General features: G+C 41.2%; 7 protein-coding genes, 1 long non-coding RNA gene and 1 pseudogene across 12 annotated transcripts; 4 read left to right on the top strand and 5 right to left on the bottom strand.

The window, feature by feature from the left end:
- Window positions 1-4,293: 4,293 nt before the first annotated feature.
- Window positions 4,294-5,245, top strand: LOC115775734 (transcription initiation factor IIB pseudogene; annotated as a pseudogene).
- A 5,913-nt stretch (window positions 5,246-11,158) lies between these two features.
- LOC115775621 (trichohyalin-like) lies at window positions 11,159-12,564 on the top strand. Its single transcript, XM_030723089.1, has 2 exons — window positions 11,159-11,295; window positions 11,765-12,564. The coding sequence occupies exon 2, from the start codon at window positions 11,770-11,772 to the stop codon at window positions 12,562-12,564; it is 795 nt and encodes a 264-aa protein (XP_030578949.1). The 5' UTR covers window positions 11,159-11,295; window positions 11,765-11,769.
- An 18,171-nt stretch (window positions 12,565-30,735) lies between these two features.
- On the top strand, window positions 30,736-34,962 carry LOC115775620 (uncharacterized). Its single transcript, XM_030723087.1, has 6 exons — window positions 30,736-30,806; window positions 32,177-32,321; window positions 32,400-32,582; window positions 32,672-32,920; window positions 34,097-34,303; window positions 34,855-34,962. The coding sequence occupies exons 1-6, from the start codon at window positions 30,736-30,738 to the stop codon at window positions 34,960-34,962; spliced, it is 963 nt and encodes a 320-aa protein (XP_030578947.1).
- LOC115775619 (katanin p60 ATPase-containing subunit A1-like) lies at window positions 32,825-40,066 on the bottom strand. The gene is made up of 8 exons (XM_030723086.1): window positions 39,818-40,066; window positions 39,437-39,552; window positions 38,931-39,036; window positions 38,699-38,857; window positions 38,239-38,356; window positions 37,864-37,998; window positions 37,242-37,344; window positions 32,825-36,035 (listed from the first exon to the last, which is right to left on the bottom strand). The coding sequence occupies exons 1-8, from the start codon at window positions 40,064-40,066 to the stop codon at window positions 35,837-35,839; spliced, it is 1,185 nt and encodes a 394-aa protein (XP_030578946.1). The 3' UTR covers window positions 32,825-35,836.
- A 484-nt stretch (window positions 40,067-40,550) lies between these two features.
- On the bottom strand, window positions 40,551-43,439 carry LOC115775748 (uncharacterized). The gene is made up of 3 exons (XR_004019380.1): window positions 43,245-43,439; window positions 42,902-43,000; window positions 40,551-41,082 (listed from the first exon to the last, which is right to left on the bottom strand). It is a non-coding gene; the product is annotated as an uncharacterized LOC115775748 (long non-coding RNA).
- A 1,513-nt stretch (window positions 43,440-44,952) lies between these two features.
- Window positions 44,953-49,143, top strand: LOC115775618 (transcription factor 7-like 1). Its single transcript, XM_030723085.1, has 9 exons — window positions 44,953-44,979; window positions 46,133-46,204; window positions 46,436-46,497; window positions 46,597-46,659; window positions 46,883-47,033; window positions 47,143-47,250; window positions 47,372-47,512; window positions 47,845-47,995; window positions 48,746-49,143. Exons 1-8 carry the CDS (start codon window positions 44,953-44,955, stop codon window positions 47,956-47,958), a joined length of 738 nt encoding a protein of 245 aa, XP_030578945.1. The 3' UTR covers window positions 47,959-47,995; window positions 48,746-49,143.
- A 2,814-nt stretch (window positions 49,144-51,957) lies between these two features.
- Window positions 51,958-57,836, bottom strand: LOC115775616 (zinc finger protein OZF-like; the record flags this gene model as incomplete). The annotated part of the gene is made up of 3 exons (XM_030723084.1): window positions 51,958-52,126; window positions 54,613-54,845; window positions 56,868-57,836. Coding segments are annotated over 3 exons (1,371 nt in total), but the record flags the coding sequence as incomplete, so codon positions are not given.
- Window positions 57,837-72,934: 15,098 nt separating this feature from the next.
- Window positions 72,935-80,535, bottom strand: LOC115775772 (uncharacterized). Of its 3 annotated transcripts, XM_030723304.1 has the most exons (16): window positions 80,290-80,535; window positions 78,765-78,909; window positions 78,504-78,686; window positions 78,166-78,414; window positions 76,866-76,997; window positions 76,236-76,399; window positions 75,663-75,774; window positions 75,564-75,588; window positions 75,220-75,400; window positions 75,050-75,139; window positions 74,873-74,959; window positions 74,649-74,708; window positions 74,415-74,453; window positions 74,124-74,311; window positions 73,660-73,821; window positions 72,935-73,524 (listed from the first exon to the last, which is right to left on the bottom strand). In XM_030723304.1, exons 1-9 carry the CDS (start codon window positions 80,403-80,405, stop codon window positions 75,273-75,275), a joined length of 1,254 nt encoding a protein of 417 aa, XP_030579164.1. In that variant the 5' UTR covers window positions 80,406-80,535; the 3' UTR covers window positions 72,935-73,524; window positions 73,660-73,821; window positions 74,124-74,311; window positions 74,415-74,453; window positions 74,649-74,708; window positions 74,873-74,959; window positions 75,050-75,139; window positions 75,220-75,272. The 3 variants fall into 3 exon arrangements, with proteins under 3 accessions (XP_030579164.1, XP_030579166.1, XP_030579167.1); XM_030723306.1 differs by lacking the exons at window positions 72,935-73,524; window positions 73,660-73,821; window positions 74,124-74,311; ... (2 more) ...; window positions 74,873-74,959; window positions 75,050-75,139 and having other exon boundaries at window positions 75,270-75,400; window positions 75,508-75,588; XM_030723307.1 differs by lacking the exons at window positions 72,935-73,524; window positions 73,660-73,821; window positions 74,124-74,311; ... (3 more) ...; window positions 75,050-75,139; window positions 75,220-75,400 and adding an exon at window positions 75,937-76,066 and having other exon boundaries at window positions 75,574-75,588.
- Window positions 80,536-83,849: 3,314 nt separating this feature from the next.
- Window positions 83,850-132,346, bottom strand: lrch4 (leucine-rich repeats and calponin homology (CH) domain containing 4). Of its 3 annotated transcripts, none has more exons than XM_030723250.1 (18): window positions 131,963-132,346; window positions 105,605-105,749; window positions 104,188-104,317; window positions 103,844-103,949; window positions 101,402-101,648; window positions 98,982-99,078; window positions 98,607-98,715; window positions 98,405-98,502; window positions 98,246-98,298; window positions 93,558-93,713; window positions 93,026-93,094; window positions 92,793-92,847; window positions 92,632-92,689; window positions 91,979-92,080; window positions 91,798-91,895; window positions 91,352-91,489; window positions 90,805-90,882; window positions 83,850-84,144 (listed from the first exon to the last, which is right to left on the bottom strand). In XM_030723250.1, the coding sequence occupies exons 1-18, from the start codon at window positions 132,132-132,134 to the stop codon at window positions 84,016-84,018; spliced, it is 2,040 nt and encodes a 679-aa protein (XP_030579110.1). In that variant the 5' UTR covers window positions 132,135-132,346; the 3' UTR covers window positions 83,850-84,015. The 3 variants fall into 3 exon arrangements, with proteins under 3 accessions (XP_030579110.1, XP_030579108.1, XP_030579109.1); XM_030723248.1 differs by lacking the exon at window positions 83,850-84,144 and adding an exon at window positions 86,257-90,488; XM_030723249.1 differs by lacking the exon at window positions 83,850-84,144 and adding an exon at window positions 86,257-90,488 and having other exon boundaries at window positions 91,979-92,077.
- Window positions 132,347-144,179: the final 11,833 nt, after the last annotated feature.

Genomic DNA, 144,179 nt, shown 5'->3' with positions numbered 1-144,179 from the left:
CACTGAGGCACTGGGAGGAGGAAATGAGTTGATGGAGATGGTGGAAGCAGTAAACAGGGGGGAGGAGACGGCTAGGTCATTGGCAGAGAGACTCCATCAATTGTGGTTGTGGCTGCTGTGGTTGCGATTATGGTGACAGATTCTCCTCCTGGCAGTGTGACACCAGCGCCACCTGGCGCAGCAGAGAGCATGTTCTGTGAGTTTGCTGCTGTTTCATCCTGCTGGGTCTCCATGTTTAGCATCCCTGGAGGAACAATGGCCACACTGTTATCAGAGTTGCTTGCCAAGGAGATCTCTACATCTTCTACTTCCTCTTTGTCAGAGCGCACAAACACGGGTCTTTGCCCCTCCGGAGGGCCCAGCCCTGCAGGGTCTGGCTGGTGGTGAGCGTGTGGGGACAGGATCATGTCTCCTGTGGTAGGGCCCTGGCCTGGCAGTCCTTGAACCAGGGAGAGGTGGTTCTCAAAAGAGCCCAGCAGGGTAGGAGGGCCCAGACCGAGAGAGTGACGGGAGGAGAAAGGAGGACCAGGGGCAGGACCTCCAAGCAGGGTTGGCAAAGTTAGTCCAGGGGCAGATCCCTGGGAGGAGGGGAGGACTGTAGTCGTGGAGGTAGGTTTCATGGTGAGGGGTCGTAAGGGAAGGGCGATGGAGGGAGTGCGGGGATGAAGGATCAAGTTACAGATGGTCAGGGCCTCAGCACAGAATGAAGAGACCTGAGAAATGGAACAGAGGGGGTGATCAGCCTGTCGTTAAAAACTAAAACCATTAATGTGAACAAAACAGCTGCCACACCTGCACAGACACACAACTGTGATGGTTTTTTGCCAGGTCTGTTGGGCTACAGTAAGAGATTAGTTTAGCTCAGTCCGACCTGTTGCTGCGTTGAACCTAAAAGTTGGTATGTGCAAATCTGCCGGCTCTAACGCACCCTCACAATGCCCAGGTCTGATAATCACGCACACACAAAGGACATCAACGCTCTGCACAAGTTCAGCTGGCTTATAGAAAGAAAACAGAGGTTTGCAGGTTGTTGTTAAATTGTGAGGACATTAGTGTATGTAATGAAAGTTTTTCATTTATGTATTTTTATAAACAGTTATATATGATCCTTTAGTTATGATTCTGATTTTAAGTAGACTGCTTGGTGAAGTGATGATTCAGCACTGTCTGACAAGCCTGACCCTTGTATCCTACTGCTGCCATATGAAAGCTGAGAGAGACCTCTAGTGGTCATTTTTAAGTATTCCATATAATCCAGTACAGCTAATGGTTGCAGCATAGCGTGTCATTATCGCTGGTTACTCAGAAACTTTGTAATGGCAAAATTGTTTACATTTCCCCAGAAAAACCAAAGCTTCCCATGACATAAATGAATACACAGAGGGAGCAGAATTCAGTCTGTAGTTTTGCCAGGTCTCCTGTGCGGTTCATTATTACAGATTGTTGACTGAACTCCTGAGTAGCTGCAGCCTTTCTAACAGACTTGTGTACATCTAAAAATATTTCATGGTTTGGTTGAACACACAGATCAAGAACATTTATCTCTCCATCCACTCGATACATGTTACTACACTCCTTATGAACTTTTTCCATGTTTTAAATCCTCTGACTCACCTTAACATTCCTGTCAGTGCGGCCATTACTGAAGATTGAGACCGCACAGGTCAAAGGTGGAGGCCAACAGGGTGAGGGGACCAGGACCAGAGCCAGCAACAACCTGCAAATTCATCCAGAGGAAACTCCTTAACTCCAATATTCATTATATTACTACTATATTATCTGCCCCCCCCACCCCCCCCCCCCCCCCCCCCCCACACACACACACACACACGAACCTGAGTAACATCCCATTCTTAATCCAGAGGGTTTAATATGATGATGGCCCACCCTTTGCAGCTATAACAGCTTCAACTCTTCTGGGAAGGCTTTCCACAGGTTTAGGAGTGTTTATGGGAATTTCTGACCATTCTTCCAGAAGCACATTTGTGAGGTCAGACACTGATGTTGGATGAGAAGGCCTGGCTCACAGTCTCCACTCAAGTGCTTGCATGAATGTGTGAACAGGTGAATGAATACGTGTTGTATAAGCACTCAGAGTACTCAGAGTAGCGCTATATAAGAATCAGTCCATTTGTCATGTATGATTACATAAAGCTAAAGTGAATTCTTGCAGCTAAAGAACAGAGGGGCCAGAATGGTGTAAAGGTCCTCGATCCCTCGCCCCTCCAGTCTGCATGTGAGTGTGAGTGCATTTTTCATAATGTGTCTCAAGCATCAGTGCAGAACAGGTAGATCACACCTGTCCCTGCCTATCTGTCAGTGATTAGTTGGAAGCACTTCCAGAAGCTCCTCCAAAGTGGCTCTGCAGAATGTCATTGACAGTGACTGCAAAAGTACAAGTGAGCCATCGCACATTATCATCACTGGCCTTCTGTTTGCATGTTTGCCACACATCCGTTTCAGTTCTGTTTGCAAAGATTGTAGAAATTAGGTTACTGAGGCTGTGGTGTGGTCACAAGTCACACATGTTGCACTGAAAGTGTTTTTTTTGGACCACAACATTATCCCTTTAGGATGCAGCAGGACTCGTTGGAGGACTTCATTTTCCAGGCCTTGCTGTCTGTCAATCAAGAGTTGCAGACTGGCCATCTCGTTTGAATGAGGTCTCCTGTTTTTCCTTTGTGACCATGAAATAGTTTTAAGCACATCTTTCAATGGCGCCTCATCCCTGCAACCTGCCTCTAAGACTTGTTTGTGGATTTTCTCTAAGTACAGACTTCGTGGTAATTTATTTTCAAGTTTTTCAGCTATCAACTGTTAGGTTTTAAACTCACAATACAGTTTTAGTTAGTTATCGTTTTTTCCTTTTAATTGTAGTTTATTTATTTCAGTTAACGACAATGTTTTTTCAATTTAAGTTTTCGTTATTTCCTCCATTTTCGTTCACTATAATAACCCTGTGCGGGACAATTGTTAAAACGGCAATATGCCATACAGGAGAACACAGGGGCCGTACTCCTGGACTGAATGGTTTTCACACTGTGCCTCTTAAATCCAAAGCTGCAGAATGAGTGTACTGACTTTATGCCATTGGCTATAACATTAGTCCATTGCAGACCTCGGAAAAGCCTCCCTTTCTGTGTTTTTTAAGGTCCTGCCAGTCTTTTTGATCAATAAAAAAACCCCAAAAAAACACAGAGCATCTGAAAAAATCCTCTTCACCATTACTGCTGTCAGTTTTTATGGTTGAAGAACTGCTATTCCTGTCCTGTAACACACCATATGTACAATTATTTCAGGATACCATGTTATGAAATTTAATTAAACTTTGAAATTCATTTTTAATCTGTTTGCCTTTTCAAGCGATGATGTAGACTGTGATGGAGAAACTGCAGTGTGTGGGTTTTCTGCTGGAACTGAAAGACCGTCCCATTGCTTACACTGTCCTCCAAAACATCCTTCAAAGATAAGATCCATCATGTTATGAATACAATGAATACACAATACATCATAATGACATAATGTGACAACAAAATAACAGAAAATAGAAAATCCAACCTGTTGGAGGGTATACAGGGAGTCTTCTTTGGAAGGTGTAGACACCTTAAAATCACCATCATCAGCTTCCTCCTGAGTGTTTTACAATTCAAGATTGTAAAAGACCAGAAAAACTATAATATCCATGACAATGGGTGATAGCCATGCCAACTGAAACACACAAAGGACTGAATTTTTTTTTTTTCCATTACATTAAACCATACACACCAAAGAAGAAGAAGGCCCTCAACTTCTGTTTGGATCACCTGAAAACACTCTGGTAGTTAAGGAGTAATTACTTCACTGTCAATCATACACTGGAGCCAAACATTATATATTATATACATTATATATATATATATATATATATATATATATATATATTATATATATATATATATATATATATATATATACGTCGACACGTGGTGCGTTCGAGTTGTGTCGCACTCTGAAGTTTTTTTTATTGTGATGGTGTACAGAACGTCTGTTACCAGTTTTATTGATAGTTTTGAAAACTATGTAAGGCCAACTTCTTCAGGCTTTCCTGTGCTCACTAGGTGGTGCTGCGACTGTCAGTAAATATTATCATATGTATGGGTTCAGGGGCGGACCCTCATCCTACTGAAGACTGAAGACTACTGAAAAGCACAGAGTATAACAGAAATGTTAAACCACTGACTCATCATAATTTATCATCTTTCCCAGGTCATTCTAGAACAGCTGACTGGACTTGGGGGCAGAGTGAGGAATGACATGGCATCTACAAGCTGCAGAGATGCTCCGACCCTTCCCAGAGTTCATTGTCCCTACCACCGTTATGCCTACCTGTTGGAGGACTACGCAGCAGGGGACATGATCTGCACTGAATGCGGCCTTGTTGTAGTTGACCAATGTATCGATGTAGCTGCTGAGTGGAGGACGTTTTCCAATGAGAAAGCCCTCAAAGACCCATCCAGAGTGGGAAACGCCCAGAACCCACTACTCAGTGGAGGAGACTTAACCACCATGATCAGCAAGGGGACAGGAGCTGCCAGCTTTGATGTATTTGGAAAACCAAAGTATCAACTGTCAAACCAAGAGCAGCTCTGTCCAGGCCATGCGCAATGCCTTCGAAGACATCAGCACCATGGCGGATCGCATCCACCTGCCGGGGATCATGGTAAACACAGCACACAACTTATTCAAGCGGGTTTATGAATGGAAGATCCTGAGGGGCCGAGCCAATGCCATCGCGTCAGCCTGTCTCTAAATCTCCTGCAGACAAGAGGGTGTACCGCGAACCTTGAAAGAGATCTGCGCTGTGTCCAAACTCTCAAAGAAAGAAATTGGTAGGTGCATCAAGTTGATCCTGAGGAAACTAGAGATCAGTCTGGACCCCATCGCTGCAGAAGACTTCATGCCCCACTTCTGCTCCAACCTCGGCTTGCCTAAACTGGTGCAAAAAGTGGCCACCTTCATCGCCAGGAAGGCTGAGGAGCTCAACCTTGTGCCTGGCAGGTGCCCCATATCGGTAGCTGCAGCTGCCATCTACATGGCTTCCCAGGCTTCTGCAGGGAAGAAGACTCAGAAAGAAATCGGAGACATGGCCGGTGTTGCAGACTTCACAATCAGAGGGTCTTATCGACTCATCTATCAACGGGCTGCAGAGCTTTTCCCTCCAGACTTCCAATTTAACACACCTGTTCATGAACTGCCCCAGCTGTGAAGAATACTCCTCCTACACAGCACCAATATTTTTCTGCTGTACTTAAATTTTTTTTCCATATGTGTTGGATTTGGAAGATTTCTCTTGTCCTTCCTTGGACTACACCAAAAGGCGCCTGATACTGGAGGACCTCGTGCTTCACCACTAGTTCAGATGAACCACCGCACACACGCAAAAAAATGTTTTTGACAGAAAAAGATTGATGATATTTAATTGGACTATTCTAAATTTCACTCAAATTGCCCAGTAGCAGTGAAAAGTTGAAACTTTTGACTGGTACTTTACATCAATCTTTATTTTCTGTCCTGGAAGTCCTGTAACCCCCCAGCCATCCAGGGAAAGGGGGATCTTTGAATTGCCTTTCCCGAGGTTTCTTCCTATCAGTCAGGGGAGTTTTTCCTCGTCTTCAGAGAGAGCTTGGGCTGGTCAGGAGTTCCATCAAGTTATTCTACTGATTTATTAATTTTATTTGATTATTAATAACCAAATGTTCAATCTGGCTATTAATAATCAAATAACAAATAAACAGTAGAAATCAGAATACTTGTAATAAACTTAAATAAAAAATAAAATTTATTGACTTCATTTGAGACCAACCAACAATCAGAACAATAATATTCACATCAATAACGCATAATTCTTGATGTGATTTGGGGCTAAATAAATAAAATTGAATTGGACAGCAATCAAAAAACAAAGACTAAGAAATTAGATGTATAAGATTTAAAATTCAAACAATAAAGCAACTGGGCAAACAAAAAAAATTTCTTGTCCTGCCTTGTTTTTTTATGTCCTGTGATTAGCGTTGCATTTCCTGTTTGGGTGAAACAGCTGAATTGTCACAGTGTGACTTCGCTAAAACCTCTAAAGTATTGTTTATAAAATGGAATGTGGCAGAAATCTGATGATGGAGACTAGGGACTGCTGACGTTTCACAATCCTGAATGACTCCCTGTACTGTATGTGATTTTCTCCAACTTTCTTTAATCCCAGAGGAAGCAGCAGACAGTTTGAGGGCTTTGGGCTCACAGATGGTGACAGCATGGACAGACTGTGGTCCTTCCCTGAAGAACTGCAGGAGTCACAGAGGAGATGACTCCATCTCACTGTCTGGACCTGCTGACTGATGTTCTTCTGCACTGCAGGTGTAGCACAGCACTTACAGGCTGCGAACATCTGAGTCTTTGAATAACACAGTAACCAAGCAATACCTGTTACTGTTGTCTAATAAGTCTTTAATATTATTACCTGCTGCCCATCTTAGATGAAGTGTTCATATAAACATGGAGGAAAAAGATGGAAGAATCTAAGCTGAACTTCCTGTTTCCTGCTACAGATGCTGACTCAGAGGCCAGCTGGTCTGCAGAGTTAGAAGTGAATCCAGGCAGAGGGCAGTCTGCCTGCAGCTTAGAAGAAAACATCCAGGTAAAGTGATGTGGATCAGTGGATAACCCTGTCAGCACTTTCAAATGAGATCCTGTCAGAGAGAGACAGTCTGAGCCGTTTTAGCCTCACAAGAAGGACAAAAATGAAGATCCAACTTTGACCATAATACAAACTAATCACTGCTGTGTGTCTTCAGACTCCGATGGGCAGGATCTCAGCATCAGACTGTCCAAACAGGCTCCAGCTTCAACAGCAGACTGAGACAGAAACAAGAGAAAACAGCAGCTTCAGTGGGCTCCACAGGTGAGCGTGTTCCTGCACAATCAGCATCTGTTCTCTGCCGCTCTGTGTGCTTTAATAAATGTAGTATTGATAAGTACAGTAACCATAGTAACCTTGCAGCAGTCACTCGAAACAAATTCTACGCAGCCATTACGCCAGTCAGGGTAAGCCAAGAGTCATCGCCCTGTATACAGAGCTAACGTCTCTCAGAAAGAAGCCAGACGAGACAGTGACAGACTATATCATACGCGCTGAAAAAGCAGTAACTGCCCTGAGAAACGCCAAAGAAGTGATAAGTGACGGACTGACAATCGCTATGATTCTGAAGGGCCTCCCGGAGTCGTACAAACCTTTCGCCATTCACACGACACAGAGCAGCGAGGAGTTAACATTTACGGTGTTCAAAAGCAAACTCCAAAGCTATGAAGAAACAGAAAAGTTTGACATTAAACCAAGATCAGACAACGTGATGAAAGTGGACATGACATCGGTGACGTGCTACAGCTGTGGTAACCGCGGCCACATTGCGAGAGACTGCCGGCAGAAGGGAGTACCAAAGTGGTGCAGCCAGCTACCACAGGAGCGCGACACACAGCGATGAGACATGCAGGAGCAAAATCAAGCACAAAGATGATGCAAAGCAAACTGCAGAGAGACGAGAAAACAAAGAGAAACAACAGACATTTGTATTCAAAGTCAGTCAGTGTTTTCTACCAGACAACTTTAAAGAAAATAGAATAATGGTAGACTGTGGAGCCACATCTCACATCATCAGAGAGGAAAACAAGTTTGTGAGATTTGATGATACCTTTGACCCAGATGAACACTACATGGAGCTAGCAGATGGAAGCAGGATGAACAACGTGGCACTAAAGCGAGGAGATGCAGAGGTGCTTTTAAAGGATTCAGAGGGGAGAGACGTCGTGGTCACACTGAGAGGAGCCCTGCTCATCCCAACTTACCCACAGAGTATATTCTCAGTGAAGGCAGCCACGGCTGATGGAGCCACAGTAACTTTCAGAGAGAGACAGAATAAACTCATAACAAAAGATGGGACACACTTCCACATCGGGGAACATGAGAGACTCTACTACCTGAAAACGGCAAACAACTACAAGCAGTACACTGAAGGTCAGGTAAATGACATGTCAGGTGACAAAGTGAATGCAGCCTACGATGTCAAGACATGGCATGGAATATTGGGACACTGCAATGTAGATGATGTACTAAAACTGCCAGATGTGGTTGAGGGCATGAAAATCACAGGTAACTCAATGATAGAGTGTAATGTCTGCACAGAGGGAAAGTTTACCAACAGTAGAAACAAGAAACCAGATGCAAAGGCTAAGATGCCCCTAGAGTTGGTTCACACCAATTTAGCAGGCCCTATTGAGCCTACTGGGTTAGAGGGACATAAATATGCCATCTCATTCACAGATGATTTCTCAGGTGCCGTGTCAGTTTACTTCCTTTAAAATAAAGGTGAGGCAACTTTAGCGACAGAGAAGTTCCTAGCAGACAGCGCACAGCCAAACATCTCTGATAAACGTGAGGTCTGCTGTAGCATGGCTGTAATCAAGTCCATTCCCTCCTGCTAAATTGGACCTTTACTTGTTCTCAGTTGTAATTGTTACAATGACACAGATACAGCAAATATTTGGTTATTGTTTAGATAAGTGTAACCCTGATGTCATAAATAGGCTGCCAAGGACATTCTGGTTTTAGGGATTTAGTGAGGCCCAGTCACACACCTATCAGGTCATAGTGTTTGTGGGATCCATGGTAACTAAATTATATCACTTTAATTTAATTACATTTATTTATATATAAAAAGCATATATAACATGTCCCTGAACACGAGCTCAGTCCCCTTCTTACCAATCATTTCAGCTTTAGGCCACAGGCTGAGAACAATAAACTGACCTGTGACTCAGAGCTGAAATGACTGCAGGAAGACAGCTGAGCTGATGTTCAGTGACACGTGTCACACATGGTGTTTCATAGGTTCACGGGCTGAACAGATGCAATAAATGCCATTAAATATGGGCATATGATTCAGTTACCGGGGTCCCCCACAAACACATCAGACCTGAAAGGTGTGTGAAGCCAGATGACACACATCAATTAATTAAACTGCAGGAATGTCTTAAAGACATTAAGGCCTGGATGACCTCTAACTTCCTGCTTCTAAATTCAGATAAAACTGAAATTCTTGTTCTCGGCCCCACAAATCTTAGAAACATGGTGTCTAACCAGATACTTACTCTGGATGGCATTACTTTGGCCTCCAGTAACACTGTGAGAAATCTTGGAGTCATTTTTGACCAGGATTTGTCCTTCAATGCACATATTAAACAAATATGTAGGACCGCTTTTTTGCATTTGTGCAATATTTCTAAAATTAGAAACATCCTTTCTCAGAGTGATGCTGAAAAGCTCATTCATGCATTTATTACTTCTAGGCTGGACTATTGTAATTCATTATTATCAGGCTGTCCTAAAAGCTCCCTGAAAAGCCTTCAGCTGATCCAAAATGCTGCAGCTAGAGTACTGACAGGGACTAGAAAGAGAGAGCAGATTTCTCCCATATTGGCTTCTCTTCATTGGCTCCCTGTTAAATCTAGAATAGAGTTTAAAATTCTTCTCCTCACATACAAGGTCTTGAATAATCAGGCCCCATCTTATCTCAAAGACCTCATAGTCCCATATCACCCCAACAGAGCACTTCGCTCTCAGACTGCTGGCTTACTTGTGGTTCCTCGGATACTTAAGAGTAGAATGGGAGGCAGAGCCTTCAGCTTTCAGGCGCCTCTTCTGTGGAACCAGCTCCCAGCTTGGATTCAGGAGACAGACACCCTCTCTATTTTTAAGATTAGGCTTAAAACTTTCCTTTATGATCAAGCTTATAGTTAGGGCTGGATCAGGTGACCCTGAACCCTCCCTTAGTTATGCTGCTATAGGCCTAGTCTGCTGGGGGGTTCACATAATGCACTGTTTCTTCTCATTTACCTTAGTTACTTTGTTTATACTCCACTCTGCATTTAATCATTAATTGTTATTAATCTCTGGCTCTCTTCCACAGCATGTCTTTTCTCTCTCCTCAGCCCAACCAGTCTCAGCAGATGACTGCCCCTCCCTGAGCCTGGGTCTGCTGGAGGTTTCTTCCTGTTAAAAGGGAGTTTTTCCTTTCCACTGTCGCCAAGTGCTGCTCATAGGGGGTCGTTTTGACTGTTGGGTTTTCTCTGTATTATTGTAGGGTCTTTACCCACAATACAAAGCGCCTTGAGGCCACTGTTTGTTGTGATTTGGCGCTATATAAATAAAATTGAATTGAATTGAATTGTATGACCGCAACTCATTAAATCACTAAAAGCAGGAAGTGCTTGGCAGCCTGTTCATGTTTTAGTGTTCTCAACAAATCCAACATGTACAGTGATGTGAAAAAGTATTTGCCCCCTTCCTGATTTCTTTTTTTTTAATCATATGTATCACAGTCACATGTTTCATTAGCAAAATAAGCCAAGAGCAAAAACCACTGGTTCCTAACTTTACAACAGGCATTAGTGCTGTGATAACACACATTTATTTAATGAGGTGGCCTGTTTCATATTCAGGTGCTGGTTTTCATCACGTGCTGTGTTTCACTGACTGAGTCCTTCAGACTGACTCGGTCACTGAAGTCGATGGTCATCCATTAAGAGTTTACCTGTCAGTACCTGCAGAAACAGTACCTGCACAAACAGTACCTGCACAAACAGTACCTGCATGGCAGTGTCCATTGGTCAGTAAGAGCTGTTGTTGCTAGGCAACATGAGCATCTGACAATACTGTTCTCTGTAGGCGGGGCTTGTTACAAATTTCAAAACACAATGTTCAGTAGAACTCTGATGTCATCACATCGCTTAGTTTCAGCATTTTTAAACAAGACAGACAACACAACACAGCAGCCAGCAGCCAACACAGCAGCCAGCAGCCAACACAGCAGCCAGCAGCCAACACAGCAGCCAACAGACAATACAGCAGACAACAGACATACAGCGCCAGCAGCCAACAGACAACACAGCAGCCAGCAGCCAACACAGCAGCCAGCAGCCAACAGACACACAGCAGCCAGCAGCCAACACAGCAGCCAGCAGACAACACAGCAGCCACCAGACAACACAGCAGCCAGCAGACAACACAGCAGACAACAGACAACACAGCAGACAACAGACAACACAGCAGGACAACAGACACACAGCAGCCAACAGACAACACAGCAGACAACAGACAACACAGCAGAAAAGACATCTCAGCATCTCAAATAAAACAGGAATTATCACAGTGAAAGCACAACAACAAAATACTGGAAGAACACAGCTTCGACTGTGAACACCTGAAAGGTAGCTTCATTTCCTCTTTTACAAATTTCTTCCTCTGATTAAAACTTTTCTCAGTTGATTTGGCCCAATTCTCACAGCACAAAAGTGATTTTCACCACTCTTAATGCAGTTCTCCAAACAGTTAAAGCATTTTTCATAACTTATACTCACCTGTGCAAAAGGCAACATGGCGTCAACTACTATATAGTCCATAAAGACATGCTACATACATTCAGCAGCCACTTTATTAGGTACACTTGTTGGTTGCTCGACCTCAAAAAAAGCTTGAGGTCATTTGATTGAAACACTAACACAATGCTGGACAGTATTTAGGAAAATGAGAGCTTTAAAGTTGTGAGTGACAAAAGTGTGAGAATTGCTCCAAATCGATTGAGAAGAAACTGTAACAGCACTTTAAAAAAAAAAAGAGATTTTCATGGGAGGCTAATAATTCTGTCCTGATCTGTTGCTTCATTTCTTGGTGGAAAAGCTGCAATGAACAGGCCAAACTCCAGAGCAGGACTGGTGAGCGCCTCGCCCTTCACAACCGTCTCAGAGCTTATCGTGCTGCGCGAAGCCTTTTATTCCCTGCAGGTGGAAAACTACAAGCTCAAAGAAGATGTGCAACGAGTTCAACATCAACTTAAAGAGGAAGAAAAAGGGAAAATGGAGGCAAAGATGGAAGTAGAGAACATAAAGAAGGAACTGAGAGCAGTAAAGAAAGAATTAGAAGAAGAAAGAAAAGGAAAAGAGCATGTGGAGAAGGATGCAGAAGATCTCAAAAAGAAACTACAGGAAGTGGAAGAAGCTCTAGAGGAGGAAGTCAAAGGAAGACTGGAGGCTGAAAATGAAAATGGGAAAATAAAGGAGGACTTGTTAGAATTATTCAAAGCAGTTGAAGAGGAGGAAAGGGAGTTGCAAAAAACAAAACATGACTGTGAAAATGCAAAGAACGAAGAGTTAAGGGTGAAGAACACATTAGAAAAAGAGAGAAGAGAAAGAGAGTGGGCAGAGCACAAAAAAGGACTAGAAGAGGAAGTCAAAGGAAGACTGGAGGCTGAAAATGAAAATGGGAAAATAAAGGATTACTTGTCCGAATTATTCAAAACATTTGAAGAGGAGGAAAGGGAGCAGGCAGAGGACGAAACCACAACTGCGGAGCAGAAACTGCGGGAAGTGCAGCGTGTGCTCCAAGAAGAAATTAAAGAAAAGCTGATGGCCAAAAAAGACTCAGAAGATCTAAAAAGGAATTATGGCCACAAAACAAAAACTAGAGGACGGGAAAAATAGAAGAAGTTTCTATAAATACAAACATGCCCGAGACTGAAATGACAGCAAAAGGACCTGGTGAAAACAGCTCTCAGGACAGCTCCAAACTAGAACACAAAGCAGCCAATAAGAACAGAATTTGGAAAGTTGAAAGCAAAAGAGGGCCAAAAAAAGAAACTGAAAAAGGAAAAGTGAAAGAGGCCCGAGCAGCAGCTGGCCTGAACACAATGAAAGAGCGGAAGAAGCAGAAGAATCCACTAAGACATGAATCCACTTCTCCTTCTCCTCCTTCACCGTCTCCTCATCCCCCCCCCTCGTGCCTTCCCTCCTTCTCCTCATCCCCCCCGCTCTCCTCATCCTTCCCTCTTCCCTCATCCTCCCCCCCTCATCCGTCCCTCTGTCCTCCTAATCCCGCACCCCGCTTCCTCAATCCGTCCCCCTCTGTCTCCTCCCCCCCTCTCCCATCCTTCCCTCTGTCTCCTCACCCCCCCGCATCTTCCCTCTGGCTCCTCTCCTCGCCCCCCGCCTCTCTCCCCCCTCGCTCCCCCCTCATCCTTCCCTCTGTCTCCTCATCCTCCCCCCCCTCTCCTCATCCTTCCCTCTGTCTCCTCACCCCCCCCCTCTCCTCATCCTTCCCTCTGTCTCCTCATCCTCCCCCCCTCTCCTCATCCTTCCCTCTGTCTCCTCCTCCCCCCCCTCATCCTTCCCTCTGTCTCCTCATCCCCCCCCTCCTCATCCTTCCCTCTGTCTCCTCATCCTCCCCCCTCCTCATCCTTCCCTCTGTCTCCTCATCCCCCCCCTCATCCTTCCCTCTGTCTCCTCATCCTCCCCCCCTCTCCTCATCCTTCCCTCTGTCTCCTCACCCCCCCCTCCTCATCCTTCCCTCTGTCTCCTCATCCTCATCCTCCCCCCCTCTCCTTCCCCTGTCTCCTCATCCTCCCCCCCTCTCCTCATCCTTCCCTCTGTCTCCTCACCCCCCCCACATCCTTCCCTCTGTCTCCTCATCCCCCCCTCTCCTCATCCTTCCCTCTGTCTCCTCATCCCCCCCCTCATCCTTCCCTCTGTCTCCTCATCCTCCCCCCCTCTCCTCATCCTTCCCTCTGTCTCCTCATCCTCCCCCCTCTCCTCATCCTTCCTCTGTCTCCTCACCCCCCCTCATCCTTCCTCTGTCTCCTCATCTTCCCTCATCCTCCCCCCTCTCCTCCCACCACGCCTTTCTCTTTAACACCCCTAACCTTCCATTTTTCCTCCCTCCCTTTCCCTCTATCTTTCCCATCTCCTTTTTGACTTGTTTCAAGTTATATTTCCTCCCATTTTTTAGTTATTAAGTTTCCTTTTATAGTGATTGAGTTTCCTAATTTTATTGTTTAAGTTTCCTTTTTTAGTGGTTGAGTTTCCTAAACTTTAGTTGTTAAGTTTCCTTTCTTAGTTGTAAAGTTTCCTTTTTAGTTATTAAGTTTCCTTTTTTAGTGGTTAAGTTTCCTTTCTTAGTTGTTAAGTGTGATTGAACTGTGTTGTGTTTTGATGTCTTCATATAATAAATGAATACAAAGTAAACAAAAGAGGTTTCTGTCAGTATGTACAACAGGACGAGAGGAAGCACTAACTCATGTTTTTGTGTGTATGTCCTCATGGCTCCATTAATGGTGTACAACTCATTTTATTCACAGTTGTGTATCACAGAAGTTACATGTAGAGTGTCCCCACAAAAACTTTTGAAATTGCATTTTTTCACACAAACATCATTTAATTCTTCTGCTTTATTTTCAAACACATTCATCATAAACCACCTCAGATAGTAAAGAGACTCGGGACCGGATCCATCCTGATGTATCACAGACTCTGTAATGGATCTGCAAACTGGGTCCGGATCGGAGTCCATTCGCACAGCGGGATGAATCCAGAATGGACCAGATTTATGGATCAGGATCGCTCCTTGTAGTTTGCTGCACAGCTGGTTATAAGCTAACGTTATGGCAGCTAACGTTAGGCTCGAGTGTCCTAAAAACCCGCTTTCTCTCCGATACAGTTTGATTAAATCATCACTTTGTGTTACACGACAGGTCAGTTGGGAAAACAACAGATTTGTGTTCACTCAAAGTTTTTGTTTTATAAAGAAATCTTTATTTCACATCATTTCATTCAGGAGTAAGAATAAAACTCCTCACTCCACAGAGTAGGTCTGGGGACAATTTCACTGCAGCCAATCAAAGCATACGAGGTGAATAAACCCCTTCAATGATCTTTAACTCTAATTAGCATCACACTAAATCTCCAAAAACAATTCTCCACGGCAAGAGCAGCTAGAGGCTCACAGGTGTGCTGCAGGGAGACAAATTTACACTATTAAAGGTTTTATTAAAGAGACATTTAAAAACAATTGTAAACAGTTTTACTGATACACACTAAAATACCTGGTACCTCGATCTGCCCCTCTATTGACTACCAGCTTCCTCTACTACTGCCTCTACACAGATCTGAAATTAGGTCATCTATAAATACACAATTTCACAAAAACGTCTGTAAGACATAAAACTTGAAACCTTCAAATATTCATGCCCAGGATTATGCCGCTCACATGGAGTGAGGTGTGCACCCGCCTCACGCCACTGGCCTGATCCCACTCGTAAAACTGTTTCTACGTGCAGTTGATTGTATATTTACCCCTGGAAGCACTAATTAAAGGCACAACCCCCCCTTTTTCCTTCAGTACCAACTGCCACGTTCGTATGAGTTTATTCTCCAAGTGTCGCAGGTCAGTGATGATGGATCTTCTTCACCGCTAACAGCAGCAGAAACACCAGGGCTCGCTGACAGAGAGGTCAGGATGTCCTCAGCAGCTCACCTCAGTATCACTGGCACTGCTCAGCAGAGCTTCACTCACTTGTATTGAACTCCTTTTCCAAAGTTTTCCAGCCTCCTCCAGAGTAACATCTGGAAGCTTCTCACCGGCTCACTGACAGCTGAGTTACTGACAGCAGCACTGACTACACACAACATTTAAAGGAGCTTGTTGTAGCCCATCAGTGTGATGTTCACTGAACAATGACTTCATAAAGGAAATGGTCATAAAGTGTGGCAAAAGCTTCACCTTAAGCATTTGAACTTCAGCAACAGTTGAAGACATTCAGACATCAGTTTTAGGCAATTAAGCTCAAAATCATTATTTACATGAACCAAACTAAGGAAACCAGTCAGACTGTCTTAAATTCAAGTTTGGAGTTATGAAACATCCTCATAACTCCAAACACAAAAAGAGTGCAAATGTGCGGGAACCACTGAGAACTGTGTTTGACTCACCGAGTAAGCTTCTGTTTGGATGTTTCTAATTTTGAAAATATTGCGCAAATGCAAAAAAAGCGGTCCTACATATTTGTTTAATATGTGCATTGAAGGACAAAAATGACTCCAAGATTTCTCACAGTGTCACTGGAGGCCAAAGTAATGCCATCCAGATCAATCAATCAATCAGTTTTATTAAGTCTAAAATGACCCCTTTCAGGGTATGAGAGTACAGTTAACAAATGTTTTAACCTTTAACCTCTCTTCTTCCTCTCTCCTCCTCCTTCTTCCATCTTTCTCCATCTCTGAGTGAACTTCTCTCTCTCTTTTCTCTCCCTGGAAACACAGCAGCTGTTCTTTAAGCTAGCAGACACACTGTGTGACAAACTGCACACAAACAGTTTTTGTGTTTGCTGATATTTGAAATTACCTGCAACACGTTACTTGGGTCAATGTCACCAAAAAGTGCGTTTGGGACTTTGTAAATCGCCCCCAAAAAAGTTTCAATTTCCCATCTAATTTCATATCCATTGTATCAAGTTGACTTTTGGCTGTTGTAAATACATTTGGGCCAAAAGTGGCCCAAATGTGTTTTGGCAAAGGTGGGCCATGTGCGTTTTTTCATATGTGGGCCACTTCAGGCTCACATCTATTTTGTGCGGGCCGGAAGAATGCCTACAGTGCCAGATTATTGCCTGAAGTGGGCCACTTCCGTATGCTATCTGGGTACGGTGAGGTAAAATGTATCAGGTCAGATAATGGCACAGAATACATGAGCAGTGCTTTTGAGTCACTGCTAAGGGACAAAGGCATAAGACACGAGACATCATCCCCTTATTCTCCTCACCAAAATGGCACTGCTGAACGGCAATGGAGAACCCTTTTTGAGATGGGAAGGTGTCTATTACTAGAAAAGAGGCTACCAAAAGTACTATGGCCTTATGCTGTTGCAGATGTTACAACGACAGAACTAAAAACACACCATACTTCATGCTAATAGGAAGAAAGCCAGATCTCTCAAAAATGTGGGTGTTTGGATCAGAGTGTTATGCATACAAACATGATCAAAAGAAACTGGACCCCAGATGTGAGAAAGGAATATTTGTAGGGTACAGTAGGAACAGCCCAGCATATCTGGTCTATAATCCACAGACAGAAAAAGTGTCAAAACACAGACTGGTGAGGTTCATTAACAGGAACAGTATTGAACAACAGACACAGACAGATGAGTGTGACCCAGAAATCCAGGGATATAACAGAAGAAACCCCAGTGATAAAAATGGCAGCAGAGTCAGACTGATGCAGGAAACCAATCTCAGTGCGAGAATGATGAAAGTGTGAACACAGGTGTTACAGAACAGCTACAAGATGAGGAAAATATAGAAATTATAGCACTAGATGGACAAAGTACAGATGCAAAAAGTGAACAAAATCAGAATCATCATTACCCACGAAGAGAAAGGAAGCCTCCAAAACACTTGAAGGACTATCTACCAGATTTTGAAAATAGTGATGTAACTCAAACCACTGTAGACTGTTGCTACAAGGCAGTGTGTGGAATCCCCCAAACTGACAGTGAAGCCAAGACGTCACCCGATGCACACAGATGGGAACAGGCCATGAGAGAAGAGATCAGCTCACTTAAAGAAAATGACACTTTTGAACTGAACCTTCTACCAGAAGGTAAAAACACAGTAGGAGGAAAGTGGATGTATGCACTCAAAGAAAACACAGAAAAGGGGCAGATCTTTAAGGCCAGATACGTAGCAAAGGGCTACAGTCAAACAGAAGGTATAGACTATCACGAGACTTTTGCCCCAACAGCAAACATTACATCTGTAAGGGTGCTGATGCAGGTAGCAGTACAAAACAATCTCACCATTCATCAAATGGATGTTAAGACAGCATATCTACATGCTCCAATAGATGAAGAAATTTTCTTGGAGCAACCAGAAGGATTTGAAGAAACGTCAGAAACAGGGGAGAAGTTAGTGTACAAGTTAAAGAAATCCCACCATGGTTTAAAACAGAAACTGGTACAAGCTTCTAAATGATCACCTTGAACAAGACAACTTCGTGCGAAACCTGTCGGAACCACTGTGTGTATCGCAAGATGATATCATTATTGTACTCATTTGGGTGGATGATTTAATCATAGCAGCCAGCAATAATGACCTACTTGACAGTTTTAAGGGAGCCATGAAGACCAAGTTTAACATGAAAGATTTGGGAAAAATATCATGTTTTCTGGGCATAAAATTTGAACAAAAGGAAGAAGAAATCAAAATGAGTCAGAAAGAATACATCTTAAAAATGCTTGAAAGATTTAAGATGTCTGAGTGTAAAGCCAGGTCTACACCATGTGAGCAAAAACTGGATGACCTTAAAAATGAGCAGGAGGACACAGAGGAGGCTGTCAACTCAAAAGAGTACCGTGAGATAATAGGCAGCCTTATTTATGCCATGACTTGCACCAGACCAGATATCAGTTGGATTGTGAGCAGGCTCTCACAGACACTGGCAAACCCAAAAGCAGAAAACTTGGTGGCTGCTAAACATGCACTGAGATATCTGAAAGGGACAAGTGACTATGAACTGAGTTTCAAGAAAAGTGAGGAGGACTTGAACTTAATTGCATTCAGTGATTCTGATTGGGCATCTTCAATGGAAGACAGACGCAGCACTACAGGGTATTGTTTCAGCCTTACTAAACAAGGTCCAGCCATTTCGTGGAAATCAAAGAAACAACCAACAGTGGCTTTGTCAACTTGTGAAGCTGAATACATTGGCTTAGCAAGCACTACTCAGGAAAGCATGTATCTACTGTAACTCAGCTGTTAAATGGTATGGATAAAAGAGGGTACACATGCACAGTGATTTACGGAGACAATCAGGGAGCCATTGCACTGAGTAAGAACCCAGTGAGCAGACAAAGATCTAAACACATTGATGTAAAGTACCACTTCATCCATGAAGTATTCAGCCAGGGAAAAATAGATGTCATTTATTGCCCAACAGGAAACATGGCTGCTGACATACTGACAAAACCTGCAACCAAAGCAAAACTTGTTAAATTCAAAATGTGGTTCTTTGGAAATTAAGTATCTGGGTTACAATGATGAGAACAAGGGGGGGTGTTAAGTTCTGTTCTCAAATTCTTCTGTTAGACACTAATGTTTTATTTTGGTGAGCACTTTTATTTTGATATATCCTGTGTGGCGAATGGAACTTCCTGCAGAAACTATTGTGTTTTTCTTTTACTTTGTTTTTACGACCTTGTTGTGATCATTCATATTTTACGGCAGTGTGAAAATTGTACGCAGAGTGAACAGTTACAACCATGGCTACTGAGCACATTTCCAGAGCTGTGATGAAGTTAAGAATAAAGGAGTCAAGAGACTAAAAAGTGTGTGATCATTTACGACATGGAAGAAGCGGCAGCAAACCCAACAAAAACGAAGATCAAATGAAAATTTCAGGCATGATTTAACACGAGTGGATCATCACTGACAAGTTTTTTCCACGCCTCCATTGTTCTGTGTGGTTTTACTGGTTGTGCAGAGATGTCAGCTGCTATTTTTTCCTTACATCAGCTGTAGTCACCAGAACGATCACTATAGTCACAATCTGGTGGTAATCACACTATTGTGGTTTGGTTTGTGCGATTGTTTGGTGTCTGTCATTAATTCTACTGACGTTATCTGAAAAGGCACAAACATCCCAGAGCATCTTCAATACATCAACAAGACAGTAAGAAAAATTCATCACAATAACTGTCAGAAACAACCTCCTTGTGGATTATCTCAGTTCTGTAAGCAAATCAAAATCCCAAACAGACGTTATTGTTGAATGTCCAGTAACCCTTTAAAGTTGAATAGAGGCAAAAACAACGGAGATACTTGTAGGTACTCCAAGAACTTAGACACAGAAACCAGCCATCACTGTCTCTGAACATCAGAAATATTCACATTGTTGTATTAATTAGTAATTATTTTTGATTCTCAAGCTTCACCATCATCATGAAATCACATTTTTATTACTTAAAACCAATCTAAAAAATCTTGCTCTTTTTCTTACACACACACACACACACACACACTGCACATGAAAGCAGTGGAGGTAGTGGCAACATTAATGTATAAAATACACAACAATGAATTACAGAGTGCTTTTATTTCTTATTTAATCTAAAACACACTCAACTTACTTATAATGAAATGTCATTAATGAAATTCTGCATGTTTTAACTGGTTTGGGAATAGATCGTGACAGTTACACAATCAAAGATGCAGATAATGCACAATACAATACAATGAAAGAACTGAAAAGTAGAGTTACAGTTACACTTAAGTTACACTTAAGGACACAAACTAACTCATTTCAGAGGTTTGATCTGACGAGCTCAAACTGTTAAAGCGTTTTAAAGCTATAAATAAGCGCAGTGATGCTTTCAGTCAAATGCTAATATGTGACTGCTGACATGGTCACTATGGCAGCAGATTAATTTCTCAGCTTATTTCAATCTGCAACAGAATTGCAGAAATAAAAAGTCTCTGGGGTTCCACAAGGGCCAGCTTTTGGTCCACTAGTCATTAACATGTATATGCTGTGGTTGATGTTATCACAAAGAAAAACATCTGACCACTCATATGTGCTGTTCCTCTGATTATGTCAGTTCTGTGAGCAAATCAGAAATCAGTGTCAACATGATTGCTGAATATCCAGAAACATTTTAGAGATGAAGAGAGACAAAAGTGAAACATTTGTAGTTGCATTAACCTAATCACACAAAAATGAATTTAAAATCTCCTAAAAGCTGAAAGATCCCATCAAGAACCTGAGTCATTTCTTCATTTCTAGTTAGTGAGATTACTGCAAAACCCCATTTGCAGAAGAGCTTAAAAACTGCTTGAGATTGTTTAGGAAGCAGCACACACACAGAAATGCATTATTTTATAGAAACAGATGATTCCATTTACATATATATATATTTTATAACAGTTATTGATTTGGCCATATGGTACATCTCTGACTTGCTGCTTATCAGGCATCTCAGCTCATCATGCTGAGATTTCTGATCTTTACCCAAAGTACCCAAAAACATAAATATTTGAACAATAAATGAATAAACAGGACTAAAAACTCAAATGATACCACAAGAACTAAAACTGGAGATTACTGGGACTATAATGACACCAAAACAGGAATCCAGAGCACAAAAACAAGACAAAAACCATCAGACCATGACACACCTGTGTGTACTTTTACTGCAGCATTCACACATATATTTGTCCTGGTTTGTGGCTGATTGCCTTTTAGTTTGTTCTTGTGTTACCTTGAAGGTTGCTTTTCTCTTTTATCCAGTTCTAGTTTGACTTCCTGTCTTTCCTCCTGTTTCCTGATTGTCTTCACCTGTAACCCTTCCAGAACAGAAACATTTCACTAGGGAAGCAAATTTATTCAGCACAGAAAGCTACAGTCTGCTCCAGAAAACTCAAGAAGAAAAAAATATCAGCTCTGAATTTCTCCAAGTATGGAAGTATGTGTGTGTGAATGAACATTTCTAAGACCGTATGTTTGTGTGTTTGTACGGTGGGACATGTACAATTATCTTCTTTCTGTGAAGCTCTTTGTGAATGTGTTTCAAAACTGCAATACAAATAAAGTTATCATTATTAAATTATTATTCTTATTGTATACAGCCTCTGTGAAATCGAGAATCCACGAGAGGATTAGTGAGCGTCGCTCCAAACACTCCAGTCCCCAAAATGAGTTCACTGGGAGAGGCCCCAACTGGAAATAAAGATGTGAAAAAGGAGCTGATGGAGCTCCACAGAGAACATATGAAGGAGAGAAAGAAAATACAGGAGGCAAGGATGGAACTGATGGCAATCTTTAACATACTGAAAGAAGAGGAGAACATATTACAGAATGTAAAGAAGGTGCTGAAAAAGAGAGAAAAGGCGTTGAAGAAGTCAAAAAAGACTGAAGGAACCTGAAAAACCAGCCTATCCCCCCAGGTTCCAGCATGTTCATTTATTAAACAGGAATTGACACAAACAGCGGAATAAGGAGTCCAATTATTAAATTTAATAAAACCATTTCAAACAGCTTACAGATTAATCTGGATCAGACTGCATGCCATGCCCGTGTGAGATGGCATGAAGTGCTGGCACATTCTAATTCAGCTTACAGTTTCATATAGTCACAGCTTATCAGTCTTGGTTACATCATTATTCAAAACAAGAAATGTGCAAGAGAGAAAAAGGATTCCACAGCTGCTTCTCCCTCCAAGGGTTCCTTTATCATGTTTAGTCTCGTTGACCACTCCACTCAGGAGTCGTTGCTTCTGTTATTGATACAGTGGCAACATAGCAGGAACAATCTGACCTAATACATTATGTACTTGTGTATTTTAATCAGTTATGTTATTTTCCAGACCAATTTCTCAGGGAAATAAATGTACATTTAGTAAAGACAAACATACCATGAACCTCATGAAACTTCATAAAAACTCATTTCCAACAATCCCCCTTTTGACCTCAGACATTTCTAAGGTCGACTTCACCAGCCTGACCTGGGTCGGTCAGCCAGGACTGCACTGATGTTAAGAGCCAGCAGAGGATTCTTGTCAAAACTAATCTTATACTACTGTGATTGTGAATTTAGCAAAAAATTAGACAGGATTTAATAATGTCATGGTTATAATGGATGTACCTACTTTCTATACTTTCCTATGGCCTGAAAAACAAAAAGAAAACAAGCATTAGTCTTTCATATGTCAGTGTTGTTCAGTGAAGTGGATTAGCATTTAAATTTAATCAGTCCAAAGTAAATTCTGCATATAAATTGGCCCACATGACAAACAGTAACATGAAACAGTTACTATCTAATAATTTTCCTCAAATTCATTAAAAAATGTGGATTGCATCCCTTCAGGATCAAATCCAGTTCCATGATGAAAATCTTACTGCAAACATAAAGAAATGATCACTGATCAGTGCACAGGTAATAGTTATATATGCAGCACACTGTGCTCATATTCACCAAAGCCATGGATGTTCAAACCACAGTAATCAGCACTCGTCTCTGAGATGCATTCCTGCACCTCTTTAGACATCAGCTGTTCACATGTGGCCGTCATCCTGGTTAGTTTCCTGTTAAAGGCCCATAATGTCTCAGGTATGATCTCAGGTACCTGTGGAAAAAGTCCAGTGAAGAGAAAGTTCCAATTTTTCCTGTCAATTAAACAAAATACCATGAACTGCAGGTCTTGTGGGTCAATAATTGAATTTGCACAAACTAAGACAGGACATCAAAATGCCCATAAATATTCTAAGGATGTATTTATTCAATGGCTTTTATTATAAATCTTTTATTTTGTTTATCAGCCTGAGAAAAATGGGCTTGCAATTTTCATATACCACTAGTTTACTAATTTACTAAATTACTAAGTGGATTCAATCCTTCATTGCAAGCATGTGTGTTTTTTCTTTTCTCTGGGAGTACAAGGTCAGTGTCAGCTGTCTCATTTTTCATCCAATTGTAAAGTTAACTTTTGCATTTTGGTCTCAAAGTCATCAGAAAATTCAAAATGCAAATGAATGTCCTAAATAAAAATTTGACACACCTTCTATGTGAGCTAGAGTGGAACAAAAAGAACACAAGAAAACAAAATAAAACATGGGATGAATCTCAAAATATCTAAAAATAATCATTTTAAAGTTCTCTAGTTTTAAACAGCTCTTGGATAAGTTTGTCTGTACCTGTAAAATTACTGTTCAATTCTGACTCCTTTGGCATGAAAATCTGGGGAAATAAAATATCTTAGAGAGATCGACAATCAAAATCATTTCAAAGTATTCTACTGGACTCAAAATTATATTTATTCTGTAAGGGTCTGTACCCCCCAAAGAAAGTGTAATTATGGCAGGCAAAATATGGCTTCATAAACCTCAAGTTACTAAATTGTAAAGGGAAAAATGCATAACCTTGACCTAAAACAACATCAGCAGTTGTTACTAGTTCAGCAGTGAAATAAAAATGGCTTTAACTTTTTGTTTTTTGGGGTTTTTTGTGTAATTCTATGCTTTTAAATCTAAACCCCTGCAGTGGGATTTTCACCACAAAACAAACTAAAATAAAAACAAAATTAAAAATGTTATGGACAGTCTTTAGTCAAAATGTAGATACTTTTAGGGTCAGAGGTCATACTCACAATACCATTGTTGACCTTACATGCAGCTCACTGCAGGTTTGTCATCTTTTGGTTGTCTAACTGAAATCAGGGCGTGTCCCCCTGAGGCCTCATGGGAATTTATAAGAGAACAACAGTTAGTGTTGGAGGAAGCATTAAACAAATTTTACTCTTGAAACCACAAAGTTCTGGCCCCTGTAGGGGTGACCTTATAATAGTAGTCGAGTCATACTACTGAATATAGCATAACTGTAATTAAAATCTTGAAATCAATTGCTTTCTGCCTGGGAGTTCTTTGACCTTTGACCCTCTAATGTGCTCTGGTTCTTCACTGACCCTGTGACTGAGCGTGCATAAGGCCTAACGCTCCCCACGTCAAAGAGATCTCCTGCTGATGACCCTCTTTCTGGGCTCAGACTTTACACAGAGGTCAAGGGTCAAGAACTCTCAGGTCACCTGTTTGTGAGATGGTTGGCCTCCTCCTACTTGTGGAACCAGGAGCCTTTTTATATGAGTTTATGGAGCTGTCAGTCTGTTCAGGAGATCTTAGGATGAGCTTGAACACCTTGTAGTGCACCAGAGTTTCTTTATTGATAGTTGATCAATCTCCTGTAGCTCCAGTGATGTTCAGGCTTCCTGTTAGAATAAAACTGAGAGACTTTCATTAGTTAAATCTTGAACTTTCTGCTGGTCTGTCTCCCTCCTTTTGAGAGATAAACTCTGTTTGTCTCAATAATTTACCTTAATTTAGCTCATTTATCTAAAGGGCAAACTGATTTTATATTATTAGCTTCTGGGATTTTTTCCTTTAATGCTTGATTCAGTAATAAATTGTTCAGACATTCAAAATTCAAATGTTCTCTGCTTTTCTCTAAATCTTAGCTTTAAACAAATCTACCAAATAATGAAATATAAATGCACAAAAGAATAAATCAGTAACTTATATTTTATGCTGCACAGGCAAATAAATAGGTTTTTTAGTTCTCTATGTTTTGCTTTGTAACAGAGCGGCAGCTCAAAGTTTGGCACTTTGTTTTGGGTCTCAGATTCGGCTGTTTCACAAAGTATTTACATGCACTGTTTTTTTTCTAACCTTTCTTTTTGACCAGCATACCCTTATACAACCATATCATTCCAAATTAAAGACAAGAAAAAACTTACAGGGCTATAACTCTCATCCACACACACGACTTCTGTCTCTCACTTAGATTCACACGCACACATCCTTGAGACAAAACTGCACACACACACACACACACACACACACACACACAGCAATGCTAAACCCTTGGCACCATTCTCTTTCCTACACATACTGACACACACACACACACACACACACACACACACACACACACACACACACACACACACAGCTATGACATTACAAAACAGCTAATATTGACCCATGGAAAATTGTCCTATTCCTCTAAACTTGATTCCTTTTTACACAACAAATGACACCAAACTTTGCAAAGTAATTCACCTCAAAATATTTTGTCCTTATTTCCCATTTCTCTCTGAAACACACATGACAATACAAATACACAACAGTACTCAGTCACACAGACAGACACATGGCGGCCTCCTTACACACACAAAGACACACATTCAAGCACACATTCAATATTCATTATTGCTGTAGATTTTTTCTTTCCCAAGTGACCTAATTTTGGGATTGCTTACTTCAGGTGGGTGAGTCAAAGTTTCTGACCCAAAGCTCAACTTTTACCTGATTAAGATGGAGAGATTTCTCCTTTAAACTTAGCTTTCAGCTTAATATCTGTGTTTGGAGGTTTACACTAGGGCTGCAACGATTCATCGATTAACTCGATTAAATCGATTCTAAAAATTTATCGACACAAATTTACTGTGTCGATGCTTCGTTTAAACTCTGCAGCGCTCAGCTGTCTCGGTGTAAGCGGCGCTCCTCACTAGCATTAGCAGCATTTGTGCTGACGTTTTTTTGTGGGTTTATTGGGGGCTGGCAAACCAACATAGAACTGCATTACCGCCACCTACTGGACTGGAGTGTGAATCACTCACGTATACACAAGCACACATTCTAAAAAGCTCTCCGTCGCTGCGATGGATTTCATTTAACACAGAGTGGATCATCACTAGAGTTGCCACCTGTCTCGTAAAATACAGAACCCCGTATGTTACGGGACTCCGTGGAATACGGCTCCGTAACATGCGGGGTTCCGTACTTTACGGGACGGGTGGCAACTGTCGCTGACATGCATTTCCACGCCTCCACTGCTCTCTGTGTGTCTGTGTGTGTTGTGCTCGCTGAGAATTTCAGCTGCTATTTTTGTCTTTACTTCAGCTGTAGCTACCAGAACTGGTTTGCTAGCGAGCGCGGGCCATTAGCACTAGCGATGGTTCGGTACCGGAAGGCCCGCCCCCCAGGACCGAGGGGCTCCTTCAAAATATTTTTTATACTTTAATCCCTTATTAGTGACTAAATATAGACCTGCAGTAGAAACGTATTTTCGAGAATGCTTGTGAATACAAAGCATTACACCATTACTCACACATGCGCCATGGCTCCCGCAGCCACTAGTTTTTCAAAACACTCATAGCAGGCAGCGGTTTTAACTGCGCAAGCGCAAAGAGGCGAAGCTGTGACGGTGAGCTCAATTAGTGAAAAAGGAAACGTTTTTCCAGCGTCCAAAACAGCAGCTTTTTCTTTTAGTAACAATCATTAAATCTGTGAAACAGCTGGAGGTCCTTCATCAAGCACCTGATCAGCAAGTGTTAAGGTGAAGAAAAGAGAACTTTGTAGCTGCTCCATTCACCGCTGTTTGTTCACAGGCGAAAAACTGCAGTACGGAAGTTAAAATATGCAGATAAACTGTTAATAAAAAAAAGTATTTCTTATCCGATTACTTGATTAATCGCTGGAATAATCGATAGAATACTCGATTATTAAAATAATCGTTTTATGCAGCCCTAGTTTACACTAAAATAATTTTATATCACCGGTTATTTTGAAGCTTCACCCTCTTTTTAATCGGAGCCCCTTTTCTACACCCAGTGTCGTCAGTCATTTTGTCAGTCAGTCCAAACTGCAAGAACAAAAACAATGTTAACAAGGTACCAGTTATATTTTTTCTTTTTTTAGGATTTTTTATTTTTATTACAAAACTCTTTTTTTTCATTTCTCTGTATTCTTTTACTTTTTCTTTATTCTCTTTGTTCTTTATCTCTATCTTTTGAGGCTTTTAAAGGGTTTTAGTTGCTTTTATGGATTTCTGAGATCAAGGTTCGTGAAAAGAACCGCAAAGACCACAAGTGTTTATTCTATCAACTTTTCTACCAGGAGCCGTAGACAGACGCGTCACTGTTACGCCGTTCAACTTTCCAAAGGATATGAGTGAAGACAAATGTTCTGCTTTAGATTTCAGAAAAACCAAAGGCCCTCTAAACCTAAAAACCCCATGAATAGGTATTTTCAGTGGGTTGGCCAGTATCCCACCCGGACTCATCACCTGCTATTCATTTTGCCTATTTTTCTTTACTCTTTTATTCTTTTCAACTCTTTTTTCTCTTAAACTTCTTTCTTTTCGTTCAAACTTTTACACCTGTGTGAAATGGCGCGAATTACACCTTCCTCCTGTCATACCAGCAGTGACCATTATAATTTGATACAATTCAATATGCAGATATTTAGAAAAGGTCTCTGCCAACCTTTAGGTGGACGTCCTGGTCACTGATAGAGTCTGGAAGTCAGTACTTTCACGCGTTACCTCAAAGCGGCGACTATCAGTGGCCAAATTCACTCCTTATTCCCAAGAAACTCAAAAAACTAATAAAAACATCTGAAAATCAAAAACATTCCTGTTCGATCACGTCGGGGGTCACCAGTTGAAGGAATTTAAAATAATAAGAAGAGTGTGTGCTGTTGCTGTTTAAGCCTTTATGTTTCTGCGTGTTCGTTTCTCGAACAGGAATAACATACACAACGGAATAAGTCCAAATATTAAATTTAATAAAGCCATTTTCAAACAGTTTAACAGATTAATCTGGGTCAGAACTGCATACCATACTCGTGTGAGGTGGCATGAAGTAGTGGCACTTTCTAATTCAAGTTACACTTTCATATAGTCACAGCATATCAGTCTTGATTACATCATTTACAAAACAGAATGTGGAAAACAGAGAATTTCAACAACATGGTGACCTCGAAGTCTCCTGTATTTTTAATCAGTTAAGTTATTTTCCAGACAAACTTCTCAGGGAAGTAAATGTATGTAAGATATATATAAGTGGCATATACTATGAATATTCCAACAGTATCCACAGAGGGTTGGGGCAGTCCTCTCCGTAGGGCAGTTCTTGTCCGGGGAGAAAACTCCTACAATTCTCGTCTGATGCTTGTTGCACATCACCTTTTATAGTTTAAATCTAAGACACAACCTAGCTTTTACACATCATCATGACAGGCAACAGTTTCGAGTTCCTCATTTTACCCTGAGCTCAGTGATTTCACAACTTCTTTAATACCTACATGCAGATTATCTCTGTGTTACACACACTCTTATATTTGATTCTAAATCGCTTAATTCATTCTCTAACAATCTTATACATTTGAATTATGATTGTTCATTCAGCACCAAGCTTAGGCTAGCGGGCAATCAAGATCTCAACTCACTTGACAATACTTTGCAATGGAAACCAGAAGGCCTCGAGTGCTAATCAGCCCCCCTGCTCGGGCTACGGGCAACGCAGGCAGTCGTCCAGGGCCCCGTTTTAAAGGGCACGATCCACCGATCGCAACAAGCCCACCCGTGCCTCTCTAGCCCACTCCCACACTCCTCTGTGAGGCCAAATGTGACCCTAAGGTCGTTTGGGAAAGGGGCATAAAGTGGTACATAAGGGGCACCTCCAATACTTTTCAATGGAAACAGAAGGCCTTGAGTACTAATCAGACCCCCAGCTCAGGCTACGGGTGACGCAGCCCCTCGTGTGGGGCTTCGTTTTAAAGGGCATGATCCAGCGATCATAAGGAGCCCCCCCTTATCTCTCTAATTCACTCCTGAAAGGAACTAGTCAAGGGAAGGACCTAGAGACCTGCGCTTTGACAGGCACGTAGCGGCTTGGGAAGAGGTTCACCACTGCGAGTATGGTCCCGATAGGCCCTAGGGTTGCCGAGTTATGCTTAGCCAAATTTTAATTTTTTCGACCTTTTGTTACTTTACTTTTTGGACATTTCGCTTAACCCTCTTAATTGGAGGGGAAGGCGAAATGTCAAAAAAAGGAACTTAAAGGGCTAAATTATATGTTATTTTTGACATCAATTCGCGGACCGGAAGTGGGCGGGGCCGGAAGCGGCCCGCGGACCGCAAGTTTGGAGACCCCTGTCCGGTAAGTTTGTTTTGTTTTATGCCTTCAAAAATCCCACTTATGCACAGGTCTGTAGCTGCTATTGTTTTTAAGCTGTGCGCTTTAGAAGTTTGTCACACAGTGTGTCTGCTGGCTACAAGAACAGCTGCTGTATTTTAAGGGAGAGCAAAGAATGAGCGATAACTTCACTCAGATGGAGAAAGATGTAAGAAAGAGGTAGAAACGTCCTCCAAGGAGCTACTTTTACTTTCTTACTTTGAGTAGATTTCAGAGCCTGTACTTTTTTACTTTTACTTGAGTACAGAAGTTGAACCAGTACTTCAACTTTTACCAGAGTAGTTTTTAACACAAGTACTTGTACTTCTACTTAAGTACAGAATGTCAGTACTTTGGCCACCACTGCAAACTTGTGACCTCTCTCTCCCTCACAAAGTGTAGGAGCCTAAATGCAGTTCTGTGATATTTAGTTTAAAAGGCCAGTTTAAGTTCACAGTAGCATAAGTTAATTGATTTAGAAGGGATTAAGAGGCTTATTTACAGGTATGTTGGATTATTTGTCTGTTATTGTAATAAGTTGATTTCTTAAAGGGCATTTGATTTGTTTAAGAGGGATAAAATTGTAATTTCTGTGGTATTTCTAATGTATGGGAGCATGTAAGAGGTGATGGGGTTTTTGGTGCTGTAACTTTAATTGAGGCCCATAAAGTCGGTTTCATCAGACTGTCGGGTGCAGTGAGGGGAGCCACACGGGTTTTTGACCTCTCTCACTCTCTGGTTTTACGCCTTGGATTGATGGAAGATTAACAAACACTTTTGCGAATGTTCTGTACCACCATTTTTGTGTTTTAGTTTAAGTAAACGTTTTTAAATGTTTACAAGTGGTCCTGTGGATTTCTTTTTGCACGAATATGGAAAACAACGGGGGAGTTATTGAGAGCGTCAGGACGAGCTCCACGGTGTGGAAACCTACACAAAGTGCAAAGTGTAGGCCATGTCTGCATCTGAAGACCAAGTCTCGTGTGTGGTCTGTCACACAGTTGTCGGCAACCTGGGCAAACATTTGAAAAACACCCATAAAATCAAAAACCGTGAGGAGCGTAAAATTTTGATCAATTTGTGCAAAGGGCGGATAAATGTGAGGTGTTGCCCTTGCTCCATTCCCACGTGCAATTATGTACCCGGGAAACATTTGGACCGGCACATCGACCGCTACCACACAGAGCTCTCTGCAGAAGCCAAGAATCACTTTTTAAAGCATGCAAAGATGTTACAAGCAATGAAGCTCTTGTCAGAGCTTCGCCAAACCAATCCTCAGCCTCCCATGGTCACAACTTTGGACCTGGAAGAGACCAAAGTTCCTGAACATGACACAACAACCCCAGCAGGAGCCTGGGCCCGTCTGTGGGACGGAATCTTGTGTTGAACTTTTTAACAGGTAACATTTTGTGTCACCGTTGTGCATTCTGCTCTTACTTTGAATGTGTGTTTTTGCTTGACTTCTGTGTTTCCTGGGTGGTTTCTGTTTTCAGGGTTTCCGTGGGGTGGTAAAAGGTAACAAACAGAATTTGACTTGGTAGTAAATTCATCACCCCTTCAATATATTTCGACTTTTCCATTGATGCAGACTTTTTGTTTTAAGTTCGTTTAACAATAAATTCTATATAAAAATATAACGTTTATTGATTCGATTGGTTCCGCTGTCTGATCTGCTGTGCGCATGCGCAGTGTTGCAACCACGTAATGCAGGGGTAGGGAACTCCAGGCCTCGAGAGCCGGTGTCCTGCAGGTTTTAGATGTGTCCCTGATCCAGCACACCTGAATCACATATAGAAGTCATTAGCAGGACTCTGGAGAACTTGACTGCAAACTGAGGAGGTAATTCAATCATTTGAGTCAGGTGTGCTGGATCAGGGACACATCTAAAACCTGCAGGACACCGGCTCTCGAGGCCTGGAGTTCCCTACCCCTGGCCTAATGTGTCGAGACTACAGCGAGTCATTTTGCGCCTCGTCATGGGAAAATGTAAGTTTTCACAGCTTTGGCTCGATGACCCGGCATTCAAAGACTGGCTTAAGCCGGTCATGTGAAATGATCAAAAGGTGTTTTGTAAAGTGTGCAGAAAAAATATAAATTTGACCCAGAACGGTGTGACGGCGATCAAATCACACCGAGCATCCACCGTTCACCGGCAGCGGATTCGCGTGGGGAGCAGATCCCTATTTTGGTTTTTGGTGCTACACAAAGCACTGCGACTGCAACCTCAAGGTCAGCTATGAGCATCGCCGTCACACCTCAGCAGCAAACCAGTATTCCAATATTCTGTTGGAAAATATTCTATTGGAAAATAAATTATCGGCTTGTGAAACTTAAATTTCATTGCATTTTGTTTTAATTCTTTCAAAAACAAATTGCCTGAGTCTTCTTGAAATGCGTTTAGAACATTAATGTGTATGAGGTCTCAGTCAAGACAAAGTCAAAGTTGCACCTTCAGGTAAGTGGGATAAAGTTTTGTCTTTGGTGAGAGATGGGTCATCATCTTACATGGCTTAGTGCTGTGAATCCACCGCTACCCCAAAAAAGGCTGCTGCTCGATTTCGTGCTGGTAGTAAAAATATTGTAGAGGTAGTAAAAATAGGTAGTAAAAGGTAGTAAATTGAACTCCAGGATTCCTGTATAAACCCTGTGTTTTATTTTGATATCACAGCTTGGAAATACGGCTCACTTCTTGGACTGAATAGAAATGTGACTTCAAAGTATTGTTATAAGAATCGTTTTATTCTGTCTTCATTTCGTTCTCCGACAAAGCAAAGAGCTGCGGGCCGTGAAAACAGAAAATAAGCGTCTGCTTGAGAGGATCGCCGACCTACAGCGGAGCTTAGGTGTGTGCAAGAGGGTGGCGGCGGGGCTGCACAAGGAACCCTCTGTGTTGGCTCAGCCAGTTCTTCATCCGGTAAGTCTACTGTATGATTTGCGTGTTTCCTGGTTGCTGTGCTTGTGGCTTTCTTGAATTAACCCTATTCTGTGACAGGTGCGAAGGCGGGTGGCGGAGGCTGACTCCAGAAAAACAACCACCCGCTACCTCTTGTATGGGTACCTGGCCGCGTACTGGGCCTGTATGAGCGGCCACAGGCCCAGCGTCTTCACTAATATGAAGGAGGACGAGGTTGTCGCCTCGGAGAAAAAACTGACAGACCAGGGAGTCCTCATTAGGGTAAGTTCACTGCCACTCACAGAGGCTGCCCTGTGGCCGCAGACAGCAGTGAAATAGACACCATTTCCCTTGCTTCTCCATTGCAACAGGTGGCTGACCACAAGACCACCGTCAGGTTCGGGGAGGCGAACCTGGCTGTGACTCGTGCTGAATTTGACTGGATCAGGCGTCTTCTGGCTATAAAGCGTACCATGAGGTCCAGAAATCGCTCCGTCCTGTTCACTCTGGGCAAGCATCCTTTCAAAAACGTGAACAGGTACCTCCAGATGGCGTGGGACGAAATGGGCCTAAAGGGGGAAATTAACTTCACCCTCATCAGGACGGCCCTGGCAGATGGAGTGAGTGCATCATCTTATCTTCTTCGCACAGGATATTCATACATTACACTTTAAAACAATCCTAACTCATTTGCCCCTTTCAGGCCAAGGCCAAATTTTATAAGATGATTAAAAATAATCAAAAGGGTGGAAATGTAATGGAAAATTTGTTTTTGAACTCAAATAACCTCTGTGTACTTCTTTGGTATGTAATTGTAATTTCATAGGAATGGGTGTTATTCTGTGCTTCGGTCAATGCTGGTGCAAAGGCTGTTCATGCTGTATTGATCCCTTTGCAAAGGTTATATTCTTACTTTCAATAAATCATCAGAAAATCAGTTTGGTTTCAGAGCTCATCAATTGTTGGAAAAACAATCTGACATTTCCTGAGGTAATGTTAAACAATTTCAACCTGATATTTGAGCAATAATTCTGTTTCTGCTATATCAGAGATTGTTATAAATTGCTGTTTCTGTAACAAAAATGAGATTTTCCTTCCTTCATTCAAGAGCAGGTAATGTCAGCAGTTCATCAAGCAAATGAGGACAAAAGATTGTGATTCCAAAGTAGAACATAATTCTGATCATACAGCTTAACAAGAATCACAACATTTCTGTGTATTTAAATATGTTTCAGACTGAAGAGTCCTAGTTTTCTGCACAATTCACAGTCATGCTCTCATATTAACTGGAGTGGATTTATGGTCATCATTCTCGGAGGCGTTCTCAAATGATTTCCATAATGTAATACTAATTAATCATGCATATTGTTACTGCCTGTTTCACTATAGTTGTTTGTGTTTATATAACAAAACAGAAAATTTCTGCTATAATAATATTGCAGTTTTCAACATAAGTTTACAGTTAATTGTGGATTTAAAATTTGATTGGTTACTCAAAAATATTCAAATATAGAGACTAGTTTGGCACACAGAACAAAAGTGTAAAGCATTGCCTTTACTTTATTTCCTTGGTGGTGTTGCTTATATTAACAGTTATGGCAGCTGCTCAATGTCATAGTTGCATATTGATCATATTAACCAAACCATTAAAGCATTATTATCTTGGTAAGACAGTTGACGATTTTTTAAATGGTCTTTAATATTCTGCTGCCCACTTGCTTGGGTTTCGCTTGTAAATGTAGCTTTTTATCTGAGAAATGAAACATTTTCAAGCACTTTTACTGTTTCTACTGTAGGTTAACATGCTGTACAGGGACCTGGAGGGAGAGTCAATTTCCCAGTTTGGTCACTACCTCTCCAGACGCAGAAGCTTAACTGGTCGTTGTAGCCTATTTGATGATGGGGCAGTATGCCCAGCATGTCCAAAGGTTGGAACTGTTTATAGAAATTCATATCATAATTTGAAAAGTATTCATATAAAGGGTGGGGGTGGCTGTAGCTCAGTAGGTAGAGCAGGTCACCTACTGATCGGAAGGTCAGCGGCTCGATTCCTGGCTACTCCAGGCTACATGCCAATTTGTGTTTTAGTTTAAGTAAACGTTTTTAAATGTTTACAAGTGGTCCTGTGGATTTCTTTTTGCACGAATATGGAAAACAACGGGGGAGTTATTGAGAGCGTCAGGACGAGCTCCACGGTGTGGAAACCTACACAAAGTGCAAAGTGTAGGCCATGTCTGCATCTGAAGACCAAGTCTCGTGTGTGGTCTGTCACACAGTTGTCGGCAACCTGGGCAAACATTTGAAAAACACCCATAAAATCAAAAACCGTGAGGAGCGTAAAATTTTGATCAATTTGTGCAAAGGGCGGATAAATGTGAGGTGTTGCCCTTGCTCCATTCCCACGTGCAATTATGTACCCGGGAAACATTTGGACCGGCACATCGACCGCTACCACACAGAGCTCTCTGCAGAAGCCAAGAATCACTTTTTAAAGCATGCAAAGATGTTACAAGCAATGAAGCTCTTGTCAGAGCTTCGCCAAACCAATCCTCAGCCTCCCATGGTCACAACTTTGGACCTGGAAGAGACCAAAGTTCCTGAACATGACACAACAACCCCAGCAGGAGCCTGGGCCCGTCTGTGGGACGGAATCTTGTGTTGAACTTTTTAACAGGTAACATTTTGTGTCACCGTTGTGCATTCTGCTCTTACTTTGAATGTGTGTTTTTGCTTGACTTCTGTGTTTCCTGGGTGGTTTCTGTTTTCAGGGTTTCCGTGGGGTGGTAAAAGGTAGTAAAAGGTAACAAACAGAATTTGACTTGGTAGTAAATTCATCACCCCTTCTATATATTTCGACTTTTCCATTGATGCAGACTTTTTGTTTTAAGTTCGTTTAACTATAAAAATAATAACAAACTAATAATATCAATGAGAGCAGCAAAACATAGCTGATAACTCTGTAACTAAACACATAAATGCCGAAATGAGAACTCCCATGATCCTTTGCACATTCATCTGAACAACAACAAAAATCACAGTGTCAGCTGATCACACGACCTACGACCCATGTTTTAACATTGAAAAAAAAACATTGTACCACTCCACATTGTACGCTGTACATTTTAAAACCTACTTTCATTAAAAATCACATTAGTAACCTGCCGCTAAGCTGTCGGGTATAAGGCTTTGAGTGGGGGTCGATTGTTAGATCACGCACGACCACACACGCACGAGCACGCTCATGAACGCGCATGAGCTGTTTGAGGGTGTGAAAGGGAAGGAAGCACAGAGAGGCCAATCAGAAGAAGAAGCTGAATAAAAACTCTGCTCTTATCTACATTAAGTGCAGCTTCTCTTTGTTCTGCATGTATCATCAAAGTAGAAGACTTTGAGGTCAGATGCAGATCAGTGTGCAGGGCTGGATGTGAGCATGAGGAACTCTCTGCTCTGTTTGCTGGGGTTATTGTGTAAGTACAACACAGATCTTTGCTGTTTGAATGAGATCACCCACACACTAAACTGTTCACTGAAACTTATTAGCAGGAGCCGAACTCTTCGATCCACTTTTGGTACTTCTCCAGGTCAGCTGCAGAAAATGATTTGGACACTTTCCTCAGAGCAGACTCAAAGTCCTCCATGGTGGTGGGCATGTGCATCTCATCCTGGGAAATGTTCAGGATCTCTTCTGGTGTGAGGCCTTCGATCCTTCGCCTTATGTCCATCAGAGATGCATCCCTGTGCCATCAAACAACAGCACTTTCATTTAAACACAGAGATTTCAAGGCTGTTAATCACATTTCTGAATCCTGAATTAGTCACATCACACATAAATCACACTGGCTTTCTATAAGAAGCCTTTATGTGGGAAGGTTAGAGCACAAAACAAATTTGTGAATGTCTTAAATGTGCTGAAGAGTCTCAAAAGACTGACATTCCAAAAGTCGCAGCTAATTGTGGAGATTAACATCTCTCTTCAGCACCCAAGAAGAAAATGTTTGAAGCAAGCAGCACAGGCTAACAGCAGATTAGGATTTGAGTCCACTAATCAACAGCTACCAGCACAACAGAGTCCAATTTGTCTGCTTCAGCCAGCAAATGAACATTAGCTAGCAGTCAGGAAGGAGAGAGGCCAGTGTGGGCAAACAGGGTTTTGACAAACATCAGCAGAGTAATGGATTCAGAGGGAGAATCTGGTTTGGGCTCAAATCTGACCGAACTTTGTCATCTGGACGGTGTTAGCAAACAGCAGCTTTAGCGCTAACACGGATGAATTGCAAGCTCTCTTATGTAGCAAAGTACCGCCCTGAGTGGGTAAGCTATAGAACCCGACAGATTTATTAAAACAGTAGTAGTCAAGAAGAGAAACACACATTTGTTCATGTTTCAAGAAAGAAATTTCCCCCAAAATCTGTATCAGTCTTTAAAAGTCCTTTATCGGTCGGGCTCTAGTAAATTCAGATATTTATCGACACTCCTGTAGCTGATCTGGTACCTATTTTGAAATCAATTTCTCAGCTAACCTTATGAACAAACCCCTGAGAGAGTCAGGTTACAGTTAACTCATGCTAGTTGTCCACCTTACCAGATGGCTTCAGGAAGGATTATGAAATGAGACTGATAAATTCACTGTCACAACTAAAGGTGCATTAGGTGAATTTGCAGCCACTCAAGGGCTCCAAAACTAACTCAGTCCTGACATATATAGTATATGAGATAGTCTTATTTGTACAAGGCATATGACATACAGCAAATACAACAGTACAACATAATAGTGCAGGGCAGTCACATGGATCACGGATTTGGCTGATGTGAGCTTCCAAACATGCTCAAATGCCAGGAACAGAATGAAGTCTACAGCTCATTTAACCGCCACGGCCAACATTTAATATCAGTGTTAAGCTTGGTGTATTCCTTAAACTTCATTTTGAAAAATGCACTGACCTGCACACGTTAGTGATGTCAGCTCCTGAGTAACCCTCCATCTGCTCTGCGATCTTGTCCAAGTCCACGTCGCTGGCCAGCTCCAGCTCCACTCGCCCCTTGGCTGCAAACAAAGAGCCAACAGTAAGTACAGCAAGGAGGAAATTTAATATTTTCTGCTTGAGTAAACAGTTTCATCAGGAATATTTAGATGAAGAAAAAAGGTCATAATTTACTCAGCATTGTTAGCAATTTAGCGCTTCTTAAGGCCATTTATGTTGGGACTGTAGCAGACATTGGACCAGGCGGCATTCGGCCGTGAGTTTAAGCTACTTTAAGTGGAACAGAAAGGCAGTTTTTAAAAAGCTGCATGTGCCATCAGCTGTGTGCTTCAAATCAATGGAATGTGAGGAATGTGGGGGCTCAGTGGATGATGTTTGCCACTGAGTCTAGTAGGTTCATCTGTTATGACCCCTTATTATCGAATTATTAAAACATGCGAGACTAAAGAGTTTCTTTATTCCTTCATGCTCAACAACATGCTTTTTGGCTGTTGAAGAACTACACAGGTCAGATTGGACTCTGTGGCAATGTTCACGTTTCTTTGCCTACAATGTGGGAATCAGTAAAGCAACAGTTGTACTTGAAGGAAGAGGAATGTAGATCCGCTTCTCCAGGCGCCGCCTCAGAGCCTCGTCAATGTCCCATGGAAAACTGGTGGCAGCCAGGACCATCACCATCTTTGAAGGGTTGTCGTTCTCAGACGCTCCACCAACACCTGCACAAAAGCCACAACAGACAAAAGAAAAAAACAAAAAACAAAACCAACTCAAAACGACAGTTTTTGTCAAGAGGCAAATACATTTAACACACATGAAAATACAGCATATAATTCAAATTAAGCTTGTTTTAACCTTTTTTCAGTCAGTCATTCAACAGAAAAAGAAAATGTTAAGACCAAATAAATCTTTGCATGCAGAGTTTTGACTGATTTTGAGCATCTGGAGAGATGTTGTACCATCCATTTGCACAAGTAGCTCTCTCCTGCTGGCCTCATGCTCCACTGAAGTTCCTCTGCGGCTGCACATCGAGTCAATTTCATCAATGAAGGTCGTGGTGGGAGCATAAAAACGTGCCTGTACAGGGACACATGCAATGACTCAGTTCAAGAAAAACAAGAGGGTCTTTTTTTTTAATGTTAAGAGAAACTGTTATATGTTTAACACACAAGAATATGGCAAAGTTTTTTTGTTCACAAAAATTGCTTAACTGAATGTGAGAGCAGGTTTTATTCAGTTTATAATTAACTGCATGAAATGAGATCAATTCACTTTCAGAACTAAAGGTGCAGTGGGTGAATTCAACCACTAGAGGGCTCCAAAACTAACTAATTCCTGACAAATTAAATACCACTAATGATGACAAAAACAGTTATAAACAAAACAAAAACACTGACAGTCCAATGTATCTGAACTTACCATTTCAAAAAGAAGACGAACCAGCTTCTCAGACTCTCCTCTGTACTTAGAGGTCAGAGTCGATGAGGAGACGTTGAAGAACGTGGTTCTACATTCAGTGGCGACCGCTTTAGCCAGAAGTGTTTTCCCTGTGCCTGGAGGTCCCACCATAAGTACACCCTAAAGAAGAACTTCCATGTAAAAAGAGATACATGCAACAGAAGGAATGACAAACTAATGCTGGGATCACTACCTTCCAGGGTCTCTGTATTCCTTTCAAAAATGCTGGGATCAACATCGGCAACACAACTGCTTCTTTGAGGAGTTTTTTTGCATCTTCCAAGTCTGCAATGTCGTCCCTATAGCACAGGTTAGACTGATATTACATGTGAAAACTCTCAGAAAACTCATGCCAAGAAAGATGGATTAACCTCTACAGGTCACACATTCTAAGCAAGCAAGGTGCTTACGAGGCTGCTGCTTGGTGCAGAGTGTGGCAACCTGAGGCTATAAAGTGAAGCCAAAGCAGAAGTAAGAAGTAAGCACCACTTCAGTGGAAAGTAGTTTTCCCTTAGTCCTCTTATGTTAATGTTAAATGTCTTGTGTTTGTTTAGTTTTTGATGTCAGGGAAACAAGTTGACTTTTTTCTGAACAAAAAGGAAGAAATCCCAACCTGTTCACCATGTTATTATCATCGATACAGCTGGATGCTGGAGACTGTTGCTAACTTGATGGTCAGCATTCATGTAGTTCACCTACCATTTAATATTTGGATTTGGAGATATAATATCCCTCTGCAGAGCTTCCACAAGGTGTTTATCATATCCTGCCCCATCAAACCTCTTTGCTTCCTTCTTCTGGACATCTCCTTTGTTCTGAGAGGCAGACAAAATAAATAACTAAATATTAAAATAAATAGATGGATACAACAGAGACAGAGAGATATTCTTCCCAGTTCCCTGAATGCACCCCCAGACAAAACAAATAAAAAACAAACTGGAATGACAGGTTAGGCAGTGAGTACACAGCATGTGATTCTGTTTGATCAGCAGTACTTTGTGTCTGAATGTTTGTTATGTGGTATTATAATAGAGAAGGCACTGGTGTGTTGCAACCTGAAACCACCAACATGCTGTTCACCTCATCATCCTTTGCTTTGCTGGCAGCCTCTTTGGGTTCTCTCTCTTCTTTGCCCTTGGAAGGCCTGCTTCTGTCGTCATTGGCTCCTCGGGGCAGGTGCCTCTGCTGAGCCTTCACAGCCACACTCAGGCGATTGTTTGGAGGTTTGCTGTCTTTATAAGGGTTGGAAGGATGCGTGACAGGACAGGGAGAATGGCTGGAGAAAAGAGGGGTAAGATTCAGCATTAATATCAACTGCAAGTCGTTCATTTTGAGAAGTTTAAAACATTCTTTTTGATTTAGTTGTATTAAATGTCAACATTTAATCCCATCCATCCATTTTCTTCCGCTTATCCAATTAAGGGTCACGGGGAGGCTGGAGTATTATCCCAGCTGCCATAGGGTGAGAGGTGGGGTACACCCTGGACAAGTCAGTCTGTTGCAGACATTTAATCCCATATACAAATATGTTTACCAAGAGCACGAACAAGAGAAAATGACAGTTTGTTTTTTCCCCCTGAATATTGCACTAATATTACTGATCTAACACCTCTCTGATTAGCCTACCAGCCAACTAAAGAGCTGAATATCATAATGTCTGATTTGGCTATAGTTAAGTTGATACCACATTAAAAAAAAAAAAATTTAACAAGGACATTAACGATCAAGAAACTCTTGTGAGTGTCTTTGGTGAAGATTGTAAACTAGCATGTTTTTGATGGCCAACCACACACAAAACAGCCTCAGCAGTAATAAGTACCAGTCCTGAGATGTATTCATTCATCAGGAAGAGGATGGTGGGGTAGAAGAACTTTTTAACAGGAAAAGACCTCTGGCAGAACCAGGCTTACTGGGAATTTAGACTTCAGCAGGAAATCTACGCTGTAACCAGAAAGCCCTCTGAACCCTCCGCCGTAACCTGACATGCAGCTCCTGAGAAATACAACTACACATAAGGAACACGATCGGCCTGTTCAGCACGGCTGATCCCACCTGTGCATTTCCGGCTACTTTTTCAGCGTAGTTTTTTTAATTTATCGGTGAGAGATTAACAATCATTGTCTCAATATAAGAAACTATAATCATATCAATATAAAGTTTACAAGAAATGTGTCTGGAGGGCAGAGGAGGAACAAATGCTCACAGAGGCTCAAGTTCACTGGTCTCAATCATATGATTTGTCAAGCAACACCTGATAGAGAACGCTGGCCTGGCTGTAGTCTCCTCGCAGGGCGTGTTCCCGGGCCAGCTTCATGTTCTCACTGATCTCCCAGAGACTCATTCTGCTGTGGAAACAGACAAGTTGGCACACAAAGTTATAGGGCGAACTGGTCAGAGTGGACATGTTACTGATAATGAGAGAAGGGGTGTTAAGTAACCATACAGAAAGCAGCAAGTGTCCAATGTAATCCACAGAACTTTACATGGGGATCAAAAACCTTTGGAGTAACTACCTGTGTTTCCATCACAAATGCAGGCAGGGTCGACATTAGGTTTCATTTTTAGACTAAAAAAAGTCTAAACTTGAGGTCTCAAACTCCTTGCGTTGATATGCATAAAACCCAAACTATTGCGAGAGCAAAACTCGGCATAAGAAAGGTCCCCTGGTGGTAAGGTATTATTTGCAGTACCTGAATTATCACATGGACCAGGGTTCACATGGACATTTCCAGAGAGTAATAAAAGCAGTAGAATTAGTGCACGTGTAACAGAGTTAAAATAACCTATATTATGAATTTCTTCAAAATTGATGTACTTATTGCATGTGAATAGTTGGAGCCACCTGGTGGATAAATAATGCAACTGCAAGGTTCCTCATTGCTGCAGTGTACGTGCCTCAGCAAAGGAAAACGATCCCAAGCTGGAGGTGGGTGTGTGTGAGCAATGCTATAGTTATTTTTGTTTGTTTAATAGTGAAAACATTCTCTCAGCAGTAAATGTTAATATGTATTTCTATCGTAAGCACCGCTGACATGTAACCTGGAAGATACAGGTGTTTTGGTTAACAAATAGTAACTTTATTCACGATCTGCATTTTTGTTAGCATGCTAAGCTAATACCAGTTAGCCAGTCAGCAGCTTTCAGGCTGCCCCTGGCTCTAAAGCTGTATAGCAGTACAAGACTGTGATTGTTCTGATTTCTGTTAACAGAGCTGAATGTTGCGGTTGCATGACCACACTGATGTCTGTGACTGTGTGCTGTGATTTTTGTACCAGGTAGGCTTTGTTTGTTTTATATGAGCAAAATTGTAAGATGTTGATTTGTTATTGTTAGCCTAAAGAAGTGAAAATAATGGCTCTTACTCTCAAGTACTGTATGAAAAATGAATGCCACTATACGATTACATGTTTGTTGTAATGTCTTTTGTTGAAAGCAAAAGCAAAAGGAAAACGATCCCAAGCTGGAGAGCTGAATGTTGCGGTTGCATGACCACACTGATGTCTGTGACTGTGTGCTGTGATTTTTGTACCAGATTAAAGAGGGAGTGCTGAGTAAGAGCAAGTCCGGTATTGCTGTGCCATCCTTCTGCACCATAGACACCAGGAGAAATCTCCACCATAGAATCTCAGAAGCATTCACAACAGTTACACACGACTAAAAATAGAAGCTCTCCTGACAGACCGGTTCTTCAGAAACATAACACTGTAAAGGAACGGTGTTACAAGTATTTTAAAAACACCACTCATGATGTTTGTATAGTTCAGAACTATTAAGAGCGTAAAAGAACAAGTGAGCTGATAATGCACGAGTGATCCAGAAACAAACCTGATCCCTACCAGAAGGATCATCGCAGATTGTTTCAGCTTTTAGTACAGTTAAAATTAAGTGGTGGCCACCAAAGAAAGAGGGCCAGCTAAAAGGTAGTAAAACCAATACAATACAGAGTAATGATAGACAGCTGAGCGTGTATGCTGCCATGATAACGTCAAATAGCAACTAAAGAATGTCCAATGAGGCTAGCCAAAGAGTAATAGGTAAAATCCAGTAAGCAGGGCTGATAGCCAGTTAGAGTTTGAAACAGGCAAGGGGGCTGTTCGTTAGAGCTGAAGTTATTGCTGAAATGTTGATAGATGTTCAAGACGCTAATGCAGAGTCTGACAGTACCTGCTGCAAGATCCGAAGACGGTCGTCCCGATGCAGGATAGTAGCTGCTACAAAGCCTGACGACAGCCGCTGCTGTCCAGATGGTAGCTGCCACGGGGCCTGATAGAATGAACCCACGTTCAATACAATTGTTAAAGTAGTTCAATACTGCTTTATTGCTTCATTTGAGCATCACTAATTCAAATGGTTCAAGTGAACCCAACCAATACACAAGAAAAATCAATCAATCACATTGATCACAAGTGGACAAACTTCTGGCTTCTGTAGTCAAAATAAAATCCATCATTTAATCTAAACTGTTAAAATCTAAAACCGCTCAAGCTAAAGTTAGCTCGATGCTTACCTTTAGCTGAGCCCACCTACAGGACCTGACAATGCTGTTCTCAGGTCAGATTCAGGAGATCGCGGTGCGCGGATCGATCCAAGTATCAATAGTATCGATACAACCGTTGATAGTGATGTTGGATGGATGCTTTAATTTGATTTTTTCTCTAAATTCAGTCTCTTCTCCTCCATGAAAATGGCGCTCCGTCAGCTACACCTCGCCCCGCCCCCTCTTTCCCGCTCTGCTGTGGTTTGTTGCTGCGCGGTCACGTGGTCAGCGCGTCCGCCATTTTGGATGTGTCAGATCTGAAGCGCCTTTCTACAAAGTTCTTTAAGTTAATGCGTTTCATTCACGCATTCAAATATGCACTAATATAATATATAATAATAATAAATGCTGATAATTATAAATGCTAAATAGTCCAAGTGTGTGTGCTGTGCCAAAAAGTGATTTATTTGCCAAAAAAAGAAATGATTTCCTGTATTTAAACGGCTGTAAATTATTTGTTGCCCTATAATCTGTGAAACGTGTCAAACATATCTCTCATGAATAATATCAGGTCATTTTGTGCGAGAAACAGCATTTTTATCACAAGGTAGACGCTGCAATCAGTTTTTGGTAAAGTGACTTTTATTTTTTTATCAATGTAAAAACTGTCATTGACATTAAAAATGACTTTTAAAACAGAAATCTGGCTCAGAAGGCTGCAGAACTTGCAACAAATATAACATCACAGTTCTATAAAGATATTTTAAGTGGACAAAAAGCACCGGATTGATTGTAATGTAGGTACAAGAACACAGACTCCTAAAGATTCTTGCAAAACAGGTTATTTCTTCATTTTATATATATGTCACGTGATCAATATGCCGCTATGCTGTGTCCCTGGTTGTTTTGATTTGGTTGCTGTGATTTTACCGATGAGAAAGAGGAGCAGAAATGGCTGCAGTTGATAAGGTACGTTACAATCATCTTTAATAGTGAACAGTTATTGGTTATGCCATTGCTGTTTATTTAGGAGCATCTGGACCCGGAAATGACGTCGGACTTAAAGACCGGATAGGATTATAATGTGTATGCTGTGTGCACATTTCAGATTGCTCTCATGTTGCAAAACTACTGCTGCAAACTGTTGGTCTGGGCATTCAGTCGGTGCTTGGCGTGCCTCCATTTTCTGGCTGTTGGCTTTTAAAAAATGGCGCCGTTGATATGGTGAAGGAGTCGCTCTCATGACTCAACTAGTGAGGACACTCTGTAGGGATATTTTTTACCACTTTCATTTATTATCTATACTTTCCCTACTGTCATCAGAGGCCCATTCAATATTTTGTACTGTATGCTGGGTGGGTCTTTCCCACTGGTAGCAGCCTTACACTTTGCGTCATACACTGGACGGGACTTTCCCCGCCCATAGCAGTGGGACATCTATCATTCCATACTATGTACTGTGAGGGCCGCTCTTCCACTGCCAGGGGACTCCTCCATTATCTCAATACTTTACTTTCCCCATGGCTAATTACTGGCCCTGTTCCTAGAGGCCTCTGATGAGTCAGTGCTACTTTCATCTATTATCATTACATATATGGGAATATATCTACTCTGATTGTTCACCTATGTTATTTGTACTGTCACTATTTTACTTTTATTACTTATACTGAGACTATTTTATATTCTGTAGGGCCTTCATACTGGTGCATGGAGTCATTATTCTCATGTTTTAGATACCATGCGTCACTTTTATGGCCTGCGCAAAGTAAGAGAAAGCCCCCCCCCCCCCCCCCCCCCCCCCACACACACACACACACACACACACACCAGTGTATAGAGTGCTTTATGTTCACTGGGGTGAGGGTGAGACCTGTTGGATCTTAGGTGTGTGTTTGAGGCTTTTGGAGAGTTGCCAGAGTGTGTCAGGGCTGCTGCTGCTCTCCTCTTATTCAAACGTTGGTGTCTTGGAGCCTCAAATTTTAGCATCCTAATCAACTTTATTTTCATCATCATCCCTCAGCCATCTGTGCTTATCACTGACATGTGTAACTAAAACTTTTTTGATATTCAGTAGTGACAAAGAAAGGTACACAAATACAAGTTTTAATGTTTTATTAATCAAAAATCCATGATTAAAATGTCACAAAGGGGAGAGAATCAAACATATGCCACATACAATGATCAGTTTTTATAAAAAATTACATATTTCACAGTGTAAGAAAAAACTGACAAATGCAAAAAACTGAAGCATAAGACAAAAAATGTTTTTTTGAAAATCATGTTTTAAAAGCATAAAACGGTAAATAAAGTCTTTACAAAATCAGCCAGTTTTAGAGCAGGTACACACCTTTAATTTTCCCACAGTGCCTCTGTGTCTCTTCCTTTATGCTTTTCAGTCTCAGACACACTATCTCACGGTCTTCTGTCCTCAGCATCAACTGCTTCTTGTCATTCAGAGACGTTTGCCTCCACTGCTCTGGATCAGATCCAAATGGAGAGGTTTCTGTGCTCGGGTACAAAGGCCTCTGTGCCGGTTTAACAAAACATATCTTAGAGAATTACAATCACGTGAATGTAGTGACAGGGGGCCCAACAACATCGATCACTGCTGGTACAAAGTGATGCTTGTAAGGCAGTTACGGAGCGTCCATGTGTACAGGTGCTCAGCAGTCCTGTTGTATTGCTGAGTCTACAAAGCTGCCTTGCATACAGACATTGAAAGAGTACTGGATTTTCTCTGGCTGATTTCAAAAGCTCCACGCTGTTCACTCTGAAGGTAATAAAAATCCAGGTGTGTTTTTGATTGGCTCCCGGTTCATTCCACGTGACTGGCCGCTGATTGGCTCATCATGTGCTCTTTGAAATGCTGTACTAAGTGTCAGTGTTATGGATTTTGAACTTTTTCCATCCCTCCACAGAACTTGGTGCATCAGTGGCCTGTCCACGCCATCCCCACATCAGCCACTGCTCCTCCTGCTGCTGCAAACCCAGTAAGCTCCTGTTCTCACACGTTACTGACCTCTGTGAGCCTCAGCAGAAACATTCAGGCACATTATGATTATTCACCTTTCAGTCCTCCAGATGTGTTTTCATCTCACAGACGTCACATGTTCACTTTCAGTGTTTGCGTCTCAAAGAGAGGGTAAATTCTGCCATCTGATGGATAGATGATACAAGTGCATCTTGTGTGATCACCTGTTCTGTGGTTTTTGTGTTTCCAGTGTAACAACATACTCCAGATTCCCGACAGCATGCTGCAGTACCTTCGTCCTGTCGGAGTACTGTAAGTAAAACACACAAACGCACGAGTGAACACAGCTGCTGAACATCTGTATCTTCATAAACTCTCTTATCTCATATCTGTCTCTCTGTATCGGTGTAGGAACGGTGTGTTTGTGTATGACATCAACTCAACTGCTGCTCCACTTAACACACCCGCTCCAAAGTAAGTTTGCTCTGCTGCTTTTAGACTTTCTTTGAGTGGGACTGGCTGATGATCTGCAGCTATCTATCATTTATCTGCAGATGCCTGCATTAATTATTGTAATGAGCCTCCTTTAATGGAGCTTTGATTCAGCTATAGAGCTTTACTCATGTTTTTAAAATACTTTGCTCACAGTTATACACAGTGGTAACACGTACTCTTACTCTGTGTTTTATTCCTGTAGAAAGAGGAAGCGTCAGGATGAACAGGGAGGGGAGTACATTAAGAAGCCTCCAAATGCCTTCATGATGTTCCTGAAAGAGCAGAGGCCAAAGGTGAAGTCAGAAATGAAGATCAGTGGGAGCGCAGCAGTGAATGCGGTCGTGGGAGAGAGGGTAAGTGTGTAACTCTGCATATATTTATGCATCTGTTAATGTTTTTTGTGTTCCAGCTGTCCTGTAGTTATGCAGAGTGGATGCTGACAGTGTGTTCTTCTGTCCACAGTGGAAGTCGCTGTCAAAAGAACAGCAGGACACATATTACGAGCAGACTGAGCAGCAAAGAAGGCTCCACACTCAAAAGCATCCAGACTGGTCCAGCAAGGACAACTACGTATGTCCAAAGTGAAAACATATAAGTCATACATGTCCACATCACTGCAGTGAAGCTGATGAAACGCTGTCACTGCACAACTTGTATCAGCTCATGAAAAGTCTGATGTGTTTGTTTTTAGGGCAAAAAGAGGAAGAGAACCCGCAGGTCCACCTGCAGCACAGGGAAGAGCAGATTTCTGGGAATCACAGGGATTTTTTTTCATGTGAGATGTGATGAAAACCAGACACAAATGGAATCTTACTGGATCAGATCAAAGACTGTAAATTCTGTGCACAAATATATTTGTGACATATTTTTATGCCTCACTTGTTTAGCAGTTTGAGTGACTCTGAACATTCAAATTACAACAAGAGAAGCCTGCTCACTCGGACCTTCAGGTGAAGGTCAGGGTTATTACAGATGTTCACAACACTGTCAATTTTAGCACCATCACAAATCATGTACAGAACTGACCTCACTCTGACTTTCATATCAAATTTATTCAATATTTCCATCAACTGTTGCTCACTGCAGGTTTAAGAATCAACATCTTGTCTTAAACGTGTTTGTAAAAGTCTCAGGAGACTCACTGCATTTTTGTTTGTGTTGCAGAATCTACACAACACAAGACAAGCCTGGCTTCTCCTGTGTGTTTACCGCCATCCCCATCAGTGGCCTGTGAACTCGAGTTCTGCAAACCCACGGCCATTGATCTTCTGTCACTGATGAGGCCGACAGATCCCTCCTCTGTGTATGTTCCTCTGTGAGTTCAGTAGACTTAAGTAAGTCCTCCAATCCAAACGACAGTATCGGTCGTTTCTGCAGATCATCAAATACGACCAATATCAGCGCATCAAAAACGAGCGCCCCTACAGGCACCTTGAAATATGCTATTTTTTTCATTTGTCCAGCGATTGATTACGAAGGTCAAAGGTGATGAGTGACGACACACTTTAGACACGAGACATTATTTACAAGCTCGCTAGAGGGCGCATTATTTATAAAACGTAGGTATTGGTCGTAATAACGGGCCTGCAGAAACGACCTATGTGGTCATTTTTCAAAGGAGGACAGGCTCCTTAACATATATAATATATTATTATATAACAGTATTTTAGTGGCATGGTGGTGTGGTGGTTACCACTGTTGTCTCACAGCTAGAAGTTGTGGGTTTGAATCCACCTTGGCCCGGGCCTTTCTGTGTGGAGTTTGCATGTTCTCCCCGTGTCTGCGTGGGTTTTCTCCGGCTACTCTGGTTTCCTCCCACAGTCCAAAGACAGTGGGGGTGCAGTTACTGGGTGTAGGTGATTGGTGATTCTAAATTGCCCAGAGGTGTGAGTGTAAATGATTGTCTCTCTCTCTGTGTGTGTTAGCCCTGTGACAAGCTGGTGACCTGTACAGGTCAGCTGGGAAAGCCTCCAACCCCCCTGTGACCCTGAACAGGATAAGTGGAAGAGAATGAATGAATATAATTTAACACATATGTGTTGTTTTGAACTTCTTTTCCTAAAAGTGACCCTGGCAACTGAACCAGCAGCTAGGACTGGGCTGACTCCAGCACCAAACAGTGAGGATTCTTCTGTGACTACAGCGGACCCCTCGACAGATTCTATGTCCACACCTGTGTTTGCACCAGAGTCACACTCTGAATCCACTCTGGTACTCCCCCCAGTGGCCTCCTCCTCCTCCACCCAGAGTCCTGGGTGCCTCCCCTCTGAATGACTGCAGCTATGTCTACCTGCTCTGCTCTACCTGCAGCTTCTACCCTCCCACCTCCTCATGGGTCCTCCCAATTCCAGACTCTTCCTGTGTCCATCTCCTCCTTTATCCTCCTCTTCCCTAAGTTTCCTGCATCCACCTTTTTGGCTTCTCTGTCTTCCCTGACTCTACCTTCTTCCACTTCTCTTTCCCATCCTCTGTCACAGTACCAGTCAGTGGTTACATACAAGTGCTGTCCCACATGAAGTGCAACAAGCATGCTGATGTTATGTACATGTTATGTTCTTACTGTAAGAACAATAAAAATATTATCTTTCATTGAACAATTTAAATTGCCAATTTATTCTTTTGACTCTGTTCTTTAGTCTTGTTGCTGAAGCTCAACAGGGTTAGCTTAGCCTATAAGAACTGCTGATATTTATGACAGCTGAGAATGGAGGGATATTCTTAGAGATGAGGTTTTTGCAGGTCACTACTAGCAAGAAATACATTTCCCATAATCCTTAGCAAAAAAGTATTAAGTTGAAGAAGTGCACTTATGTTTAGCATATGAATTTGTATTCAAATGACTAGTTGCCAGTTGAGTTTGATTTTGGATTTAGTGGTTAATTGCAGCTCTCACTGTCAATTTCTCATAACATGAGTGGCTGTTCATAAAAACTGAGGAACATGAATAATAATGTGAAATCATCTTCAGTATAGCACTACTCTTCTGCAAAATGCATGCCCATCCAAAATCAAACTAAACTCTTTAATTTTACAGCAATCCCAGGCTAGGAATGCCTTTTCCTAACAGAGAGAACGGCAGGCGCACTTCAGTTTGACATGGAAAGCAGCCTATTGATGGCAGACAGCCAAAAATGTTATGGCACGTGCCCACAATCATATCCTGCATTTACTGAAATCTGCATGAAATATTTTACAAAACCCACATAAAGCCAATGCAGACTGATTTATCAAAGTGTAGTTTACAGCTCTCATGCCTCATTTTATCTCTGCACTTATTTTAAAGGTAAAATGTTATAAATCTTTTCTTCTTTAAAGTCCATCCAGTTTCCACTGCTGTAAATCATCATCTCGAATTGTTGTTGAACATCTCATATATCTGCTGAGTCACAGATTGCTGAAACAGTACAGCACACGCCGTTCATACTGAATATTATTATAAAAAAGTCTCATCTTTGTGCCCTGGTTTGCTTCAGAAGCAATAAGTAAGATAACTAACTGGATTTTATTGATCAAATGTTAAATCAATTACTCTTAAATTTTGCTACCTTTGCTAAAGGTATAGCCTTGGGTATCATATGTAACCCTAACCTGCTATCATAACCTGGTTTTTTTTCTTTTCTTTTAATAATAAACACATTTTTTCTTCTGCCTTTGCAATTGTGTGAGAAAAATTAAATAAGTAACACATTAGAAAATCAACATTTTTATAAACTATATAATTGGCACTGAACATACTACACTGAGGCACCTGTATGTGAAGGACTGGATGTTTGATTGTTAATGACTTTAGATAGCATGAGTGGACATGAATCATTTTTTAAATAAAATTCTTCACAGGTTTAGACAGTCAACTAGAAGTTGGCTTCATCCCTGTTTAGCATCATGCGTAAAGCATAAGAGGCAAACATGTCTGTAGTGCTGATCCAACCACCAAAAGGCCATGTGAGGGAATCTGAAGCCATTTCCATTGTGTTGTGGTGAAAAAACTGAGGTCTGCAATGTCCAGCACTTTATTTTTTATCTAAAGCTTAAAAACATTGATAAAAACTTGAGTGCATGATGAAGAGATAAAAAATGAGCTCTAAAAAGACTTAAAAACATGGTATAACCTTAGAACCAACAACCACACAATGTTGAAAAACTGTGTTTCTTCCTCCTGGCTCTAATTCTCTACACCTGCGTCCCTAAAGCCTTCCTTAAATAAGGTGAACAACTAACCTAAAGCCTGCGCCCAAGTGAAATGACTCCATAAACTTTGAGACCACAGGACAATATAAAACACATCCAAATTGGCGACAACATTGCCTTTGCTTTTCAGAAACAAACAAAAAGACACAAACCAAAAACACACAAGACTTATTACATGTTATTTTTATTTGTCATGACACACACAGCACTATGTTTTTAACACATCACAAGCATGGACAGTAACAGACACCACTTTGTGACATCAAACACATTATTGCCTTGAAAATATAGACCAATAGGTTTTGAAGTGTTGATACCTACACGTCGTCTTCTTCCAGACTGACATTAGTTCCTGCTGCAGGATGTGCTGCTTTTGTGGCAGACAGCAGAGCGGTCTCCTGTAACCTTCTTCTGTAAGGTCTGTGGGTGACGCCAACAAGAACGAACAAAGACCAAAACATTAGGCAGCCTTTAATGAATAAATATTTTACTAAACATCCTGTTTGAAGTGTAATAAATGGTTTTAAATCTGTGTAATACATGGTTTATACAATAATAACAGTGGCTCTGTGGCATCATTATTTATTATAATTTGGCATTTGTAAGTATTTGTAGAACATACTATGGTTCTTGAAGTCTGCTTGTATTTACTGAAGGAGCTTGTACAGTTGATCCAGTCTCTGTCTCAGATACTGACAATGCTGAGTCATCTCCTTCACAATGATGAGCTTCTCTCCTTCCAGATGCCTGAAAAGCAGGACCTGGTCAAACACACACCGCTTCAAGTGGAATAATACAGAAAAACAAATCTGATTACATAAAAATAAAAAATACCCCTGCTAGAGCGGTGTTCCACCACAAAGGGAACTTCTAAAATATAATAATAATCAATAAACTCTACCACCTTTAATCATTGCAGAAGAGCCAGAACATATAATTCAACGTGTAAACAGAAATCTATAAACATTATGAAAAATTTATCCAAATATTGGAGTAAGTTCATAAGTCAAACTGCATGTACATTATAATATTTTGTAATGTTCAAATCTTTGTGTGAATGTTGATCATTTCTAGACACACAAATACATTTTACTTTCCATCTCCTTGTTCCCAAAGCAGAATAACTTCCTCAGCAAGACCACAAGCTGATTCCAGGTCGATTTGTTCTTCCAGTGCAGCAACAGTGTTGTACTGCTTTATCTTCTCTCTCAACCTTTGCAAAGGGATCACTACAGCATGAACAGTCTTAGCACCAGCACTGACCAGCGAACAAAAATAAAAACAGCTCCTTTATGCTCATGTGTGGATGCAGTCTTGTCCTGTTAGCTGTGGGGAGTTCCAGTTCCCACCACCATGTAGCATCAGCACGATAATAACCTGCGTCATGACCTTGGACACAGCTTACATTTTAGTTGTTTTCCCATCTTCACACACTTGGTCTTTGTACAAGAGACTTACTTTCACTCACAGTTTGTACAAAAAAAGAGGCCCCCCAGTTTCCTTCACTTTTACTCATAAAACTCAGTCTGACTCAAATATGACTCAAACACTAGTTATCGTTTCTTTTTCCTTTCTGAAAACAGTTAAACCCTTCTGCCTACATGGTGATGTGAGCCTCTGAAATTTACCCAGAATGCACTTTTTGGAGTTTTCTCTAATGACATATTCATCCTCAGTCTCCTGTCAAAAGACTGCAGTAATCCAGGAAATCAGTCAGCACTATAAAACAATGTGGACATTGTTACATTTTGTTTCCAGTATTCACCCAGTCGGAAGCTGTGTGAAATTTAATTATTAACATAACCTAAACTATCGTGACCAGACTTCCTGAGGGCGGATCAGAGCACGGAAATTTACACACTCAGACTTCCAGTTCTTTTCTAGTCTTGCAGCAGTGACCTGCTTGTAGGGTTACTTCATAGCTTGTAAGGGTTTTCCCTTCTAGTGAGTGAGTTTTATCATTTCAATAAAAGCTTTTCTCTTAAATTATCCTCTGAACATCTGCAATCAGTGTAGGCACATTTACACTGTTCATTTCTTCAGGGTGACAATCATAAGCGCATGTATTGATAGTGTTTCTGACACTGGGTGAAAAAAGTGTTCAGGGTTTGAATATTTTAAAAATGTTTCATTGCATATATTGGTAATACAGCTAAATGTCTGACTTCTGGCTGAAGTGCAAACTGTATCCTGTGTTTATCAGGAGAAAGCTGGATAAAGTAAACTCCTCTGGAAATGAATCCATCTTTGTGTCCATGGACGATGAGCAGACAGTAAAACATCCTTTCAGTTCAAGGAAAAACTCAACCTGGACATAAACAGGATAAATAAAATTGTCTGATATGTCTGAGATACAATTTAAAGCTTGACAAACTTGATTAAGATGAGGTTCTCTCAGAACTAATATGGAACAGAAAACTTCCTGATCTTTACCCTGTGCTTGAACTAATCCTTGATGGTTCCTCCACAGAGTGGACCAGGAGAGCTCACAGGGTCCCAGTGGTCAGTCTGCCCAGCAGCATCAAACACACCTGGACTCCATATTTATGGTCTGCACATGTACAACAGCTACTTTTACATCTATTCTGTTCACAGTCATCTCCATGCTGCTCTTTGTAGACCAGTGGATTGTCAGTGGGTCCAACATGGACCTGATGTTTTTCATGATTTCAGTCTGATTGGGCCATTCATAAAGTATATAAGATTTCATTGTATGTTTTTAAATCTCTGAATGGGTTGGCTCCATCATATCTGGCTGAACTAACACCTCATGACCCCTCAGGGTCACTGAGATCAGCTGACCTGCTCCTCCTCAGTGTTCCTAAAACTACATTTAAGAAGGAGGGTCGAGTTGTCTTTTTACATTTTTTTGTGATTTCTTATTTATTGCTGTGTGTGTGTTATATTTATTTTATTGTGTTATCCTGTTTTCATGTCCATGACTTTGGTCAACCTTGTTGTTTTAAATGTGTTTTATAAATAAGTTTGGATTGGAAGTGACATCACGGCTCAAATGATTCATTATTAAACCGTTTCTTTAACATTTTAAAATATTTTTATTTAAACTTTCTAAAATTTGGAACACAAACAATAAAACAGCAACAACATGAAGATAAAACAGATTAAATACAAACTAACATATAAGAACTGATTTTAAATCTACACATTTAAACACACATTTCTGAAACTTTATCATACAAATACTAAAACTAAACACAAATAACTACATATTACTAAATTCTAGAAAAAGATTTAACTATGTAACATTTCCTTATACTGCTCTCTCATCACATATTTACAGGAGATCCACTGGAATTCTGTGGAGCCGGATCTCAAGGTTTTTAAGTTTGACCAGAAGAGGATCTTTGTGTGTGTGCAGATTCATTGTGATCCAATGACTGGAATGATGTCAGGTCTGCATGATCACGCTGATGTTTGCACAGAGCAGATAATGAAGAGAATGATTTTGCACATTGGTAACAGTGAAACAGTTTCTTTGCAGCGTGGGATCGTTTGTGTCGGGAGTATGAAGTGAGATTCCTGAAGCTCTTGTCACACTGGTCACAGCTGTAGTTCCCTTCAGTGTGTTCAGTGTGTGTACTTTCATGACGGTTACGAGTATCTGATCTTGAGAAGCTTTTGTCACAGTGTCTGCACTTGTATGGTTTCTCTCCTGTGTGGACTCGTTTATGCACTTTAAGGTGAGCTGCAGTGATGAAGGATGACCCACACTGGTCACAGAGGTGCTTTTTAACCCCACTGTGGAAGAGTTCATGTTGTTTTAATTCACTTGTTGTGGTGAAGCTTCTCCCACATTCTTTGCAGTCCTTCAGTTTGTGTCCAGTGTGTCTACGCTGATGTCTTTTTAGGCTCTGTTGCTGATTGAAAGTTTTCCCACAAAGGTCACAGAGAAACGCTTTCCCACCACCACAGCGATGACAGGGCTGAGAACTGGATCCATCTGTGTGGCTCTGCTTCTAAACAAAGACACAAAGACAGTGTAAGTCAGGGAATTCCTTCAACATTTTTATCCTGTACGTCGCCTGGAATAAAGAGCATCTCTGCCAACGTCCAATTACATTTTACTGTTTACATTACAACACTCAGCTTACTGGGATACAACAACTACAATACTGTAATATTACTCATTTAATACTATGATAACTTTAATGTTATACTGAAGTACTACCACTGTGACACTGCAATAATACCACCATAATACTGCAATATCACTGTCCTACTATAAATTGCTACCCACATAGTGCTGCAATAATAATGTCACACTAAAATACTACAATATTATCACTGTAATACTGCAGTACCAACACGGTAAATGTGCACTTAGATCAGTCTAAGACTATAATTGCTTATATCGTACCAGAATACCACAGTAATACTACAATACTGCTAATGTAATACTATATAACCCCACCATGCTATACAGAGTACATTCATAGAGCACAACAAACTGTGGGACTCACTATAAGTGAGCAGTGAGTGATTTTGGACACAGCTGTGTCTGTTCATTTTTCATACGGCTCATTTCATACAGACTTTCTCCTGCAGCCTTCAAACAAGTCACACTTTGACTCTGTGAGCTGGAGAACGGTGGAACAAAGAGAGGACATGAGAGGAAGATGAGACTCTTTCTAAGGTAAAGACTGCTCAGCAAGTGTCCTTTGATAAACTACTAATTTAAAGCTTACAGGTAACGTTATCATTCATTTTAGAGTTTTAGTCAGATATTGGATCTGTACATGATGTTTCATCTTCTAGAAAGTTTTCTCAAAGCAAATTAAATGATAATTCCATGTTATTCAAAGTTTATAGTGGACAGTAAGTGCAGGCTAAACTGGGTAGTTTGCAGTGTTGTGGTTCAGTTTACAGTGATGAACTCTGTTGGACTGCTGCAGGGCAGACTGTGGGATCCTTGGTCACTGCTAGGTTAGGTCCTGGTAGCAGCAGAGACATTATGAGAGAGAGACATGGAGCTCAACTCTGAACTGAAATTTCTGACTAAATATTAGATAGAAAGATGGTGAAAGTATAACTACCAGGAGAGAAGCTGTTAAAATCTTATTTGTGTACAAAGTCAGAAAACTTTTAGCTGATTTTATCACATCTGACTGAATATTCTGTGCATGAAGTTTTTATGTCCCGTTGATCTTTGAAATGAAAGTTAATGTAGATAATGCTTCAAAATAACTGTAAGTGCTCCAGTGTGTTTCAATATGGCTGCAAAGTAACAGGACTCACTTCTAGAAGGAGTCATCAGTTTGAATTTAAGCTGATTGTGTTCTTTAGGGACACTTGCCAAACTCCAGCAGCCATAATGGCAAATGTAACATGGACCTATATATGGTAGGAAGAGGTTACACCACCCAGGAAGCTCCGCCCACACACAGCAACAGGAAACCAGGTTAGTCAAAGACAAACAATGTAAATGGTTTTAAAGGCCCACTTCCAGCTCTGCTGTGGAAACATTATGGTAAACGAGCCAAATATACGACAAAAAGTGGCATCACAAGCAAACAGCAGAGCAGGCAGCCTGTTAAGGACCGACTCCCTGTGACAAATATTTAAACTGTTTGTAGTTTGGCTCTGTTTACTCTGTGCTAACAAAGCTTACAGGTGTTTTTACCTGCAGAGAGAAGAATTTGGGCTTCAAAGCAAAGAATTAAACAGAAATGTTTTGATAATTTGTTCAATGGTTGTATTTTATAATTTATTTTTTATGACAGTAAAATTATTTTTATTCTATATACACCTGACTGAAGAAGGAGCCACTGTAAACCAACATAAAGACACATATATGCAGAAATAATAATACCATGATATACCAGGAAACTGGTGTATCATAAATAATACAGTGATATAAATTTTTGTCCCTACAAAAAGTAATAATTTAGTTTCTTATGATCATAGAAGCAAAAATCATAACTGAACAGTTGTTCCCAACAGTCAGGCTAAAGTTACAAGATCAAAATAAAAACACATACCTCACAGTAACTGCACTTGTAGAGTCTCTTTCTGCTGTGGATCTGTTGGTGTGCTCTCAGGTGCTGTGGAGCTTTAAAAGTCTTATCACACAAGTCACATTTATGAGGTCTCTCCTCAGTGTGGGTAAACATGTGGGATTGTAACTGTGAGTCTGTTCCACACTTTTTGCCACACTGATCACAGCTGTACACATCATGTCCAGTGTGAATGCGTAGGTGTGTATTTCTGTCCCCTAGCTGACTGAAAGTTTTTCCACAATAGTCACAGCTGTATGCCTTAATTCCAGAGTGGGTAACTTGATGGCTCTTGAAGTGGCCACTTTGATTAAAAGCTTTTCCACACTGATCACAGCTGTACGGCTTCTCTCCACTGTGGATGAGTTGGTGTTTTTTTAAGCTTCCAGCCTGGGTAAAAGACTTTCCACAAAAGTCACAGCTGTACGGCTTCTCTCCACTGTGGATGAGTTGGTGTTTTTTTAAGCTTCCAGCCTGTGTAAAAGATTTTCCACACAAGTCACAGCTGTACGGCTTCTCTCCACTGTGGATGAGTTGGTGTTTTTTTAAGCTTCCAGCCAGGGTAAAAGACTTTCCACACAAGTCACAGCTGAACGGCTTCTCTCCACTGTGGATGAGTTGGTGTTTTTTTAAGCTTCCAGCCAGGGTAAAAGACTTTCCACACAAGTCACAGCTGAACGGCTTCTCTCCACTGTGGATGAGTTGGTGTTTTTTTAAGCTTCCAGCCTGGGTAAAAGACTTTCCACACAAGTCACAGCTGAACGGCTTCTCTCCAGTGTGGATGAGTTGGTGTTTTTTTAAGCTTCCAGCCCGGGTAAAAGACTTTCCACACAAGTCACAGCTGAACGGCTTCTCTCCAGTGTGGATCACTTCATGTCTTTTTAGATTACACTTCCTGGCAAATTCCGTCCCACACTGATCACAGGTGTATTTTTTTCCTCCCTTCCTTCTGTGAGGTTTGTCAGCCTCAGAGCGCTGACTTCTCGCTCCATGTTGGTCCTGCAGTGACAGAGATACAAACAGAGGCAGTGAGTGAAATGCAGTCGTGGAACAAACTTCAAACTCCATTAATATTAGAGTTTTTTTAGTAGCCTCCAAAGGTCAACTAGGTCTATTACCTCCACCTACTGGTGAAAGTAGCACATTACATGCAGCCACGTACAAGGGAAAAAAGAGGAAACATAAATTTAAGTAAAATGATTTCAAAGCATTACTGTATGCATATATTTTCTCATAAATAACAAAGCAAATATGAGCTCTCTCTCACTGAGTTTCTGATCACACTGACAGACAAACTCCACAGTGTTGAACTGCAGTTTGTGATGGTAGTTGTTGTTCTGCTCTGCAGCCTCTGTGAGTTTGGTGTAGCAGCACATGAAGCAGCTCTCCACCTTCTGCAGCTTCTGCTTAGAGTGACCCTAAAGCTTGAAGCAGATCTTCAGAGCAGAACAAGGACTACTGCCACCAGCTGCAGTCCAACACAGTGGAGTTGGAGTGTGTTGAACCACGGGATGAGAGACTCTGGGGATCACCACAACAGCAACGTCAACAGCTACTGGTACAGCATTTCCAAACCAGTAAGAACTGGAATCAAACTGGTTGGAAAACAATGAGATCTAATGAGGAGTGAGTGGAAAAGTGCTATGAAAATATGAAATGTGTAATTATAACAGTAATGAAAATGACATTATAGATCAAATACTGCTCAATGAAAATGATGTATTGTATGATAAATTGTGGGTTTGATCTGAATCTTGATTATTAATGTCTTTGTTTCAGTGTCCTGTTAAAATGTGACCTTTTTATTTTGTCTTGTTGTAACTTCAGTGCTAATTGGGACCATAATAAAACAAACCAACAGCTGCTGATGAAGTCACACAGTTTCAATAATAGTGTAACGCTGATATTTTTCTCACCTGTTGTGTTGAACTCATTGTTTCCTCTGTAGAGGCTGAAAATGTTCCTCTGCTGCTCCGTCAGACTCTCCTCCTCCTGATGATCAGCTGCAGGAGAACAGATCTGTATTAGAAGCTACCACACTGCACTGTTTGGGGGAATGAGCCCTTTAAGGCTGGATTTGGATTTATACACTTTTGTGGGATACGGCCGGTTCTAGTCGGCTATGTTAGGGTGGGCATCTAGAAACAGTAGGTGGGAAACTTGTTTGAAACAAAGACAGAAGGTCTGAACAGCCGACTAGTAACCCACAGGTTTGTGGTTGGAGTCCCTGTTGGATCTGGACTGCAGCGACTGGGAGGTTTTCAGGACCGCTCCAACAGTTTGATGAGTGTACAGATGCTGTGACGTCCTACATCAGCTTCTGTGAGGACAGCTGCACACCATCACACACCAGGGTGACTTATAGTAATGACGAGCCCTGGTTCACAGCTAAGCTGAGGAGGCTGAGGCTGGAAAAGGAGGAAGTGTTTCAGAGTGGAGACAGAGGCAGTTTCAAAGTTCAGGTTTAGCAAAGCAGTGAGAGGCTAAACAGGTGAACTGAAAGAAACTCCAAAACCAGTTTTCAGTGAACGACTCTGCTTCTGTCTGGAAAGTTCTCAGTGACCTAACCACAAGCCTAAAGCCCCCCCACTGCACCAGCAGTTCACACCTCACCAACAGCCTGAACAGCTTCTCCTGTAGCTTCAACAATGGGACAGACCTGTTACTCCCAAACCCCAGTCCTACCACCTCCACCATTCATACTACAACAGGGACCTGCTCACCACCTCACAAGTCTCTCCACCCCCCCATGACGCCTCTCTCCATAGTTGAGAGAGATTGTGACAAAGTGCTGCGTGGTGGGTGGGATTGGACTCAGTATGCAGGACTGACAGGCAAACTAAACTGAAAGGTTGTTTATTGAGGGGAATGACCGGAGACATAAAATACAAAATAAACTGGGATGGACAGGTGCCAGGTAGTGCTGTTACGTCTTGTACCGAAGCTCTGAGGAACGTGCCGAGCAAAAGGGGGCGTGTCCACTGCACCACCGTATTAACTGAAGGACAAATCCTGGTCAAAAATGACTCCAAGATTTCTCACAGTGTTACTGGAGGCCAAAGTAATGGCATCTAGAATAAGTATCTGGTCTGACACCATGTTTCTAAGATTTGTGGGGCCGAGTACAAGAATTTCAGTTTTATCTGAATTTAGAAGCAGGAAATTAGAGGTCATCCAGGCCTTGATGTCTTTAAGACATTCCTGCAGTTTAACTATTTGATGTGTGTCATCTGGCTTCATTGATAGGTAAAGCTGAGTATCATCTGCATTAAAATGAAAGTTTATGCAATGCTTTCTAATAATACTGCCTAAGGGAAGCATGTATAATGTAAATAAAATTGGTCCTAGCACAGAACCCTGTGGAACTCCATGATTAACCTTAGTGTGTGAAGAAGACTCCCCATTTACATGAACAAATTGGAGTCTATGAGATAAATATGATTCAAACCACGGCACTGAGGTCCAACAGGACAAGAACAGAGATGAGTCCACTGTCAGAGGCTGGAAGGAGATCATTTGTAACCTTCACTAATGCTGTTTCTGTACTGTGATGAATTCTGAAACCTGACTGAAACTCTTCAAATAAACCGTTCCTCTGCAGATGATCAGTTAGCTGTTTTACAACTACTCTTTCAAGAATCTTTGAGAGAAAAGGAAAGTTGGAGATTGGCCTATAATTAGTTAAGACAGCTGGGTCAAGTGACAGCTGCATGAAGCTGACACCCCACCCATGTGAAAAATTTCAGCAAAGAGACTGAGCGGTTAGATTCAACTCATTGTCATTGTGCGCACATCGAAATGAACGTTCCAGATCACTCATCCAGAGACGAGGATCTGCGGTAATGCAGACAGAGATCGGTGCTACCGTTAGGCAATGTGGTTTAACTGTCTTGCCCAAGGACACAACACAGCGCAGGGACAGGCAAACCGGCAACCCTCCGGCTGCAAGGCAAACACTTACCCACTGCGCCACTGCCACTTTCCTGCCAGTGCTCTGTTTGTTCTGCTTTGTGCCGTTAAAATTTTTATTTGTGCTGCTTTAGTTTCTGAGTTATTAAAGATTATTTTTTAGGTCATCCAAAGGTCATCATCCCCCCATCCTGCTCCAAAACAAACCACAGTGGTCTACTTTTTTTAGTGCTCCGTTTATGCCTCTTTTATTTATGAGATATAATTTTCATTCAGGTCATCACTGATGACTTCAATTGATGACGTCTATGGTCTGCACTGGACATCAACACCACAAAGCAATCAGTTATAAATTTTGCATTTTTCTTTTATCATGCAAGTTAAATTCTGTTTTAGCTGCTGTTGTAAAATGTGTGCTGTCTTACATTGTTTTGCACTTTAATCCTTACTAAAGATTATAATTTTTTTTGTCTCATTTAAAGAAATGAAATCAAGAGAAACCAAAGCAGCACAAACAAAAATTTAAACAGCACAAACTATTTGCTGGAATTTCTCACGTGGGTAGGGTGTCAAGAGACGGCTTTTTTTTTTTTTTGGGCCACAGCAGCTTTTATGGGCAGTGGAGGGAGACAGGAAATGGGGGAAAGATACAGGGGAAGACACATGGGCAAAGCGGCAACAGGCCGGGACTCAAACCCGCACCACACCGCAGCATATGTATGTGGTCGCTGGCTTCACCACTAAACCACCCGGGCACCCGAGAGATGGCTTTTTAAGTAGCAGTTTAATTACAGCCACCTTGAAGGCCTGTGGTACATAGCCAACTAATAAAGACTGATTGATCATTTTTAAGATTGAAGCATCAATAATTGGAAAGACTTCTTTGAACAGTCTAGTAGGAATGGGATCTAATAAACATGTTGCTGGTTTGGAGGAAGTAACTATTGAAGTTAACTCTGAAAGATCAACTGGAGAGAAAGAGTCTAAACAAATACCAGCAGTGCTGAAAGCAGCCGAACATGAAGAGAAATCTTTGAGATGGTTATGAATAATTTTTTCTCTAATGTCTAAAATGTTGTTTGTAAAGAAATCCATGAAATCACTACAGTGAAAGTGAAAGAAATACTCGGCTCTACAGAGCTTTGACTCTTTGTCAGCCTGGCTACAGTGCTGAAAACAAACCTGGGGTTGTTCTTATTTTCTTCAATTAATGATGAGTAGTAAGATGTCCTAGCTTTATGGGGGGCTTTTTATAGAGCAACAAACTCTTTTTCCAGGCTAAATGAGCATCTTCTAATTTAGTGAGACACCATTCCCTCTCTAGCTTACGGGTTTATCTGCTTTAAGCTGTGCGTTTGTGAACTTCCTGTAACTGTTTATCCGCAAACACACCACACACTGTCTATATACAATACTGTATATAGTGTTTTGATGTGCATGTGTGTATATGTATATGTGTATTGATATATATTTTTGTATATAGTATTTTCTATTTTATTTAATTGTATTTTATCCTTCTTCTCTGTACTTGAGCTGCTGTAATATGCAAATTTCCCCATCGTGGGATCATTAAAGTTTGTCTTATCTTATCCCATCTTATACTTTAATTATTATTAATATAGCGCTTAGATCAGGGCTGTCAAACTCAATCATAGGACGGGCCAAAATGGAATAAAACAGGAGAACATCTGAATTCACTCTGTGCTAAACATTCATTTGATAGAAGGAACAATTGTAATCATAGTCAGATCTACCTGAGCTTTAATGATGGGGCCTTTGAACTCACACATTCAACACTTTCTACCAGCTTTCCTTCCTGGCTTTGACTGCTGCAGCTGTGTTTGACACTGCAAGACATTTTTAAATTATTCTTCACTCTTCATGATTATAGTTTACTGTTTTTGGAGGAAATGCAGCTTTAAACATTCACATTAGTGATGAGAGTGTGAAACCGAAGCTTCCATACGTGCTTCGAACCCTGGGCTTACAACTGCAGAGAACCACTGCTTCAAGCTTGTTTCAGGACCAAAAAAATCACGTGACAAATGTCGTCCGAAGCAGCAACTGCTTCGTTCTCGGACTGAATCACGTGACTGGTTCAGGTGATTCGCTGGTTAGGAGTGAAGGAGCGAGAGCGAGACAGTCAGCCAGGTTCATACTCACACAGTTTTAGCGTTGTTATAACAACAGTTACTGCTGAGTTATGAATCATCCTTTGAACGTGATGACGGACACTGTCGTAACAAGACTAACGCAAAAGCGGTAGTTACACAAGCACACCCAGTTAATGCCATGTTTCCATTGCCATTGGGGTGGCTGTAGCTCAGTAGGTAGAGCAGGTCACCTACTGATCGGAAGGTCAGCGGTTCGATTCCTGGCTACTCCAGGCTGCATGCCAATGTATCCTTGGACAAGATACTTAACCCCAAGTTGCTCTCCGACCGTCCCGTTGGAGTATGAATGTTAGCTAATTAAAAGCACTTAGCTTAGTAAACATGGAAGTGCTTGTATGAATGGGAGTGCATGGGTGAATGTAAAACATGTTGTATAAGTGCTTTGAGTGCTCATACTGAGTAGAAAAGCTATATAAGAACTAGTCCATTTACCATGTTTCCTCAACACTGCTCGGTACTTTGTTTCCTAAAGCACACCCTCTCTCAATCCCAGATACTAGTCAGCATGAATCAGCTGAACATATACAGTAATCCCTCACTTATCACGGGGGTTATGTTCCAGGACCACCCGCGATAAGTGAAAATCCGCAAAGTCCGGACGCTATATTTATTTTAATACTTATACATTATTTTAGTAGTTATACACTATTTTAAGTGTTTATAAACCCTCCCCACACACTTATACACCAAACATATACATTACTGTACAACACGTACTACACATGTGAAGAGTACCGCAAAAACCCGCGAAACAGCGAAAATACCACAATAAATATTTTACACTAATACTGATTGAAAACCCGGGAAACAGCAAGTCCGCGAAAAGCGGGATTACTGTATTGACAGTGTTTGTGGTCTACTATTTCACCACTACATGTCACTGAAATGAACCTTTGACTGAATAACCCATGTTTAATACAAAGTGGTTCAATACTGCTTTGCTTCATTTGAGCATCACTAATTCAAATGGTTCAAGTGAATCCAACCAACACACAAGAAAAATCAATCAATCACATTGATCAGAAGTGGACAAACCTCTGGCTTCTGTAGCCAAAATAAAATCCATCATTTAATCTAAACTGTTAAAATCTAAAACCGCTCAAGCTAAAGTTAGCTCGATGCTTACCTTTAGCTGAGCCCACAGACAGGACCTGACAATGCTGTCCTCAGGTCAGGAGCTAATTCAGGAGATCGATTCAAGTACAAATACAAATCGATACAGCCTTTGATACTGATGTTGAATCGATGCTTTAGTTTTTCTTCTCGGTTCTTCTCCACGAAAAAAGCAGCGCCTTCAGCTACACCTCGCCCCGCCCCCTCTTTCCCGCTCTGCTGTGGTTTGTTGCTGCGCGGTCACGTGGTCAGCGCGTCCGCCATTTTGGATGTGTCAGATCTGAAGCGCCTTTCTACAAAGCTCTTTAAGTTAATGTGTTTCATTCACGCATTCAAATATGCACTAATATATACTGGAAAACTGACAGGCACCAAAAATAATGTAACTTTCTGTGATAATTATAAATGTTAAATAATCCAAGTGTGTGTGCTGTGCCAAAAAGTGATTTATTTGCCAAAAAAAAAAAAAATGATTTCCTGTATTTAAACGGCTGTAAATTATTTGTTGCCCTATAATCTGTGAAACGTGTCAATCATATCTCTCATGAATGATATCAGGTCATTTTGCGGAGAAACAGCATTTCTATCACAAGGTAGACGCTGCAATCAGTGACTTTTATTTTTTTATCAATGTAAAAACTGTCAGTGACATTAAAAATGACTTTTAAAACAGAAATCTGGCTCAGAAGGCTGCAGAACTTGCAACAAATATAATATCACAGTTCTATAAAGATATTTTAAGTGGCCAAAAAGCACCGGATTGATTGTAATGTAGGTACAAGAACACAGACTCCTAAAGATTCTAGCAAAACAGGTTATTTCTTCATTTTTTATATATGTCACGTGATCAATATGCCGCTATGCTGTGTCCCTGGTTGTTTTGATTTGGTTGCTGTGATTTTACCGATGAGAAAGAGGAGCAGAAATGGCTGCAGTTGATAAGGTACGTTACAATCATCTTTAATAGTGAACAGTTATTGGTTATGCCATTGCTGTTTATTTAGGAGCATCTGGACCCGGAAATGACGTCAGACTTAAAGACAGGATAGGATTATAATGTGTATGCTGTGTGCACATTTCAGATTGCTCTCATGTTGCAAAACTACTGCTGCAAACTGTTGGTCTGGGCATTCAGTCGGTGCTTGGCGTGCCTCCATTTTCTGGCTGTTGGGTTTTTAAAAAAATGGCGCAGTTGATACTTTTGAAGGAGTCGCTCTCATGACTCAACTAGTGAGGACACTCCATGGCCAATCAATGGCATGCTGTTCTTCACTTGAAACTCCTGATTTCTCCTGAGAAAGAGACCTGAGAGTTATTCTGTTTCGCATATGTACTGACTCAAAATAGTAAACAAAGACCAGATCAAAGGCCCGATTTCAGACCGGGTGGGAAGGGTAGTGCCCCATGACCCAGATATATATATATATATATATATATATATATATATATATGTATATATACTGCAGTTTATCTTCTCACCAGCAAAGGGCAACAATTCAGCTGCAGTCATCTGCAGTCACTCACTAAAATCTCTTTGCGTTTCAGATCCCTGCTGTTCCCCACTTGTCCTGTAGGTGGCCTCAGTGTGTTTGCTCCCAGTCAGCTGATTTCCTCTTCCAGCAGAACAGCCATTCCCCGATCTTTCATCACTTCCTGTGATGGTTGGAAATTGTCCCTAAAAAGTAAATGCAGTGATCTGCAGTCACTTGCGTCCATATTTCAGGTCAAATCCTGCAGAGACAACAGATCAAAGCTGAAACTGGAAACGTTCCTGTTTTTAACACACATTTGAAATTTGGTGCCATTGAGACATTTGAAATGAGCAGGGGCAGGAAAGGCTCCAAATCATCTCCAGCTGATGACCTCTGCTCTTTGTGTTAGTCAGCAGTGTTAAAAATGTGCGCACAAACAAGCAAACAGTGAGTGGATTACAAAGACATCAGAGGCTGTGCAACACTCCCAGTGTGTCATTACAGAGGACACGCACACATCAACAGACTCACACTGAAGTTTCCTCCAGATTTGAGCTCAAATGCAGGAAAATGTTTCAGTAACACAGCGTATCATTGAATCTGAGCACTGAAGCAACGCAAAGAGCAGGTTGATGAAGCTGGAACTGAACCTGCAACCTTCCATTTCTAGTTTCTCACTGAGCCTACTGAGGTATTCAGCTGCTCTGCACCACCTGCCTCCACCACATCATTGTGGAGGTGTGACTGTGTGAGTGACAGCAACTATTAAAAAGTGCCTTTCTACAAACAAGAAGCTGAAAGCTAGATTTGAACCTGCAACCTCTCTATTTGGATCCACACACTGAAGCCTGGGAGCTGTCCAGCAGCTGCTCCCCTGATGATGAATCTGACTGAAGGAGGCGCCAAATCAAAGGTGCAAAAACCAAAACAATGGGGTAAAAATGGCAAAAAGAAACAAACAGAAAGGTTGTTGGATGCAAATGAAGGCGAATCCACATGAATTTGCTGCGTTTGATAGAAACATGAAGCTGTGCTTGTGTGTCTGTGTGCTGACAGCTGTAACACACTCACATCCTGACCTCTGACAGCAACATAAAGAGCAGAGCCTCCATCTGAAGCTGCATTTACACTAAATCATCATCATTTCTTCTTCAGGAACTTGAAGCTGTTTCTCACATTAGACAAAGTGAAAGTGTTTCTATCAGAGCTGCATTTGAATTCTCATTAGCAGCATGTCATCTTTGTGAGGCACATTTCCACTAAACTCACTAAAGATGCTAAATGTTCCCTCAGGAGTCAGCAGCTGAATGAAGACGTGATGCTGATCCAGCTTTAAACAAACCAGAGCACTGAAAACATTTGAAGCTTTAGACACTTTGTTACCAGCAGCCCGTTACAAACACACATCATTTGTTCCCATTTCTTTGGTTGGATCCATGAAAAATGCCAAAGATAACACAGTTTGACACACATCAAATAGTATTTGTGCAGCAACAAGGTGATCACCACAGAGATATTGGCTGCAGACTTGGAGGAGCAAAGAAGAAGAAGAGCTTTGAATGGCTGATGTTGATTCCAGATGTGTCTCTGGTAACTGTGAGCAGCACACAGTTTATCCACTGCAGCAGGAGCTCGTTTTACTGGGACAAACTGGATGCTGCGACGTGTCGCTCATTTCAAAACACTTCATGTCAACTGTGTTCATTAAAGTGACATCATGCAGTTTGTGTTTGCACCTCCAGAGATCGACAACTCAGCGCAGACAGAGAGCTCCATTCAAACTTTGCTGCCATCAGTAATAATTCTTCAAATATGATCATCAGTGTTTGATCAGTTATGATATCAGGGACAATCTAGACATGTGTGACAATACTGAACATGTTTGACACTCCTTCAAAATCATGTGATCCACTCTCAGTCTGCACTTTCATTGATGAGCTCAACATGTTCAAATGTGCTTTGAAGAAGCTTCAATCAAATAAAGCTTTGATCACAGGATTCATGTGAGCAGCAGATGAACTTTACAAAGAATCAGTGGATATATCTTCTGTTTGGCATCAACTTTAATCACTTAGAGCATCTTAAGGACGTTTTTCTAAGTTCTCACTAACATCTCACATGATTTCAGATCCCTGCTATTCCCCACCTGCCCTGTAGGTGGACTCAGTGTGATTCCCACTGTTTCCAGTCACCTGATCCCCTCATCCATCAGCACACCTGTTCCCTGCTCCTCCTTAGAGCAAGCAGTGTGGCTGACAGAGCTGAGCTGGAGTCAGTGTGTCACACTGGCAGCTACAACAAGGTTTCATGTTAACAAGTGAACTTTACTCTGAGCAGTTAGAAGAAAAACACCCCGATGAAGGATAAGAAGCTGCAGTTGGAATAACATTAACGTTCTAAAATCTGTTTTTTCACAGTGAGCACCTTGATAGTTGTGATAACTGTACAATGATCATGAAACAGTTTTCTTTGTTTCCATAATTTTTTTTTAATAACTTTATTTATTTATTTTATTTATATATTTTCACAGCGCATTCTTTACAGCATTCAAGATTTATACATCGCTGTCCGCTCTAATATATAAAACCCATACATGAAACAAAACAAACAAAACAAAACAAAAAACACTCACGAAAAGCAAAAAAGACAAATGAAAATGCAAAAATGTGTTCTCTTTACAGCCAACTAAAAGGATATATCAGTAGTTTAGCTATGATGGGGTACTCATCCTGAATGTTTCCATGTATTGTACAAATGGTTGCCATGCCTTAACAAATCTAGCAGTTGAACCTGCCAGTGTGCATCTCATCTTTTCTAAATGTAGAAACCTCATAATCTCTGCAAGCCATTGTTCATGTGTAGGAGGGGCCTCCTGTTTCCACCTCAAATGTATAAGACGTTTCGCAATCAACGTAGCAAAAACTACCGTATTTGTATTATTCTTGGAAAGTAGAATATTTGGAGGTGTGACTCCAAAAATTGCAGTTGGAGCAGAGGGGTCAATTTTACAGTTGTATATTTCTGAGAGTGTATTGAATATAGATGTCCAATAAGTGTGAAGTTTTGAGCACGCCCAGAAAGTATGGATAAGGGAACCTACTTCTGATCTGCATCGGTTACACAAGGGATCAGTCCCTGGATAAAACCTAGCTAGCTTTTCTTTAGAGATATGTAACCGGTGCAGGACCTTAAACTGAAGGAGCCTGTGTCTAGCACATATAGTAGAGGAGTGTACCCTATGAAGAATGGATTGCCAGAGCTCATCTGTTAATGTAACTGCAAGATCTTTCTCCCAATGAGACTTAATAATGGAAAGAGAGGGAGATTGTAAGTCTAACAATATAGAGTAGATCTCCTTAATTACCCCTCTCTTATGAATGTTTATACCTATGATTTTTTCCAGAGCTGTTTCCTCGGGTAGTTCAGGAAATGAGGGATTTGCATTCTTAACAAAGTGCCGCAATTGCAAGTAGCGGAAAAAATGTGCACGTGGGATATTAAACTGTTCCATAAGTTGTGTAAATGATGCAAATGTCCTGTCAATGAAAAGGTGTTTAACATTACTTAATCCGTGTCTTTTCCAAATTTTAAAAGCAGAATCAGACACAGAAGGTGGGAACATATGGTTTGAGCAGATAGGAGTTTTAATTGACATGACATGTAGCCTGAATCTTTTCCTACACTGCACCCAGATTCTCAGGGAGTTATATAACAGAGGATTACATTTATAGGTACATACTTCTAAAGGGAGAGCGGAGGTCAACAAAGCAGATAGGCTAGTCTGGCCACAATTAGACGACTCAATCTGAAGCCAAGACGGAGTTGCCGTAGAAAAGTCACTGATCCAATATAGCATATTTCGTATATTTGCTGCCCAGTAATAAGACTGGAAATTTGGCAAAGCCAGTCCGCCCACAGATCTAGGTCTCTGCATGAGACCTTTACGTATTCTGGGATATTTACCATTCCAAACAAATGCAGAAACCTGTTTATCTAGTGTTACAAAAAAATTTTTTGGGATATAACATGGAATGCACTGAAATAAATAAAGGAACTTGGGCAATATGTTCATTTTTACGGAATTAACCCGGCCTATTAATGATAGTGGTAAGTTATTCCACCTTTGAAGGTCTAATTTAGTATTTTCAAGAAGTGGTACAAAGTTCTTTTTGAAGAGATCTTTATATTTGCGAGTAACTTTGACCCCCAGGTAAGTCACATAATCCAATTTAACTCTGAATGGAATGTTTGTGTATGAAATCTTCCTGGCTTTTGAATTTATGCTAAGTAATTCACTTTTATGTAAATTCAATTTGTAACCGGAAACAGTGCTGAACCGTTCAAATATAGCAAGAGCATGGGGAAAAGAGCACAAAGGGTCCGAAACATACAGCAGGAGGTCATCAGCATATAAAGATATTTTGTGCTCCCGATCAGCTCTGTAAATACCTTTAACAGTATCTTCTGCTCGCAACTTAATTGCCAGAGGTTCAATTGCTAACGCAAATAAAAGAGAGGACAGAGGACACCCCTGCCTGGTCCCGCGGTGGAGTGGGAAGTAACAGGAGTATAATGAATTTGTTCAAACACACGCCATAGGCGAGGAATAAAGTACCTGAACCCAAGAGATGAATTTAGGGCCAAATCCGAATTTATTTAATGTGTAAAATAGATAATCCCACTCCACCCGGTCAAAAGCCTTTTCAGCGTCAAGCGATATGGCGACTTCAGGGGTTGCAGTTGACTCCGTGTGTAATATGTTAAAAAATCTACGTAAATTGAAAAAGCCATGTCTACCCTTTATAAATCCTGTTTGATCAGAAGAAACAATATGAGGCAAACATTGTTCTAGCCTGAGAGCCAGGATTTTAGACAATATTTTTAGGTCCACATTTAACAGCGAAATTGGACGATATGAAGAGCACTCAAGTGGATCTTTATTTGGTTTCAGTAATAAAGAGATAGTAGCTTGACGAAGCGTTAAGGGAAGACATTGCGAAATGATTCAATGAACATATCTCGTAATAACGGACACAAACTATCTTTAAAGTTCCAATTTTATTTAGTTATTAGGTTTCCTTTTTTTCATATTGTTTCATATTTCATCTTTTTCTAGTTGTTAAGTTTCCTTTTTAAAAACTGTTGTCTTTTTTTCTCTTCATGTTGTAAATAAAAGCAAACTAAACTAAAGAGGTTTCTGTCAGTATGTACAACAGGACGAGAGGAAGCACTAACTCATGTTTTTGTGTGTAGATCCTCGTGGCTCCATTGATGGTGTGCAACTCATTTTATTCACAGTTGTTTATCACAGTATTTACTGATCCTATCAAGTGTCCCCACAAAAACTGCTTTGAAATTGCATTTTTTAACACTGCAAACCTCATTTAATTCTTTTGCTCTTGTTTCAAACACGTCCATCATATACCACCCCAGATAGTAAAGTGACTCTGGACCGGATCCGCCCCGATGTATCACAGACTCTGGAACGGATTCGCAAACCGGGTCCGCCTCGGAGTCAATTCGCACATCGGGACGGATCCGGAGTGGATCAGAATCACAGATCGGGAAAAGCGCAGGACTGAATCTGGAACCAGCATATTCATGTTAGAACCTCCACCATTGCTAATGAAATATTCTCCAGCCTCCTAACCCTTTATAGGACACTCACTGAAATTCAAAATTTCAACCTCAGAGTGTTATTGGAGGACATAAGACTTTAATTACTGTTGTGACAAGTTCAATGAAGTTACCATATTTGGTTCCTTGACTGTAAGTGATAAAAAAAAAAAAAAAATTCTAAGAAGTGTACAAGAAAAACACATATATGGTGAAAGAAATGTGTATTTTACAACATCATAACAGATTCATTAGAACATTGCAACATACGCATTATGATTTCTTTAAGACCACATGCTTCCTAACCTCACTGAGGTGTGAGGTGGGCATCATATATAAAGTGTGTAGAGATGACCAAAAATCGTCACTTGGCCAATAAAAAGGTTTTAAGCATTAGTCTGAAAATGTTCCCTGGAAATAACATTCTCATTAGGCAGCAGCGTTACCCTTTACTTATTTATAGTTAGATTATCAAGCAGAATTTTAATGATGTTGTTGAATGAGTTAATAAGCTTTTAGTGAGAAATCCTGATGTGGAGTGGAGTGTAAAGGTACTCTATTCTCTTGAAATCTAATGGAGACAAAGTAAAAAGTACCACGAAATAAAAGCAGTACTTAAATAAATGTACATTTAATGATTTTGCTTTTAGTTTCTTTAAAAACTTTCTAGAATTAGTGAAACCAGTACTATTTATTAGGCCATTCAAAACGTTTGCAGTTGTAATCCTTGCTTCCATTAAGAGAAGGTAAATCGCCCCTTCTGGTGGTAAAAACCTCAAAGCGTCGGCATCTTCATTTCAGGGAAAAACAAACTAAAAAACGTCACAGCAAGGCTACAAGAATTAGCATGAATTTTACTTACTATTTATTGTATTATTTTATTATTGTAAATTTATTATGTTTTGGAATCAGGTCTCACTTGCAAATGAGACACTGAGTCTCAACGGGATTACCTGTATAAATAAAGGTTAAATTTAAAAAAAGAAAAAAAAAATTAACATGAATTAATATGTGAATTCATTCATGAAAAGCATGAATTACTTCATGTGTACCTCAAGAACGATCAGCAAAGCTCCTGTATGAGCAGCTTGTGTTGCAAGAACAGAACCGGACTGTCTGCAGTGAGTGAGGAGTGTCGTCATCATCACTCATGAATGATCATATTTCTGTCTTCTTCATAGTCAGATTTGCAGTTCACGTGAAATGGGATAATTTTTTTTGTCAGTAAAACATAATATTATATTACTCATTCTGTCCACTCATTACATCAGTATTGAATTCTTAACTTTCTGCTGCTATTAACACCGATTGATAATGATCAATAATAAAGAAATGACTTTGGTTATGCTTAATTAATAACGATTAGCACAACATCTCAATCCCAGGCAGCTCATTTAAAGGTCACGTGTTGTCATATGGCAACTTTTTCATATGCCAATTAGTCCAGTAAATTCTACGTTTCACGTACAGGACTCACCATAACCCACTGCATGCCAACCATACCTACCAACTCCATCTACCTCAATATATGTTAGGCAGGTTTTTATGCAATGTGACCATTAATGTCAAATTTAACTGTTACAAATTTACTACAAGTCCACTATATCAAAAAAGAAAACTACACTGTACATCTTCAGTGATTTGAAGTACAACTATATTAACATCAAATTCACATTCATGTTTCTCCCATAAAACACTGACACCACAATATAGCTTGTTGCATTATTTATTTGTCAAATACAACAAATGCATTTATAACTGTGGCCAGTGAAATCAAACAGATGTCTTTTAGACATGAGCAGCTGTCACCCTGCTAACACAAAATAGACCAAATGCAAGTTCTGTAGACCTGCATCAGTGGAGTTTCTGCTGTCTGAACATGGCATTACTTAGGCACAAGATCGTCATTATCATGACAATATTCACTATTAATTAACATAACTGTCATCACCACCACCATTGACAATATAGTCTTCATCATCATTGTCATCATCATTGTCATGATCACAGTACAGTAAAACCTTCAGATCAGATGACTTTCTGAGACAGAGAATTAGACTGTGTCACGTAAGCATGTGAAGGAGGAGCAACAGCTGGAATATGATGCTGAAACATCATCATAGCATTATACAGTTTCCTTTCCAACAGCATAATGTTGTGAACAAGAGCAGCTTTGGAGCCGGGATCCTTAGTGTTGTTTATCGATGAATGCAAGTAAGCATGTTGCTGGTGGAGGTGTTGAATGACACTGTCCATCTCCCGCTGAAGCTGGAGCTTTTCCTCAGCTGCTCTGGTCTTTAAATGCAACGCATCAATGGCTCGCCTTTTCAGGGCCCTTGGAATACTGCCTTCTTCTGTCTGAAAGAAATTAGGAAGAAAACGAACACTTTAGTACAACAAAGTAGCACAAATAACAGAATGTAAAAAGTAATTATAAATTGACTGGACACCAGCATTTGAAATATACACATTTGTTCATCAAGGCATGCGTACAAGGGCAAAGAGACATCACAGACATCTTGAAACTCTACTTGTGATGGGAAGATGGTGGTCTGAGGTGGCCACTGCAGACTGTTGTCCTCCATTACCATCTTCTTCAGTCTCCTGTTGCAGCTGTTTATTTGCTGGCACAGCCTTATAGCAATTCCTGTCCATCTGTAACAAAGTATAAAAAAATAATGACATTTACAGAGACCCAAAAACAAAAACCCACAATACTTTAAATTGACACAGCTCTGTGTCTTGCATAATAAAAGGCCCAGATAACGCAAGTTTATAGACCGGCCAATCCACTGAGAACTGTTTTAGGTGAATATGACACCCAGATATTTTTATTAACACAGGAAACACATTTCTCTGTGTGAGAAGGAAAACAATGTGTTCCTGTCAATAACAAAAGACACATCATTATAATGTCCAAAACAAATATAAACAAAAGCAAAATGAAGTAAGTGTACCAGGATATTTTCTTTTGAGGTTGAGCAGAGTGACCCTCTCCATTGCTTCATTTCGTGCTCGCAGTATCAGCTGACCTCTGACTTCCTGGTCAAGCTCTCTCAGTGTTGAGTGGAAAATCAAATCTGAATGACTCCATCTTCTTGTAATATGATATTGTTTTTCAATATTTTGAAGAGCGCTCCCCAACCTAAACACAATAAGCACAAAAAAACGAAACATCGTGGTGCTGTTTCCAATGGCGGTACCCTTTGTGTCACTTGGAATGATACACATCAACACAGCTAACTTACTGTGTCTCATCTGCAGTGGGTGAATCCTGGGCCAGGGATCTATATTTGAAAATGCACATGAAAAACTGACATTTTAGGGTCGTATAGTCCATATAAGTTCGCACAACTTCAAACTTGTATATTAAAGTTCTAGAATGTGAACTATAAATTGTGAAATTTTAATAGAATAAAATAGAAATTTCAATAGAAACTATGCATAGGTGTTGGAGTAACTTCAGTAGAAATGTGATCTACCTGCGCTGGTTGAATTCCATCAGCTTCATGATATAATTCCTCTTCATTTTGGAACAGTGTCTAAAGAAAAGGGAACAATGCATAATTTAAGCAAGTAAAACACTGCTGTACAGTAAAAAGTATGTGATAAAAGTATAAGAATCACTGAAGAGCTTTCACATAGTTCCATCTTGAATCTTTGATTATCTTTTAATGCAAACAAATAATTCATGCTAAATCAGCACCTTTTGGTCTTGTTTTCAAAAGTGGATGTTTGGCAACTTCTGTCTCCCTGTCCATCCACTGTCCTATGTCTTGTTCTGAAATACAGACTTGGACAAAGACAGGGGACAAAAAGTGAAATAAATCACTCAGTAAGACATACTTACAACTAGAAACATATTCTGTAAAAGCAGGCTCACCTGCTGCCTCTTTCAGGACTGCAGAAATCTCCTCCTCAGCAAGACTGGTGACCTTCTCAGCTCTGTCCCATCTCTGAAGGAGCTGCACTTCTATAAGAATTGACAGTTTGTCTCAGTTTGAGTCGTTAGTAGTCAGCTCATTTTAACAGCAAATACAGAAATATATTCACCTAAATCTGCTGATTTTCTCCTCCCATAATGCAACAGTGCATCAGTCAGAAGGTCAAGCCGATGGGATGGAGTCATCTCTTTTGTGACTCGTGAAAATCTTCTCAGAAAGGACCGTAACCTCTCCGTGCCTTCTCCATCTGTTAGTCCGAACCCATGAAGCCTTCGTGTGCTGTACATGATCTGTGATTAACAGACACTCTCATAGTGCATGGCTGTATACTGTACAGCAGTTTCAGCGTATGAAGTGAATAATGTATGTGTATGGACGTAGGATGACATGTTAATACCTAGCACTGCAGTTTATGCCCATAAACATGAAATGCTGGTACAACCAGGGAAATACCTTGTGGTACTCCTTCTCCGTTTTTCTGATGAACACAAAACAGTGTGTTATTAGTAACATTTTGTTTTCCTTGTGCCATACTGTAAAGAAGATACTCACATGCATATGCGAGGACAGCACACATGCAATGTTGTATATGAAATGCAGATGGATGTTCTTGCTCTGGTATCTTTTCACCAGCTCACTGATGATATACATTGGATATGCTGGCCTGTTTTTAAAAACAGCACAAACAAAAATGAGTCTTTGACCATCCTAATGGTTGCCATTTAAAAAGCGAAAATTAAACCAGAATAACAATTTTGGGAAACATTTGGGGATTTAACATGTTTGACAATAGGTCATTGACTTCAGCATTGATTAATAAACTCACCGTTCTCCATGAGTCATGTTCAAAAACATTAATGGTATTTCATGACAACATGCAGCTCCAAATATTCCAGTTACATCTAGTTTTCTTTTGCTGGCTTTGGGACCGAAGTAAATTTCCAGCTTTGAAGTTGCTACAGTCCGAATTAAAAAAAAGAAATATATGTCCTCCGTCAAGTTATAATTATTGTTATAAGATACAGATTATCTCAAAGAAACTTCTACTCCACATGTGCACATGCAGAAATCTCTCTCTTTTCACAAACAGACAGATTTTAAATGTTATATTCAAGATTTACTCACCTCAGCTGGTTTGGAGCTATCAGGATGTGATGATATTCCTCTACATCTGCGTCATTCACAAACATGCTGTTCCCATGCAAGGGTTCAGCCACACTCGTTCCAGCACTCTGTTTTCTTACCAGGCCAAAGTTGGCATCCATGGTCACGATCGTTGTGCCATTAGTCTGAAACAGAAACATTCAGAATCAATGATGCTTCTGATTTGTCACTGATGGAAGCAAATCGTCAAATGAGGGGATTGTGTAGAATTTGGATGGGATCAGAAAATGGACTAGTTCTTATATAGCGCTTTTCTACTCAGTCTGAGCACTCAAAGCGCTTATACAACACGTTTGCATTTACCCATACACACCCATTCATACAAGCACTTCCATGAATAATTAACCTAAGTGCTTTTTTATTATCTAACATTCACACACATTCATACTCCGACGGTTGCGTTGGAGAGCAACTTGGGGTTAAGTATCTTGCCCAAGGATACATTGGCATGTAGCCTGGAGTAGCCAGGAATCGAGCCGCTGACCTTCCGATCAGTAGGTGACCTGCTCTACCTACTGAGCTACAGCCACCCCCACCCTTTATATGAATACTTTTCAAATTATGATATGAATTTCTATAAACAGTTCCAACCTTTGGACATGCTGGGCATACTGCCCCATCATCAAATAGGCTACAACGACCAGTTAAGCTTCTGCGTCTGGAGAGGTAGTGACCAAACTGGGAAATTGACTCTCCCTCCAGGTCCCTGTACAGCATGTTAACCTACAGTAGAAACGGTAAAAGTGCTTGAAAATGTTTCATTTCTCAGATAAAAAGCTACATTTACAAGCGAAACCCAAGCAGCAGAATATTAAAGACCATTTAAAAAATCGTCAACTGTCTTACCAAGATAATAATGCTTTAATGGTTTGGTTAATATGATCAATATGCAACTATGACATTGAGCAGCTGCCATAACTGTTAATATAAGCAACACCACCAAGGAAATAAAGTAAAGGCAATGCTTTACACTTTTGTTCTGTGTGCCAAACTAGTCTCTATATTTGAATATTTTTGAGTAACCAATCAAATTTTAAATCCACAATTAACTGTAAACTTATGTTGAAAACTGCAATATTATTATAGCAGAAATTTTCTGTTTTGTTATATAAACACAAACAACTATAGTGAAACAGGCAGTAACAATATGCATGATTAATTAGTATTACATTATGGAAATCATTTGAGAACGCCTCCGAGAATGATGACCATAAATCCACTCCAGTTAATATGAGAGCATGACTGTGAATTGTGCAGAAAACTAGGACTCTTCAGTCTGAAACATATTTAAATACACAGAAATGTTGTGATTCTTGTTAAGCTGTATGATCAGAATTATGTTCTACTTTGGAATCACAATCTTTTGTCCTCATTTGCTTGATGAACTGCTGACATTACCTGCTCTTGAATGAAGGAAGGAAAATCTCATTTTTGTTACAGAAACAGCAATTTATAACAATCTCTGATATAGCAGAAACAGAATTATTGCTCAAATATCAGGTTGAAATTGTTTAACATTACCTCAGGAAATGTCAGATTGTTTTTCCAACAATTGATGAGCTCTGAAACCAAACTGATTTTCTGATGATTTATTGAAAGTAAGAATATAACCTTTGCAAAGGGATCAATACAGCATGAACAGCCTTTGCACCAGCATTGACCGAAGCACAGAATAACACCCATTCCTATGAAATTACAATTACATACCAAAGAAGTACACAGAGGTTATTTGAGTTCAAAAACAAATTTTCCATTACATTTCCACCCTTTTGATTATTTTTAATCATCTTATAAAATTTGGCCTTGGCCTGAACGGGGCAAATGAGTTAGGATTGTTTTAAAGTGTAATGTATGAATATCCTGTGTGAAGAAGATAAGATGATGCACTCACTCCATCTGCCAGGGCCGTCCTGATGAGGGTGAAGTTAATTTCCCCCTTTAGGCCCATTTCGTCCCACGCCATCTGGAGGTACCTGTTCACGTTTTTGAAAGGATGCTTGCCCAGAGTGAACAGGACGGAGCGATTTCTGGACCTCATGGTACGCTTTATAGCCAGAAGACGCCTGATCCAGTCAAATTCAGCACGAGTCACAGCCAGGTTCGCCTCCCCGAACCTGACGGTGGTCTTGTGGTCAGCCACCTGTTGCAATGGAGAAGCAAGGGAAATGGTGTCTATTTCACTGCTGTCTGCGGCCACAGGGCAGCCTCTGTGAGTGGCAGTGAACTTACCCTAATGAGGACTCCCTGGTCTGTCAGTTTTTTCTCCGAGGCGACAACCTCGTCCTCCTTCATATTAGTGAAGACGCTGGGCCTGTGGCCGCTCATACAGGCCCAGTACGCGGCCAGGTACCCATACAAGAGGTAGCGGGTGGTTGTTTTTCTGGAGTCAGCCTCCGCCACCCGCCTTCGCACCTGTCACAGAATAGGGTTAATTCAAGAAAGCCACAAGCACAGCAACCAGGAAACACGCAAATCATACAGTAGACTTACCGGATGAAGAACTGGCTGAGCCAACACAGAGGGTTCCTTGTGCAGCCCCGCCGCCACCCTCTTGCACACACCTAAGCTCCGCTGTAGGTCGGTGATCCTCTCAAGCAGACGCTTGTTTTCTGTTTTCACGGCCCGCAGCTCTTTGCTTTGTCGGAGAACGAAATGAAGACAGAATAAAACGATTCTTACAACAATACTTTGAAGTCACATTTCTATTCAGTCCAAGAAGTGAGCCGTATTTCCAAGCTGTGATATCAAAATAAAACACAGGGTTTATACAGGAATCCTGGAGTTCAATTTACTACCTTTTACTACCTATTTTTACTACCTCTACAATATTTTTACTACCAGCACGAAATCGAGCAGCAGCCTTTTTTGGGGTAGCGGTGGATTCACAGCACTAAGCCATGTAAGATGATGACCCATCTCTCACCAAAGACAAAACTTTATCCCACTTACCTGAAGGTGCAACTTTGACTTTGTCTTGACTGAGACCTCATACACATTAATGTTCTAAACGCATTTCAAGAAGACTCAGGAAATTTGTTTTTGAAAGAATTAAAACAAAATGCAATGAAATTTAAGTTTCACAAGCCGATAATTTATTTTCCAATAGAATATTTTCCAACAGAATATTGGAATACTGGTTTGCTGCTGAGGTGTGACGGCGATGCTCATAGCTGACCTTGAGGTTGCAGTCGCAGTGCTTTGTGTAGCACCAAAAACCAAAATAGGGATCTGCTCCCCACGCGAATCCGCTGCCGGTGAACGGCGGATGCTCGGTGTGATTTGATCGCCGTCACACCGTTCTGGGTCAAATTTATATTTTTTCTGCACACTTTACAAAACACCTTTTGATCATTTCACATGACCGGCTTAAGCCAGTCTTTGAATGCCGGGTCATCGAGCCAAAGCTGTGAAAACTTACATTTTCCCATGACGAGGCGCAAAATGACTCGCTGTAGTCTCGACACATTAGGCCAGGGGTAGGGAACTCCAGGCCTCGAGAGCCGGTGTCCTGCAGGTTTTAGATGTGTCCCTGATCCAGCACACCTGACTCAAATGACTGAATTACCTCCTCAGTCTGCAGTCAAGTTCTCCAGAGTCCTGCTAATGACTTCTATATGTGATTCAGGTGTGCTGGATCAGGGACACATCTAAAACCTGCAGGACACCGGCTCTCGAGGCCTGGAGTTCCCTACCCCTGCATTAGGCGGTTGCAACACTGCGCATGCGCACAGCAGATCAGACAGCGGAACCAATCGAATCAATCAACGTTATATTTTTATATAGATTTTATAGTTAAACGAACTTAAAACAAAAAGTCTGCATCAATGGAAAAGTCGAAATATATAGAAGGGGTGATGAATTTACTACCAAGTCAAATTCTGTTTGTTACCTTTTACTACCTTTTACCACCCCACGGAAACCCTGAAAACAGAAACCACCCAGGAAACACAGAAGTCAAGCAAAAACACACATTCAAAGTAAGAGCAGAATGCACAACGGTGACACAAAATGTTACCTGTTAAAAAGTTCAACACAAGATTCCGTCCCACAGACGGGCCCAGGCTCCTGCTGGGGTTCTGTTGTGTCATATTCGGGAACCGGTATCTCTTCCAGGTCCAAAGTTGTGACCATGGGAGGTTGAGGATTGGTTTGGCGAAGCTCTTATCAGAGCTTGTAACATCTTTGCATGCTTTAAAAAGTGATTCTTTGCTTTTGCAGAGAGCTCTATGTGGGAGCGGTCAATGTGCCGGTGTCACGTCGAGTCGCGTTTCCCCATCAGATACCGTTCCCCCTGTGTTAATCTGAGGGAACTTTTCCTGATGGCCAAATTACAGCCATCAGATACCTTTCCCCCAGTATATTACAGGGGGAACGTATCCTAATGGCACCTTAAAAACCATCAGATACCGTTCCCCCTGTAATAAACTGGGGGAACGGTATCTGATGGCTGTCAGGATGCGTTCCCCTAGTTTAACACAGGGGGAACGGTATCTGATGGGGAAACGCAACTCGACGTAACACCGGTCCAAATGTTTCCCAGGTACATAATTGCACCCGGGAATGGAGCAAGGGCAACACCTCGCATTTATCCGCCCTTTGCACAAATGGATCAAAATTTTACACTCCTCAGGGTGTTTGACTTTATGGGTGTATGCCCAGGTTGCCAACAACTGTGTGACAGACCACACACGAGACTTGGTCTTCAGAGCAGACATGGCCTACAGTACACTTTGTGAGAGAGAGAGAGAGAGCGAGAGAGAGAGAGAGAGAGGTCACAAGTTTGCAGTGGTGGCCAAAGTACTGACATTTTGTACTTAAGTAGAAGTACAAGTACTTGTGTTAAAAACTACTCTGGTAAAACTTCTGTACTCAAGTAAAAGTAAAAAAGTACAGGCTCTGAAATCTACTCCAAGTAAGAAAGTAAAAGTAGCTCCTTGGAGGACGTTTCTACCTCTTTCTTACATCTTTCTCCATCTGAGTGAAGTTATCTTTGCTCTCCCTTAAAATACAGCAGCTGTTCTTGTAGCCAGCAGACACACTGTGTGACAAACTTCTAAAGCGCACAGCTTAAAAACAATAGCAGCTACAGACCTGTGCATAAGTGGGATTTTTGAAGGCATAAAACAAAACAAACTTACCGGACAGGGGTCTCCAAACTTGCGGTCCGCGGGCCGCTTCCGGCCCCGCCCACTTCCGGTCCGCGAATTGATGTCAAAAATAACATATAATTTGGCCCTTTAAGTTCCTTTTTTTGACATTTCGCCTTCCCCTCCAATTAAGAGGGTTAAACAAAATGTCAAAAAAGTAAAGTAACAAAAGGTCGAAAAAATGAAAATTTGGCTAAGCATAACTCGGCAACCCTAGGGCCTATCGGGACCATACTCGCAGTGGTGAACCTCTTCCCAAGCCGCTATGGGCCTGTCAAAGCGCAGGTCTCTAGGTCCTTCCCTTGACTAGTTCCTTTCAGGAGAGAGTTAGAGAGGTAAGGGTGGGCACCTTATGATCGCTGGATCATGCTCTTTAAAACGATGCCCCACACGAGGGGCTGCGTCACCCGTAGCCCGAGCTGGGGGGCTAATTAGTACTCAAGGCCTTCTGTTTCCATTGAAAAGTATTGGAGGTGCCCCTTATGTACCACTTTATGCCCCTTTCCCAAACAACCTTAGGGTCACATTTGGCCTCACAGAGGAGTGTGGGAGCGGGCTAGAGAGGCACGGGTGGGCTCGTTGCGATCGGTGGATCGTGCCCTTTAAAACGGGGCCCCGGACGACTGCCTGCATTGCCCGTAGCCCGAGCAGGGGGGCTGATTAGCACTCGAGGCCTTCTGGTTTCCATTGCAAAGTATTGTCAAGTGAGTTGAGATCTTGATTGCCCGCTAGCCTAAGCTTGGTGCTGAATGAACAATCATAATTCAAATGTATAAGATTGTTAGAGAATGAATTAAGCGATTTAGAATCAAATATAAGAGTGTGTGTAACACAGATGATCTGCATGAAGGTATTAAAGGTGTGCTGAAAGGCTGCACAGTAGTTTGAATTTTCAGCCTCTATGCTGGTTAAACATGTTTTTAAAAGCACTCAAACAGGTGAAATAACAGATTTTAAACGATAAGTAAGAGCTTTGCAATTTAAGCATTACTAAAGTAAGTGTAAAAAAGTATAAAAGTATTACTAGTAAAAGGTATGCTCACATTGAATAAGAGTAAGACAGTGTCAAATGCTTTTAAGACATAGTTGCGGGCCGGTCTAAGCCAAAAATGCCAGGGCCGATTTTTTGTCCCAGTCCAGCCCTGCATCCAGCAAAGACTTGACGTGTGATCTGAGAGATGCATCTTGCCCTTCAGTTGATCCATCTACTGATTGCTCATCAGGAATAGTCTCAGTGGAGTGGCGGCTGTCAAGAAGCCAGTCAGGGAAATGGGAAAAGTACTGAGGTATGACCAATTGCATAAGACTGAAATCACTGGAAACTGCTATCAGGGGAAGCCATATTCCAACAATATCTTGACAGAAAATGGAGCAAAAGCCAGACAACATCCAATGAAGAACTTTGAAATGTGCTTCAAGAAGCTTGCATGACTTCAAGAAATTACAGAAAGCTTGCCGATGTGGGTTCAGGCTAAATAAAAGTGGTCTCACCAAATACTGACTTTCAAGCTCATCAGAAATGTACATACTCTGTTTTCGCCTTATATACTGTCCATCTGTGTTTGCACATTTCAGTAAATCGTTGCACCTGTTTCCCATTTTCCTCACATAAGAATGGGATGGCTCGAGACTTTTGTACAGTACTTTGTGTTAGAGCAGATGTGCAAACAGTAACATTTTAAACTATGGCGATGACTCTGTTTTTGTTGGTCGGCTCCAGAAACAGACCAACCACAGTGCAGCCCTCGAGGATTTAGTTAAATGATGTGATGAATCCTATCTTCAATTAAATATGTAAAATGAGAGCGATTTTAAAAAACATACTCATACACAAGACATCACATCCGCAGTTAGATGGTGTCGAGTCTCATAAATATCTTGGAACAATTTTGATGCAAATCTGAACTCTGAGGCAAACAGTGTGCAAAAAAAAAAAAAAGAGGGCATGTGTCACATTAGAGGAAACTTTTTTAAACACATTAACAAAGCCAGGATAATTCTGTTATTATGCTTTTATTGAGATTGTTAGGTCCTTTTTGTGTGTGCCACGGTTTGAATATGAATCTGTAAGGAACAGGAACTCTTTTAATCAAATTGTTGAGCTGAACTCAGCATCCCTCTCAGTCAGACAGAGCAGCTGGCTGGGTCAGTTTCCTCTTTCTGGATGAAGGCATGTAGTCTCAAAGTGCAGAACATCAAAGTATAAAAACTATTTTGTTCCCTGAGCCATCACTCAGATGATAACTGACATGATGCTGTGTATTTTCTTATTTGTTTATTACGCTGTGCGCCTGTTATGCTCACCTGTTTGTTCTGAAAATGTGAGCATGATAACTTACCTCCTGCATACCAAATCTAACAACAGGTACAAATAAAGGAACCTGATACCACAAATTTTCTAAAATGATACATAAAAGCAGACCAGACCTTGAATCATTTACAGATTTATTTGAACCATTACCTTGTTTATGATATTTGGAAAATGGACAGAATGTGATTTTTGTGAAGTTATAAAGAGATCAAATGTGAAGCATGTAAAAATAAAACCTTGGCCCTGAGATATTTGTTGGTGCAACACTGATAAATCTACAGTGCTACGACTGCTTTGAGCTTGCAGCCACAGACGTTCGCTGGTCTGCCTGATCGACCAACATCTGGACAGTCTGGGCCAGCCGGCTCAGGCCCTCATCCTCCATGATGAGCTGAGGGGAACACAGAGAATCCTGGGAGGGGATGGAGAAAGGAGGAAGTAGATCCAAGTAAGGAAAATACATTTTTGAGTTTTCACCAAGAAGCAGTCACTTACTAATATATATAAAATATTACCAAAATAACTCGGTATCTCCAGTTATAAAACTTATTTTAATAATATTGCAAATATAACTAAAATAGAAACATAAGTCTAAGCTTGGAAATATAGCTTATTATTAAAAGTCTGCTCCATCAGGACTATGATTGTAGATTGATCAGATTTGAATGGCTGTACTAGTAGCACAAGAAACTTCTTCTTAAACATATTGTGGTGTGTTACAATTTTCCACTTGAAGTCTGGGAGAAAAATTCCAATGTAGCCAATTAGACATGGAAAAAATCCAGGGCCTTTAGTCAGAGTAGCCAAACAACTAAATGATTTCTGACTAGGTTTTCTACGTTTGATATTGTACAATTTAAATTTTTGTAATAAAGATATCAAATCTACAGCAATAGACAGCATATTATACTAAACAACATACTGCAGGTTGCTGCAGTGACTACAAATAACAGTTACAGTACATACATATGTATGTATGTCCACACATGAACACCTGACAGTTGTGCAGCTGTATGGAGCTCACAACTCCTGAATCTGTGTAACAAAAGACCTAACAAAACAAAAATGTTCTCTAGTAAGAAATGGCACCGATCATTTCTGAAGCTGCAGTTTTGGAGTTATTAAACAGCCTTCTGTTTGGTGATTACAAAATACTTACCAAAGAGCTGTAACAAAAACATTCAAGCCCAGTCAGGCTTAATCAATGGTCAGCAACATGGAAACTACTGAACATTATCTTTTTCTTTCAATTCCAAACTTTAGCTCAAAGTTACTGTTTCACTGAGCTATGAAGAGTTTTAGAAAACTGAGTTTAGACCAGTGGTTCTCAAATCCAGGCCTCGAGCGCCGGTGTCCTGCAGGTTTTTGATGTGTCCCTGATCCAACACACCTGAATCAAATGGCCGAATTACCTCCTCAGTATGCACTCAAGTTCTCCAGAGTCCTGCTAATGACGTCTATATTTGACTCAGGTGTGTTGTAGCAGAGACACATCTAAAACCTGCAGGACACTGGACCACGAGGACTGGATTTGAGAACCACTGGTTTAGACCAACCTTCCATAAATGGATCAGGATAACATTTTCAACCCCCTCAGTACTGCAATTGAGCTTCCAGCTGTTGGTTTTAGGACTGACATAAACAAACTACTTACAGGGTATCATTATATGCAGATGACTTGCGTCTATATTTCAGATCCAATCAGCAGCCTTCCCCACACTGTGGATTTATTACATTTCTTTGGCATACTTGCATCAGGGTATGAATTCAATCTGGTATTTTATTTCCTATTAATAAGACAGCCAGGAACAAAAATCACATGCCCAGCTTGCTTTTAAAGTCAAACAGGAACGTTTATCTAGGAATATTTACTCAGAATATGTCCAAACCTCTGACTGCTACTGTATAACTTTGTACCACAAAATGAATCTTATCCCTTATTTGGAATCTAATCTACTAAATATGGAATAATTATAACCTCCATGTAGAAAAATGATTTACCTCTGACTCCAAATGACCAAATTTAAATCCCAACTATGATCCAAAAAAAATTAAAAAATGACACAATACAAATTAATAATTAACATAACCTTAACTCCATTCTGTTTGAGCATACCGCCACCTTGCTTATCTTGGTCAGGACCAATCCCAGTCATTTAATATAGGGTGGGTTTGAAACACTCACTTTACAGAGGCAGTTTGGAGCAAACCATGATGGCTACTGCTGATACTGGAGGTTTTTTTTTTTTTTTTTTTTTTAAATTTGCTATTGTGTCAGTATTATAGACTAATTTGCATATTAGCTTGATGGTTTGTCAGGCTAGAGTACGATTCCCTCTGTCTTGGATGATTGGAGGAAAAAATAAAAATTCAAGACAAAGAACGACAAAGCCAATTTTATGAGCTGAGGTCGACACAGCTGTAAGCTTCACAAAATAAGACACTAATGCAGCTGCAGGAAAGCACAACAGCAGGCAAGCAAACAAACAGCAGACAGACACCAAATGGTAAAAGTTCAATTTTTAATCATTTAATTACAACAGGGAAAAACAAAAACATATAGATTTATATGAACTCAAATTATTAACAGTAAAAGGTATTATATAAATATAAATACAACAGTATTTTGGTTTCACTATCTTTTAAGAATATATCTTGGTCTAAGCCAAGTCTCACTTAGAAAATATACATCTGAACTGAAACAGCATGTATCCCGCTTTAACAGAAGGCTAATAAAAAACTGTCAGTCATGAGTGGGGAGGTTTTTACTGTGGGCATTTTAACTCTCAGCATGAAACTGACAGACAAAAACCAACCATCTATAAACCAGACCCAACTTCAGAAAGCCGCTCAACTTGCCGTTAATCCCACCGTATTTAAATTCTCTGCAGTTCACAGGGGGGCACACCAGAAGTGATCTTTAAAGAATAGAAACATCTAAAAATCATTATTTACACCTAATTCTAGACCCAAAAAAGCATGCTTGAATGCTAGTCTTCTGTATGCTAAAAAAGTTTACAGCATTAACATTTTTCTTCTACAGCTCCATGAGCTCTCCAAATGAAATCACAAATCCACAAAGTGGGAGTTCTCTAGTGTTTAGAAGTTTGTCACATAGGTGGTAAATTAAGTAATTAAAAACTACACTGAAAATTTACAGCCATGGCTTCTAATTCGGGTGCCCAAATGTGTTTCACATTAAATAAATTTGAGATAATCCTGAATACAGTGTGTAAAATATATACGAGCCAATAATTTATGTAAATAATTTCCAGCTGACCCATGTAAGGTTGCAATATCAGAGGTGCAAATGAAATGTGGGAAAAGCCTCAAATAAAAGCAGTGAAGTTGTGTAAAAGTAATCCCTGTGAGCCAGAAGGTCCACACTACACATTGCTCTACACACAAATAGATTTTTCTACATGTGTGCTGGTCTGATGTCATCTCATCAGCCTGCTCACAAAACACACACGTATCACTCAGCCGTCACGCTAAAGTCAGCCTTTAGGTAAAGCTAAAGCTAAAACAACAGACGGGCCTTAAACTGCATAGTTTCATTTTAGCAGTTTGTTCCTGTTATATAGAGCACCGGTGCCAGTCATCATGAAGAAACCAACAAACGCCTGCTTGTTACAGCACAGAGACGTCTCCTTTTATTCAGCTTACAAAGGGCAGTGCATCCCACCTGCTTTACTGACTGCTTAGACCAGCTTATTCAGGCTGTAAAGTTCCTGTGGCAGCATTTATTTCTAAACTGGAACAAATAAAACAGTCTCTGCTTATGGAAAAACTAACTTACTTGGCAGCTAACTGCCTTGTGTGCGTGCACAGTTTGGTTAAGCCAAATAGGAGGATGTGTTAGTTTACTGCTATATAATAGTTAGCTCTGGTATATAGGTTGGCTTTATTTTCCTTGTGATCATGGAGCCAACTGGATACATTTCTTGGGGACATAATGTAACAGCAAAGTTGTGAAAAGTGAATGAAATAGAAGGACTTTTAATTGTGCTTATAATGACATGAAAGAAACATGTTGGCTTTATTAAGGACATCTGAATGTTGGCACGTATGAAGCCAAAAGGTCAAAAAGTTTTTTAGGACTATTGTTGCAATGCACTTCACTATATTTGGGTTCCATATGAACAGCTGGAGTCCTTCTCCTGTCCAATTACACTGACTACTCACAGCGCAAGTTAAGGAAAATATTTCAGAGCTGATGTGAAACATAACATGCTCATCATCATTATTTAAAAGACCAAATAGTATTCAGCTGCTGGCTGTAACGGGTGAAGCTGGATATGGAACCCTGCATGTAGGCAGCGCAGGCACAACTGGGTACACTTTGTTTCAGCTGTAGTGTTCTGAATGTTGTTCATGTCCACAAACTCTTACTGCTCTCAACTTTAGCAGCCTGAATCCCCCAAATCCAACTGCTGATATCAGCCACTTTAACCCTACATGGCTTAGATAAGCGTGTTAATGAGTTTCCAGGCTTTTTGGTTTGCTCCTCTGTGAGCAGCGAGCCGGAGGCAGAGTGTAGAAACAGCAGAGGCTGAAAAATGTTCACCGACCTGCTCAACACGACTTTGAGGGAATCACATCTGTCACTACAAATTAATTAAGAAACTTCAGCGTTATTTTAACTCTCAATCATTCAACACTAATTTACCTGTGTGAGTGATTTAAACACACCGACTTCACAAAGCTTTAAAACTGCTGGTAAAGACACTGACTTGTTTTAGCTTCTGCTGTTTTACCACAGAAACAACAAGAACCAAACAGAACAGAACACAAAATAAATAAAGCAATAACTTAATTACCTGTTTACATTTATACAATCAGCTGGTCAAATAGACCAGTGACAGTAACAGCAACAACAAAAAGACTACACACACACACACACACACACACACACACACCCTCCTGGAGGGGTTTGTACCTTCAGTCTGAGACTGATGCACTGACATTACCCCCTGCTGCTCCCAGTTACAGAGAAAAACAAGTTGTCAGTTTCAATAACAGGCACCGTTTCACCTGCTCACATTATGCAGGATCAGCGTTTAAATGTTATGGGGAAACATTATTATTTTATGCCATATGTATATGTCCTAGTGGTGGATGCTCATATTAAATAATGAGGTCAGCATATGAGCCAAAAGCATCAGTGTTTCTACTCTTTGCGGTCAAAGAAAGCAGGTATCCTTTATAGTGTTCTCAGACACAGCTCCAGCCACCTGCTGCTCAAACCACCTGTGAAGTGCAGCCAATCAGATTGACGCTGGTTTAGAGCAAGGATGATCTTAAAAGAGAAACTCAGGGGGCAGCATTAAGGCCCAGTATAGGATAAATAAGGATTTTGAACTAAGAATCATGCAAAGCAACTCTAGTAGAGTCCAACAATAAAAATATGCAGCTAGAAATAAGCATAATAACTTTCATCTGTCACAAGGCTAAAAATATCACATTCACAGTTCAGGCCCAACAACTCCTCTCTCTCCCTCTGCCTGCATCCTTCTAATCTTCTATACACAAAAACAGCCTCAATTCATGAGCAGAACTAAATAAAACATCTCCAAGGAGCCGTTCCATTTACCTACAACATTCTTCCAGGATATTCAGTGAGCGACTTAACTAACCTGAGATTTACAAACACACAGAAGTCAGACTGTGACAATTGGTCTGTTTCCCTCAGGAGTTTATAAAAACCAGCCCGACTGTGTCTCATTCCCAGAGTTCATTGTCACAAACAGAACCGCCTTCTTTCTTTCTCAGTGAAAAACACAGAAACTCAGTTCTTCTACTCGTTTCCAATGGAACAGCTCAGCTTTCCATGAACCTCCAGAGGAACTTCAGGAACTTTTGGGGTGCCTGATTCTTCAACAGACGGATTATCATCAATAAAGTCAAAGGCTTTGACATTCAGAAGGAATTGGAGCACTTTTGTTGAGTCAGCAGATGAGTTTGCATGACCTTGGTGGCCTTGTTGTGTAAACACAACTCACAGTTGAAGCTACCGCACAATGGCATCACGTAATGAATCTGTTGGTTTACAATGGAAAGCCAAGGGCCGAAGCTTTAAGTTCAGCTATATTTATAAAGCACATATTCACACGTATTCATGTGCATTTTTATGCTGTGATAATAGCATTCAAAACTGAAGAGTCATCATGTTTACACCAGGTACACAGATGTATGCATGCATGTATGGATGATATAGTGTGCAATGGGGACTCACTTCTATGTATTTATACTTCAACCAATGAGACCAAGCAACTGTGCCATCTCCTCCAAACTGCTCCAAAGGAATGCTAAGCTAAGCTGAGGCATTTCACTGTTTATCTGCCCACATACAGCTCGTCCTTCAGTGGAACACTTTCTGTTTCTTAAACATGTTTATTTACATCCGCTCGGTGCAGCTGAGGAGCACAGACACAGACTCTCACACTGAACACACACCGTTTAAGTGATTTCTCTGTGTGTTTTGTATGTGTGTAACAGGTTAACAAGCACTATGTTGCTGCTTTAGGGGAGCAGGTAGCAGCAGAGGATGTAGAGCAGCGCCATGGCTGCACAGTAGAAGAGCAGGAAGTCTGCAGACAGCAGCGAGGTGGACAATGATGAAGCCGCAGGTGAGGAGTGGCAGTGGGACTGGTCCTTCACCATCTCCTCCCCCTCCATGGCCAGCAGGGCTGTCACACAGCGCAGCACATTGGGCAGCTTACACAGAAGCACATCAGAGCACATACACACTTCAGTCTGGGCAGGAGAGGACATACACACACGCACACACACGCGCACAAAGAAAACATGAGTAGTTATATTGTTAAAACAAGGACATAAGAAAAGGACAAGACACAGTGCAGATAGCAAAAAGCAGACGTGGACTTGATTAAACTCGTATCCAATTTAGGACAAAGCACTGCCATTGTGACAGTATACATAAGGAAACGGCAACACAACTGAGCTCACAGTCCATGTAAGGCTCTTTTTATCTACCACTCATATTTTCATTTTTGTTTCAAAGCATGCATCATCAAGAAACAACAGGGGGCTCAGGTTAAGCTGTCTTTACCTCAGGGACTCCCAGCTTGCGACAGGCAGCGATGAAGTTTTCCACATTAAGTCGACACTTTGCCGGGCTCAGTTTTGGCTGAAAACAAAATATCACACAGCCACGTTTAGGTGAAAACACTGGGACTTGTAACCAGAAAAAAAAACCACACAAACACAGGGAGAACATGCAAACTCCACACAGAAAGGCCCGGGCCAACGTGGAACTGAGCCTAGAACCTTCTTGCTGTGAGGTAACAGTGCTAACCAGCAAGCCTCCATTTATTTTCTGAACGCTGGTACACACACATTTCTACATTTCTGACAAACTACATGAGTCATCATTTTAAAAAAGGATGAATGAATGTTTTAAAAAAGGAAAAGAAATTTAAGGTGGTATGACAGAAGTGAGGGAATGTGATCACACAGTGAGAAGGAAAACTGCCTACATAAGTCATATAGCTATTCAAGGTTTGCTAACAATAGCCAAACAGCTTTTAATATGTCTCTGGTTATAACATGTGAACATAAACAACATTTTCTGTCCATTTCAAGGCTTCCAGACTCACCACTGCCGGGGAAGGAATGTGGATGATTGACACAGAGCGTGGTCGAATGTGATTCACCAGCTGGCAGAGGATGGTGCCGTTGGACAAAGTTTCACCCAGATCCTCTGGCAGAGTGAGCTTCAGCCGGGACTCGAGAGTCTGAGGAAGGACACAGAGGGTTGCTTTCACCACACTAAGGTGCTTAAACCAGGAACCACAGCTCCACTTGAGCACAGGGCTAAGTAGCATATGATTATATAGACAGTTTATCAATGGTGGTAGTAAGTTACAGTGAAACAGACAAGGCCAGGGATGCTTATAATATCACAGGTCTCAGTCTAAGAAGCACTACACCCCTAATATAACCCAAAGCAGTCATTCTATAATGAATAAATTAAACTCAATCCTATCAAGGCCCTTCCAGCCTCTATTGAAATTATGAAGTAATGCTCGTCTACATGGTTTACCTTGCGTAGCTGAGTGATGTCTGGTCTTTCCTCTTTAGGCAAGCGCAGCGTTGTTCGTGACTCACTTCTACCAGACTCACCAAGAGAAAAGACGGCCCCTGACAACACAACACTAAAGGTGTGAGTGTGTCTGAATTCTAGAAGGAAGCTGTGCAGTGTGCGCAGGGTGCTCTTTGTGTACCTGTGGGTCTGACGCTGCTGTGAGAGGACGAGCGAAACAGAAAACTGTTGGGTTTCTGGGCCTGACCAGGAGGAGGAGACGTCTTGGGGGAGGACTGGACTTCTGACGCAAACATTTAAGTCAACAGTGCAAACGTGTTAGAGCAGATCTTACATTTACAGGCTGTTCTGTGGAGTTTATGTTACAGAGCAAGACACGTTTGAAAAAATTACACACACACGCACACACAGAGATCCCCCTCTCAGTGAGGGTGATCAGATATACACACACTTTAACCTTGAATTTAAAATATGCCATCAGTATACACTTTTCTTTTAACTGTCAATAACCAGCATTTACCTCATTTGGTGTATTAGATTTAAAGGCTGGTTTGAGTGATTTCTGATTTCTTAAAGTACTTTTTTCCTGCCCTTAAATGCTCCTTCAAACTATAGTCAAGCCCATCAAATTTTGAATGGTGACAACATTTTCTTAATTTGGCATCTGCCCCACAGATTTCAAATTAAGCAGTCAATATGTGATTGAACTGCTGCCTTCCAGATACAAATCCTTGACTTCCTGAAGTGTGCCTCATCTTTGTTTCATCTGGACAAATCCTGCTCCAGAGTGGTTTCTGTTTTAGGGGGCTAAATTTCCTGGTGTGTTTGTGTTACCGGTCTTGCTGCTTGATCGTTGTAGGAGGACTGAAGGAGAGCTCATTTGGTCGGCACTCTAAGAAAAAAAAAAAAGAAGTCTGATTTACAAACACAAAATTCACTTCAGCTCTGTGCTTTACTCAGCTTGAGTCACTGAAGGCAAGTAGAGCATTACTCACTGCACATCTGTGTCGCAGGCCAGAATGTGAATTGCTGTTTTCTGGTGATGTACCACTAGGGGGAGACAGACACCACCTTTTAATCAATAGAACTTTCTGCACCCCCAAGCCTTCCTTTGTTACTACTTTGATAAAGACTGATATAGAGTGAAGAAAGAGTGCAGCTTGTAAACAGATTTTTGTCTCCACTGTAGCTCTGATGTGTGTGTACCAGCTCTGCAGGCCATCCTTACCAAGAATTACTTCCCATCTGCTGTGCAGTGGTCACATGACTTCCTGTTTTGGTGGATAACTTCAGCAAACTGCAAAATAATGGATTTTGACATGTAAAAGTGTATAATTAGATATGAGAAAGACAGAAGGGAATAGCCTTGGACTGAGAGCTGGTCCTCACTGGATGAATGGAGCAGAAAGTTCCAACACATAGTATTTTACAAAGGTTCACATCTACAGTGTTCCAGTGTTTGGAGGGACCAGACCCATCGCTATGGGCGGGCCCTAGGGGGCCGTGCCCGCCCACTGATACGCTTGGGCCCGCCCTGGCCCGCCCACCCAAGCCAGATCACTAATCAAGCTAATAATAGTGGTGCCCCCCTGTTGGACTTCATTAGCCCCCCCTTAGGACTGAGATCTGGCGACGGGACTGGGAGGGACATTGTGTTCATGGTGGTAACATTCTGTAAAGTGCAGTATAAAAAACCTCTTCATCCTCTTCATGTGACTAGCCTAAAACTGGTCATTGTTTTAGAATAGCCCTTCATTGACCTGGCTTTCTCCTTTTGCTGCTGCTGAAGCCGCTCTCTCTCCTGCCAGATCAACAAGGTACCAGGCCTCCTTCGCTCCTCCAGGGTGGGGCTGGATGGGGACAGTGGAGACGAGGAAGCTGAAGATGAAGGGCCCACCTCAATGTGGAGGCTGGATCTGGGAGTGAGATGATGAAAACACAAAAATGGATACAAATTGTTTCCAAGCTCTGGAGCAAACTTTCAGGAATTATTTATCTGTCTCTGCAGTTTCTTGAAATGAATGCCAGCTTCACAGCTGCATTTGAGAAAAGCATTGTGGGATGGAAACTAAACTTGTCTGCACATCATGGGGGAGGATTGGACATCTGATGCAACATGTAAGTCAACAATAATGGACAAGTTCTTATAAAGCACTTTTCTACTCTTGTTGAGCACTAAAAGCACTTCATACAACACGTTTGGATTCACCCATATTCATATAAGCACTGTTTTCTATATCAAACTGCTTTCTATCTAACATTCACACACATTCATACTCTGACGACTGCATTGGACAGCAACTTGCCCAAGGATGCTTTGAAATGCAGACTGGAGTAGCCAGGAATTGAACCACCAACCTTCTGATTGGTAGATGACCTGCTCTACCAACAACCTGTTCTCCCGATGACCACCCCAGTGACTGTTAGATCAAATAAACTCCTACATTTACATGCTGTTCTGTGGAGTTTATGTAACAGAACAAAGCAGGACAAGACAAAAAAAAAAAAATCACACACACACACACACACACACACACACACACACACACACACACACACACACACACACACAGGTCCCCCTCTGAGTGAGGGCAAACAGATGCCCCCCAGCGCCAGCAGCAACCCTGGGGCACAGCCAACTCAGACCCCGAACCACCAGCAGGGTGCAGGAAACAGGGATATAGTAAGCCAACCTCCACCCCCACCCCACCCCCAAACTCACCAATGTTAAAGGTGATGTGTTGGGTGCATGTGGGTGTATGAAGTGTAAGGGATAAGTATGACTGTGTGAAATCTAGAGTGTAATTAAAATTGAGGGGACAGATGTGACATGAGCCCCTCACAGCTGGTCAGCAGTACTCATCCACACTGTCATTAAACCATCAATGTCTAAGGTGCTAATAAAACTGATGGGCAGACAGCAATGAAGAGAGATAAGTGGGGGTCACCTCACCTCAGGCCCCACCCGCCCACCTCTGGGTAACCCACCTGCCCCCCCAAAGGTCCTGTGTGTGTGTAGTGATGTGTTGTGAGCCGTAATAACTAAAGCGTAGTTAAAAAGGAGGGGTGGGAGGCCGTGCAGCACAGCAAGCAAAACCACATGAATAGCTCAACCCAAGCCCAGTACCCACTGCACCAACCGCAAAGGGTAGTTTAGTGTGGGGCCCCATGTGCACACTGAACTCAACAAAATAGTGTGATGAGAAAAAAAAGCAACAAAAGAAAAAAGCATGAACTTCTTCCTGACCAGGAACAGGGTCCTGCATTGTTCCAGGATGTCCTTTAGAAACTGGTCCACCAGTTCTTTTTGCTTGAAGTGTTCAAATCTGGACATGATTGGTTGGTCTGCAGCCTTCGGGTCACTTCCCTCCCAGGCGGGGAACATGATGGAAGGTGATGATTTTTACTGTGTCCTCCGGGAACTTTAGCTGAGTTTGTATAACCTCTTTCATGGTAGTTTCTGGGTCTTCCTCGGTTTTCTCCATTATTCCTGAAAACAAGGTTTTTGTTCATGCTGCGAGCCAGAAGCTCGATAACGGTTTCTTTGATTTTTTTCTTCCAAAAGCAGGGTCATTCCCTCAGTGAGGGTCTTCACGAACTCCCTGATCACAGCATTTACTGCAGCGAGTGTTTCCACCTGCTGCTGACTGACTCCCGCAGAGCCTGAAATTCTGTGGAGGATTTCCACTAGGGCCAGATGTGCATCAAGGCTGGACAGTTTTTTTGTTTATGGACTCCAAAATGTTTATCATGTTGCTGGTTGGTGGAGAGGCTTCATCCAGCGAGTCTTCAGGGAGGCTCCTCTTAGTGGACAGAGTTCCTCTGCTGCAGGAGGGAGTCGGCATCTTGTCTGGTTTGCCCACGACAGCTCGATTGAAACATTCATCAGTATAAAGCTGTAACCTGTCCAGATCCTCTTCACCATGCTCCAGAGTGTTGAACGTATTTGAAATCAAGCTAGAAATATTTTTATTACCTTTCAGTCTTTCTGTACATGAACTGGCAAAGAAAACTAATGAGTTAAAGGATGTTCAATGCTCACATCACTACAGCATAGCCTCCATCCACTCCCACTCCCAGTCACCGAATCTAAATTGTGCACAATACATGAAGCTCTGGAGGGTCTGAGCAGTGAACAGATTTTAGGTATGTGACCTAATTATAGTTAATAAAACATAAGATTTTGAACAATAGATTATACAGCTTGTTGCTGGAAGCTGAGAACAATGGCTGTGTGTCACAAATTCATATGTAGTCACTGAAACTCAACAATGTAGTTTTTTTTTATGAAACAACTGGACACGATGAAATCCCTGCTGGGCTTAAAGCACTCGAGGGCATGAATGAAGCTGCTACTGCTGACAAACCTCATTAAGCGTGTCAGGGGACGGAGCCACAAACACTGGCATGCTTTGTTTTCCATCACAAGACAAAGACAAAAACATTATCCCAGAATTGTATATTTGTGCAACATAATACATGTAAAGACACGATGAATGATCGAGTATTCGTTAATGTTTTACATTCAAACTCAGAGATATTTATTCACTGTTTGATTGGTGCAGAGGCTTCCTTCACGTTGCATGTAAACTTTGTGCAAAAGGAGAGGAGTCAGAGGAGTGTGTGTGTCAGTGTGGTGAAAGAAGAGTTCATATATGTTTATATAACTGACAGTCTAATCCACTGTCTTTAAAAACAAAATTAAAAAAAAAGAAAGAAATAAAAAAATAAGACATTAAGTGTTTGATATCATCTCCCAGCCCTTTCCACCAGCACACTACATGCAGTGTTTGAGGGCCTTTAAGTGACTCGCACAATGTAATGAGAACAGCGGTGTGTTGACTTTTCCCAGCTCTTTAAAAACCCCGTCCATTGACCTTGTAAAACAAGGAAAGAAAAAGAGTGACAAACCTGAATGTCTAAAGTGTGTGTTTGTTTTTCAGGTGGAAGAACAAACAGTCCGTGATATTAAAAATGAGTGTAACAGAAAATCACAGGCTGGAGAGAATTTAGGATGATATGTAAATCCTTTTCACACGTAGTAGTACGCCTCGATACAAGACCTATAAACATGAGACACAGGCGACTGCAGAAACTCAGTGATGTTACGAAAAACTAAGATCTTAACCTTTGTACTTCCTGTCCCTCCTTCTCTCACCTCCCTAACACGGATCAAGAAAGTGGCAGTGGTCCTGCATTGGTGTCAGTTTGTTTAAGTCTTTAGTTAAGCCAGTGGTTCTCAAATCCAGGCCTCGAGGGCCGGTGTCCTGCAGGTTTTTGATGTGTCCCTGATCCAACACACCTGAATCAAATGGCCGAATTACCTCCTCAGTATGCACTCAAGTTCTCCAGAGTCCTGCTAATGACTTCTATATTTGACTCAGGTGTGTTGAAGCAGAGACACATCTAAAACCTGCAGGACACTGGGCCACGAGGACTGGATTTGAGAACCACTGCGTTAAGCAGCATGTGCGATTGTGGAAATTCAACCTACACAGTGTACAAAGATGGATTTGTAGCGTGGAGCCCCATAGGTCAAACTCTGACTGGCTGAACAGTAAAGCAAGAGAGGTTTCACATATTTAGCTGCGCTCCCTGGTAGACGGTACAATGATGCATGTACACGTGTGTCTGTGTAGCATCTATGGCCCACCAATGCACGGCCATGACGGGTGCTTTACCCGTTCCACCCTTCTCTGTCACTAGAAACTCTTATATCCATGCCCATTTGCTCTGGATGGCCTCTTCCAGTATCATGCTCCAACACAGCTCATCCTGTTCTGTGCCTTTGAACCAATATAGCAGCTGTGGATCTTAAGCTACCTTAAAATGTGAAGCACCTTGCACTGACTGATGTTGTGAATCTGTGCGGCTCACGCTGAATCAGTAAACAATAATAAGGAAAAAAAAATTAAAAACACACGCTGAGCTGGAAAACAGGTGCTAATGCCAACACTGTCTACCAATAGCATTAGGTTATAAGAGGAGCTAGCTATCTAATGCCAACAGTGGTAATATTTGTGCTCAGTGTCTTTTTGTTTAGTGCTGTGTGTGCAAAATATATAATTATGCACTCCTATGGGCTCTGCTCAATTATATATTTTGAACATACTGTGGTGTGGGCTATAGTTCCTTTAATAACAGGTGTCACTATGTGTTCCTGTATTAGAATATCTCAACTCCAGATTAATGTTTTGTAGACCCACAATAACGCACACACATCTATCTTGTTACACTTTTGTACTGTAAAAAAATCAAGTATTAATGTTGACCTGCAGGCCACACTTTGGGGAGCCAGGCTTTAAATTCCTTCACAGATTATTTAGTTGTGCAGGTTACCAATGCTTTTTCTTTTGATTTTTGAGCTTGAATTTATATTTCTGTTTGACCCTTGGAGCCAAAAAGGGCCGTCATGCAAAGTTCCAACTGTATGTTTTACACAACTGACCTGCATGTTGTTAAGTTCTGGGTTTGCAATGGTGATGATCTGTCCTTCTGATCCTGAAAATAAACAAACAATAACACAATCAATAACTTTCCTGCTCAAAGTTATACGGGACAAGAATGCTTAGTAACATCTGCTGATTAGTGTGTGGATGACTGGTACCAAAGGAGGTGCTGTGACTGGATTCGTCCTGATCTCCTCCTCCTCTTCCTCTGTCACACTGCTGTCAATAAAGTCCACTTGCTCAGAGTTTCCATTCACTGTGAAGCAAATGCAACAATGACTCATCAAAAGTTCAGACTTTTCAACTGTTTGTGACAGTGGTCTGTTTGTGTAATAACAAAAACACTGTGTCCTTCCTCACCTTTGTTAGCTCCCAGGTGAGAGCCACCCTCTTCTTCCTCCTCCAGGTTCATCTGGTCTCTGCTGACCTCAGTCATGCGCAGCGAGCGCTCTGAGAAGTCATCAGCTGACTGAACACACAGCACATGTCACTGAAAAATTGATCTGAATGCCACAGTTAACAAGTCTGCCTTCATTTAAATTTGGTTTACAATTTCAAAGCACTTTGTTGTTTTTACATTATCATATTTCAGCAGTGCACGTTTTGCCATATGTTCATGTAATATTACAGAATGCTTAAACAGTGCATTTTTATATCTTAAATATTATGTATTATTAGATATATAATACAGTCAATCAGGTCACATGTCATGGTGTACATATCTAGCAGCTTTACCTCATTCCCAGACCATCTTTTGCTGCCACTGTCAACACTGTTGAAGCCAGAGTCAAGCCCTCCTAACTGACTTGTAAACAGCTCCTGGTCTGACAGACTGCAGGGAAAACATGATAAGCACCCATTAGAATAAGCTGAACACACACATTGCTTTTTAGGGTAAACTGTGACACAGGGAGTCATTAGTTTAAAGGGCAGTAACTCGTGTTTTTTTGACTGGATTTCCCACATTAGAGCTACTCTTGTTAAATATTCTCTGATCTCTGTCCTTGGTCCAACTATTACAGTGTCACTCAACAGCTACATGGGATCCATTTAATTCACAAATATTTGATAAACCCAGATTCTGTTTAGTTATTGCACCCTTTCATTGTACTTTTACTGTAGCACTTTCTATTTATGCTCTCAACTCATGTTTACAATATACTACTTTGATATGAGTGTAAATGCATATTGCACGCAAAATAACTATGGTTCATCTCCATATTCATTCAGCTCTAAACACTAGATGCTGTAGCCGTTTCTGTCTCACATATAACATCCCTGTTATATGTAAACAATGATTACACTTTCAGATTTAATCATCTGTGACTTTGCAACTATCAAGACTGCCTCTATGAACCACTGGGTTGTTAAAATTGTTGAGTATTTTGAGAAATGCAATTGATTAATTTCATGTGTGTGACATACAGATTCAAGTTAGGATACAGTTAGCCTAACTTAGCATAAACATTGTATAAATGTGTGTTACTGAACCAATTTCAAGAGCTAAAATATCCAGTCAGATTCATATGCTGTATGTTAGTGTAGCATCTCCAGATATAAACAATCCTCAACAGATGTGGAGGGGCGTCAAGGCCCTGACAAACTACAGAGGCCAGAGACCCACATCCTCTGGAGGAGGCAGCAGCACACTGGCTGAGGAGCTCAACTACTATGAGACCAGCACCATGCACCTGAACCCACCAATTCTCCTCCTCTCTACTCAGGAACACAAGGTGAGGAAACATCTGAATGCAGTGAACCCCAGGAAGGCTGCTGGACCTATGGCATCCTGGGAGGTATGGGCAAAGCATGTGCAGACCAGCTGGCAGGGATCCTCACCAAGCTCTTCAACCTGTATAATCATGAAGTGCCCAGAGCGACTGGTCTCCAAGCACAGCAGGGACTGCCTCTCTCCCTCCTTCGACCCCCATCAGTTTGTCTATAGAGCAAACTGGGCCACAGAGGATGCTCTTGTAATAACACTTCAGAGTGCTGAGTAACCTGCACAACCAGAAGAGCTATGCGAGGATGCTCTTGGTGGACTATAACTCAGCATTTAACACAATTATCCCGGTTATTTTAACCAGCAAACTGCAGATTCCACTTCCCACTTGCATCTGGATACAACACTTCCTCACTCATTGCCCACAACCCGTCAGATTTGGCACTTAGTCCTCTACTGTACAAAATCTATACATATGACAGCACCGTGGTTGGGTTCATCTCACAGCATACAGGACAGCATACAGGGCTGAAGTAGAAAAACTGTCCCACTGGTGTTCAGTGAACAACGTGACACTCAATGTTCTCAAAACCAACAAACTTATTATGGCCTTCAAGAAACATCAACAAGAACACATGCCCCTAGAAATAAGTGGTGAACATGTGGAAATTGTCACCACCTGCAGTTTCCTTGGCACCTACATCTCAGCTGACCACTCCTGCACTCAAAACACCAAGGCCCAACTGAAGAGGGCTCAGCAGTGGCTTCACTTCCTCTGGATGTCCTCGGAAAAAAAACACCTGGACAAGAAGTGTTGCTGGCCTTCTGTCGCTCCTCGGTCTGGGCGTAAGCTTCGCAGCTGAGAACAGGAAGGCAGTGCAGAGGGCAATCAACACAATTCTAAAAGATCATCGGCTGTCCTCTGCCCTCCCTGGAGGACGTATCCAGAACATATCCAGGAAAATCAGAACAATCACAGGAGACCCCTCACATCCTGCCCATCACTTGTTTGACCTACTGCCCTATGGATGGCGTTTCAGGTCAGTTAAATCACACACTACCAAACTCACCAACAGTTTCTTCCCTTGGGCCGTACAGACTGTAAATAAACAATGAACCCCCGTATTTATTTATTTTTACATTTTTACATAATTGAGTGCACAGAGACTTGACTTTGTCATGGAGCACCCACAATTTCATTGTACTATGTACAATGACAATGAAGGGCTATTCTATTCTATATTGTCACACATGCTGTTGTGACCTGATTGTCACAACAGCATTGCAGGAAGCTGCACGCAGTTGTTTTCACTGAGTAGTTTTCCTATATTTTTAAACACACTGGTAATTATTTTTGGCCTCAGATTTTCACCACTGGAAGCCTGACTGCTTCTTAAACCTTTCCCCAACTTCATCCTGCAGCCATCCTTACCAGCTGTTAAATCCAGTGGGTCTCAGGTGTTTCTCCAGCTCCTCCTGGCTCCTCTTACAGGCCTCCATGTTGAGGTACTTGAAGATGTGGTATTTTCCCTTGGAGCAGATCTGCGCAGGTGGCATTTGCAGTGGATTGCTATCCAGTGAGATGCTTTGCAAATGCCTGAGGTGACGGTAGCACAAGGGCACATGGGAAACGCGGTTGCAGGAGACATCAAGCCTAACAAGGGGCAGCTCGGATATTTCTGGGCAGGAAACAGAGAGGGAAAGATTTAGGTGTAGTTTAGCTTGAGTCTTGGCTTGTTGTATTTCTCAGTTTCTTTTACATAAAATCTGTGCTGACTTCATACAGTGGGGAGCGAAACCTCAACTCCTTTGGAAGTCCACGAAGAATTCACTTTTAGATAAATGTATCACTTACACTCAACTCTCCTCTGTCCTTAAATGCCAATGCAGTGCAGCTGTTTTCAGAGTTTCCACTTGAACTTCATTCACTCCTTCTTGGTTGAACTGACAGTTCAACTTCTTTCAGTGTTTAGGTTTCACAAATAGCTATGCTAATAGTCACATTAAATTCTTTCAATAATCTAAACAGCTCCAAATATACTAATTTACTGGCTTATATGCAAATATTATTTTTGTTGTTTTAATATGATGCATTTATATGCTTTAATGATTAAAATACATTGTGTTTATTTCTAATTCTATACATTGCTGCTGCATCTCTTCTCACTCTATGTCTAAAATGTTGCCTTTTTAAGGGCCCTCCTTCCAAAAAGCTATGATTGGTCAGCTGGTCAGGAAAAAAAAAGACCAATGCAAAAGAACACTGTTTATGTCTCAGTCCTACGTTCTCAGAGTATAGGCGTAGCCCTCTAAAACTGTGGTTATGGCGGCTGCATTGGTCATAGCTTTCACAGACAGTGGCATCAGCACAGCCACAAAATAATTTCTATTTGCACTGAAGGTACCGTGGACACTCTGAAGTCTGCTTCTAAAATATAGGCGTCATAACTCAGAAAAAAGATGCTTTGCTGCTAAAATGCAAATATAAGAAATTGAAGGAAGAAACAAAGGAAGTTTATTTGTCTCCACATGTTTTCCTGCAGAATGTTTCATGTTGTCCTCTCCCTCTGTGTCATCTGGGAATCACTATGCTCCTGTGCTGATATATCACTGAAATCACCGTAAACACTCACTTGCTTTGGTAACCTCGCAGTTTACTTTGGCAAACTTTGTGTCTTCATTCACCATGAAGAGGTTCCACGCTAATGATATGTTAGCATGTGAATGTGAGCATGCACACAGCTTATTTGCCTGTGCTGCTATGTGTGTGCTGCGCATGCCAGAAATGAACCCGCTCAAACTCAAACATATGGGAGGCTGACTAGCCGCTTACCAGTCAGGGCCGAGAATGCTTCAATGATTGATCGGTGCATCTCTACCCTTAGGTATTTTCTATTATTGTAAGAACACTGCCAAAATCAAAATGAAAGTAAGCCTCTGGGTCTTCAGTTCCACAGTTGCAGTAAATATCTGTACTCTCGCGTTCACTCTTGCAGCCAGCAAGAGCACATTTGGTGTGTTTTGTCCAGAGTTAGCAGAAGCCTCTTCATTGCAGGCAGCTGCTCACATTAGAGGTTGTCCAAAAGGAACAGCTAGGTGGGCATTATGGAAACGTGTTGGAAGGTGATGTAGATAAGATACAGAAGATAAACATGGACTGTCAACAAGGCATTTCAGGCAGTAGTGATAAATCTTTTTATGCAATATGAAATCTGCAGCAAATTGTTATTTTTGTTAGAGAGGAGCAGAAAGAAACAGACGCAGAGTGATGAGAGCAACACGAGCCTGTGGCACATAAACAGTTAGAGCACAGATCATTTCAGCCCTCATCAATATTTCTTTATAACCTAGAGTTCAGTGAGTATCATATGTTGGTTTTTGAATGAAAACTTACATTGTTGGTAAACAGCAGAGTTTTGATATCATTATGTATATTCTATAACACCATACATTCTGCACATAAACAAATCATCTATTTAGATGAGTTCAGTCAGCTGTGCAAACGAGTAGTGCAAAAACTCACTTCCATTTATGGGTCATTTTTCAGTGGTAATTCAGTTACCACTTAGATCATAAGTCACAAACAAGCAGAATCTGCATAAACGCTTATCTCCACAATAATGATGCAATCACACTAACTTGTAGAGAGCTTCAGTTCTAAAGTGCTTCAAATAGGAGGGCTAAAGTTACAACTTTGTAGAAATTGTGATTATTTAGCTATAGCGAGTCTAGCTCGTGAAAACTGATAAAAAACTGTGTGGAATCAGTTTTAAAGGTTACTAAGACAGTACCGTATGTTGACTGGGAGGTGTAGCTGAGGTGGATGAACAGGGTTTATGTTGGGGAAAAGTTCAAAGACTAAACTTATTTGTACCTTCAGGCAAAGTGGTGAGACGGTTCCTCCTCAGGTTTAAGTCTCTCAGACACTCTAACTGACCGAGCTCTGCGGGCAGATGCTGCAGTTCGTTACAGCTTACATCCTGCGAAAGAGAGAATATAGTAAACCAAGATGAATGAACTAAAACTGAAGGCTGGAAAAGACTGTTACAATACAGAAATCTAAATGATTAAAGTGTAGCAATAGACTTCTGACCATGATTCACAGGATGATGAACATGATCTGTGCTGAAAGAATGATGCTGGAGTCTCTCTGTCTAGAGTACAGAAAGGTACTGCCAAGCAGAGATGATGGCGTGAGTGTGTGTGTTTGTGTCATACCAGCTGTCTGAGTTGTGTGAGGGAGTATATGGAAGTGGGCAGTGAAGACAGCTTGTTGTTACTGATGATGAGCACTCGCAGGAGGGGAAGCTGAAACACTGACGGCGGTAAACTGGACAGGAGATTACGACTGCGGAATCACACAAAGAGTGATGTCATTTAAGAGGTATATTCACCTGGGAGTAATACAAAGACACTCAAAGTGGAAGGTATAATACATTAAAAAAATTAAAACCATTTTCATTATCTCAAACAATATATTTGCTGTGAGCTCCACTTTTGCTGCTTGTATTAACCACAACAAACTGGATGGTCTGCCTAGCAACAGTAACATTAAAGTGTGACATGGCTAAAAGAGTCACCGAGGTTCTGTTGATGCAAAGATATTTGGATGGCCTCTCCACTTCCAGCATGAACAAACACTAAACTTCAAAGGCGATATTCAAACAACAGGCTCACCTCAGAGGCGTGGTGGACCTGCTTACTGCGAAATGGAAGCACAGCACTGACTGCTGCCTTTGCAATATGTGATGAATGACTAATATCAATATTTTAAATAGCGATCAGCCAATGATTGTTTTACATACCCTGGATGAACAATTTGTGCACTAAACTTATCAATACAAATGCTAAATGTAGATTGCTGTACTGAAGCACCAGCGCTGGTATTAAGATTTAAACTTTCCCTAAATTTATATTTAAAAACCAAACAAAAAAAGCCACAGCATTTTTATTGGGTTGAACACGCCCCAACATCCCACTTACTGTAGTGTTGTAAGACAAAGCTAAGATGGAGGTCTTAAACTGGAGTCTGTGAAGCTGTGCTCATTTTAAAATCTATTATTAGCCCTCAACCTGGAAACAGCTACCTGTGGCATGCCTCACACACACATACACCTGTTTCCTGTTGTCTCAGCCCCGTGTGTACCTGACTGCATTTTGAAAAGCTAAGACAGACTAGGCAAGGCAGCAAATTTTTATTTAGGACCCATTTATTTCTCTGTGTTTCTTCTTACGCATTAGCTCTAGATACTTCAGATCATTAAGCTCCAAGCATGAGAGCCAAATAAACTAGATAAGTGGCCCTGAATTGGACAAGTGGAAGAAAATGGATGGATAAGAATTATTTATTTTTACATCAGTTCACATTTTTTTTGCTTTGTTACTGTGATACACAAGTTCAGCATACATTTGTTAGACAAGACCACTCGCTTTATTTTAAAGATTAAAAAAATCACAGTTGCCAGATCTCAGAGTATAATCAATTTCACACTCTTGGAGACTCTGAGATCCCCTTTGTTTGGTTTAAGTCTAAATTTTTCACACTACTGACTAGATTGCGAAACAATTGCCAGACAAACCCACAAGTAGTGATCAGTATTTTCCTGCCCTTTGGTGTAGTCTGTACAGGAGTTACCTGAGGTTGAGGTAGGTGAGGGCCTGCAGGTTGCTGAAGCTGGAGGACAGTGAACGCATCCCATTGTGGTACAGGCTCAGTGTCTCCAGGGAGATGAACTGACACAACTCCTCCGGCAGCTCACACAGGCGGTTCTTTGACAGATCTAGAACATGACCAAAATTTGACTCATTGCAGATAAAAGAGTCTTAAAACATTATTTTATGGTTTAAAAATTTGACCAACAGGTGCAACCCATTTATTTAATTATTTTGTAAATGGCATTTTTCAGATGCGCACAGCAGCGTCCCTACTTTCATCCCGTCTCTCTGCCCCCCCCCCCTCTTTTATGTCACTGTAAAATAATGGAAACATGCCATAAAAAAAAGAAAAAAAAAGACAAAAATACGGAATAAAAAAGTAACTTTTCAGGAGGAGCACCCCACCGCTCACCCGCATGACAGCTGGGATAGGCTCCAGCCCCACCACAACCCTGATTTACATACGTGGAAGAAAAGTGATGTTTGGATAATTTCAGCCCTTGAACATAAATATTAAATAAACAGAGGTGGATGGAAATTAAAAACAAACTGTTCTAATCGAAGACAAGGGCATTTTGGGAAAGCAAACCTGGGAGATGGATTAAAAGAACAACAACAGTCAAAACAGCAGCGGCAGAAGAACCCTCACGCCGACACGAGTGGTGGCTGTGGCTCAGAAGGTAGAGCAGGTCACCTACTAATCGGAAGGTTGGCGGTTTGATTCCTGGCCGCTCCGGGCTGCATGCCAAAGTATCCTTGGGCAAGATACTGAACCCTAAGTTGCTCTCCGACGCAAGTGTTAAAGTGTGAATGTTAGACACTAAAAGCATTTAGTTTCATATGGAAGTGATGGTGTGAATGGCTGAACGTAAGCATGTTGTACAAGCACTTTGAGTGCTCAGAGCAGAAAAGCGCTATATAAGCACTAGTCCGTTTACCATGAGTTAACTGAATCTGACGATTCCAATGTTTCCATGATCTCATTTATTATCATTGCACTGCCCTTTATTCTGTGATGCAAGATTTCTGATTTCAAACTGTTGCAAACCAAAGCAAAGATGACATCAGTCAAATTCATACTTTGGTCTGATGTTGTGTGCACCTTTGTGCCATTTGACAGCATCTACATTAACTTCCAAAACCACCAGTATAGTTAACCACCAGGTCTGAGCAACAAACCCACACTGCTGTGACAGAATCTCTGCAAGGTCAGCTCTCAGCCACTTTTGACCAAACTGGGCGAGCATTTCCAGAAATAACGGCTGCTGGCAGCTTCCTTGTTTCTCTTTCCACATTTACTTTTATGTAGGCCGTTCCCATCCACCTTGAAGACAGCGTGGGATACCAGTCAAATCTCAGCTCAAAGTAGATATCTAAATAACATATCCAGTCACAGGATACACTTGATACAGTTCTGCTATTTATTACTTTACAACTTGATTTTAGTTTTTTCCTCTGTTTTGTTAATCTTTAGTTGCCTCTGATGTTGGGATAATAATCTCGCAGTCTGATGACTGTGTCAAAAAATAAAATCATCCTGCAATATTTTATTTTACCATTGGAAATCATTTCTACTACAATGTAATTGTACAGACAGGATGGTCTCAAACCTCACAAGGTTTCTGTGGGTGAACCTGTGTAAAGTGTTGCCTGCAGTTTAGTTTTCAGGTCTCTCACCCAGTCTGCGTCTGCTGCTGAAACAGTAGGCTGTGGCTCTCTGACTCTCACTCTGCCCAGCGCACAAAAATCCACTGCTGCCTGATGCTCCTTTTAGCAGTATAGGATGTGTGGGCCCTCACAAAAAATGCTGTGTGGTCAATAACAAACATCAGTCAAGGCCCACATCCATACCAGATGACCCTTGGTCCACCCCCACCCCACCCATTTAAAAAAGGCGCATTTAAATTTCAGCTATGATAATGGTTTTAATGGTTATTACTGACCAAAATACCTGGTTATGATCTTTGCTATAATTGTTGCACAGTTGTGTGCACCTTGCAATGATTTCAGTCACTCCCTAACCTTATCTAAGAAACATTTCAGACCCATCCCATATTTGGTTTGCTTAAATAAAAAAAAATTTTAAAAAAACAACACTATTACTTGCAAAGCTAAAATGTCTCTAGCAGCCTTATTCTGCTCTCCTTTTCCCCGGGAGGAATTTCTGCCCAAACGTCTGGTTACTGTTTTAAGAAAAGCTAGACTGATTCGACAATAGAATCATGGGAAAAGAATGCACCATGGAATGGGAACAGAAAAGCAGTGAAATGTCTCTTGCTGGCCTGCCATGTTTCAGACTAGCATTAAGCGGCCAGCATGTCAAGATGATAAGAACTGAAACCTTTTGGTCATAGAGCTGACTCATACTGGCCTTGTTCCAATGTTGCTTTTTGTTTCTAAATTCTCCAGAAATGTTCTCGGGTCACATTCAGTTAAGGTGAAATGTGACTGAATTTCCTTTTCTGTTGCATAACTGGCAGGCACACTGTGACTTCTCACTTCCCTTAAGTACATTGAAGCACAGCAGAGGTGAAGAGAAGAAAGTCAGCATGACACTTATATGCACAATAATCAAATTATTATGAAATAGGCCGGGTGGCTCAGTGGTGGAGCAGGCGACCACATGTATATGCCACGTTGTGGTGCGGGTGGCGTGGGTTAGAGTCTCGGCCTGTCTTCCCCTGTTATCTTCCCCCATTTCCTGCCTCCTTCTACTGCCAATAAAAGCAGCTGTGGCAAAAGTTAAAAGAATAAATAAATAAAAAAAGGCCACACATGGTTTAAATATACCTGATTTTTTTGAATTTCTATTTATTTTTGATTATTTTTAACCATCTTTATTCCTGTATCAAGGAAACACAGGTAGTCAGGGTCAAAAATGCTAATTTAACTGGGGGAAAAAAAAAAAAAAAGAAGCCCATTCAATTCAAATTAGGGCTGCAACGATTCCTCGAATAACTCAAATAATTTGATTATAAAAAAAATCCTCGACACAAACTTGTTGCTTTGTTTAAACTCCGCAGGGCTCAGGTGTCACCATGTAAGCAGAGCGTTCCTTTCTTTTCTTAACCTCTCTTTCTTTTCTTCATTTGGAAAAAGGACCCTTTAACACGGGCAGCACGTGTTAAAGTGTATTCACAGTTAGAATACCATCTGGAAGGCCTGGGTTCGATTCCACCTTGGCCCTCTCCCTCTCTCTCTGTGGAGTTTGCATGTTCTCCCCGTGCTTGCGTGGGTTTCCTCCGGGTACTCTGGTTTCCTCCCACATTCCAAAGACATGCACTTGGGGTTAGGTTAATTGGCTATACTAAATTGCCCATAGGTGTGAATGTGAGTGTGAAAGGTTGTTTGTCTCTCTGTGCTAGCCCTGTGACAGGCTGGCGACCTGTTCAGGGTCGCCCTATGACAGCTGGGATAGGCTCCAGCCCATCCGTGACCCTGAACAGGATGAGCGGAAGCGAATGGATGGACCCTTTAACACCGAGTGTATCATTGCCGACACGTTTCCCAAGCCTGCACCACTCTCTACACTTGTGTGTGTGTGTGTTGTGCTCACTGTGCTGAGAATTTCAGCTGTTAGCTACTATATTGATGCCTGCAGCCTTAATTTAACTGTGGTGAAAAAGCATAGTAGTAATGTATTTTTATTAATTTTTACTGGAAAATTCAAGTAATCATATATAATTAAATGCTGGAACTAATGGATCATCTGATTTCTTGCATATTCCAACTCTGCAATAGATTTACAACATCTGTAATTTTATATTTAAATATTCAAATTAGGTACTGTGTGTAAAAAATGACTAACTTGCATATATTTTAAATAGCTAAATTGAAGTAAAATGAACATCTTAATGTGTACCTCTGACATTTTCTTTTCAATACGCTAAGAGAAGACACTGTATTATGCAAGCTAAATCTAACTATTGATCAGTGCATGAAAAAAAAATGCATAAAATTCAAAAGCTATAGCAAACTCTCTTTGACCTCACCTGCTCTGCACTACAGTTGTATTCTGTGGATGTTTTCCTGTGTCAGTAATGAAAGCCACAGGGTGAACTGCTCATCAGCTCTGATTTGGCCAACCCTAACCATTTTCAGGCTGGGTCTATACTCAGACACTGACAGTTAACAGGAAACACCTGTTATGGGTCAGTGATTATGCTGTGGCCATTGGGCACAGCAGTAAAACAGCAAACCCACTTAGCAGTAAAACAGCAGACCGCTGAAGTTGCATGTCTGCGAGTCCTAAAAATAAATAAATACATAAATAAATATATAGACAGATTAACCATACAATCTCCCTGTGACTGCCATTAACAAAAGATGTCATGGTCAATCTAATTGTAAGTTCACAATTCACAGCGTTTGTGTGCTGTCAGTTAAGGTTCACTGATTTCTTTTTCTTCTCTCCAGAGCTTTCAACCACATCATCCAATTTCAGCAATGGATGGAGTTTGCTCACTGCTGCAAATGCTATAGCAGACAACGAGAGGGCATAGCAATGTATCCATCACCACATACTATTCTGTCAAAATCAAGCTTTTAAAAAAGTATCTTATTATGCAGCCTTACTAATTCTGTTAAAGTAATTTAGAAGTAGCTGGGCAAGCTTTCCCAACTTTTAATTGTAGGGAACATGTATTTACTGGAATAACAAAAGCAGATCATGAGGCTTAAAGGAGTGTTGAAGGGTTTTAAAAAACTCAGCAGAAAGAGGAGGATTTTCCTGTCAGAGTAAAGGTCTGCATCTAATTACAGGCTTACGTCACCTCTAACGTACTGACCTCACAGAACTCTCTGGCAGGCAGAGCTCTTCTCAACTTCTTGAGAATGGTAACAGGAAATAAACAGGTTTAAATTCATTGTTTGAAAAGAAAAAAAAAAAAGGCAAATGAAGCCAGCAGCCCTCTTATGTTCTAGCTTGTATTGCATAACCCAGGGCCTCACTGAGGCACTGCTCAGCACTCCAACATAATCAGACAAGCCTTTATTGTGCTATGAGTTCCAAAATCACTTCATTTTACAAGAGTTGAAACAAGACACTTGAACGATACAGTTTCACAGCCTTCCGGGTTTGCTGTTTTTTCTATACTATTATTCCAGGTAAGGCAGACGTCATGCAGTTCAGCTCGATCACAGATAACAGAAATGTGACCATTCATGCTTGCTAGTGTGTGTCATCAATGACAGTAGTTCACTGGAAAACTGTAGCTCATTAACTTACGCCTACTGAGGCTTGCAGGTAGCAGCATTTATAAAACCTTCAGTATTTTTTTCTCTACAATGTCAGAAATATCATTATTGTAAATTTTCTTGAAATATCGTCATACAGTTTTGAGGCTATACCCCCCACTCCTACTATACACTTATTACTAGTTTAAGCTTTGTTTCCTGCAGTATATGTGAATTACATACTGTATCTTATGTAATATCACAGTGAATCTAAGATGCATTTTCCTTGTTGCCTTCAACTATCCGATATCCGATGATCAATACACACATGTACATTTCCAACATGGGAAAGGCACTCATTTTTAGTCCAATCCTTGCACCTGACCATTTTCAGATAAATATAAGTATATTTTGTACCAACAAGGTGGATACCATATCTTGGCATGATGTTGATAGATTGATGGAAAATTTATGAAACTGATGGAATTATGAATGCAGAGAGGTGCCACCAGATTTTGAGCCACCATCAGGAAAGTGTATATTGGCAGTGGGTTCATTTTTCAGCATGACAATGATCCCAAACATATTGCCAGTGCAGTAAAAATAAAACTGATTAGATAAAACAGTCACTGACTGGCTCCCCAGAGAACAGACCTCAGCATTACTGAAGCAGTGTGGGATCATCTTGAGCCAGAATGAAACAAAAAGGTAGCCATGATCCAAAGAAGAGCTTGGAACGTCCTCCGAAAAACTATTCTTGAAGATCACTTAATGCTTGCTAAAGAAAGTTCAGGCTGCATTGAAGAACAGGGAGAGGGACAGGGAGATTTCATAGTACCACTGCAAGTCACTTTTTTTTGCAAAAACATGCAATAATTCAGCAACATAACATCCTTGATAAAGTACTTGAAATATATGATAACAGTTCAACAAAAAAGTAGGTTAACGTTTTAAAGTCGAGCTTTCATCTCGTCTATGTCAGAACATCTAAGGACTATTAACCCTTTAACACTGAACCTGTCTGCACCGACAGGTTTGAAAAATAGTGCCATTCATCCATGCCTCCACCACCCTCTACACTGTGTGTGTGTGTGTGTGTGTGTGTGTGTGTGTGTGTGTGTGTGTGTGTGTGTGTGTGTGTGTGTGTGAATGAAGGAGCGGATCTGTGGGCTTCCTGTAACAGCGCGAGTGACATTACCATAATAACCATAATGTTGGCTGTGAAGCGCAATTTCTCAGCTTTTAGAAATCATTAGAATTTTTCCAATAGGACAAACAGTACTGTAATTATGGTAATGCAAAGTGTGCTTGCGCAAATGTGTGGTCATGATACACTCTGTGTTAAAGGGAGTTAAAGAGCATTTTGGTAAAAATATCAGATCCTCCAGTATGTTTGTTGTTGCCAGCAACTACGGCATTATAAAATTTTACTATACCTGTGATTCAGCGTCATGTACCTACCAGCTACGCCTTTCCCTCACCCTGGCTTTTTTTTTTTTTTTTTTTTGTGAAATGACAGCAGAGCATCAGACCACAACGTTTGCACCGATGCTGTTTGGGTTTATTTCACAATGTTGCCCATGACAACACAACTCTGTCTGCTGTAAGACAGGATGTGGCTGTGTGGATTCCTGTTACAGTGTTAGTGATAGCAAGCTGATGAACAGCACCATAGAGAGAAGCTAAACACACAGTCAGTACTTATGTGAGAGAGTAGAGAGAACCTGTATGCTTTTATTAAGTAAAAATCTAAACCTTTCTGTAAGTCCTGAGATGTGCCAAGCTGCCATTCAGATCATAGCAAGACATTTGGATATGCTCATGTTCTGATCTTAACCAGCAATATGTTTGATTACAGCTTTTCATAGCAGCCAAATAATTAGCAGTTCTGTTTGTAAACCGATCACCGTTGTCAATTATCCACTGAGATCAATTTGATTAATAGAAAAATTAAACATGACTTTTCTTATTGATCAAATTGATTGAAATCAAATATTGTCAGTGCCCTCCTGGCAAACTGAAATGCTACTTAACTGTGTGAATCCGTACATCATGCATTATGAACACTGCACATGATACTCCAAACAGACAACAACAAAATAAATTATATGAAAATGCAAATGATGTTTATGCATCATTAAAGTATGAGAAAATAACATCGGAAAAACAAATAAATTAAAAGTGTGGCACATTGTGCCGTCCATTATGAACGATGTTCGTTGTTCTACAATTCATGACACGCATCAAAACAATACAAACATCCATCCATCCATTTTCTTCTGCTTATCCAAGGCCAGGCCTGGGGGGCTGAAGCCTGAGCAGTGAAGCCCAGACCTCCCTCTCTCCCAGCCACCTGCCACCTCCTCCAGCTTACACCTGGTTCAGACATCAGCGCTGGGTCTTTGTGGAGCTACGACGGCTTTTATGCTAGTGCAGGTGCACTGCGCGTGTTAATTATCTCTCGGTCGTGTCCTGCTGTTTTACATGCGGTGCTGGCGGACAGAAACACAAAATGCTGGGACTGTTTTCCCCCCTGGGTCTTTGCTGTGGTCAGTTTTTTTGACCGGTACAAACACATTTTTCCCTCTAGTTTTTTCACTTCTTTGTACAAACTTGGGGGAAGTAGTCAAAAAACGCATGCAAGGAAATGACAGGAGGTGCGCCTCAGGTTACGTTGTAAAACTTAAAAAATAACTAACAATATTAACAGATTAACAGAGTTATGGCATTTTTCTATAGCAATGTCAGGGCTGCAGCTCTATCTGGTAGCAAGATGGCTGCATAACATTTAAGATGACCATTTATGGCACTGGGCATCAATTAGAATCTTAATTAGGCTAACCCACTAGTACCTCTGGTACAGACTAGTGACAATAGTGACAATTACTTGTCTATTCGCACACATCCCTATGTAGGACCTATGGATTCGTCAACACCCAACATCAAAACAACTAGTAGCTCAGGGTTCCAACATCTGCAAGAAGCAACTGCTATCGCAATTAGAGATTGACAAGGTACAACACAAATGCTATGGCAAGGGGGAGCCAGGACATCGGGTCACACTCCGAGACTGGGTACCAAGCCCCAAGAACAACTGGTAAACTCAGTGCCAGAGCAGCTGACCTGAAAGATAAGATCATGGCTAAGCTGGAAACCTGGACCCTCCCCATGGCCCTATGTGAAGCACTCTCTGAAAGTCTACTAGAAGATATGAATGCAGCATTACAGATAATCCCTACTTCAACCATCACTGAAACAACCAGCTGATGGATACCACGGCAGCAGTGATAGTTGAGATGCTTGGCTATAAGATGAACAGCCACAAGAAGCAGTACCCTCCATGGAGAAGAAGACTAGAGGGTAAGCTCAAGGCAGCACGCAGGAAAGTTAGCCAGCTATGAGAGGTTCAGAAAGGTGTGCCTAAGAAATACAAGCTATCCATACCTGAGGACTTAGAAACTGCCAAGTAAAGACTCACAGCCTTGGGTAACTGCTTCAAGAGTTATACCAAAGAGATAGAAGTCAGGGGAATAAACCAGATATTCTCCACTGAAGCAATCAAGGTGTACTCTCAGTATATGAGAACAGCACCATCCTACCCACCATCAAGGCTAGAGATGATAATACTGGAAGAGCATATGGGAAAAGGATGCAACAGATAACACCAATGCTCAGTGGCTAGTGGATCTAAGAGCAGACCACAGCAACCACCCTGAACAGGCTCCAGTAACCATCACAGTGGCAGACATTCAAGAAAGCATCTCACATATGAAGAGCTGGACAGCACAGGGCCCTGACATGGATTCACACCTACTGGCTAAAGAAGTTGACTGCACTCCATGGATGCCTGGCAGCACAAATGAACCAGTTGCTGATGGATAAGACACAACCAGAATAGCTGACCAAAGGCTGGACAGTCCCGATCCCCAAGGACCCACCAAAGAGATAATAGCCTGCCTCAGTACACCATGGAAGTGCCTGTCAGGCATCACACCGGCTAAGATGAACAGGCACATGACTTAATACATGAGCAGGGCCCCCAAAAGGAATTGGCAGTAACACCACTGGACAAAACACCAACTACTTGTAGATAGAGCAGTCAGTCGAGGTCAAACATACTGCCACCAGCCAAGTACCATCCGGCCAGGATCCAATCTGGCTGGCCCACTAAAGGGATATATAGAGAACCCGTTTCAGCTCTTCTCTGGGTAAAGGAAGGGGAGGAAACAGAAAAAAAACAAAACAAACAAACAAATGTCTGCCTGGTGTGTGCTGCATCTCATGGGACATGTATGGCTGCCAGCTGTACACAGACTACCCAAACCAAAGCCCAGGTGACTCAGCTTTGACAAGATAAAAACATGGAAATAGGACTACAATGGGTATATCTGACTTTCCATGACACTGTGCACGTGACTACTAAAATGACTAAGTTCTTCTAATAGTAAATAATGTAGTTTCACAAAATGCAGTAATGTTCCTTTTAATGAAAATAACTATGCTCGATTATTGCTAAAATCTGAATCGCATTGATTTTGGTTAATTATTTAAAAAGGATCATTTTATTTTATTATCTTAAACATCACGCAAGTATTGAATTTGAAAACATGTCTTTTTACAGGGGATTGCCTTAAACTTTAAATATAATTCAAATGAAAAACAAATCAATAAATAAATAGGGGGTGAAAAAAGGTGAAAGTGGTCAGGGATCCTGGGTCATATGGCAAGAAATTATGATTTTAAGGAGTGTTTAATTTATATGAAAAACAGAAAGCAAAAATCATTCTAGTAATCACTGGAAATCAAAAATTGCAATAAAAGCTCATTTCAGCTACTCTTATTCACAAGTATTTATTTAACACACACACACACACACACACACACACACACACACACACACACACACACACACACACGATACTCTTCCTGGCACAACTCAAAAGGGATTTTGTTACTCCTCCTAGGATCAAATCAGGGATCTTTCACTTGTGAGGTGAATGTGTGAACTGCTACACTATTGCCGCATTTACTCGACTCACCACGGTCTTGTTTTGTTTCCATTACAATTGCGTACCACATCATTGTGGGTGGAGTCGATATAGCAACACAGGCAGCAGTCTCTTGACGTAATTTGCATGACTTAAAACACAACACAACAATGGATGAGATAGAAGCAAGCTAACATAGCTAAGGCCAGTTTACTATCATCATCATGCATAAGTCCCCTGTACAATGTTTTAATGGATGAAGGTTATCACTCTTAAGTATTAAAATGTGTATGCTGTATGCACGTTTCAGACGGCTCTCTTGCTGCAAAACTAACACTGCAAACCGTTGGTCTGGGCATTTGGCAGAGCCTCCCAGTGGTTGGCGTGCTTCCATTTTCTTGCTGTTGGGTTTTAAAAATAGCACGGTTGATTTTGGTGAAGGAGTCACCCTCATGACTAAAGTCACATTTTCAGATCACCTCGGATCACTTGGAACACCCCGGCTGAGTGGGTACTAAAAAAGTACCTGGTACCAGGACCTAATAGAAATGCCTACAAACTGTGCTGAGTCAAGTTGAGCCGAGCTGAGTAGGTACTAATGGAAACATAAGTCCACTTGCTTGCATGAACTTCCACTTGTTTTCCCCATGCTTGCACAGGTAGTTGGTGAGAGTGTAGTAGACAAATATACACGATGATATGGAGTATCTTTTTTCTGATTTCTATGCAAATCCTGGAGTGGTGGCCTAGGGGAGAAGAAGAGGGTTCATCACTGAGAGGACCCTGGTTCAAATCCTCGGGCTGGCATCACTGTGGGTCCCTGAGCAAGCCCACCCCCCCAGGTTGCTCCCCGGGCGCCCTTTGGCTGCGCCATGCTGTGCTGTGTGTACTACATACTCCATGTGTGTGATGGGTTAAATGCAGAGAATGAATTTCACTGCATGTAAATGTATGTGACAAATAAAGCTCTTTCTTCTTCTTCAAATTAAGTCTTGAGTTTGTCTCCATCCTCTTACACAGATTCCTCTTTGACCTTTGTTTCTATCTAGCTCCTCTCTTCTTTCTCTTTCAGTCATACAGACTGCAGGTTTTGCTTTAGCTCTATATGCAAAGCTCAGTGTGCCCATGCAAAAGGCAGAAGACACTCGCTCAGCACACTGACCAAACACAGAAAATAAGACTCACATTGAGGCAAAAAAATACTTTATAGGTATAATTAGTCATGTATGCAGCACAATGCATGATGGGCATGAAAGAAATCAAACAAATAGACTATAATAAATATGAGTGCAAAAATTATACCTCAACTTTATACTACCTCTGAGCAGTATAAAATGACAACTGTAAAACTGTTCCAATCATGGCAATGGCATGCATACTAAAAAAAAAAAAAAAACCACAGTTATACCACAAAATCAAAAATGCAGCATTTATGCAGTTTCCTGTAGTTTTAGATACTGGGTTAGATTTACAATAAAGTCAGTTAATTTGAGATGAATGTTCAATTAGGTTAGAAATAATTCTTTGATAACGATTTAGATTGAAAGAGACTCAGGAAAAAAACAGGTGTTTCCAACACACAGGCTTTATTTGGCCAGATTACCCAGGTACACAAACTATAGTTTTTTTCTAGTTTCTAGTTATGGAAATGTGATAAATCAACAATCAACAAAAAATGTGTTAAGGCAATGGTTCTCAAACTTCTCACTGCAGGTGCACTAGGTGAAAATTGTGTAAAACTTAAGTGAAAGAATATGATTTAATCTTTTAAAGATTGCAATCATATGCAGCTTATTTAAGTACAATACATCATAGGTGCTTGATTCTTCCTGGTGACTGATAACACCCATGACTGATGGGGATATCCTCCCATAATTATTTAATATATAAAATAAATATAGAAGTCAGGATAACATTACAGCCCCATTTCATAATATAAACCCCTTCGGCAGATGCCTTATTATCTTCTGCAAAACCAATTTACCCTAATTTGGAGGCCTTGCCCTAAACTTTTATCCAAATATAAGACATATTCCGGCAAAAAATTTGTTTTCAACATTAACAAAACTCATTAAATCAAATCCATTTTAAGCATGCTGTAAGAGATTGATATTCTGTTATTATTAGGGGTGGGACTTTAACGCGTTAATTACGATTAATTAATTACGGGGAAAATAACGAATTAAAAAATTTAATGCATTTTAATCACACTTTGCACCGTGGAACGTTTCTCACTGCAGGAGTCCAGGCATACAGATTATATCAACGCACAACGTGATAAGCGTGATGAGCTGGGTGCAAATTCATATCGCTTATTTGCAAAAAGTGCTCCGCTGTTTTCGGAGCTGTCCGTTACCGCTGCTCTACCAGCAGCTCGCCTCGCTAGCTGTCAGCTGGCCGGACTATCGAGGTTTGCTTTAGCCGGAGAGAACGCCCGACTGTTGTCACGTCATTTTCAACCTCCCGCTGGTTTTCGCCACTGAGTGGAAGTTACACAACCGGCCTTTGCGGTCTATGTGGGCTGGGTCCTTCGAAGGATGCCACCCCTGAATTTGGACACAGCTATGGAGATGATGGAAGAGACTACGCTGGTGGATGGGAAATTTAAATACAAGAAACTTCCAGATGGAAGTACAAACAAAAATGTTGAGTTTGCTTATCACAGGAGCACTTCCACCCTTCATTGGTCTGTGTAGTAGACTGGTGGAAAAATAAAAAAGATTTTGAAGTGTAAGCCTATGTATATTGATTCATTCATCAACCAAACTTAAATTAATATTTCTGATGTTTAACACTGAAATGCGATTAAAATGCGATTAATTTCGATTAATTAATTACAAAGCTTCTAATTAATTAGATTAATTTTTTTTAATCGAGTCCCGGCCCTAGTTATCTGTAACATTTCTACAAATACTTTTTGGTAACTACATCCTATAACAGACAAAAATAATTTCTATGGTAAACAAATTAGAGAAAGTACATACTGTACTCTTGTACAATGGTGTATACTACATGCCTTTCTACTTATAAAAGCTATAACAATAAGCCAGATATAATACTTCACAAGGTATTCACATCATATTTTACTTGTGTAAAGGGATATTACTATATAATGAACCCATACAACATAATCTGCTGAGAAATAAAATGATGTATGTACACAAACACACACACACACACACACACACACACACACACAGAAGTTGGCATCACAGACTAAGCTTCGATGCCAACTGATTAGTAGAACTGGTGTTACTGTATGTTACTATAAATAGTCTGGCTCTTTATCCAGAAATTTGGGATTCTCCCATTTCTCACTATGTAGTTACTGCCAGCTGTTCAGTGACCTAGGTCAGTTGGGGAATCCCCACTTTCTCCATTTCAGTCAATGATCGTCAATTATTGGGGGCGGTGTGTCTGGGGGATGGGTGAGAGCAGATGGCTCCCTCTTTCCCCTTCCCCTTTTCCTTTATCTGCCTGACCTCACCACCATGCTGTGTTGGCCCGTGTGGTGTGGGCCCATGGTCCTCCCTGCGGGCCCGATGCCCTGCCCCTGGCTTTCTGGGCCAGGGTGGGTGCCTTTTGTGCTGTCGGGAGACAGTGGGGGTGGTGGGTGTGGGGGGCCTCGGCACGCCTGTGGGTGTGGTCGTCCTGTGCCATTGGGGCTGTGCCCGGGTGCCCTAGTTGTGCTGGCTGGTATCTTTCCTGGGCTTTGGGTCAGTTTACTGTCCCTCGGCTCATGCGGTGCTGTGGGCTTCTCTTTCCGGGTGCCCGTGCCACCTGGTTGGGACGGGTTGTCCTCTCTAGCCTCTGTTAGGCCTTGGCTAGAGTCCCAGGCACTGGTGGAAACCTTTCTGCATGTTTCTGCCTCACACACACGCACATAGGTGTCCACTGCTTCTTGGCCTTTGATGTAGGTTGAGGCCACTTGGGTTCTCTGGACTGTGGGTTCTTATCACCATGTTGTTGGTTAGACTGATTCTGGTGAGAAGGTGTCTTCAAAGTCACCACACTGCCTGGTTTTGTTTCTGCTAGTTTCTTTATCCTTGTTTAGGTGTCTGGTTTTCATTGAGATGCATTTTGCTGGTGACTAAAATTTATAATGAATGAAGTTCAACACTTTTGATTTGTATATATATATATATATATATATATATATATATATATATATATATATATATATATATATATATATATACTGGTTCTCAGTGGCCCTCCACTGAGAACCAGCAGCGGCCCCCAGGACATTTGAGTTTGAGACCCCTGAACTACAGGATCAAGGCACCTGTCTGTACTTTTCTGAGGCCCTTTTATTTCATTAATTTTTTTAAATGATGGTCAAGTAGGTACAGCCAATCACACAGCACAACATGATCACATGATTAGGCTAAGCCTATCAGTCATGATTAGGTTAAGCCAATCAGGCATGATTAGGTGCGGGAGGACAATAAAAAAACAGAAGAGTCTGCACACCAGGAGTAGCTCCAAAGCAACATTAATGGAGATCACCACATATGTGACATTTCATGCATAACTGAACTTCTTTAGACACAGAGAGTATGGCAAGACACCCTATACACACACACAAATTATAATTAATACTCAATACATTTCAGCTTCTGAAGCAGGGCGGGCCACTAGAAGGTTTGAGAACCACTGTGTTAAAGTATCATGCATTTTTATTTGCTGTATGCTGTACATAACATTTGTCCTTGCGGATAATACTGGCCATTTTCCACAAGCTACCACAGCAAGTACATTTTAGAAATCACCAGAATTTCACCACTCAATTTACTATCCCAAACACAGGACCAAGATATAGCTGCTGGGTTTAGGCCATATGTGTTATAGTGGCCCTTTAGGACATAAAAACTTTTTTTTTTCATTCCTAGACCAAACTGCTATTTAATTTATATGTTATACTGTAAAAGCAGTTTTAAAATTCTACATAAACTTGGTTAAGGATTTTAATTAGAGAAGCAATGATTACATGAGTGGCAAAAAAACAAACAAAAAACCATTAATTGGAAAAATACAATAGTTGCAATTTTAAGAAATTACATTATTAGTGGTTAGTGTAGTAGTGTGTAAATTTATGTACTGGTTACCTTATAAAAATAAGCTCAACGCAAGCATTTTGTGTGACACACAAAAGAGTCAAATATAATGCAGCTTGTGCACATTCAAACAGCACATGAAAAGCCTTCACATACTCAGAATGCATTCAAATACATCTCATTAGTTAATTTGTTCTGACATACCCTCACAAACTGTACTGTTTGAAAGTTTTTTTGTTTGTTTTTTGCCCATTAGAGCGTGTAGTTTTCCTTGGAGTCCAGCATCCATTGCCCTATTCTGATTAAGATTCCAAATTCTTCTATCAAAAGATATAACTTTTACTAGCTCTGTAAAGGGTGCTCCCTTTATCTTTTATTTATTTATAGAGGCAACTCAAATCGACAACTGGGAAGGGTATCCATTTGTTTTGCCTATAACAGCTTGCTTATGTGTGGAGTTTGTTACTCCGGCTTCCTCTCATGGTCCAAACATACATATTAATTTGTGATTCCAAATTGGCCACAGGTGTGAATGTAACTGTGAATGGTCATCTGTCTCCATGAACTGGATACGCAGAAGAAAATGGATGCATGGTCACAGCTCAATTTAAACAAGGCATTCTTTTTTCAGAACTTTTTAATTTTGGGCAGGTTTTCATCCCAGAACCTTCTCGCCACACCACCTACTGAGCTCATAAATTACAATTAAAATTCATGCCAAAAGCTCAAAAAAGGCTATTGAAGATAAAATGGGAGTTAAAGAGGGCTAGAAAAAGCAGAAAATATGTTCCAGCACCTTCACTTGCATAAATAAAGTTTATAGGCGCGAAATATAAAGTTAATGAACAAGTTAATTTTGGGGGCTGCAATCTAGAAATCCTTCCAGCTGATGCCATGGAAATAAAAAATACCACCCCATGACTCTGCAGGAACACTGAACACCGCCTCCATCCACGATGACTGTTAGGTTAAGACAGTGTTTCTCAAACTACTATTTGCGGATTAATTCTCACGGCTGAACAAGGAAATTAGATTAGCATACGCGAACCTCGCTTCACATGGGGTGTGAAAACATTTCATCGCGCAAGGTGGGGCATGATACAAAAAGTATGAGAGTTAAGTGATGGATTGCAGTACAGACATTATGGTGCAAAATGATTCTGGAAATTAAAATCTATGGAAGAATTCTGTAACAGTAAATATAGTGATACAAGTATAAATTCCAGGGATAAAGGCCCTTTAAAGGCTTATTTTAGGCAAACATTTTAAATAGTTTGGGTTCATCTGTTGAATTTGACTGGTGCTTCTATAAATATATATATGCCCCAGTGAGCAGTCAAATTAAAGTTAAATTAGATATTTGAAAATAGCTGCCCAGAGACATTTCAATATGGCAGCCAAGTCACAGGACTTACTTCTGGAAGGACTTTGGTAGCCATCTTCACTTTCAGTTGAAGCTCTTAAGTATCAATTTGTCAAATTCCACCTTTTATACTATTGTTATACTTGTTACAATTTGTAGAGCAGCCATGACAGCTCACGTTACATCATACTATAGAATATAGTTGGAATTAGGGCTGCAATGATTCCTCAAGTAACTTGAAAAATTTGATTATAAGAAATCGTCGACACAAATTTGTTGCTTCGATGTTTTGTTTAAACTCTGCAGCACTCAGGTGTCTCCAGGTAAGCGGAGCATTTCATCCACATTAGCAGCAGGTCTCCATCGCTGCGACAGATTTCCGTCATTTGGAAAAAAAACCGACACTTTAACGCAGAGAGTATCGTCGCTGACACATTTTTCCATGCCTCGAATGCTCTCTACACCCGTGTGTGTGTGTGTGTGTGTTGTACTTGCTGGGCTCAACGGATCGCTATCATCACAGTTTGCTAGCGGGTGCCGCCATTAGCACTAGCTATCACCCATTTGGTACTGAAGGGCTCCTTCAAAATATTTTTTATGCTTTAATCCCTGATTAGCAACTAAAATAGACCTGCAGCAGAAATGTATTTAGGAGGGCTCGTGTGGATACAAAGCATTACATCATTAAGTTCATGCAGCCCCCAGTTTTTCAAAAACAAAAACACTAATACACTGAACAATAGCAGCAGTTGTTTTACATACAGTCTGCATATACGCAGTAAGCACAAAGAGGTGGAGCCGATATCGAGACTGTGAGCTCAGGTGGAGCGAAAAGAAATGTGTTTCTAGCGTCCAAAGCTGCAGCGCATTTTCCTGTAACCACCATTAAAACTGTTACTGGGAACCAGCCGGAGGAACCCTTTATCGAACCACCTGATCAACAAGTGAAGAAGAGAACTTTGTAGCTGCTCTATCCACTGCTGTTTGATGCACACAGCCAAAAATCTGCAGTAAGCTACAGAAGTTAAAACGTGCAGATAAACTGTTAATAAGACAAAAGTATTTATTATCTGATTACTCAATTAATCAATGGAATAATCGATAGAATACTTGATTACGGAAATACTCGGTAGCTGCAGTCCTAGTTGGAATATAGTTGTCTAAATCCACAACAAGGAGTAAACCTCATCGCAGTAGCAGCAGCACAGGTCTCCTGTCCACAAAGACAACAAATCTACTATAACTCACTATACTGATTATTTGAATTTTTTTAATATAGGAATAACTTCCTCATTCATTCACACCTAAATTGCCCATAGGTGTGAATGAGAGCATGAATGTGAGTGTGAAAGGTTGTCTGTCCCTCTGTGTTGGCCCTGCAACAGGCTGGCGACCTGTTCAGGGTGTACCCTGCCTCTCGCCCTATGACAGCTGGGATAGGCTCCAGCCCCCCCGCGACCCTTAACAGGATGTGCGGAAGTGAATGGATGGATGGATGGATGGAATAACTTCCCAATGGAACACTGCTACACTTGATCTTAGGGTTTCCCCACCTATCAAATCTTTAACCTCTATGAAACCTTAACATCCTTAAACCTAACTGCTTTTTCTGTTGAGCTGTCCCATTTACAAATCCCTTACCCAGCTGGTTGTACAAAGAGATCATCATACCACTAATCTCACTGCTGATTTTCAGTTGCGTGACAACATGCTATGCACCAACGAATAATGGCTAAGAGAACTATAAAGTTCTAACTAGACACACACACACACACACAGGCTCCAGACCCAGACTATGTATGGCACTGTTTGCTAGCAGACTGGCAATGTTGTCCTACAGAGTCTTCTCTGGTTACAACCCCTGGGACTGAAGAGAGATTCTCCCTTCCCACCAGCTGCTGGATCAAAGAGGGAAAAAAAATAACATGTTTTAACCACAGAGATGTATATGGAGAAACTTGCTACTAAAATACTGTAAAATAGACCATTAAAAAAAAGCATACTGAAGCTTCATTCATGCAGCAATGCATGAAGGTCATCAGGCTGCCCTGTGCACCAGAATGACTTCTTTCATAATGAGATTCCCTGGCTCACACCAACTATTTGTCTAGTCTTATCAGTTCATGAGAGACTCCTTCCAGTTTTCCCATGAATATCTTCTTTGAGCAAACTAGTTGTTGGTTCATCCATCCATCAGGCATTTTATGTATTGTGATGTTTATAACATAACTCTCAAAAAAAAAAAAACACACACACACACACACACACACCCACAAGCAAAAAACAAACAAAAAAAAAACAAACAAACAAAAAAACCACCATGACAGCTGGACAGAAACATGTTGCCAGGCCAACAGAAATTGTGGGGCAGTCAGAAAGGCAAAGCTGTGAGATTCACAAACAGTAAAGTAGAAGTAAAGACTGAGTGAACATGCGGCCCACATCCGCAGAGTAAAGGAAATAAAATCTCTCTCTTTTCTCCCTCTCTCTCTCCCTCTCTCTCCTTCTCTCTGGCAGATGTAAACAAGTGACGAAGAAGGCTAGAAGCCATATGTTAGCCTGCATTCACACACAAGCACAACCATAAGTACAGTGCCGTGGAAAAAAAATGTGCCCCTTCCTGATTTCTTTGCATATATTTGTCACACTTCAATGTTTCAGATCAAACTAAATTTGATATTAGACAAACATAGCTCAAGTAAATACAAAATGCACTTTTTAACTTATAATTTCATTTATTTAGGGAAAAAGGCTATCCAAACCTACTTGGCCCTATGTGAAAAATATAACTGCCCCCTAAACCTAATAACTTGCTGTGCAATCAAGCATTTGCGTTAACTGGCAATGAGTCTTTCACATCACTGGGGAGGAGTTTTGTTCCACTCATCTTTGCCAAACTGCTTTAATTCAGTCACACTGGTGGGTTTTCAAGCATGAACAGACTGTTTATGGTCATGTCAAAGCAGCTCAGTCAGATTTAAGTCCGGGCCTTGACTAGGCTGCTCCAAAACCTTCATTTTGGGTTTTTGTTTTTTGGTTTTTTGGTTTTGTTTTTTTGTTTTGTTTTGTTTTGTTTTTTTTTTTGGGGGGGGGGGTTAGCCATTCAGAGGTGGGCATGCTGGTGCATTTCCAATCACTGTCACTGTAAAATAAAGTAGAACTGCACCAGGTCTTTCACTGTAACCAAAGTGTGCTTGAGCTTCAGAGCACAAAGTGATAGGTGGACATTCTACTTCATGATCTTCAGGTACAGAGCCGAATTCATGATTCCATCAATTACAGCAAGTCATCCAGGTCCTAAAGTACAGGGCTTTCAAATTATGGCGGCAGCAGGCGCATTTTCCACCTACTCCACCACTCTGTGCCGTCTACTTTGTAATTTTCCTAAAAAAAAAATTTTTTGCGCCGTCCGCTGTCTCCATTTCCAGCGCCATGTGGACTCACGTGGCAATATTTATGTTCTTTCAATCTGAGCCATTTGATTGGTTCACGACTGCCATGTGACTATTCATATCATCTGCTGCCGTCATGGCTTCAATCTGGGTGATAAGGTGCCTGCTACTTTGGCATGCCCCCCTGCTACTCCAAAACAATTTGAAAGCCCTGAAAGTAGGGAAAGCAGCCCAAGACCATCACACTACCACCACCATATCTGACTGTAGATGTGTTCTTTACTACAGTACATTTCAAGCTAACTAGGCAGCTCATTCTTTCTTTAAAGATACAACATATTTTGGTGTCAATTTGAACAAAAGGCATATGTGAAAGTAAAAGTGAGATCAAAAGTCAAATGTGACATGATATTTAATGCAAACTATAATGTGATATTTAGAATCCCCATATCCCAGTAAAATTTGGTGGTGGTTATAATAATAATAATAAATAATAATTAGAGTTGTCAAAAAATAAATAAATACGGGGCGCCTGATTGGCTCAGTGGAAAAGCAGGCAACCATGTACGCCGCGAGGCGAAATGCAGGTAGAGCAGGTTTGTGTCCCGTCCTGTCGCGCCCTGCTGCGTGTCTTCCCCCAACTCTCCTCCCACTTTCCTGCTTCTCTACACTGTGAAATAAAACAGCTATGGCCAAAAAAATAAATACATACATAAATATTAAAAAGAAAATACTTAAATACCAGGGTTCTAGCCAGCAGTTGATTGCCTGGTGCTACACCATGCTGAGAATTTCACGGTTCACTATTGAAAGCCTTCTATCACTACAATTAACAAGCGGGTGTGCACCCCTATACTATAGTGTACCACTGCACTATAGTATTCTTTCACAGCAATCTGCAATCTACCACCAGGCGCGGCCCGTTTTGTTCACAACGTGCAGAGCTAGTAAAAATTTCGGGGCTACCGAAAGCAAAATGGCGACCAGAGTGAACGTGAGGGGGAAGAAGAGGCAAATGGGAGCTCAAAGGACAATTTCACGCTTGCTATTGTGAGAGGCCTTGTCATGCTCACAACATGATGAGGGATATTTGAACACAGGAAGTGCGTTTAGCAGCTGACAGGACCGATCAGCTGCTAAAAGCTGGATTATAATGTTTTTGTTGTGTACACTTTTTACCGTGCTGCCGGGTGCAGTGGTTAGCACTGCTGCCTCACAGTCAGAATACCATCTGGAAGGCCTGGGTTCGATTCCACCTTGGCCCGGGCCTCTCCCTCTCTCTGTGTGGAGTTTGCATGTTCTCCCCGTGCTTGCGTGGGTTTCCTCCGGGTACTCCGGTTTCCTCCCACATTCCAAAGACATGCACTTACTGGGGTTAGGTTAATTGGCTACACTAAATTGCCCATAGGTGTGAATGAGAGCATGAATGTGAGTGTGAAAGGCTGTTTGTCTCTCTGTGTTGGCCCTGCGACAGGCTGGCGACCTGTTCAGGGTGTACCCTGCCTCTCGCCCTATGACAGCTGGGGTAGGCTCCAGGCTTCCCCCGTGACCCTGAATAGGATGAGCGGAAGCGAATGGATGGATGGACACTTTTTACATGATTTCTGCAAACTCATTAGTGGAAGGAAAAGGTGCTCTGGGACATGCTAAATGCATGATTTTTTAGTTCTGCATCAATCCTACGTACGTAACCAAAAACCCTCTGAACCCTACACTCGAGAAATGTAACCACACGTCCACAAGGATTGTGATTACCGTGTAGGCTTCAGAGGTCATTTCCGATTATGTAGGTAGGCCCTGCAAAGACCTGAGGCAGAAGTCTAATTCAGGCCTAACTGTTCACGATCACTCAATTAGCAAATAGGTGCGGCATATAGCATTTAACATTAGCAAGCTAATTGGCATTAACTGTAGCTCACAGGTGTCAAACTCCCGGCCCCGCCCCCTACTTGCAGTCTGCAAATTAATGTCAAAAATATCATACAATTTGGCCCTTTAAGTTACTTTTTTGATATTTTGCTTAATCCTCTTACTTGGAGGGGAAATCAAAATGTCAAAAAAGTAACTTAAAGGGCCAAATTCCTTCAGGAACTCTCGCCACAAGAGGCTGGGCATTGTTGCGCACTAGGAGGAATCCAGGACCCACTGCACCGGCGTAGGCTCTGACAATGAGTCCAAGGATTTAATCTCGATACCTAATGGCAGTCATGGGTACAGTTGGCTAGCCTGTTAAAGTCTGTGTGTTACTCCATGGATATGCCTCCCCAGACCATCACTGACCACCACTAAACCGGTCATGCTAAACAATGTTAAAAGCAGCTTAACATTCTCCATGGCTTCTCCAGACCCTTTCACATCTGTCACATGTGCGCAGGATGAACCTGCTCTCATCTGTGAAAACCACAGGGCACCAGTGGTGGATCTGCCAATCCTGGTATTCTATGGCAAATGCCAATCACTAAGTCATTAAGTCTGTTTCTCATTGTTTGTTTAATGACATTCACACCAGTAGCCTGAGGTCTAGCAGTGCTCATCCTGTTCCTCCTTGCACAAAGGAGCAGATACTGGTCCTGCTGATGGGTTAAGGACCTTCTACAGCCCTGTCCAGCTCTCCTAGAGTAACTGCCTGTCTCCTGGAATCTCCTCCATGCTCTTCAGACTGTGCTGGAAGACACAGCAAACCTTCTGGCAATGGCATGTGGCATCTTGGAGGAGATAAACTATCCGTGCAATCTGTGTAGGGTCCAGGTATCACCTCATGCTACCAGTACTTACACTGACCGTAGCCAAATAAAAAGCAGTCAGAAAAGATGAGGAGAAAAAAATGTCTCATTGTTGCCTCTCTAGTGCACCTCTTAATTGTATTAACACCAAAGCAGCTAAAATGGATTAACAACCCCTTCTGCTACTTAAAAGACCAGAAAAAAAGAAAAGAAAAAAAAAATATTTAATTTACTTGGGGACACATTTTGATTGAAAAAATATTCCTTGCATTTTTTTTGAGCAGCAGATTATTCATAAAAATTCACTAACATGGCATTTACTGTGTCAATTGACAAAGGACACCCCCTTTCTTGCCATTCCATATGCCTCTCCTGGAGAGAACCCAGGAGCATTTTTTAAAGCATTTCTTTCTTCCAAGAATACAACGTAAGCATGAATTCAAGTGAGGTTCTAGCACAGAACAGTGACATCTCAAATCCAGATCCTGTCAGTACTGCACAGCTGCCTTCGAAGTACACAGGCTAACCAAGTCCAAGAGGACTCCTCCTTCAGCTTGATAGCTCCCGTCACATCCGGTGTCCACCATCTGGTTCGGGGATTACCATGATGACAGGCAACAACCACCTTGCAACCACAAAAAGCCACTGTTTTATTTGATGTTGTTGTTTATATTGTTGCAATCTTTATTAAAATTCTTGCATCCTGATAACCCTGACCTTTCATCTTGCACCAATTCCAGTATTTTATCCTCTTAAACTTGCTCAAACTAAATAATGCAAGTGTGAACATCTGTATTACATTAATTCCAGTTAAGTTCTTGAAATTTGTGTAATCTTCCAAAATGCTTGAGCATCATCCTTTACCAAAATGTTACACATGCTTCTAAGGAGACTATTTGATCTGTCTGTAATGCATTGGAGACTACTTGTCTATTCCTCTCCTCCTGTCAGGACAGTTTGGTGAATCAGCACCAATTGATGCCACGAACACCTCCCCCCACCACACACACACACACACACACACACACACACACACACACACACACACACACACACACACACACACACACACACACACAGTGCAGGAGTAAAGCTTTCTGCTGAAAATGCCTGTGTCAGGAAGCATAACTACCAGGTATTTCAGTGAAACTGAAAGCATCTCATTATTCAGACACTCAAATACAGACTATGTGCTGCAAAAACATGTATTCAGCACAATGTCTGCAACTGTCTACATGGAAGAGCATGACTCTAGAATTAGAGCTAAATGAATAACACCGAGTCCCCATGAGCCAGTGTGAATGACGGCGATGTCAGCTGCCTTGTTCAGTGACATGAAGCCAAGGCCAAGTTCCACGAGATTCTTTTAAGAGTCTGCCACAGAGATTTATTCATCGTTGAGTCTTTCACTGTGGGTAAATAAATAAATAATAAAATATTCTGACTTCAGACTTCACAAAACTTTCTCAGGAATCAAGAACCTTTTACAGGATCAATAAAGTATCTATCTAAATGAACCGTGTGTTCACTTGGGCAATTCAAATAACCTCAGCAAATTTGATCTTCAAAATCTGGGCAACGTTTCCAGCTATTATTTAGCAAACTATGTCCTGGTTAACTTAGGAAGGTGGACTCGGGCACAGAAGGCATGTAGAGTGATTGCTACCCAAGTACCAGGGACTTCAGCACAAACTCAATGGCAGCTACCACCATAAAAATTGCTTTGTTAAGTAATGAAATATTTTTTTTAGAAATCTTCAATTCATGCGCTTAGCTTATAATGTGAACAGTATGTAAACAAAATAATAACAGGATGCTTTCTCTTTAAGCGTCTCAGTGGCAGCCAGTTGTATGACATTGAGATGGAAAGTTTTAATGGCCTGGCCCTTGGAGAATGTAATGTGCTTGCATTTATATAGAGCTTTTCTGGTCATACTGACCACTCATCTGGAGAAATCAGAAGTGAAACTAAGTATGCATAAATGCAATTTGAGCAAACTGCCCAGGTGAATTAATGGCTATCCAGGTATATTTTCCAACTCATTTTTGCATTAATTTTTTTAATCTACCCAAGAGAATGGCACAATAGATTTAGTGGATCCTTGCTCTTATTTTGAAAGATCTGTCACTGCTAACAAATTCAAATGTCTGTCCTTTAGTCTGCAGGTCTACTAGGGTCAACTCGAGTCTGAGTGACATAAATTTTGTCATCAGAGAGTAAGCATGAGGGCCAATGCAAAGTCTCAGTCTAAAGTTGCACACTGCAAATTTTCAGTGGTTCTTCCTGATCTTGTGCTCTGCTGTGAGCTGGTGGGACACCAAGTGAATACTGGTTCTGATGCTACTGTGCCAAACTCATCGAGGCAGCAGAGAATTGCATGGGCTACCATCACTATCTGCAGATCCATACAGGCGAGCTGGAGCCCATCCGTGGGTTCGGGAACTTATGTAGGAACACAGGACTATGACTGGAACTGACCATTAACATTTCTGTGATGTCATAGCTTTGTAACTCATGGAAAAAGTTGCAGACTATAGAACCTTGCCTTCAGGCCAGCCACAAAGTTTTGTTAACAGAAACCTAACCAGGTTTTTGTGTCTAAACTTCAACTGAAAAATATGTTTTATAAAAATGTGAATAAATCCTGTGCATGTAAAATTAATAATGGTCTTGGAGCAACATTAATATAAAACTGTGGGATCAACATTAATATAAAACTGTGGGATCAATACCAACACAGTTATCTCCCGCAGTCATTAGGGCCGAGTTGCCCCGCAGGCAGGTGCGCATAGCATTCCCATCCCATAAGGCCCTGACCTGGGTTGTTGTTATATAGATGTCATAACATGCAAAGGACAGAAAGCAGCAGCACAGCCGTCAGACAAATTTCAGCAACCTGGCTGGGGTAATCCTCTTTCAGAAACGTCAGGCTAATCCACACTATCATCCACACCTTATTCACTGTTTTTATTACTTTTATTCTCGAATGTCGTTTTCACTAGCACTCGACAGTGAGAAAGCACTAATAATAAACTGAATGAATCCCAGGGAAGAAAAACAAACAAAAACCCGATAAAAGCATGTAGAGTTTCACTTCATAACTTGAGGAAGAGGAACTCGCTAAGTCGTCTGACGTTTTTTCCTTTTTAGCTTCAAGAGGATACACCGAACGGCTTTTTTTAAAGCTGTAACTATGACTTTGCTTAACCAGAAACGCAATTAGAACAGAACATGTTTAAAGTCATGACTTGTTACGATCGGGACAAGCAGGAACATTTGTTTAAAAAATGTTATACTACATGCTAACGGCGACGTTTAGGTTGGTGGGAAACGGGACAGTTGTAAAGACTGAATTATTAATAAAAGACTTGAGTTTGGTGAAGTGCGGAAGCAAAACGTCGTTCCTACTTACTGTATATTAAATAAGTGCCTTAATTCGTAGTCGCTTGCTACATAGCTATGACAATCATCAGGACAAAGTTTTTTCTTTTGAAAGAGTCTTGTGCAACGCGGCAGTGTTGAGGAAGGATGTCCTTTCGACGTTAGTAGAAAGAAGCAGGTGGCGATACAACAAAAGACGCCTCTCATAAAAGCTAGCATGATGGTGAGGCTCTGTAAGTTAGTGAAATACAAACCAACCTGCATGTGTTATGTCGGACAGGTCGTAGTTCTTGGCGCTCCGAGGAAACTCCTTCAGTTTACGGTTTGACAAGTTGAGAGCCCCGCTCGTGGCAGCCTCCTCGAGCGCCTTTTCCACGCTACGGCTGGCCGCTACTGTGGCAGGCAGCTGGGCTCCATCCCCAGCAGCCATCAAACGTACAGGTCTACCTCCTCTTATACTTTGTTTGAAGCGTCCACTCCACTTTCATACCCAGTAGGTCCGTATAATCTCCAGAGTGGGCGTTCTTCGTGTACACTCCTTTAAAAGTACAGAATTTTTAAAATTTTTTTTAATGCAGACGACGGGAGTTCCGTCGGTTTCGCCGCACAACGGGAGCTCTCGGTTCCGCTACTGAGCGAGAGGCTGTCAATCTTCCAGGAAGTTGCCCCAAGCTAGAAAGTACTGAAACGCTTTTACGGGAAGAATAGGTCTTTGCTTCAAAATAAAATCGCGAAAAAAAGCAAAACGTCAGTTTAGTTCTATACATGGCAGGCTTCAAGCAGAGCAAATATGAAAATAGCTTATTGCGCTATTAAAGAAGCTCACATAATTGAAACGTGTGTATCTGTTAGCTAAATAACTAAATCAATGCTTGTGGATAGATTATGTGGTTTGGACATTTTATTGCCAATTGCAGTAATTTTAGATTCAGAATTTTACTGCTAGGCCCTCCTTGTTTCATGAAGAACTGGAAGAACAATTATAACATTAGCATTTTATCATAAGGGTCAATAGTTAAAAAAAACTGAGCTTGCAGCTGATACCTATTCAGTTTACACGTAACAGATCATGTATGGTCCAATACAAAGGCAAATATATGTAGCAATAAATAACATTTGTGGTTGTGCCAAAAATGTAAAAGAAGGGTGGATAGTGATTTGTATATTGGAATAGTTTGATAGGTTTAATGGAAGTTGCTTGTCCGACTTGGTGAATCTATTATCTACAAGTGTTATTATGCTAGGAGGCTGTTTCAAAGACAATTCTTAGATTAGGCCAGGAGTACAGGAGTAGCTGTTACCGTATACTAGTTAAAGAATATTTAAGTGGCTTTCCTGAATTTGAATTTGGGTTGAAATTACGTGTATTAAATAAACAAAGTGCAAGTATGATCTTTATTTTCTGTTCTACCATTGTGAAATTCAGGTATGGAATGAGTAAAAAGTTACTGTGTTTGTTCCCACTTTTACCAAATAGGAATGCAGTATTTCATCCTATCTGAAACTGAGCACAGAGTTAAAAAAAAAATAAAATAAAATAAATGAATGAATAAATCCTGAATCATGAGTTCCACCTTTCCAACTGGGATGATGATTGTAGACTAAATTAATGAGTAAATATATAGGTCCAAATATACATTTACTCTTTCTTGAGAAGTGCCCATATTAACAGAATTGTGGTTGGTTTGGTCAGTAGCATTAGAAAACGTGATGTAGACACTCTTCAGTTCAGAAATAGCCCTGCAGAGTTTATGAATCATTTGGCTTTGCTGTCACTACATGAATCACCAATTTCAAACCTTAAAAAGTTATGTCTTTAAAACATTTCAGTGGCTGAGCCCTGCTAGTAAGTACTGAAGTAATCTGGATGTTGATGTTCAGTTAGACCTTTGCTAATAGTGCCAAGCAAAAGTTAACCCTGCCTCCATCAAGGATTAATAAACACTTTGGTGTAATCACAGTAGACCAGGTTAAATCTATAACCCCTTCGGTTACCGCACACACAACTGTGTGCATCACTTTCTATTTTAGTCTGCGATTAATCGGGCTTTGTGAAACCAACCAACAGTGAAACCAACCGGTATATTGCCTAATCTAGATTTTATTTTGCTAGGTGTAACCGGAAGTGGAACAAACGCTGCGTCTCCGTCTGTGTGGCTTTCATGGGGGGTTACTAGGGGTGCGGCCAGCGCAAGGGTGCAAGGAAGGATAGGCGTCGCCACAATGAAAGTATTTCTGAGGCACACTCGAGGAGGAGGAGACTTTGCTTGCGTGTGGTGTGAAGCTGGATCTATACAATAAAGTTGTTTTACGTCCGCGAATCAGAGTGCCAAAGGAATTTTTTTATAACACAATTGAAACGCAAATCAGGCATAACCTATTTGCACAATAAGGCAGCAGCTTTTTCTTTAATTTAAAAATCTTTATTTTTCATTATAGCACTGATACTTAAAGGATTAAATTCAGTATTACTCCAGTTCATATCAAATGTTTTAATGTTTTAAACATCTGTATAAGTGCAGATATAGCATAAACAGGGTTACCTTTCCCCTTACAATGGAGTAACATGTCGTGGCAGATAATTTCAAATGCAGTGTTTCTGTCAGCTCAACAAATATCCGCAACCACACAAACTGTGTGCAGTTTGTCACATGGTAGGTCTGTGAGCTGAAGGTCCAGTTGTTGTATTTCCCAGAAAGAGAGCGAAGTTCACTCAGACATGGAGAAAGAAGGAAGAAAGAGAAAGCAGAGAGGTTAGATTTAGAAGGCAAGGACTGCTCAGTGACATTTGATAAACTAGAAATTTAAAGCCTACATGTGATGTCCTCATTTTTTAAAAATCAGAATTTATTTTTTTTTTTTCATATTGCAAAACGTCCTCTAAACAAACTGAGGTTTACTAACTTTTTGTTATTCAAAGGTTGCATGGAAATACTGCAGTTTAGTGCAGGATAAACAGGTTAGTTTGCTGTACTGTATTTAGGGTAAAGCTCTGTGTTGGACTGGTGCACAGTGTCTGTGTTCATGCTCATAGTTGGAGGTTACATCAGGTGTAGCAGAGATGAGTTTGAATTTAAGCTGGTGGTGCTGATATTCATTCATTCAATCCAACCTTTATGCAAGTATACTGTCAGTGTAGGGGATGGAAATCAGCCCAGATAGCTTGTGAAATACTGATCACAGCCTGTACACAAAGAAAATTTACTGGAGCTCACAATAGAAATTATTGTGATTATTTTCTCTACGCTGAGCTGCTACAACTGATCTGAGAGTTCTCCCACCTGCCAAATCTCACTGTAAGCCCTGACTGTACTAATATTTGTGTTTATGTGTGGAGGCAGAGTCACCCTCTACAGTGAAGCTGAGTCCATTCATTAGAATTTAAGTTCGAATAATGTTTGTATTCTCAGTTTATACCATTTTATTACATTAATATAGCAGGTTCAGTAGCTGGTAGAAATGTCCTGCAGTGAGCTACTGAGACATTTTGTGAAAGCAAGGATCCACATAGTTTATTCAGCCCACTGAAATGTAAGCAGAGGATTGGAAATCACTGTGTGCTGCAGCTCATACTGACACAGTGGGTACACGCTTGAGGTTAACACACTAAATGAAGATATTTAACTCCTGCTTGTTTAAATCATAATACAAATATTGCATATCTCCTATAGGTGCACAGAGGCTGCACACTCTGCCCTGTCCAAAGCACCACCTATCAATAAACCAACAATGTCATGGTCATCCAGACCTCCTGTGCTGACTCACCCACTCTCTCTCCTCTCCCTTTATGTGAGAGTGAGTGTGGGTGATTCAGTTAACCACACCTTGTGTTTCAGGGGCGGGTCCTACATCTGCTCCTGGCCTGCAGTCCTGCACACCTGGGATTGATGAACTCACCTGTTAATCATCTGGTTTGCAGTGTGCTATTTAAGAGGAAAGAAGACCTTTTAGTCAATGCTTGATCATTAGTCTGCCAACTCTCCTGGCCACCCTCACCCTGGGAGCAAGGATGGGCGTAGGGTGCTCTGTCTCTGGGGAGCCCCCGGCTGGAGCAGTAGTCTTTGGGAATGTGGGCTGTGAAATGAATAGTCTCCGATTGAGCTGGTTCAGGAACAGTTCAGAACAGGCAGACAGGCAGAGGAACATGAAATGCAATTTCAGAAGAACAAAACAGTCTCTGAATGGGTCAGGTCAGGAAAACAAGCAGTTTCTACCTGAGCTGGCTCAAAAATACGAATAGCTCTTTCTGGGAAGGGAACACAATGAACAGCCTCTGGCTAAGGGACATAGTCAGCAATTTCTGACTGAGCTGGATGAGTAACACAAATAGTCCCGGAATGATGCAGCCCTTCAACACAAAGGTCCATCTTAATCATGGGAGGTACTGAAATACACACCCCAGGCTTTATATTACGAGACTCAAAAACACTGGACAACTTTTGTGGGGAAAAAAAATGAGTCAGCTACAGGTAACTCAATCTTTCCTTCAGGCTCCAAAACAGAAAACACAGTTTGATTATAATCTGGTTTAGGAACTGACAACTCATCTTTAGGAACTGTGTGTTCAATTGTAGTTTCTGACTTAGCCAGCACAGAAGGATTACACAAAGTTCTACATTCAACCAGATTGGAAACCGAACACAGTTTTAAACTCAGCCAGCTCATCATCATACGTCTCAGAGGACAAAACCTCAGTCTTACAGAGAGTTTGCTGTGACTCAGAATACTTCAAGAATCAATTCCTTGCTACTCACAAAAGAAGAGATGACAGGGGAACTGGCATTGGCAGATGTCAGCAGAGAAACAGGCTGAGGCGAGGAGCGATAATGGCAAGAACTTTGCTTCCTCCTGAAGGCAGGAGCTGGAGGGCCAGGAAGCGGGACCTCTGACAGGTTGGGCAGCTGCATTGAGGCAGAAGAGCTGAGTTATGATGTGACGAAGGGTGCAACAGCTCCTCTTAGCAGCTGCTGAAGGAGGATCAGGGGAACATTCATCTTCTGACCAATGAGTGGCTTGTTTAAAATGGAGCAGGGCCTGGAGAGGAACAGGCAGACTGTGGGAGTGTGAAAGCTGGCTCATACACATACTGAGTGTACAGCTGTGATAATTGGCAACTGAAGTAATTGCAGTTTCTGGGATATTGTAGGTTCAAAAGCAGAGATAGCCACTAGCCTTGCCCTCACACAAGTAGTCTCCATAAACCTCTGTGAAAGGGCTTCAAGAACTAAACACTTGACCTTGTTTTCCTTCAAACAAACCACTGCATCCAGTTAGTCCATTGTGGTCAAATGTGGTTAGTTTGCAGAATGCAGGAGAGGGAAATTAACATTAAGCAACCATTGGATCAATTAAAGGAAAGCACAAGAGGTAATGACACAGGTAGAAACAGCTGGAATAAATCACAAGATGAGACAGGGGAAGTAGAACAAAATACAAAGCACAGGAGACAAAAGACTACCAAAGTAAAAACAGGAAGCAAAGAAAAAAACTCAAACGTTCAAACTTGACTAAAATCTCAACTATAAGATGAGCAGAATCCAAAACTATGAAGACCTGAGAATATAAACATAATAAAACCAACCGGACATGTATGAAGACAGTGAGACAGTGGCGAGATGTGTGGTAGGAGTGACAGATGGGTTCAAAACGAGTATGAGATTACAACAGGGATCTGCTCTGAGTCCTTACAATGGTGAAGGACAGGTTGACAGATGAGGTCAAGCAGGAGTCTCCATGAGCAATGATGTTTGCAGACAACATTGTGATCTGCAGTGAGAGTAGGGAACAGGTAGAAGAGAGCCTGGAGAGGTGGAGATATGCTCCGGAGAGAAGAGGAACGAAAGCCAGTCGGAGCAAGATGTGAGAGACAGGTGGAAAGGTCAACATGCAAGGAAAAGAGATAGTGAAGGTAGAATACCAGTGGGCAACTACCCAAAGAAACAGATGGTGCACAAGAGAAGAAGAGAGTGCAGGCAGGGTGGAGTGGCTCGAAATGGGGTGTTTTGAGACAGAAGAATTACAGCAAGAGTGAAAGGGAAGGTTTACAAGATGGTAGTGAGACCATCTATAGTGTTTGGCTTGGAGAGGATGGCACTGACACAAAGACAGGAGGCCAAACTGGAGGTGGCAGCAGTCATATCATCAATAAACACTAGTGAAGTGACCATGGCCATACCATAGCATTACCTCCTCCATGTTTGACAGATACTGTCATATGATCTAACTCATGAGTTACACTTTTCTTTTCCCATCACTATAGTACAAGTTAATCTTGGTGTTATCTGTCCAGACAGTTTTTTTTTTCCAGAAACGAGCAAGCTCTGTTAGATGTTTTCTGGCAAAGTTTAATGTCTAACCATTCCTTGAGTGTAACCAGTGGTTTAAAGTGTCGTATTCTTGGTAGATGTTGTGAACCAAGGAAAGAACTCTATGATTACCCACTATAGTAGATCTGTGGTCTTTCAGGCCTTTTGGTGTTGCTGACTTGGCCATTGCATTACTTCTTTTTAAGAATAAACTAGATTGCTAATTTAGCAATTCAGAAAGTTTTTGCTATCACTTAGTTTAAGTTAGTTTTATTTGGGTTTGTCATTATAATAAAGGCCTCCACTTGTATTGAGATCTATTTGGATTTCATATTGAGAGTTCAAGTAAATGGCAACCAAATACAAATTCAACACACTCCAGGTCTTTTATTTGGTTAATATGGCATGAAATAATGATGGCCCAAGTCTCAGCTTGCCATGAAACTGCTTGTCAGTAAATTGTCCAATTGTTTTGAGCCTCTAAATGTAAAAAATGGCTCTCCACTCTTCAATCATGTCAATCAATGTTTGATTTAGAATCCACTGTCGTGGTGTAAGAAGCACAATTACAAAAATTGTGTCATTGTCCAAAATCCTATGAACCTAACCATGGTCACATGGCTTCAGCATCATCACTAATGTCCCGTCTTCAGCATGATGATGTTCAATGCCACCAAAATTGTCTGCAATCTAATTTTTGATAGCAAAGAACTCCCCTGTGACACATAATAGCTTCAGAATTAATGACTGGAGTAATAATGTCTGTATTTGTGTTGTAGAACAACATATGAAAATATCTAGAACTTTATTTCATGTCTAAGACCGTTAGCATCTAACAAAAAGGAAAAACACATTTAAAAAAAAATATTGAGTTCAATGGAACCAGAATGCAAAATACTAACTCTAGGTTTTAAGTCTCATTCGTGCAGCACTCTTTAAAGATAGCTGGATGTCCCATGTTAGTTCACATTTTAAGTAGAGCAATGCATTTGTTGACTGAATGTTTTGAAAGGATTACATAATGTAAATAACCAGTATCTGTTCTTTGATGATCAGTGACCTAGCAATCTACTCGCCAGTTTAACAGCTCTGCAGTATTTTCCCACCAAACCTTTTTTTTTTGTTTGTTTGTTTGCTTCTGTTTTATTCCCAGCAGACAAAGTGACATCACAGCTTCTCACGCTCTTTATCCATGGCTTCTTCCTCTGAGCTGTCCCTCTCTTCCTCCCCTACACTCATCATTTTCCCCATGTGGGTTGTGGAGGCATTGTTGATTTAATCCATAATGTGACCTCTCCACATCCTGAACATGATGGGCCACTCTTTTTTGACAGGTCACACTGAAATACTGAGATGTAATTGGCTGATGACGAATTGACACTATTTTCAGTATTATTGCTATTAATCTAGTTCTTTTATCTTGAAATCCTGTTCATATAGCCATTTACAGCAAAGAGCCAAAAACATAGCTCTTCTTGTGACTTTAAGAAATAGTTTCTTTTTCTGAAAATGTGCAGCTTCCTGTTTGAATATGATGACCCCTGGCCTTTCTTCTCAATGTTTTCTCTTTTCTGCATATGTTTCTGGTACATGAGCCCTTATTTATTTCTCTCATTTTCACCGCCTTGTCTTCTCTGTCCACAGTCCTCCTGCCTGGAAATTAATATCAGTACACCATGTTAAAGGGTCGCAATTCATCTCAATTCTGGAGGATAAGTGTTATGGTCCCAGGGATTTTGTGTCTTTGTTTATTATTTGTTTTTTGTTTGTTTGTTTGTTTGTTTGTTTGTTTTGGGGGGGTGATCATTTAGATCTCTTCTGTTTGTTCATGCTTTAAGCCGTTGATTTTCTTGTACAAGTTTTCTAGCTTTCCCTTAGTGTAAAGGTGCTGTGTGTAGGTGTGTGTCTAACCTTTGTATTTGTTAGTTAATTCCTGTTTTATTTTGGTGCTCCTTTGTCTCTTGTGCTTTATTTTTATTTTTAATTTGTATTTCCTTCTTGTCTTATTACCTGGATTCTGCTCCCCTATGGCTCATTTCCCCAGCTTTGTGCACTTCCCCTTATTGCCCTCTTGTGTGTATGTAGTGGTGTCTTCTCCTCAGTCCTTGTCACAGTGTCTGTTTTTGCTCCCTGTCTTCCCTGCCTGAATTATTAGATCCCCGTGTGGACCTTGTTTGGATTTTGGATTTTCCACCAGTTTAAATAAAGGTGTGTTTTCAGTTTATTCTGTTGCCATATTTGGGTTCTCCTCCTGCAGTCCATAACAGTTTACTATGACCCAGCAGACATGGATTTATACGAGTGGCAGTAGGTAGCTCTTTCTCTGTTGGAAAGGACTTTAGAATTCAAGCCATGGCTCATCCCAGAGTACAAGCCCGTCTTCAGTGGGACTCGCCTGGCCATGAGGGTCCCCACTGGAGAGTGTGGTCCTAGAGGATGCCATGCCTCCTGGGTGCCTGGTCCACAGTTCTGTCCTCTACCTATGGTCAGAGTGGGTTGGTTAAGTATGGAGCCATCTTGGCTCCCACCTGCTGCAGTGACTGCCAACGACCTGCCTGAGCCCGCTTCCTCTGTTTTCCATACTCAAAGAGGAAGTGTGCACCTCAGCAACAGTCATCCACATTGCTGCACCAGCAGCCCAGCAGTCTAGCCAGCTCCTCACCGGTCTTCCCAGGGTTGGCCAGTGCTGGGCACCTGCCTGTTTCTCTGTCTTTTTCTCTGCCTGGATCAGCTGAGACCAGGTCCAGCAAGCCCATTCCTGCTCTGAGGAGGAAGATCCCTATGCCCCAGTCTGTCTAAGCATCCAGGCCTTGGAACTGGAGACTGTTTTGCCTGAGCTCCCTGTGTTTATTGTCCCGGCTCCCTGACTGACTGAATCCCCTAAGTATCCTGAACCTAAATAGCCCCAGACACAGCCAGAGGATCCAATGAGCCCTGAGCCAGGTGGCCTCAAGTGTCCAGAGCAAAAGAATCATGAGTCTTCTGAGCAATCTGTGCTGGCTGATCCTTCTGAGCTAGCAAGTCCGGAACCCTCTTCTCAGCCTGTTAACCCAGAGACTATGGTTGCTGTATCTGTGCCAGCTGAGGAAGGCCCCCTGAAGGGTGTCTCAGCCTAGCTCCTGTGTCTGTGAATACAGTGAACCCTGAAAATCCTCAGTCTGTGTATACTGTGAATTCTGAAAATCCTGCGCAGCCCAAGCCCAAGCCGAAGGAGTTTGATTGTCCTGTGCCAGACGGCCAGTATCACATGTGCTTAAGCCCATAGATCCCAATCAGAGTCAGTCACCTGAAGGATTCTGTCCATGTCACTGGCTGCCTTACCATTTTAGGCTTGCTTCTTGGCTTTCCGTGAAGCTCAACCTTCACCACTAGTGTCCAGCTAAGTCTCCAGAGGGTCTCTGCCTCCTTTACCATTGCTGGCCTCCTTTTCAGCTTTCTGAAAAGCCTTGCCTTCATTGCCAGTCATCTGCCAAGCCTCCAGAGGGGTCCAACCTTCTTCACTGCTGTACTGTCTACTGAGGGTCTCCGTCTCCTCCTCAGTCACCAGCCACCAATCAAACCTCCTGAGGGACTCATCTCCTTTTCCACCTTCTTTGTTGTTGGCCTCTTCCCTTGTCTACTCGTGGCCAGCCAACTCCCAAGCCCCTGGAGAGGCCCCGTCTCCTCTGGCAACATCAGCTGTCAGCCAAGCCTCCTGCTGGCCTCCTGTCCTGCCTTCAGAGGGGCTCATTCTCCATTGCTGTCCTTCAGCCCTGTTTCCTCATTCCCAACCCCCAGCCAAGTCCCCGTAGGGATTCCATGAGCTTGTCTGGCCTCCTGTCTGGCCACCAGAAAGTCTTCACCTCCTCTGTCACAGAACTGCCTGTCAGTCCTGATCAGCATCCAGGCTGGCCCCCTGAAGGATATTTTGGCCTAGTTCCCCCTCTGGGTCAACCCACCTGACCTTCTGCATTGCCCCGTAGCTGGGATGACACCCCAGAACTATTTTCCCTGCTTTTTGGACTCTTCTGCTCCCTGTTTTCATTTGTCTTCTGTGTGCATGTGCCGGCAAAAAAATTGCATTATACTTTTATTGGAATTAAAACCATGAAAAAGCTCTAGCTGCTTAATTTTTCAATTTAATAAAAGGTACTTTAGAGCTTTTAATGAAGTTTTAATGGTTACTTTAAAATTATTTTTGTTTTTTGGTAAGGTACAGTACTTCTGGGTACGTGTATGTACGCATTCCTGTATTCCTGTATTCCTGCCATGGTCTGGACCAGGTGTTCCCAGACCATTTAAGTTGTTGGTGGTGTTTTTGCATGCTCTCTTTGATACCTGCCTGGCTGCTGTTTTCTTTTTTTCGAGTTTCTCTTCAGTGTCTTCATGTTCTTTTTGTGCTCTTTACAACACTCACTTTCAGTTTATACAGTTGATACACTACAGATTTTACTGATTTCTGTGTCAATGAGTTTTGTGCTTTCTGTATTTAAGTATGTTTGTTTTATAAACTGATTTGTTAAACTACTGAACAATTTTCCCTCCCCTTTTGTAATCTCTTTATGACCAAGTGACATTAGTCAGTATTAAATGTGAAGTTTTAAATGTGAATTATGTTAAACTCACACATTTTTTCTTCTTTTTGTAATTTGTCCCTGTATTATTTAAAATATTTTTTCTTGAGTTTGCCATATTAACAATTAGGTTGCATTCTATAGAGCAGGGATCCTCAAATCCAAGCCTCGAGTTCCGGTGTCCTGCAGGTTTTAGATGTGTCCCTGATCCAGCACACCTGAGTCAAATATAGAAGTCATTAGCAGGACTCTGGAGAACTTGACTGCATACTGAGGAGGTAATTCAGCCATTTAAATCAGGTGTGATGGATCAGGGACACATCTAAAACCTGCAGGACACCAGCCCTTGAGGCCTGGAGTTGAGGATCCCTGGAGTATACAATGCTGCACAATGGGGTTTTTCAGTTTGAAAGTCACATCCCAAAGACGCTATAGTATATAATTCAATGCAGTGAAAATGTATTTGCTTCCTACCTGATTTCTTAGTTTTTTGCATATTTGCCACACTTGCATATTCCAGATAATCAAACAAAGTTCAATATTAGATAAACATCCATCCATCCATCCATCCTCCGCTTATCTGGGTCTGGGTCGTAGGGGCAGCAGCCCTCACTCAAGAGGTGCCCAGAAGGCATCCTATTCAGATGTTTGAATCATCTCAACTGGTTCCTATTGATGTGGAGCAGGAAAGGCTCTACTCTGAGCCCCTCTCCAATGACTGCACTCCTTACCCTATCTCTAAGGGAGAGACCAGCCACCCTTAACAGGAAGCTCATTTTCACCGCTTGTAGTCACAATCTCATTCTTTCAGTCACCACCCAAAGCTTGTGACTACAGCTGAGGGTAGGGACATAGATCAACTGGTAAATCGAGAATTTCATTTTTTTTATGTTCAGCTCTCTCTTTACCACAATAACGCAGTATCTGCATCACTTCAGCTGCAGCCCCAATCTGTCTATCAATCTCCTGCTCTCCTTTTCACTCACTCATAAGAAAGACCCTAAGATACTTAAAACTTCTTCACAGAAGAGTGGAACAAAATTTCTCCCCAGCGATGTGCAAGACTCATTGTCAGTTAATGCAAATGCTTGATTGCAGTTCTTGCTAATAATGGTAGCACATCTAGTTTTTAGGTTTAGGGGGTAATTACTTTTTCACACAGGGCCAGGCAGGTTTAGATTACTCTTTCGGTTAATAAATGAAATCATCATTTAAAAACTGCATTTTGTATTTTCTTGGGTTATCTTTGTCTGAAACAAAATTGATGATTTCAGACATTTAAATGTGACAAATGTGCAAAAAAAACAAGCAGTCAGGAAGGAGAGGAAATACTCATACTTACTTATGGCACTGGATACAGTTATGCTCAAAAGTTTATGTACACTGGCAGAATTTCTGATCTATTTGGCCATTTTTCAAAGAATATGAACACAAAAATGCTTCTGTCACTCATGGTTACTGTTTGGGTGAAGCCATTTATTATCAAACAGTTGTGTTTATCTTTTTAAAATCCTAATGGTAACAGAAACTACCCAAATGATGCTGAAGTTTACATGCCCTAGTTCTTAATACCATGTATTGCCTCCTTTAACATCAGTGTCTTTTGTGGTAGTTGTG

Source organism: Archocentrus centrarchus, unplaced genomic scaffold (assembly GCF_007364275.1).
Source record: "Archocentrus centrarchus isolate MPI-CPG fArcCen1 unplaced genomic scaffold, fArcCen1 scaffold_24_ctg1, whole genome shotgun sequence".
Lineage (NCBI taxonomy): Eukaryota > Metazoa > Chordata > Actinopteri > Cichliformes > Cichlidae > Archocentrus > Archocentrus centrarchus.
The sequence above is the reverse complement of the archived record's forward strand: the minus strand, read 5'-3'. Positions and strand labels throughout refer to the sequence as shown.

Coding starts and splice junctions, on each gene's coding strand:
- LOC115775618 (XM_030723085.1), top strand. CDS start 44,953: ATGCGTCACTTTTATGGCCTGCGCAAA. Junction 47,034..47,142: donor ATGCGGTCGTGGGAGAGAGG/GTAAGTGTGTAA, acceptor TTCTGTCCACAG/TGGAAGTCGCTGTCAAAAGA. Junction 47,251..47,371: donor GGTCCAGCAAGGACAACTAC/GTATGTCCAAAG, acceptor GTTTGTTTTTAG/GGCAAAAAGAGGAAGAGAAC.
- LOC115775772 (XM_030723304.1), bottom strand. CDS start 80,405: ATGGTCACAACTTTGGACCTGGAAGAGATACCGGTTCCCGAATATGAC. Junction 78,910..80,289: donor TGTGTTGAACTTTTTAACAG/GTAACATTTTGT, acceptor TCTCCGACAAAG/CAAAGAGCTGCGGGCCGTGA. Junction 76,400..76,865: donor TATGCCCAGCATGTCCAAAG/GTTGGAACTGTT, acceptor TTTCTGTTTCAG/ACTAATGGCACAACGATCGT.
- LOC115775620 (XM_030723087.1), top strand. CDS start 30,736: ATGACACAACAACCCCAGCAGGAGCCTGGGCCCGTCTGTGGGACGGAA. Junction 30,807..32,176: donor TGTGTTGAACTTTTTAACAG/GTAACATTTTGT, acceptor TCTCCGACAAAG/CAAAGAGCTGCGGGCCGTGA. Junction 32,322..32,399: donor CTCAGCCAGTTCTTCATCCG/GTAAGTCTACTG, acceptor ATTCTGTGACAG/GTGCGAAGGCGGGTGGCGGA.
- LOC115775619 (XM_030723086.1), bottom strand. CDS start 40,066: ATGAACGACTTGCAGTTGATATTAATGCTGAATCTTACCCCTCTTTTC. Junction 39,553..39,817: donor GCAAAGCAAAGGATGATGAG/GTGAACAGCATG, acceptor TCTGCCTCTCAG/AACAAAGGAGATGTCCAGAA. Junction 39,037..39,436: donor CCAAATCCAAATATTAAATG/GTAGGTGAACTA, acceptor CCTGTGCTATAG/GGACGACATTGCAGACTTGG.
- LOC115775621 (XM_030723089.1), top strand. CDS start 11,770: ATGAACAGGCCAAACTCCAGAGCAGGACTGGTGAGCGCCTCGCCCTTC.
- lrch4 (XM_030723248.1), bottom strand. CDS start 132,134: ATGGCTGCTGGGGATGGAGCCCAGCTGCCTGCCACAGTAGCGGCCAGC. Junction 93,095..93,557: donor CAGCAAAAGGAGAAAGCCAG/GTCAATGAAGGG, acceptor ATTATTTTGCAG/TTTGCTGAAGTTATCCACCA. Junction 92,081..92,631: donor ACGATCAAGCAGCAAGACCG/GTAACACAAACA, acceptor TGTTTGCGTCAG/AAGTCCAGTCCTCCCCCAAG.